Source organism: Cervus elaphus, chromosome 27 (genome assembly GCF_910594005.1).
Source record: "Cervus elaphus chromosome 27, mCerEla1.1, whole genome shotgun sequence".
NCBI lineage: Eukaryota > Metazoa > Chordata > Mammalia > Artiodactyla > Cervidae > Cervus > Cervus elaphus.
The window spans coordinates 5,639,856-5,761,779 of NC_057841.1; the positions used below are offsets into that span (position 1 = coordinate 5,639,856).

The window sequence follows — 121,924 nt, forward strand, 5'->3', positions numbered from 1 at the left end:
CCGCGGGCAGACCCTGTCCTGAGAGCCGAGCGGGGCGCGAGCCGCGGGGCGGGCGCACCCGGCCGGCAGCGCCTCCTCGCGCAAGACCCGGCGCTGCCTGGGCGCCGGGCGGCGGGGCGGCCGGGGCTGCCCCTCCGACCCAGACGCGACACGGAGGTCCGCGCGCGTCTCCAGGCCCCGAGCCCGGGTCGCGACGCAGGTGTGTCTCGGTCACTCCGCGGCGGCACGCGCCGCCCCGAGCCGGCCTTTGGCGCCCACGGGGCTCCGGTCCACGTGTGCGGCGGGGAGACGCGCGACCCCCGGGGAGCAGCGGGGAAGGGCGAAGGGCGGTGCCGGGGGGATCCTCCCGGAGATGCTCGGTGGATCACAGCGCGTGCACCCGGGCCGGCAGCGCCGTGTCCCCGAGGAGCTCCATAGATAACGCAGACGCTCGGGCCTCAGGCCTGTGACCCCAGAGAGGTGGTCGGCCGCGTCCGGTGTTACCGAACCCCGGCGTATACACTGAGGCTTGGGAACGGCTGACCTACCTGACGAAGTAACAGACGCTGATGGAGTTCCTTAGCTTGAGACGCCTGGACTCAGCCCCCGTTTCCGCAGCAGTTTCGCAGAGAAAGAGTTCACCGACGTGCTCACGAGGCCGGTTCGAGGGTTTCATTAGGTCAGCTCTTGCCAGCTTCTCGTGATTAGCGTGGACGCCAGGCGTCTTCTGGGGGCTCCGGCAGCCGCCAGGGGCGGACTGTCCCGCAGAACCCGAGCGGGCTTCAGCGTCTGGGGTGGGGGGCTGCCTGCTGCCTTCTCGGGGCACTAAGCAGCCGCCGGCAGGAGCCGGCTTGGCCTGTTTCCCTGTTTGTAAGATAAGGACTGAGCGTGCAAGCCCGCGCCTTTCTGCGCCCCTCCGCTCCCCTCTCACCGCCCCGCCCCCGCCGCCTTTTTCCATCCCTAAATTGCTCCACTGCGCCCGCCTCACTGCCCCGGGACACACGCTCCTGTCGCATGCTGGAAAGGACCCCAGAGACAAAAGGAAGGCAACAACCCTATAGGTAGCCAGAAAATAGCCTGCCCACCGGGGCACCTGCAGGTCAGGTGTGTAAAAGGATGCGCAGTTCCCAACTGAAGGCTCCCTCTTCCCATGATGGGCTCCGCTCCGCAGATAAGGGCGGTGCAGCAGAGGTTAGGACCGCTGCTTCTGGCTGTACCATTTACCTTCTCAACAGTGTGCAAGTGTTCACGTTTCTCCACATCGTCACCAACACTTGTAATTTTTTTTAACAGTAGCCATCCTAATGGATGAGTTGGTATCTTGTAGTTTTTTTTTCTTTTTGACACCATGTAATTATTTTGAAAAGCTATTTTTTACATGATCAAGTCTTCATTCCTTTTTGTTTTTAGAAGGAATGCCCTTCATTTTTTGTTTCCTTCTTTTGTGGCAAGGGTATACCTTATATGTTTTTGCTTTTTAATATTTATTGAAATTTAATTTGTGGTCTTAAAGTGAAGTCGCTCAGTTGTGTCCGACTTTTTGCGACCCTATGGGCTGTAGCCTACCAGGCTCCTTTGTCCATGGAATTTTCCAGGCAAGAGTACTGGAGTGGGTTGCCATTTCCTTCTCCATACCTTGTAGTTTTATTATTCAGCATTTCCCTAATGATTAGTGCTGTTGAGCATTCTTTTTATATAACCATATAACTAGTCATTTGTACATCTCTGGAGAGAATTCTACTTAAGTTCCTTCACCTGTTTTTGAATTGTGTTTTGTTGTCACTTGTGTTGTAAGCATTATCTATTCTAGATTTTAATTCCTTATCAGACATATGATTTGCAAGTATTATCTCCCAGTCTGTGGATTGCCTTTTTATCTCATTGATAGTGTCTTGGCACAAAAGATTCTCACCAAGTCCAACTTGCCTATGTTTCCTTTTGTTGCCTATGCCTTGTGTGTAATATCCAAGAAATCATTGCCAAATTGAGTGTTTTGAAGCTCTAGTCCTATGTATTCTTTTAAAAGTTTTAGTGTTAAGTCTTTATGTGGCTTGTGGGGTCTTAGTTCCTCAACCAGGGGTTGAAACCATGCCTTTGGCAATGGAAGCATGGAGTCCCGATCACTGGGCTGCCAGAGAATTCTCTATATTGCTAAGTCTTACATTTAGGTCTCTGATACAGCTGACCTGTCTCCTGAGAAATATATGCTGGTCAAGAAGTAAGTTAGAACCAGATGGGGAACAACAGACCAGCTCAAAATTGGGAAAGGAGTACTATAAGACTGTATATTGTCACCCTGCTTATTTAACTTACACACAGAGTACATCAAGAGAAATGCCAGAATGGATGAATCACAAGCTGGAATCAATATTGCCAGGAGAAATACCAACAACTTCAGACATGCAGATAATAACACTCTATTGGCAGCAAGTGAAGAGCAACTAAAGAGCCTCTTGATGAGGGTGAAAAAAGACAGTGAAAACGCTGGCTTGAAACTCAACATTCAAAAAAAAAAAAAAAACCACAACACCGTGGCATCCAGTCCCATCACTTCAGGGCAAATAGAAGGGGAAAAAGTGAGAGATGTTATTTTCTTGACCTCCAAAATCATTGTGGTGATTGCAGCCATGAAATTAAGATTCTTGCTCCTTGAAAGGAAAGTTGTGACAAACCTAGACAACATAATAAAGAGCAGAGACATCACTTTGACAACAAAGGTTCATAGAGTCAAAGCTATGGTTTTTCCAGTAGTCAAGTAAAGATGTGAGTTGGACCACAAAGCAGCCTCAGAGCTGAAGAACTGACGCTTTCATACTGTGGTGCTAGATTCTTGAAAGTCCCTTGGACAGCAAGGAGCTCAAACCAGTTGATCCTAAAGGAAATCAACCCTGAATGTTCACCAGGACTGATGCTGAATCCTCAATACTTTGGCCACCAGATGCAAAGAGCTGACTCATTGGAAAAGACTCTGATGCTGGGACAGATTGAAGGCAGGAGGAGAAGAGAGCGGCAGAGGTTGAGACAGTTAGATAGCATCACTGACTCAATGGATATGAATTTGAGCAAACTCTGGGAGATAGTGGACAGAGGAGACTGGTGTGCTGCAACCCATGGGGTTGCAAGAGCTGGACATGACTTAGCAACTAAACAAAATGTCCAACTTCTTCCTTTTTTTTTTTTTTCCTGTATTGGTCATGACACTTGGTATGCAGGATCTTAGTTCCCTGACCAGGGATTGAACCCTTGCCCCCTGCATGTAAGTATGGAGTCTTAACCACAGGACTGCCAAAGAAGTCCTCCACCTTCACACTTTGGCATGTGGCGTCTAGCTCTCCCAGCATCATTTACTGAGACTTCCCTTTCTCCACCAAACAATCTTAGCACCTTTGTCAAAAATCACCTGGCTATTTATGTGATGGTTCATTCCTGGGCTCTCTATTCTAGTCCATTGGTCTATATGTCTGTCTTAAAGCCAATAGCACAGTTTTGATTACTGTTGTTTTTGCAGTAAGTTTTCAAAATGGAAAATGAGTCATCCAGTTTAATTCCTTTTTCAGAATTGTGCTGGCTGCTCAGAATCCCTTGAGATTCCTTATGAAATTTAGTATGAGCTTGAAAAAAAAAAAAATCAAGATTTTGACAGTGACTGCACTGGTCTGTAGAGTGCTTTGAGTAATACTGTTTTCATAAGTCTTCTAATCAGTTAATTTCTTTCAGCATGTTTTGTAGTTTTCATTGTACAAGTCTTTCTCATTTATGCTTAACTCCTAAGTATTTCTCTTTTTTGGCAGTATTGTAAATATAATTATTGTAATATCAGGTCTTGGGTTTTTTTTTTTTGCCATACCATATGGCTTGTGGGATCTTAGTTCTTCAACCATGAATTGAACCTAGGCTCCAGCAGCAAAAGTGCAGAGTCCTAACCACTAGACTGTCAGGCAATACCCTGTAATCACTTTCAGGTCACTCATTGCTCATGTATAGAAACGTGACAGCTTTTTCTGTGCTTTTAATCTTGCTACTTTGCAGGGCTCATTTATTAGATCTAACAGCTTTTCTTTGGTGTGGTATCTTTAAGATAGTCTACGTATAAGACCATATCATCTGCAAATAGATCATTTACTTTTCCGTCTCTAATTTGTAGGCCTTTTCTTTTCCCTGACTAATTGCTCTGGCTAGAACTTTCAGGACTATGTTGAATAGAAACGGTTTAAACAGGCAGGCATCTTTGTCTTGCTGCTGACCTTAGATGAAAAGCTTCTGGTCTTTCACCACTGGGTGTTGTTTGCTGTGGATTTTCTCGTATAGATTTTACATTAAGGCAGTTTCCTTCTATTCCTACTTTGTTGAGTGTTTTTTCATTACAGGTGTTGAATTTTATCTTTTTTTTTTTTTGGCATCTTTTCAGATCATGTGGTTTTTCCTATCACTTTGTTGATGTGGCATGTAACACTGATGACTTTCATGTGTTGAACTTTTGCATTCCAGGGCTATATCTCACTTGGTCATGGTGTTTAATCCTCTTGATATGCTGCTGAATCCTGTTCGCTAATATTCTGTTGATGATTTTCACATCAGTGCTCATAAAGGATACTGGATTTCACTTTTCTTTGTTGTGTGTGTGGTTTTGGTGTTGGAGTTCTACTGGCCTTCTAGAATAATTTGGTAAGTGTTCTCTCCTCATTTTGGGGGGAGAATAGTTAGCATACTTTTATGAGCTCTGTTAACATGGACAGCCCTGCCAGGCTTTGTTACATGCCTAGAATTCAGGCAGGATTTCACAATGACTTTTCTTACTTCTCAGTGGTTCTTCCTCCACTTTTGCTTTTCTGGTCACTAAAACACACACACCCCATGCTGGTGACCTTGTGACCAAGATTCATGTGTATCTGATGTAATCTGCTTTGAAGACAGTTGAGCATGGGAGCCAGATGGGGACAGTGACTCCTCCTGAGCCTCCTTGGTCCCAGTAACATGTGATGCAGGCATCCAGCCTGCAAGACAGTTTGCAATTTGTGGGCCCGAGTAGGGACCAACATCTGGAGCTCAACTTCCGCAAATGGAAGGGCCAGTCTACACAACACGGACGCCAACACCACACCAACCTTGATGATGTGTTTGGTTGCTCTTTATGCAGCTCACAGCCCACCCAGAACACCCATTACCTACAGGGGCCTCTCCCCACTGCACTTCACTGACTCATTTCTGCGGAACCCGCATCAAGTGCTTCTCTAAAGCCAGTGCATGGGCCATCTGCACAGAGTGGAGACACAGGGGATTTTATGTTTGGGGCTGAGTGAAGAGGCTTTATTGAACATTTCAGAGTTCCTTCCTGTACATATTCTTCACAGAGCAGCTTACTTTAATAAGCTGGATCTAATAATGTCACAGTTCATGTTGAAAGGTGCTATGCATTAGTCAGTCTGAAAATGAAAACAATGCAGCAAGGACCTGCATTCTATAAAACTGGGAACCGATATGCAGAGCGAAATGAAATAGTGTAGGGTGCAAGTTTTACCTTCAGCTACTGAAAACTCTGAGGTCTTCAAACACTGGTGAGACTACCTGCGTGCATTCCAGAGGGTAAAGTGAGACACTGAAGGGCTGACTCAGAGCTGCTGCTCACACAGCATGTCCAGCAAAGCTCCTGGTTAGACCAAGCTGCGTTTTCTCAGGGAAAGAAGTGGAGTCCAGGCTGCTGCTGCTGGGATGTTGCTAGAGGAGCCCGGAGCTGCCATCCCCGGGAAACGTGACAGCACCTCCCTTCTGTCCTCTGCACCTGGGGCACAGAATTAGTCCTGACACCATACACGGCTGTTCTAAGAAGGAAAACAACAAGATTCCTCTCACCAAGACTCAGAGCTGCAGGAAGCAGGGCCCAGCGGCAGGAAGGCTACTAAGAGCCTTGCACTGAGACAATGCACTGAGTGTATGTGTGTGAGAGTTGGGTGGGCTACAAAGAGGAGGGGTGTGTGTGTGTGTGTGCACTCTCTCACACTGAGACACTGTGCTGAGTGTGTGTCTGAATGTGTCTGACTGTGAGAGATGGGAGGACTACAAAGGGAAGGTGCCCTGAGGTCTAGGGAAACTTGCTGCCATCCTGCTGGTCGTGGCCAGTTTGGGGCTATCTCTGCTGCAGGGCAGGGCTTCCTCCCAACAGAAGCTACAGCAGAAGACACAGCTTTCCTTCAACACAAAGGCTACAGCAGCACCATGAACTTTCAGGTAGAACTGAGACGGCATTTCTCCAGCCTCCAAGGGCACGTGTGTGAGCTCTGGTTCCAGCCTGGCAAGACAGGAGCACCAGAAACACCCCAGAGGCACCCACAGTCCTTCAAGGCAGGCGCTCCCAAGTCTGCCACCTCACCGCTCGTTAGAGCAGGTCCAGTGCACATTCTCACACTGGCCAGTCCTCCCTCCAGACATCTCTGGTCTGGAGAAGGGGCTGTGTGAGCACCCACCTTCCTAAGGAAACACCCGCACAGGTACCTGCACCCCTCCAGGGCAGCGTCACACACGCACCACCCCCACAGCCATGTGCCCAGAGAGGGTACCCACGTGGCTGGCCTGTGTCCCAGGACGCTTGCTTTCCCTCCAGTGGGGGCTGCATCCCTGTCGGGTACTGCACCTCGTCCCAGGTGCTGACAGGGAACGGAGCATCCAGGCCATGCCACTGCTGCTGGGACACGGGCAACCTTCCCAAGACAGGTTACAAGAAGGGGGATCACACGCCCTGAAAGCCACGCTACAAACGTCCCTGCTCTATCTCAGCAGGAGTCCTTCTCCAGTCGTCTGACTGGGTTGGTATTTTCAGTATTTTCAGCATTTTCAGTACTTCAAGGCTGACACCTGGTGAGTTGAGATGCCCCAAATTTAGGACACTTTCTCTGTGTCAGACTCAATGATTATTTCCTAATGAGGCTCATCTAAGACATGCATTCTCTTTGGAAGTCACAGCACAGAATCTCACACTCAGAAGAACTCGTCAGCAACTCAGGGCCAGGACTGACATCTCCATCAAAAGGCACTAAAGTGGGGCTAACCCAACTGCAGAGAGGACAGCCGTTTACAGTCCAAGGTGAATGAAGCAGGCAAAGCAGTGCATCTGTGAACAGAGGCCACCTGTGCATCCCAGGACTCGAGTGTCCGCGTGTCCAGGAAGACCAGGGGAGCACAGCAGCCACAGATCTGCGGGCTGTGGAGAAACCAGTGAGTGAGCAAACGTGCACACGTGGAGGCCTGACCGCTCACCATCCACCAAGAGGGTTTACACCCTTCCCACAGGCCTCCCCCGCAGCACTGCACAAAGGGTGCAGACGGCACTGAGTGCCCACACACCCGGAGCCAGGTCATGATCCACTGCCTTCTGATCCTTTCTCTCCACCTCAGTTCCTGCTCTGCTTCTTGGAGCCCCACCCGTACCCTGGGGCGCGCTCCTCAGGAGGCCCCTCAGTCGTCCAGGGGCTTGTCACTCCCCACCCTGCAGATAGTTCTTGGGAGAGAGGTCATCGTCCACGTGGGGCTTGGCCTTCCTCCTCCTCATCTGCTTCATCAGGTCAGCCATATGCTCTGGCCACAGGTGCCCCGCACTCCTGTGCCCTTGCTCTCTTCTCCTCTTGTACTCCAGGATCTGCTTGTTGAGTGCCTCATGGTCAATCCCACACAGGTTGAAGTGTGCAGCAGAGCCCACGGTATCACTTGGCAAAGCCACATCCAGGGCCTCGGGGTCGCTGGGGGAGAAGGGGAGTTGTCACACCAGGCACAAATATCACATGGCGTACAAACACTGTTAGCCCCCTGCCCACACACCGCGCTGCCGCCTCTCTAATAGAACTGTGGAGCCAGCACAAAGCAGGGTTTGGTCCAGTGGTCTCCAGTCTAGCACTTCTTGACCAGCACCCCTGGAGCCTGTATGTGGCTCAGGCCACCATGCTTCTGATGCAGACATTCTGGGCTAACATCAAGTGTATTTTCATGGCTTCCCCACTTAAACATGGCTAGTGCACTAGGCTAGTTAAACAGAATCATGGGGAGCTGGTCCTTAGTTACCTGATGAACCAAAAGAGAAGACAAGTCTATTCTGAGGGCAAAACCAGAGCAATCCTCACAAAACCCCAATTTGGCCACAGCACGCCCCTCACTCTCAGATCTGAAAGGGCTCCACACCCACAGGCGCTCCACCTGTCTCTCCCAGGTCTGCTCCTCACTGAGCTGGAACTCGGGACTCACTGCCACTCGGGGCTTCTGACCTAGCTCAGGGGTCCAAGTGTTACCCCCCACCCCCTGGCAGGCTGGCTCCTATAGGCCCTGGCCCCTGAGGCCCTGATGGTACCCAAGTGATGCTCACATAGCTGATCTAAGGATCAGGCTAGACACCCGGTGTAGCTGTTCCCTCACCTGAAACAGGTACCCCTCCACACCCCGAATCCTCACATCACCTTCTCAGAGGCCTATCCTGATATTCACTGCTTCCTAGCAAGACGCAGGCTCCAAAGACCTGCCATTTGTTCACAGCATTCCCTAAGCATTAGAACAGGCCTGCTAGGAGCAGGCACTCGACATAAATGCACAAGGGAACGGTGAGGATGGGCTGCAACCACCAGCACTCAGCGTCCAGGCCCCAGCACTTCTGGTGGGCCCGGAGGCCCTCCTGACACCTCCCCGAGGTGCTGGGTAATTGGCCGGGCTGCCACTGTGGACTGCCATGGGCCAACACTGGGTTGGGCCTTAGGTCAAGACCCTAGAGCATAAAGCAGGGCCCACCCCCACACACTGGGCTGGGGGCAGGCAGGACTGTGCAGCGGTTGTGGAAACCAGAAAGTCCATAACTGTGTGTGCCCAAATCAAAAACACATGTCCACATGTTACCACCTGAAGTCACTTTGCACAAAGTCTTCTTTTTCATCCTGGGGTCCAAAATCAGCAATTGCCAGTAGCCGATCAATCTGAAACGCAACAGACAGTGGGTTACCAGAGAGCTGTGCTTCTCCACTGCTTGCACCCGAGAGGGGCGCCAGCAGACTGTGAGTATCAGGCCACCCAGAGCCACGGCCACCTCAGGGCCCAGCCGTGTGACAGGGCTCCCTCCCTGACACTGCCCACGCCCGCAATCTTAGTTACACTTGTTCTGATAATGAACCAAGACTTCTCAAAAAACTATACTTAAAGCGTGTAAATGTTAGTCAAATTTACAAAGGAACCAGTTAAATATTAGTTGAATTACTGACACTTACTGGTTTCTAATGAGGTTCAGTAAAATGCTTCAATTTTGCCATAGAATTTGCTTGGGGGAAAGAACCCCCCAGCATGGCTATGTGGGAGTCACAAAGCCCAGCATTTGACTCCAGCTCTGTAGGGTGTGAGGGGCCAAGACTGGAGATGTACTCTGCTCCTCAGCAGGGCCCAGCAAGGTCCCGCCACCTTCACCTGCCTGCTCTGATGCCGCCAGGTCCTCCCACCAGGGCTGTGCACGGAGACCTGACCTCCTACTTCAGTACAAGCCCAGCCAGCCTGACCAACAACCGGGTCCCGACATCCACACGAAGTCATCATCAACAAGTGACGCTATTAAAACCACAAGGTGAGAAGAGGCAGAACTGGACACGAGCCAGTCCACAGAAAACCCAGGAACAGGATGATGATGCTACATCGAGGACAAACTGGCCTCCTTGAGTTAAAACTGGGAGTTAACTCACATTCCTGATGGCCAACGGTGCTGAGCATCTGAGTATGCACACTGGCAGAACCAGTAGTTTTGCTGAATTACCTAGGCTTCAGTTTGGACATAGTTGATACCAGCCTCTTTCAAACATCCAGACCTGTGACCTGAAGACTGCATTCTATCCTGAGAATGCAAAGTAAGCTGTTCAAACTGGAGCAGTAGCAACTACTTGCAACTTTTGTTGCAACAATATTAGACAGAAATAAACTGACAGAAGACTCCAAGTTTCATCGAGAACTAATTTCAAATTTCTGTGTCTATCCAAGCTGCTTACCAATGGAGGATTTTAAATCTTAAAAATGTACAGAGTCTGAAAAACTCTGCTCTGACTTAGCCAGGAGAAGCAGTGACCATGCCCTTGACAATCACCTGCCCAAATGAGAAACCTACTCTGGTTCAGCCTTTACTCCAAACTACAGTGAGACAGAGTGCAGGATAATGCGTCCAGCCATGGCCTGACCTTCCCTTGGCGGCTCCACGTGCAGGACCCGCCATCACCATGTGACCCTTCAGAACTTCCCTTGGGCACATGTGGTAGGACAGACAGGCCTGAAGTGGACAAAGCCCCCCCTAGAGACACACAAGCATACAGGTGGGAGCACGTCCTCCCTCTAATGACTTTTCTGGAAAGGAACCCACACAGCCAGGGAGCACCTTGCAGCCATGACATCTTCCTCCACAGAGAGTGGGACGAGTCACGATTTAGCGAGAGCAGGGAGCCCACCCTCCAGGACAGACTGGGCTCCTCCCGCAGCCCTGCACGGGGACTCCTGCTGGGTTCTGCACACCACAGCCCAAACCCTGCCTGGGCTGACAAGTGGCTCTGCATCTTCACTCCTGCTCCCCTTCTAGCGAGGAAGCCACACACCCACGAGGCTATTATCCAAATAGTGTTTCCAGTATAGGTGTATGATGAAAAATGAGAAACAACAATGTACAACCGGATCTTTCTTCCTCTGTGGACCTACGCACTACCTAGTCTTACAGTGAACACGCCACCAAATCCTCCTGCAGTGCTGCTGGCTTCTTCAGTGAACCTGTGCGAGTGTAAGACGCCTTAATAACCAAGGAACTACCACCAGATGAAAAATGCATGTATGTAATAAAAGCTATATATAACAAACCCACAGCAAGCATCACCCTCAATGGTGAAAAATTGAAAGCATTTCCCCTGAAATCAGGAACAAGACAAGGGTGCCCACTCTCACCACTACTATTCAACATAGTGTTGGAAGTTTTGGCCACAGCAATCAGAGCAGAAAAAGAAGTAAAAGGAATCCAGATAGGAAAAGAAGAAGTGAAACTCTCACTGTTTGCAGATGACATGATCCTCTACATAGAAAACCCTAAAGACTCTACCAGAAAATTACTAGAGCTAATCAATGAATATAGTAAAGTTGCAGGATATAAAATTAACACACAGAAATCCCTTGCATTCCTATACACTAACAATGAAAAAACAGAAAGAGAAATTAAGGAAACAATACCATTCACCATTGCAACAAAAAAAATAAAATACTTAGGAGTATATCTACCTAAAGAAACAAAAGACCTATACATAGAAAACTATAAAACACTGATGAAAGAAATCAAAGAGGACACAAACAGATGGAGAAACATACCGTGTTCATGGATTGGAAGAATCAATATTGTCAAAATGGCTATTCTACCCAAAGCAATCTATAGATTCAATGCAATCCCTATCAAGCTACCAACGGTATTTTTCACAGAACTAGACCAAAGAATTTCACAATTTGTATGGAAATACAAAAAAACTCGAATAGCCAAAGTAATCTTGAGAAAGAAGAATGGAACTGGAGGAATCAACCTGCCTGACTTCAGACTCTACTACAAAGCCACAGTCATCAAGACAGTATGGTACTGGCACAAAGACAGAAATATAGATCAATGGAACAGAAAAGAAAGCCCAGAGATAAATCCACGAACCTATGGACACCTTATCTTTGACAAAGGAGGCAAGGATATACAATGGAAAAAAGACCACCTCTTTAACAAGTGGTGCTGGGAAAACTGGTCAACCACTTGTAAAAGAATGAAACTAGAACACTTTCTAACACCATACACAAAAATAAACTCAAAATGGATTAAAGATCTAAATGTAAGAACAGAAACTATAAAACTCCTAGAGGAGAACATAGGCAAAACACTCTCCGACATGAATCACAGCAGGATCCTCTATGACCCACCTCCCAGAATATTGGAAATAAAAGCAAAACTAAACAAATGGGACCTAATGAAACTTAAAAGCTTTTGCACAACAAAGGAAACTATAAGTAAGGTGAAAAGACAGCCCTCAGATTGGGAGAAAATAATAGCAAATGAAGCAACAGACAAAGGATTAATCTCAAAAATATACAAGCAACTCCTGCAGCTCAATTCCAGAAAAATAAATGACCCAATCAAAAAATGGGCCAAAGAACTAAACAGAGATTTCTCCAAAGAAGACATACAGATGGCTAACAAACACATGAAAAGATGCTCAACATCACTCATTATCAGAGAAATGCAAATCAAAACCACAATGAGGTACCATTACACGCCAGTCAGGATGGCTGCTATCCAAAAGTCTACAAGCAATAAATGCTGGAGAGGGTGTGGAGAAAAGGGAACCCTCTTACACTGTTGGTGGGAATGCAAACTAGTACAGCCACTATGGAAAACAGTGTGGAGATTTCTTAAAAAACTGGAAATAGAACTGCCATATGACCCAGCAATCCCACTCCTGGGCATACACACCAAGGAAACCAGATCTGAAAGAGACGTGCACCCCAATGTTCATCGCAGCACTGTTTATAATAGCCAGGACATGGAAGCAACCTAGATGCCCATCAGCAGATGAATGGATAAGGAAGCTGTGGTACATATACACCATGGAATATTACTCAGCCGTTAAAAAGAATGAATTCGAATGAATTCAAATCAGTTCTAATGAGATGGATGAAACTGGAGCCCATTATACAGAGTGAAGTAAGCCAGAAAGATAAAGATAAAGAACATTACAGCATACTAACACATATATATGGAATTTAGAAAGATGGTAATGATAACCCTATATGCAAAACAGAAAAAGAGACACAGAAGTACAGAACAGACTTTTGAACTCTGTGGGAGGTGAGGGTGGGATGTTTCGAAAGAACAGCATGTATATTATCTATAGTGAAACAGATCACCAGCCCAGGTGGGATGCATGAGACAAGTGCTCGGGCCTGGTGCACTGGGAAGACCCAGAGGAATCGGGTGGAGAGGGAGGTGGGAGGGGGGATTGGGATGGGGAATACATGTAACTCCATGGCTGATTCATGTCAATGTATGACAAAACCCACTGAAATGTTGTGAAGTAATTAGCCTCCAACTAATAAAAAAAAAAAAAGAATTCAAAAAAAATTTAAAAAATTAAAAAAAAAATAAAAGAACAAAAGCTGAAAAAAAGAAAGAAAAATGCATGTATGTTAACAGGGTTTTAACCTCTAAAACCTGTATGGAAAACAAGGAAAACAACTATGAAACAATGACAGTTCCAGGACAGAACGTAAGTGTGTCAGCCTTGATGGTGTAAAGTAACCACAGACAGACTGAAACTCAGGGAAGTGAGAGGAGGCGGCACGCTCAGGGGGCAGCTCCGACTGCATCACATTTATATTCAAACTACAACCACGGGGTTATAGTTTTGAGGGTGATTCTGACGAGCATCAAAAAATTAAAGCTATGCAATGTGGCTTCCTCTGGGAAACTGGGGTGAGGACAGGGACACAGGAGCCCTACTTTTCATTTGTACCTTTCCAAATATTACCTTTTAAAATCTGTACACAGGATTCTTTTGAATATTTAAAACTTAAAAGTAAAACCGTATGCATACAAAAGTTGACACAGTAAAGACACAATTATGTAAAAGCCTTACCTCCATCACAGCTGCATATTTTTTGTCCTGAACGAACACTATGGGCGGCACATTCCTCAGGGTCTGCTGAGACATCAGAAGATGCCTGGAGAGAAAATAAGGTTTGAGCAGTTGAAGTGACATCTGGCGGAGGGATGCCAGAAACAGAAATGTCATCTCACAAAGAGGTGAGACGTGAGTTTTGTTCATCACAGTATTCGAGGATGAAAAATCTTCCTTAGCCAACTGCCACATTTCAATAGGGATATAAAATGCATTATCACAACTGTTTTTAACGCTCTAAATGCAGCTTTTGAGACCCTTATCAAGTCTGCCGTGAACTTGGGAAGGCCTGCGGGTGTCACCGCCAGCGTCCACCCCTCCATTCACGGGCACCAGCAGCGGCTCCACAGAAGGGTGGCCACCAGCCCACCACCACCAGACGCCAGACACAGAGACACTGCTGGGACACACAAGCACAGCTGCTCAGCGACAGAACTGATACACAGTCATGCGGATTTACACTAAAGCCTGGTGATCCAAAGAGGTGGGAAACATTCTGTTCAACTGACTTTTCTGATTGCTGCTGCTGTTTAGTCGCTTTAGTCGTGTCCGACTATTTGCGACCCCACGGACTGTAGCCCACCAGGCTCCTCTGCCCATGGGATTCTCCAGGCAAGAATACTGGAGTGGGTTGCCATGCCCTCCTCCAGGGGATCTTCCCGACTCAGGGATCAAACCCATGTCTCCTGCATTGCAGGTGATTCTTCACCACTGAGCTACCAAGAAAGCCCCACTTTTCTGATTACCTAAAAGCTAATAAGAAAACCATGCTGTTATCTCAACACTTGTTGGAAATCTCTCATTTTCTTGTTTCTGAGAGTGACGAGCACTCTGACGCCCAGCTTCAGAGACCACAACACTGTGAGGGATGCAGAGCAGCTGAGCAAGCACACAGGAGAACACCAGACCTGCAGGACCCTGCTCTCAGCATCTACCACCTCGCCTTCTAAAAAGGAAGCGTGGGGCTTCCCTGGGGTCCAGGGGTCAAGAACCCGGGGACGCAGGTTCAATCCCTGGACCAGGAAGAGCCCACACCCCATGGGGCAACTAAGCCCGTGAGCCCCAACTACAGAGCCTGTGCTCCGGAGCCCATGCTCTGTGACGAGAGTCACCCCTGCTCCCCACGACTGGAGAAAGCCTGTGTGCAGCATCGAAGACCCAGAGCAGCCAAAAATAAATAAAAACTTTAAGAAGAAAAATGGAAGCCTGCTGTACAGTGGAGGCAGGAGGCCCAGGGAGAAAGAGAAGAAGGAAGGAGAAAGCCCAGTTCTGAGGTTTTCCGCGTTTTAAAGACTGAGGAGAAAACTGATTAACTTTTTTCCTACCACCCAGCTCAGTGGTTCTCACTGAGACAATTTTTGGTCTCAGAACCCCCTTTATACTCTTAACAATTACTGAGGACACCAAAGACCTTTTGTTTATGTGGGTTACATCAATCAACATTTAACACATTAGAAAGTGAAGCTGAAAAATATAAAAATATGTATTCATTAATTGATTCAAATAACAGCTGTATTTTAAATGAGACTAAGAAGAGTGACACTGCTTGCTGCTGCTGCTAAGTCGCTGCAGTCGCGTCCGACTCTGTGCGACCCCACAGACAGCAGCCCACCAGGCTCCCCGTCCCTGGGATTCTCCAGGCAAGAACACTGGAGTGGGTTGCCATTTCCTTCTCCAATGCATGAACGTGAAAAGTGAAACTGAAGTCGCTCAGTCGTGTCTGACTCTTAGCGGCTCCATGGACTACAGCCCACCAGGCTACTCAGTCCAAGGGACTTTCCAGGCAAGAGTACTGGAGTGGGTTGCCATTGCCTTCTCCTGACACTGCTTACACGGTTTCAAATTTCTTTAAAACCCAGCATAATGGAAGTCAAGTAGTTTCTCACCTCTGTATCTGCATTCAATCTGTCCTACTATTTTGCTTAAAAAAGAAGGAAATGTAAGCTCTCGGATCTGTAACTGAAAAAGGAAGAGTATGTGAACAGCCCTTCAGAAAGGTGTCGACGTTCTCTGATGCTACATAGAATCTCAACGAAAGTGGTTTATTTAAGGCTGCAATGTGGAATCTGAAACCAGAGGGATGGACAGGTCACTCTCGGTACATTAAAATCCTGTGATCCTCTTGCCTTCTGAATTGACCTTTCCCCATTGGTGATTTTGTAACATCACACATTGGTATTTTTCCGAAAATACTGATTTACTAAGTTACACAGATTTTCAGAATTGATGATGCACTCTACAATATATCATCTCCAATCTCATCAAAAGGGTCTTATGAACTGCAAAGCTGTCAAACTCACAGTAGTGGGTACAGGCTTTCTCAAATTCTCATTTTCACCAAAAGCTTGAATTTTATCACTGGTAACAAACATGGTCAGTTGTTTTCTTGAAGCGACACGTTCACTTTACTCACTTTGGAGAAAATGTCTGTCAGATACCTACATCTTAATAACCACAGTTGGTTCACTTGTTCTTCCAAGTGAAAAATGTGTATTCTGGATCACAATCAGCAACCACAATATTTTTCCAAGACAACCACCAGGACTTCATCCACACTTTCCACCACAGATACTAAAAAGATGTGCCCAAGGGTCAGATTTAATAAAGGGAGTAACTTCTGCTTATTCACCAAGCATATTCTTAATGAAGCTGGCAGTTGATTACCGTGAGTATATGCTGACGCCACAGTGATGACCAGGACATCCTCGGTGCAAACGTCCACACAGCGAGAAAGGAAAACCACACCTCACCATGAAAACAGCTCTTACCTCAGGAACGTCCCCCGACAAAGGACCTCGGGGGTCCCCAGGGACCCAGGACCCACTTAGGGAACCACTGACCTGGCTTGTGGCTTATATGAAGATGTGAATTCTGTTCTGAAATTCAAGAAAACACTTCCCAAATTTTTCTTAAAAGCAAAAATGGTAAACACACTGGCCGGCAGGCAGGGTCAGGCAGACGGCTCACCTCATGTGCGCAGCACTTCTCCGCAGGATGGCCTCCGTGTGTGCGTTCTGAGCCTCAGAGAGGGTCGTCCTCCAGAAGACGCGGCAGGCGGAGAAGTCTGAAGTCAGAGAGACCTGAGCTCCCCCACCCCCGCCCCAAATCTCTGTCAGTTCACCTGGGCTCTCGTGGACAGAGAGTGTCAGCAGAGAGGCACTAACCCAAGGGCAGTCCCAGCTTTGTCCCCATCGCTAGCGCCCAGCGCCCTGACCTGACTCCAGCCCCCACCCCGCCCCAGAAGCGCCTCAGTGCCCTCTGCCCTCCCTGGGGTGAACCCACTCCACCCTGAGGGTGCAGACGGCAGGAGCCAGCTCTCCGTCCTTACCCGGAGAGGAAGGCACATGGGCCACCACTCATCTGACCCAGGTCTTCCTCTGATGGCCCATCTCACCCCCGGCAGAGCACCGGGTGCTATCTGAACCTGCCCCCCATGCCTTCCTCCCAACACCTCAAGGCACACACCGAGCCTCCCTCCTGCCTCTCCCAATGCCAGGCGCGTGATAGGGTGCAAGGCCCCTTGGCTACCTTGCAGAGCTCCACGTTCAGGTCACACAACTCCTGGCTCACTTCCGGGGTGCACAGCATGTCTGTGAGCGCTTTGTAGAGGAGACCGTTCAGGGCCCTCAGGCGCACCTGGTCTTCCTTCCGGGTTCTCCGAGAGGTGCACTTCGTCAGGAACTCCAACTGGGATGACTTGTGGGTCTCCATCAAGAAGAAAGGCCAACATTACACAAAGGCCAACATGACATCTGTACATGAACCTTACTGACAACAAGGGTCACCCTCAGTCACCTTGGCTTTTATATATACTTCATTTTACAGACCTGGACCTGTCTAGATTTTACCTAGTATCCCTTCAAAATTAAAAGCAGGTCAAGTACATATATATTTCCAAGAAAATTCTTAGTGAAATGTAATCCACATACCATAAAATTCTCCCTCTTAAAACGTACAATTCAGTGGTTTCCAGTATCAGTTCAGTTGCTCAGTTGTGTCCGACTCTGCAACCCCCATGGACTGCAGCACGCCAAGCTTCCCTGTACACCACCAATTCCTCAAGCTCACTCAATCATCAAGTCGGTGATGCCATCCAACAACCTCATCCTCTCGTTCCCTTCTCCTCCTGCCTTCAGTCTTTCCCATCATCAGGGTCTTTTCCAATGAGTCGGTTCTTCACATCACGTGGCCAAAGTATTGAAGTGTCAGATTCAGTCCTTTCAATTAATACTCAGGACTTATCTCCTTTAGGATGGACTGGTTGGATCTCCTTGCAGTCCAAGGGACTCTGAAGAGTCTTATCCAACACCACAGTTCAAAGGCATCAATTCTTCGGTGCTCAGCTTTCTTTACAGTCCAGCTCTCACATCCATACACAACTATTGGAAAAACCATAGCTTTGACTACACTGACCTTTGTTGGCAAAGTAATGTCTATGCTTTTTAATATGCTGTCTAGGTTTGTCATAGCTTTTCTTCCAAGGAGCAAGCATCTTTTAATTTCATGGCTGCAATCACCATCTGCAGTTATTTTTGAGCCCCCAAAAATAAAGTCTGTCACTGTTTCCCCATCTATTTGCCATGAAGTGATGAGACCAGATGCCATGATCTTTTTTTGAATGTTGAGTTTTAAGCCAGCTTTTTTACTCTACTCTTTCACTTTCATCAAGAAGCTCTTTAGTTCCTCTTTGCTTTCTGCCATAAGGGTGGTGTCATCTGTATATCTGAGGTTATTGATATTTCTCCTACCAATCTTGATTCCAGCTTGTGCTTCATCCAGCCTGGCATTTCGCATGATGTACTCTGTATAGAAGGTAAATAAGCAAGGTGACAATATACAGCCTTGATGTACTCCTTTCCCAATTTGGAACCAGTTTGTTATTCCTTGTCCAGTTCTAACTGCTGCTTCTTGATGTGCACGCAGATTTCTCAGGAGGCAGGTAAGGTGGTCCCATCTCTTTAACCAGTTTGTTGTGATCCACACAGCCAAAGGCTTTAGTGTACTCAGTGAAGTAGGAGGTTTCTAGTATACACAGTTTTTTTTTTTTTCTTTTTTTTTTTTCACAGTTTTTTTTTTTTCTAAAAGGAACCATTCGTTACATACACTTCCATGATACACATACAATATATTTCAGAAATACTGCAGACTATTACAGACTTTTACAGACTATTACAATATTACCTTCCAGAGTATTACAATAAAGCAGATATCACAATACAATGAGTCACATGAATTTTCTGGATTCCCGAAGCATATAAGTTATGTCTGCACTATAGTGTAGTCTATTAAGTGTGCAGTAGCAGTGTATCTAAAGACAATATACACGCCTTAACTGAAAACACTTTTTTGCTAAAACATGCTGACGCTGACCTGCCAAAGCAGGGATACCACAGACCTCAATCCGTAAAAAGTATGTAGGAAATGCAACACAAGGAGTGCCTGCATACCTATACATATCTGTGTTACACACACACACACACAACCTGAATGGATGTCACCATGTTAGAATCTGGTAACAGATACGACATTCTGGAAAACTGTGGTGTAATTTTTTTAAAGGTCAAATCCCCACGTTAGCAGCGTACGTACGCAGGCTCACCCCTCCAGACCCTGCTCCCTCCCGTACTGATGCAGACGGCCCACAGGCTGGAGTGCTGCCCGGGGCAGGGCCTCCTGCCCTCCGAGATCCCAAAGTGCTCGTCACTGCTCCTCCTACTTACCAAGTGAGAGCCCAAGGAAGGACCTTCATACCAGAACTTCTTCCTGTAGAAGAAAGTGAGAACTCTGCTGGATACAATGGCAAGCTGGGTAAGAAACAGTTATAAATGCTAACCGCAGGTTATGATATCACAGCTGTTTCTAAAGGGCTAAGCCTGGACATACAGACTAAGTTCCTGGGGTTCTAAAAGATTTAGATATCCACCTGACAGCAGCATGGGTTTTCAGGGAGGGACGGAAGGCAGTTTTAATTCAGCTCCAAGTTTTACCTAAGTCTACTTCTAGTCCTAAAGATGGAGAAAGGGGATCTTAAAAACACACCTACCGCACACATTTCCTACTCAACAAAGCTGCTGCCTGGGATCTGGTTAACAACTGACACCCTCACACACTGACAGCTAGGTCAGCAGAAGGCGGATGGGAGAGCCAGTCTCCTGACTGCTGCAGACAAGCAAGGGAGGGGGGTGAGGACCATCCAGGCGCCAGCAGATTAGAGATGGAGGTCAGCAGGAACTCAAGTTCCACTTTTTACAGCTACAGGTGGTGACATGGAGAAACATTTATAGATAAGCATACACCCCTGACTTAACCTGAACACATATTGTTTTCACTTTGTCAGCTGAATGGGTATAAAAGACAAATACCCCAGTAGCAATGACATACTCAGCTCCAGATCATGGTTCTGATGCCAGTGTCCAGTGAAGGAACCAGGCAGAGCTCCTTGGAGAAATGGCTGGTTCTAGTGCTGAGGCATTCTGTAGTGCCATAAAGTAAAGAAATGCTAATAAATTTCTTTAAACGTAAAAAACTACTTCAAGGGTTTCCCCGGTAGTCTACTGGTTAAGAATCTGCCTGCCAACACAGGGGACACAGGTTTGATCCCTGATCCTGGAAGATCCCACATGCCACAGAGCAACTAAGCTACTGAGCCCACAGGTCCTAGAGCCTGTGCCCTGCAATGAGAAGCTGCTCACTGCAGCTAGAGAGTAGCCCCCTCTCCCCACAACTAAAGAAAGCCTGTGGGCAGCAACAAAGACCCAGTACAACCAATAAATAAATAAAATAAAATAAAAACTACTTCAAAACCCCTAACAATGAAGTATGTCAAAGGAACACAGAAGCCACCTGAAAGAGCTACCAATGGTCAAAGCTGGAACAACTGGAGCAAAATTAAGTAGTAATGGGTTCTAACCCATGGGTGCATACTGATAGGAATTAACAAATGGAGAAAAAGAGACACATGTTCCATCAAAAGTCTCAATAATTCATGAACCTAACTCACACTACTCCTTATGTGTGAGCGGCATACAGTGACTTCCCTGCAAAGATGACAGCACGGAATCAGAGCGGGGGAGGTAACTTTACCTCAAGTGGATAAACTTGACAGACACAAAGGACCCTAGTCAGTGATCAAGACCAGCATCAACAGGGATAAACATCATGTATGTGTTCATATGGTGTGATGATGTGATGAAAATGTCACTTTACATGTATCATCTTCCCCCCAAACCAAGACCCCAGTATAATCAAGAGAAAATCATCACACCAGTACCAACAGAGAGGTATTCTACAAATATCTAACCAGTGCTCCTCAAACTGTGGAGGTCATCAAGCACCAACAGTTGGAGAAACTGACACAGGTGAAGAGGAACCTAAAAAGATGTCCCTGGATAGGATACCGAAACAGAAAAAGGACAGCAGAAAACGAAGGAAAGGTGCATAAAGCTCAGACTTTAGTTAATAATAATGTATCAGTGCTGGTTCATCGACTGTAACACATATGCCAAACCAATATAAGAGATTAATATAGGGGAAACTGTGCTCATGTGGGAACTCTACTCATCTTTGCCAATCTAAAACTTTTTTAAAGTGTATTAAAACAAAACATATACATATATACACTTACACATATCTACAATAGAATCAAAATGATGTGGAAATTAACATAATTTATTATACTTATCTCTTATCACAGCAAAACATATCCTATTTTTTTAATTCCTCAAATTAACCTCACAGAGAAAGCATTAAGGTGGAAAGGCAATTCTTACATATTTTTCTTATTTCCCTGTGATGAAACTGCTCTCCCGTAAAAACGCTTCTAATAACAAGAATCACCATCCCTCGGTGTCTGTAAGGAACTGCTTCCAAGATCCCACAAACACCAAAACTCGAGGATGCCCAACGCGTTGTGTTTGCTCATAAACTCCGCGCATCCTCCCGGACACACTAAGTCATCGCCAGGTTACTTACCATACCTAATACCATGTAAATACTACCAAAACAGTTGCCAGCAAGGCAAGTTCAGGTTCTGTTTTTTAGAACTTCGTGGAATTTCTTCTGAACATTTTCAATCCAAGGTTGGTTGAATCCGACGATTTGAAACCTCGGACCCATGGTGGAATGTAAACATCACTTGGCTTTAAAAGTTCACTTTGCTTTTAGCAGACTTAAAATCATCACAACTACAGTTGTGTAGTAAAGTACAGAAAAAAGGCAGGGTGGAAAAACCGCAAACGGCAGCCGTGACGGGTGGACTTTCACCCGCGGAGACTACGCTCACAGACTTGGCTGCGCGCTCGGGCGCCAGCTAGCGCCCAGGCGGAGCCCCCACCCTTGAGGACCCCGGCCCGGGCCACCGCCCAACGCCCTCCACCCCACTCGGGAACATTACTTGGTTTTCGAAGCAAATTTCTTGAGTAGGTTCTTGCCACAGGACACAGGCGAGCTGTGCAGACCTCGGACACCACTCAGGAGCCCCAGATGGAGCCCCGGCCGCCACCTGAGAGCGGCCCACATGTTTGCTCAGCGACTACGGACAAATGGCGACGCAAGGCGGGGCGACGGTGACAAGGAGACGTGGGGCGGGGCAAAGCCAGAGGGGGAGACCTTGGCGGGGAGACGTCGGCAGGAAGACAAACGCGGCGGGGCCGTGAGCAGGGAATGGGCGGGGCCCCAGGAGAAGTACAGCGGAGGGAAGCGGGGCGGGGCGACGTGTGGGGCGGGGCTACGTTTGCGCGGCGTGGGCAAAGGTGACGTTGCCACGGAGACGTAGAGCGGAGCGACGCTGAGCGGTGCGCTGTGCGCGGTAGGATACTTTGACGGGGCGTGGGTGTGGGTGGGGTAACGTTGCCAAGGAGACGGGGAGAGGAGAGCACGGGGCCGAGCGAGTGTAGGCGGGGCTATATGACGAGAAGTCGGTGGGGCGTCGTTGCCCAGGAGACGTGGGGCGGAGCGATACGGGGCGGGGCGACGTGGGGGCGGAACTACGTTAAAGAGGCGTGGGCGGAGCGTCGTTGCCAAGGAGACGGAGTCGCGAGACGCGTTGCAACGCTGACGTAATTTGGCGTGGGCGGGGCGACGTTGCCAAGGAGACACTCAGGCGAGCGACGCTGGGCTCGGTGACGGTAACTGTGACGTGTCGTGGAGCGAAATGGAAGGGGAGACGTGGGGCGGGGCGAAGCGAGACTGGGCGATGTATAGGGCGGGGCTATGTAGACTGGCTGACTGGCGTTACTACGGAGACGTGGAGCGTCACCACTCGGGGCGGGGCGACGTAAGGCTTTGAGGCGACGTGGGGCGGGAAGACGCGTTAGGGGAACCAGTGAAGAGGCTCTGGGCCAAGTGCTGGGCATGCTGATAGTCACCGGGAGACTGGGCGGGGCGCAAGGGCGCGGCGGTATCTGGGGACAAGTAGACGGGCTCTGAGGCGGCCGAGCGGAGGCACTTGCGGGGAGGGGCGGGGCTGAGCGTGAGCAGGCGTGTGCAGTCACGCGTCGTTAGGCGAGTGGGCCGAGCCGGGTGGGGGACCGTGCACCGTAGGTTGGGCGGGGCGCCTGTGGGTGGGGCCAGATATCAAGGTGCTGAGCGGAGCGCCACGACATAACCTGAGGAGCAGACGAGCCACGACCCCGCTGTTCTTCCATCGAGTGCCGCGTTAGCTGGACTTTGCTGCTGGGGAAGCGCGCAAAACACCCGGAGGCGGAGACTGCAGAGCGAGGAATACACTTTATGCACACGCACGGAGCTAACAGAGACGGGGGCGTTGCAACTCCCTTGCTACAGAACATCAAATGAGGAGCAGGGAAGTAAGGTCCGTCTTCACTCGGTGGTTTAAATGAAAAGCCGGCGGCCTGGAGCAGAGCTCCTGCTGCTGGCACAACTAGGAAGGATCAAGTTCCTTCCTCTCTATGCTACTAATTCGTTTGCTCACTTCCTTTGACACCTGCTCGTCAGTCTATGTGGAGGAGAAAAACAGCTTCCAAACTGCTGCAGAAAGGAGGCATCCTCACCCCAGACGCCTCTTCAAGGTCACCCCTGGTAATTCCGCACTAGGCACTCTCTCCCCGCTCCTTTGCTCCCGCTCAGACAGACCTCCTGGCACTGCTTGGTCTTCTCCCCTACTAGTAAGTAAACCCTTGAGTGGGGACTTGGCACATCGAAGGTGCCCAATTATCCTTTTTTTGAATGACTGAAATAGTGATCAGACTGTCAGGGAGGACTATGTAATCCAATCAATTTACCAGAATTTATCGCAGCACAACTCACTGGGAAACCTATAGACCGAGTGCAGGCTTTTGCACTGTGCACAAGTAATTCCCTGTGCTCAGTTTTATCACGAATGGTAACACAACTTCCCTCTTACAGCTGCCTTGAGGATGAGGTGAGCATGTGAGAAAAGCATTTAGCAAACTTTCAACAGGTGATTAAGTATTATGACTAGTCCTTAAGTTTTTCATCTAAGTAGTATTAATGCAATCTATATAATGGACTCAAACATAGAGTATACAAAAGTGTTTCTTTCCCATTTAATCTGCTGTTTCCATCCCACTGAATGCTTAACTCACATAAATCATTTAAGCAGCACTTCGTTAGGAATAGGAAGGCCACTGAAAGAAGCCAGGATGCTTTCAACCAAATTTTCCATTATCTGTCGTCTTGCTTGATGAGTTGCACTTCCAATGTGAGGTGTCAGAATGATGTTCTTCAACTCCAATAAAGGATGATCTCTGAAATACAGATTAATGGAGGAAAACAGAGTCATTTGGTTTCTTTAACTTCATATTCTGGTTTCACATCCCCACTGAGATGGGGAAGGCTGTGGGAGGCCTCATGATGTACTGAGATGATACCTAGATGTACGCTAGATGATCACTGCTCATTTAACCCTGGTTTGGGTGACCCAACATTACTGGATGTAAAATAACATATCCTAACTGCACCCAGGCCATTAGCTCACAATTGCAGAACATTCATGATGGGTTAAATGACAGTGACCCGCAAGATAAGAAAGGGCCTTGGGGTGCTGATTCAGGCATGATGGGTCAAGATGAATGCACCTTTAATGGGAATGGCATTCAGAGGGAAAAGATTTCTTAACTAGGATTAGCAGGTTAGAGGGAGCTCTCTTCCAGGAAGAAGGCACAGAATGGGAGACAGCCTGGAAAGATAAGGTTTTAGTGAAGTTGGTCAGGCAGACTCAAGCATAATGATGGATAATATTATAACTCAGGATTGGAAAAGTGCTGTCACCTGGCCCAACAGAGCCTCTTTATTTTAATACAGACAGAGGCCAAAGTAGCCACATGGCAGTGATTCCTCCCCGCCCAATAGCTACTGAGGCTCAAGGGGCACACCCTTGGGAATCCTAAGGACCCCCAAACCTGTGGAAGTTCTCAAGAGCACCTGTAATTTATGCCAATGCAGTGCAACCACCCTCACCTCCAGGACTGATTGAAGTAAGACGTATTGTGTGGTACAGTTACCAGGGATAGGACTATTCTGAAAAACACTTGTGTTCCCCTCTATGAAGCAGGTGGGCCCTACTATATAACAGCACACAATGGAAAACAGTCTAGGTACGAGGGTATGAGACAGGGTGATGCTTTGTCCCAGCGGACTTGGAACCCAACACCTGCCCATAAGAATATCTGAATGTACAGGCAAGAGACATTTGTGTTGTGAGAAGGCATAGCAAATACCTCTGCAATTGTTATTGACTTATGTAATTAAACTGCACTGTACCATAAATGTATAGCAATATGCTGTAACACTGGCACTGTTGGCAAGATTTAACTACCTCATGAAAGTAAGTCAGATGATAATACTGACATTGATGATCAATGGGAAATGACTGGCCTGAGGAATTACTGGATTTCGCTAAATATCACCTAACTTTATATACTAAATAGTGCTACATGAGTTCATCATAACATACAAATAGTGGTAGATGAAGAGGTTGAGGGCAACAAGTAATCAAAAAATAAAAAAATACAATGGGTTAGTTGTTTCTTTAAATCTTATCCCTGCCCCACAGTGACTCCTTCAAATGTCACGCATAGTCTAACAGCAATACTATTGCTGAACCTGCATATATAAACACTGTAATAAATGTAGATACTCCAATAAATATCATTTTGCTGTGAGACAGCCTAGGCCAAGGGCCTTGCAGTCCATGGGGTCGCAGAGTCAGACACAACTGAGTAACTGAACTGAAGGGCCACAGGGGTGGCCTATGTAATAAAGAATTAACTCAGCAGGCAGGTTTGGAGTTCTTGAATTCTGCACATTCCAAAGACAAGTCTGGCCTTTGACTGGCTCTGGAAGATAACCCATGAGCCCTTCAGATATACTGCCTGGTAAGAGTATCTGATCCTTGGGGTCTTGGACAAAGCCAGAGAGTTGTTGCCAGTGGTTTAATTTGTGGTGAATGCCTGTTTTTGTTTGCCTAGAGCTCTTGGCCAGTCTCTATCAGTTTGACCTCTGTAGGGGCTGGAGACTAAGAAGTAAGTGTCAGACAAGTGGGTACTCCATGCCGACATGACTGAGTCCAGATACAACACTCAGTGAGCTTCCCTGGATGGAAATAATGTATGTTGTCATGCATCACTGCTGGAGGTATAGGCACTGTCCACACAACTCTGCTTGGAGGACAAGCCTGGGTCTCCTGGACTCCACTCTAGAAGTTTTCTGCCTTTGCTGATTTTAAACTTATGTCTTTTCACTGTAATAAACTGTAACTGTGAGTATAAAAGCTTTTCTGCGTTCTGCACGTCTTTCCAGACAATCATTAAAACTGAAGGTAGTCTTGGGGACCCCTGGCACTACTGGCAAATGAAACTTTTTAAAATAATTTGTAGTAAATCCTTTTGTAAAGTAAAAAATACTTATGTAGTATGACTAAATAACCCAAGATTTCCTACTTTTTATTTTTTTTCACAGTGAGCGGCATCAAAATGTCTCCCTGAAAAAGATGAAAACTCAAACGTATCTGATAAATACCTTGGCAAAAGAGCTTTAACAAAAATGATTTCACGTGGGACACTGGGAGTACATCACCTATTAGGATAAACTAAGCTTTGGGATACAACACTGGTATTTGCCCCGTGACTTGTAAGGAAAAGCTCTTTTTAGCAGGTTAGTCAACAGGGGTGATCGCATGACTTCTGTTTTGAGTAAGTTGGCAACTGTCTAAAATATTCATCCTTCTTTATTTAAATTATTTTTTGTTCTAGATTAGTGGCTCTCTTCTAAAGAGCCTCTTGATGAAAGTGAAAGAGGAGAGTGAAAAAGTTGGCTTAAAGCTCAACATTCAAAAAACTAAGCTCATGACATCCAGTCCCATCCCTTCATGGCAAACAGGTGGGGAAACAATGGAAACAGTGACAGACTATTTTCTTGGGCTCCAAAATCACTGCAGATGGTGACTGAAGCCATGAAATTAAAAGACACTTGCTCCTTGAAAGAAAAGCTATGACTAACCTAGACAGCATATTAAAAAGCAGAGACATTATGTTGCTGACAAAGGTCCATCTAGTCCAAGCTATGGTTTTTCCAGTAGTCGTGTATGGATGTGAGAGCTGGACCATAAAGAAAGCTAAGTGCCAAAGAATTAATGCTTTTGAACTATGGTGTTGGAGAAGACTCTTGAGAGTCCTTTGGACTGCAAGGAGATTGAACCAGTCAATCCTAAAGGAACACAGTCCTGAATATTCATTGGAAGGACTGATGATGAAGCTGAAACTCCAATCCTTTGGCCACCTGAGGTGAAGAACTGACTCATTGGAAAAGACCCTGATGCTGGGAAAGACTGAAGGGGATGATAGAGGAAGAGATGGTTGGATGGCATCACCAACTCAATGTTTGAGTAAGCTCAAGGAGCTGGTGGTGGACAGGGAAGCTTGGTGTGCTGCAGTCCATGGGGGTTGCAGAGAGTCGGACATGACTGAGGGACTGAACTGAGTGGCTTGCTTACTTGACCTTTATACTCTTAAAAATTGAGAACCCCAAAGAACATGTGTTTATGAGGATTATGTCTATCAACATTTATTGTATTAGAAATTAAAACTGAAAACAATGTAATACAGTCATACACTTCATTAACTGTCTGGGTGATGATGTCATCACACATTCTGAGGAAACCCTGCTGTGCTCTTGTAAGAAAACATGAGAGGAAATGAACAACTGCTTATGCATCAGGAAAACAGTTATGCTGTGGAAACTTCTGTTTCTTTCTAGATAGGACGCTGTCTGATTCATGTTGTTTTTTTTTTTGCTTTTCCTATTTTTTATTTTTTTAATATAAATTTATTTCAATTGGAGGCTATGATTCATGAATTATTAAATGAAGCCAATTAGACCTTTAAAAAGAAAAATAGTTTTGACTTCATAGACCCCTTAAAATGGTCTCCAGACCACATTTTGAGAAACTGTTCTCAATAAATTATTGTTTTTCTCAGATATGCCTAATTTCTACGGCCAATCTTGATAAACTTAGATATCAAATTTGGTCAAAACATTCATCTGACAGTAATTTGCTTACTGGATGGAAATCAAAGTTAGGAATAGCTGGTTTAACAGATGACAGCATCAAGATTCAAAATAAATAAGAGAATTAAAACGCCAATCTCACTAGGCTGGATCACACGGTCAACACACAAGCAAATGAAATTAAATGCAAATAAATGTAAAATTTCACGCATAAACTTTAAAAAAAAACTTGAGAGAATAGCAATTTCAACTTTAGCTGACTAAAAAACTTAATGAGTTAAGGTGCAACGAGGCTATGAGGAAACATGCTGCTAACACAACCTCTGTGTAACTTCTCTGCAGTGGTCAGGCCACAACATGAATACTATGCGCAGTCCTCAGCAGAGTATTTTCAAAGGACTGGAAGGCAATAATAAGGACAATGTGTCTGGAAATGACATCATTTAGGCTACAAGTGAAGGATATGAAGATATTTAGCCTAAAAAAAAAAAAAAGACTATGGTGAAATGTGGTGGTTATCTGAAGGTTTGTAAAGAGAAGAATCATCAAAGTTAGTCTCTGATGCTCCAGGGGGCAAACCAGGGTCAATGGGTAAAGGGAGGACTATTTGGCTCAACCGGAGAAAGACTATTCTGTGCGTTCTCCATCCATGGGGTCTGAGGCCCCAGTGCCCTGAGGGCCCTGTCTGTGGAGGTGCTAAAGCAGAGGTCTGACCCGCTGCAGAAATGGACAGGTCACCAGGGGCATGCTCCAAGGCCAAGACCCTATGTGACTGCAACATGCGGTTCAATGTGGCTGCAGAAGTCAAAAGCAGCAGCTGTCTGAGGCCTCTCCCAACCGGAGGGAGAGAACTGTAGGTCCTGTCCGGCTTCCTTACCTGGGCAGGGGCTCTGGGTACGTCACATCCAGCGCTGCCGCCTTAATGAGCCCGGTCTGAAGGGCTTCCACCAGGGCGTCTTGATCAACTAGCAGACCTGGGTGGACGAGACCCCTCCTCTGTAGGCCCAAGTTAGGCAGTGCTCTCTGGTCACACTGAAACACATCTTGATCTTGTCAGAGGTTTGACAAAAAGCACGTGAACTTCATTCTGCCAATCTATTCTCAGACACTGAGAGCCTGCCATGTGCCAGGCAGTGCACTAAGCCCTTCACAGATGCTTCTCACTGACTCTGCTTACCCAGCAGAAGACAATACTCATTTTACAGGTGACATACTCAGCTGAAGTCACATACTTCTAACACATCCACCCAGATCTGAGCCCAGGTCTGTCTGGCCCTGAGCCTGGGCCCTGCCACTTCACCATACCACTTCCCAACCACCAGAGGATTCCAGGAAACAGCCCCCAGATAATAGTTTTATATACAGGCCAAAAAACCAAGCAGCCACAAACATGAACCATAACTGCATTTCAAATGTGAAATAGCAGGGCCTGCTTGAACAGTGCTGAGGAGGCCCTTTCCCTCAAGCAGAGAAGTCCCCCTTCCCACTGGTGGGCTGAGCTGCCCCATGGTCAAGACACAGCACCCAGCCTGTGAGTGCTAGCTCCAAGCCCTTCCTAGGGTGTTTGCTTTTCTAGAATCTTTGTCTCCAACCTCTGACATCACCAAAAGTACAAAATGCACTGGTCCTTCCTGCTTGTCAACAGGGTATAAATTTTCAAAACCTTCAAGCACACTAGCTTGGCCCTGTGGGATTTCACGGCAAGCACTGTTCTCTGGGTTTTACGGATGAGAGATCCAGGTAGCTGCTGGTAGTGCCAGGTCTCACATGTCCTCTGGCCCCCAACCCCAAAGGCAAGTCACCAGCAGGTGTGATGCCAGCACCGATCCTCACACGTGCTCAGGTCCCCAGCATTGAGGAGCCAGTTTTCTCCTTTACAAATGCTCCAGAAAACTTAGTTACAACACAGGACCTATGGCTTCCTGTACACAGACACACAAAGCTCTACACTAATGTCAAATAACCAGACTTAAGTGAGGCTCAGAAAATTCATCCCTGTAACTTTCGCTTGATAACATGTGGACAGTCAAATTGTGATGGCCCTACCCAAGGAGATGCCCACACTGAGATATGAAACTCCCACAGAGGTTCAGCATTCTCATTCTTTATGTTACTAATTTGAGGCTCAAAATGATGTGAAGATAAAAATCAGAAATATTTGTAAATATAAAGTATAATCCCTTTAACACACCATCCACAAGTCTAGCGGATTTTTAAGACCATTCAGGGAAAAGGTTGACTGGAAATGAGAGAGTGGCCAGGGCTGGGGGTCCTCCTGCACAGCCCTCCAGCCCACATACAGCTGGAGCGGGTACCTCTGCCGATGTTGACAAGGATGGCGGTGGGCTTCATTAATCTCAGCTCCCGCTTCCCGATCAGGCCCTGGGTCTGTGGCGTCAAGCTCACAGCCAACATCACAAAGTCCGACCGCTGAAGCAGGTCATCCAGCCTCTCACAGTAAATGGCCCCAACAGCTTCCTCCTCCTCCAATTTTCTATGAAGGGAACAAGGGAGAAGACCATGTTCTCTGCTTAGAAATTCATCCGTTTGCCCCAGGAGGGAGTTTCTGAGAGGGCTGCAGAGTCCCTCAGTATGCTCAGTATGTCCCCCATGGGGCCAGACCCCATGTGGGTTCAGAGGTGGCTGGACCCAGAGCTCAGGGCTTACCCATGGAAACCTGCATCTCTGGGTGCTCTGAGCCCTGTGTCTGTGGCATTTCACACCAGACTGCAAGCCTCTTGTGGACAGGAGCTTCCTCTCACTCAGCTCTGAGCCCCCAGAGGCTGGTACAGCCGATGGTGTCAGACATGCTTTCAGTGACATGAGACACTGCTGGATATAGGCAAACACGTCAGAAACTCCAGAAAATAAACAACAAAATGGGAGAGGGTCGGGAGTGCCATGTGTTCAACAGAGAGCAAGGCCCCAAGGTTCTGGTGCAGGCAGCTTGTGTGCTGTTTTGGGTTCAATCCTAGCTTCTGCTCTGCCCACCCCAGGCAGCTGATTACTCAACAGAAACGCCAAGCTCCAGGAGGGCTCAGCGGCCTTGGTAGCCACTCCTGCCCTACAAATATGCAATACAAAACTGTATGGATTCTTTCTACACATCTTGGCCAGGGGACCGCCTGGAGGAAAGGAACGGCCAGCACACCCAGCCACTATGAAGGCCCTGCTCGTATCACATGCCTGTCCCCGAAGAGCCCTGGCCTCTGCATCAGAGTGGAATGCAGGTGAGAAAAGCCAGGGCGTAGGCAGGAGGCATCAGTGAAGTGAGGGCAAACAGGCAGGTCTGAGACAGAATCAAAAGACTGGGCGCTGGGCCAAATGCTGCTCATGGAGTATGAGGAAGACGGTTTCAGACCGAACGCTGCTGGGGGAAGCCCTGTGCCCTTGTGTCATGTGTATTAAATGTGGGCAGCATCTCCCATGGTCAGAAAGAATCCGCTTACAAATTTAAAAAGCACATAATTGTAGGTGAGCCAATCTCTTTTCTCTGGTGAAATTTCTTCCATGAAGAGAAGCTTACCTGCCACATTTTTAGGGAATCATAAAAATGCTACAATCCATTCTTTGATCATCAACCCTGCTTTCTGGAGACAGAATAAGGGAATCAAATAAAAAGTGAAGAAATAATATATCAAAGCCATACTGAAGGCAGTGATGATGTAAGTTCTGCTCAGTTAATTTCAAGTCTATTTTCTGAATTTTACCTGTGTTTCCTATTGTGATAGACAATCTTCATTTCAAATGCTCTGGCCCTTTGAGCAATCTTATAGCCAATGCTGCCCATGCCGATAATTCCCAGAGTGGCCCCTGTCACTTCTTGACCCATATAGTCTGTAGGAAAGTTCTCTGTATGTGGTGAAACAGCCAACTGATGACCTAAAATAAACAAGGTGCAGAGTGGGCAGTGTGGACAGCACCATACACAGAATCCCCACAACCCTCACGGGACCTCCTGACAGAGATGAGGTTGAAGGAAGCCCGAGATGGACCCTGCGCACTCAGGCATGTCTATCTAACAGCAAAATGTTTCTGCAGGAAGGATGGATGGGACAGCAGTTTCCTCATCACAAACCCAAGCCTCCTGGCATGATGCTTTAAACGAGCAACTTCTTTCACATTAAGGGAAGATTTGTGGTTAAAATTTGTTGGTTCTGGTGTGTGTGTCTGTATGTTTTTTACTACATGTACGTGTATGTGACTGCATGTGTTTCTATATGGTTTATGTGCATATGCAAGTGCGTATGTGTGTGTGAGTGTGCACGTGTGAACCAGCAATCAGAAGAGAACCAGCCTGGTTTTTGCCTCCTCTCCTCAAGCCCCTTCACCCCAGAGCTCCACCAGGATGACAGCCAAGTGCTGAACGGCTGCACTGTCCTTCCCAGGACACTCCCAGTGATGTCCAGTGTGTGGAGAGGTGGGGTCTCACCTACTCATGTGTGGGCCTTCATGGAGGGTAGCAGGCTGACTGGCCAATGGATCACCCCGGGGTGTTTCCATAGTGGTGCTGAAATTACCTCACATGTATGGGTACCCCCATGGCACAGTGAGTAGAATGTGGTGGAGGAAAAGACAGTGCTCAGACAGACCATGTGGACTGCATGTGTGCAGGGGCTGAGACCGGCCCTGGCCAGGCTGTAGCAACCAAGACTGGCTCCCACCCCAGGGCCACAGAGTCCTGGACGCAGTGTGAAGAGACCAGGGCTTTATCAGGTGTGATATTAAACATCCGTCATCTAATCTGGAAAACCAGCATCTCCTGGCTGTTTACCTTCCACAACTCTCCGAGCTGCGGCAAGCAGCAAGGCCATCCCCAGGTCTGCCGTGGGGCTGGAGACAGCATGTGGTGTGTTGGCCACCTTCACGCCAAAGCTGGCCACGAGCCCTAGGTCCAGATGGTCCAACCCTGCCCCTGCACTGGCCACGATCTTCAAGGAGGGCAGGCTGCACAGGAGCTCCTGGCTGACGGCCGGCCTTCCGCCCCAGATGTATACAGCTTGGATCTTGGGACCCAGCTGTGCTTTATTTTCCAAAAAGTCTTGCATGGTAATGAGATTAAAGTGTCTCTTCAGGTCTTCAACATGATCTTCACATATGCCATGTGGTCCTTCAAGATCAGACACCAGAACTCCAGGTAGGTCCTGATCACCCATGGCCTACAGAAAGATAGATGCAATTTCTGCTGTCAGAGAGTTTTCAAGAGAGCAACCTGTATACTCTTCTACTATTCTTTAGATTTCCTGAACTATAAGACTGGAATTATTTCCTGGATGAATTCCTGTAAAGTCTGAACCACAACAGACCGGGACTCTGAAGGTACCAACACCCCATCAGGCCCACGTTCCTCCTATTGGACGTGGGTCTTTATTTCTGCCCTTTGGCCATAGCAGCTGCAGTAACTAACTGATTTTTTTTTTTACTGTGAAAGTAAAAGATATTTGTTATTGTCTGTCAAACAAATTAAATAATGTCTTATGTTCCTTGTTCCTAATTTAAACTAAGATTTTTTTTTTTAAAGATTTTATAGCTTTCTTCCGAAAAGAAAACCAGCTGCTTTGAAGAGTTGAGGCTAATGAGTGCATTTTATCTTTGGGTCACAAACTTGGCTAAAAATGTTTAAAATGTGTTCAAAGTTCAGAGAACAATTGGCTAAAAAAAAACTTGTGTTACTTCTTGGACTTTGAGTAAAAGATTAAAAGAGCTTCATTAAGGATAAGACTTTAGTTTTACAGAGAGCAGGCTCAATTCCTGCCTGCTTCAAGTTGGTTATGGAACAATAACACACATCCATCATGCCATTACTATCAGTGGGTATACATAGTGAAGATCCAAGACCATCCACATGACTCATGGCCTCTCCAAAGGAGAAGAGATGAGAGTCGAAGTGGGGAGGGATGGCCATAGCAGAGGGTGGGAGCGTTGGGCAGATTCAGGAGCTCACGCTGTCCCTGGGCTCTGCCCCTTGTTCCGTAACTCCTTTCACCAGCATCAGCCTCTGACCATCTCCACTCACAGCCAGGAGTCTAGCCAAGGAGCATGAGACAGGAAGTGGGATCCCTATTAACTGCTTTCCTAGAAGGGAGCACGGGTCCTACCTGCTGCTGACCCTGGTGCTCAGAGGGGCGGGCAGGGTTGAAAGATGGAACTTTGGCTCCAGCACCGATCTGCGGCTGATCAAAGGTCTCCCAGGCTTCCTGGGTTCTTGGTGAAACTGACATGATATCAACAGGTGTGTTACAGCTGTGCCCTGAGATCACATCTCATTCTCCTCCCCCAGTTTCTGCACAGAGAGAAGTAAGTGGACTTGCCTCTAGCAGGCGTCCTTGGATGCCCAGTATTGACACGATGGTTGGTTAGGACATTCTGACAACAAAGGAACTCACCACAAAGGTGTATTGTTAGATACCCACATTTTGTCCATGTCAAAAGATAAACCCATGGGTGAAATTTGGAAAAATAAAAAATTTTACAGCTTTGTTTTTAGTTAAGAGAGTGATAGTTCAGACATGTATATTTTCTAACTGCTATGTGCATGCTCCTTGCACTGTTTAATTTGAACTGCTAACACAGATTTAAAAGTAGTTATTTTCTCCTTGCAAAATGATTGCTCAATTAAAAAATAAAAGACTTTGTGTTAACTTTGCTGAAATTGCCTCCCACAGACCCGAGGCTCTAAACTCAGGATTTTCTTCTTTTAAAGCCTCTTTAAAATTGAGACCCAGAAAGAAAAATAAAGTAGAATGAACTTCCAACCTCTTCTTCCAAGAAGTTAAGACCGACATGTGCATGGCACTCATGAGGGAGGTGCAGAGGAAGGCATGTAGATCCCTGACCAGTGACCGTGGCTGCCCAGCTGGACTCTGAGCCCAGAGCAGGACCGGGCAGGGAGCACCAGGTGACGCAAGAAAGGAGAGTGACTTCAGTTCACAGAGGGGCAAGGGCGGGGCCAGGCAAGGGGGAGGGGGGTAAGAGAGAGCTTTCTAACTTAAAAGCAAAAATGAAAATAAAAACCAACTGCAACCAAAAAAATATTTTTAGTTTTGGGAACAGAGAGAAAGAAACAAAGATAGGGTGAGGCAGGAAGGAGGACAAAAAAGCAGGACCACAGGCGCTGGTTCAGGCCACTCTGCCTGACTGTGATTCTCCCTGAAACTTGCTCTCCTCCAAAGCAGAGTGAGGGGAACACACAGCCTTGCATCGTGGCCCAGATAATGAAAGAGAGCATTCTGATCCTGCAGGACCGAGGGGCAAGCCTTCAGTGAAGGGGGTTACTAATGTTCAAATCTGAAGAACAATTTAGACATCTACCTAAGTGTCTAGAAACAAACTTACACCAAAGAGAGAGACTGAATTCATATAGCACAGTAAAATTTTTTAAAAATTTCTTAAAACTCTATTTCCTCACAAAGCTTCCTCACAGTATTTGAGAGATGAGTCCAATACCCTCCCATCATCCCCACATCCCCAACATGCCAAGACTTGCTTCAAACTGGCTCCCAATGACTTGTATCTTCTCTCCCTACCACTCTGTCCTCTGATCCTCTCTCTCGTCCCTTGCAAAGCCTATCCTCACCTTGAAGGAGGAAATAGACAGAGCTGGACTCCATCTTAGGCCAGGCTGCAAACATTAGGCTACACTCATGGTCACCCTCCCAATGGACTCTGAACTTAGTGCCCGGTGTCTATAGAAATGGCATACCAGTGGAAAACCAGATCCCCTCGAATAAAAGAGCCTCAGGACTTGTACTTGGATTCTCCATCGCCTAAAAGAATATGCTAATTATCTCTGTAATAGAACAAAGTCATAAATTCCATTATGTTTATAATGTCTACTGTTTAACTATCTAGGCTTCTGACACATGACTCGTGGGTTAACTTTGATCGTATCTCTCTTTACCTCGTCCAGACTAGTTTCAAGGAATTTGGGGAAGTGGGTTTGATCAAGTACACTTAGGGTATACAAGGTTTTCACAAAAATTGGTCGGGGTCCTTGGTTAAGAGGAGACTCTGCCTTGGGCCCACCGGTGTAATAAACTGCACTCCACTATCTGCATTGTCCTTCTGAGTGAGTTTGTCCTTCTGAGTTCCAGGTTCCTGGAACCCATGGCTACAACAATCTCACCTATGGAGCAGCTCTCTGCCCTCTCCATGGGGATAAAATCACAATTGTTTGTTCTCTGTCCTCTACAGATCCCTGATTCTGCTCCAAAGAGGCTCAGAAAAACAGACTGGGGGAAAAAAAAAAAAACAACTCTGTAACTAAGAGTAGGTGATGCCATGTTTAGTCCCTCTGCTTTTTTTAATCATCCTTATGCTGATTTTTGGATTTGCTGCAAATGATCTATTCATGCATGACTAGATAAAGGGACCTGAAGATTAAGATATACCAAAAGACATATCCTTGAGGGTGTGTTTGCCATTTCAGACTTAATGAATAAGAAATGGTTTGTCAGGGCCTGCTAAATATGAGAGAAAAGAAAGGCAAGATTAAAAAATTAAAATTTGACTAATGTAGGAAATAAACTGTAAAATCTGATGTGGGTACATGAAGCTTTATTCATTTAAAGCTTAATCTGCCACTGCCTAGAGTTTAGGAAAAAAAGTACATACCTGTCCAAAATGACCTTGAGAATCTCTGAAGCCATCTTAAGTCTTCTCTGGAACAAGGGAGGTATAAATAACAACACTGGAGTTTCCTTATTAAATTCTTCAGGATTGTGCCCTGGGGGCCCAGAAGGGTCTTAGGATGCTAATGCTGCCCATCTGCCCCAGGTGAAGTCCAAGGTCAGTCATGTCTACACGGCAGAGCTCGATCCAGTCTCCCCCCAAATTGCAACATTCTAGGGGTACATTTACCTTTTAAAAAGACTCCAAGGGACGCTCCAGCCAACCTAACCTCCCAGCCAAGACCTGGACAGCGAAGGCTCAGGTCAAAGAGCGCAGTGCCCAGCCCCTCCCCGCCCCGCCCCTCCCCGCCCCAGCCTCGCCCCTCCCCGCCCCAGCCTCGCCCCCAAGCCCGCAACCAGCTGGCCTTCTCTGCCAGCCCCGCCCCATCCAACTAGGCCGCGCCGCACTTCCAGCATTAGGTCCCTGAGGCTGAGAACTTTTGGCACAAGGAGAAGCCGCCTGAAGGGCAAATGGCGCCTAGAGGGACGGCTTTGGTGGAGCCTCCCGCAGGAGCAGGGTCTAGATGGTAGAGTGTGGGGCCTGTCCAGCGCGCAAGGTTGCAGGCCGGTCTCAGCGTGAGAAGTGTGAAAATCAACACGCGGAAACCTCACTTCAGATAGAGTTGGGAGGCCAGAAGGGATAGTTCTGGGCCCCACCCTCCCTTGATTGGAGACCCAGCAAGAAGAAGGGCGCAACCTAACTGCCTACAAGGAAGGAAACCTTCCTCCCAGTCTGGAAGCAACCCAGCCAATGGGAAGCTACTACACTTCCAACTCCAGGTTCCCTCCAATGGACAAGAAGCCATGCCCAGCTCCTCCTTTGTTGTTGTCACTCAGTCCTGTCTGACTCTGCAACCCCACAGTCGCAGGCTGCACGGTCCTTCACCATCTCCCAGGGTTTGCTCAAACTCATGTCCATTGAGTCGGTGATGCCATCCAACCATCTCATCCTCTGTCCTCCCCTTCTCCTCCAGCCTTCAATCTTTCCCAGCAAAAGGGTCTTTTCCAATGAGTCTGCTCTTCCCATCAGGTGGTCAAAGTATAGGAGCTTCAGCATCAGTCCTTCCAATGAATATTCAGGGTTGATTTCCTTTAGAATTGATTTCCTTTAGGATTTGATCTCCTTGCAGTCCAAGGGACTCTCAAGAGTCTTCTCCAACACCAGGGTTCAAAAGCATCAATTCTTCAGTGCTCAGCCTTCTTTATGGTCTTAACTCACATCCATACATGACTACTGGAAAAAACATATCTTTGACTACAGAGACCTTTGTCAGCAAAGTAATGTCTCTGCTTTTTAATAACGCTGCCTAGGTTTATCATAGCTTTTCTTCCAAGGAGCAAGTGTCCTTTAATTTCATGGTTGCAGTCACTGTCCGCAGTGATTTTGGACCTCAAGGAAATAAAGTCTGTCATAGTTTCCATTGTTTCCCCATCTATCTGCCATGAAGTGACAGGACTGAATGCCATGATCTTAGTTTCTTGAATGTTCCGAGTATTAAGCCAGCTTCTTCACTCTCCCTTCTCCTCTATAAAAGAGATTCTTCTCCTTTGTTCTCTGGACTTGTCTTTCTTTTGCCATTGATTGCCTGTTTTAAATCACAGTTTTTGCTATTCCTGAATAAACCCATTTTGCAAGTCAATGCTTTCTCAAGAGCCTTTTTATGACCTTGAGATAGAATAGTAAAACACTACGTTCTCTTTCAGTCTCCACTCTACTCTATTCTACTAAACTCTACTCTCCTCTTTCAGTTCCAGACAGTTCTAAGAAGTTTCCTACCTTAGCTGTTATTTATTCTTGTTATTAGTCTAGTGTACATTTATCTTCAATTTGGGGCCTCTGCTGAAATCTGAGAGAAAGTCTCACTTTAACATTGTCTTACATTTGATTTAAAACATTTCTTCTTTTAAAAATGCAAATCCTTCTAGAAGAGTAATAAGGCTCTTCAATAATTTTTTATTAATAACAATTAGTTCTGTCAAATTGCCTTCAACTCAAGCCAGTTGCTCCACAGGAATGAGGGCTCTGTTTGGCCATGTGTATCCTTTCCCAATTAGGAGACATAGGAACATCTTCTCCCACTGAATATCTGTCTTGCCCTTACTTGAGAATTCCAGGTTGTGTTTTTTAATGCTTATGTTTAGTCATTTTTAAAATGAAGAATTTGGTTTCTAAAGATAAAATTAATTCAAGACGTCTGATTAACTCAGAGATGATTTAGCCTATTTATTCCCATCTTCTTAATGATCAGATACTTTTAGAGGAAATGAAAGGAGAAATGGAGAGCTTTGGTCAAATAATCGATTTTTCTTGGCTGGACTAGTGACTTTTCAACTCATTCCATGAGGCCCCTATACCAAAATCAGACAAAGATACTTCAAGAAAACTACAGACCAATATCCTTTGTGAGTTATAGACACAAAACCTTCAATAAAATACTAGCAAACCAAATTCAGCAACATATTTTGAAAAACTACTTAGACCAAATATGATTTAGCTTCTCTGGTGGCTCAGAAGGTAAAGAATCTGCCTGTAATGCAGGAGACCTGGGTTCAATCCCTGGGTCGAGAAGATCCCCTGGAGAAGGAAATGGCAACCCACTCCAGTATTTTTGCCTAGGAAATCCCATGGACAGAGGAGCCTGGCCGGCTATAGTACATGGGTCACAAAGAGTTGGACACGACTGAGTTGTTGTTCAGTCACCCTGTCATGTCTGACTCCTCATGACCCCTTGGACTGCAGATGCCAGGCCTCCCTGTCCCTCAACATCTCCCAGAGTTTGCCCAAGTTGATGTTCACTGCACTGGTGATGCCATCCAGCAATCTCATTCTCTACGCCCTCTTCTTCTGCCCTCAATCTTTCCCAGCATCAGGGACTTTTCCAATGAGTTGTCTGTTCACATCAGGTGACCAAAATACTAGAGCTTCAGCTTCAGCATCAGTCCTTCCAGTGAATATTCCGGGTTTATCTCCCTTAAGATTGCCTGGTTTGATCTCCATGCTGTCCAAGGGACTTTCAGGAATCTTCTCAAGCACCATAATTCAAAAGCATCAATTCTTTGGTGTTCTGCTTTCTTTACAGTCCAGGTCTCACAACCATATGTGACCAAGGGAAGACCATAGCCTTGACTATATGGGTCTTTGCCAGCAGAGTAATGTCTCTGCTCTTCAACATACTGTCTAGCTTTGTCATTGCTTTCCTGCCAAGAAGCAATTGTCTTCTGTTTTCATGGCTGCAGTCACCATCCACAGTGATTTTGGAGCCCAAGAAGAGGAAATCTGTCACTACCTCCACCTTTTCCCCCTCTATTTCCCATGCAGTAATGGGGCCAGATGCCATGATCTTTGTTTTAACTAAGCCAGCTTTTCTAGTCTAGCTTAGTTTAGCTTCTTTTTTAGTTTTTTTAGTCTTAAGCCGGCTCTTTCACTCTCCTCCTTCACCGTCATCAAGAAGCTCTTTGCTTTCTGCCATTAGAGTGGTATCATCTGCATATCTGAGGTTGTTGATGTTTCTCCTGCCTATCTTGATTCCAGCTTGTAACTGATCCAGCCCAGGCATTTCTGATGGTAAGCTCAGCATATAGGTTAAACAATCCTATAGACAGAGGAGCCTGGCGGGCTACGGTACATGGGGTTGCAAAGAGTCAGACATGACTGAGAGACTAATACTAGTACTTACATAAGATTTATCCTAGGAATGCAAGGTTGGTTTCAGTTCAGTTGCTCAGTTGCATCTGACTCTTTGTGACCCCAAGGACTGCAGCACACCAGGCTTCCCTGTCCATCACCAACTCCCGGAGCTTGCTCAAACTCATGTCCATTGAGTCAGTGATGCCATCCAACCTTCTCATCCTCTATCGTCCCATTCTCCTCCAGCCCTCAATCTTTCCCAGCATTACGGTCTTTTCCAATGAGTCAGTTCTTCACATCAGATGGCCAAAGTATTGGAGTTTCAGCTTCAACATCAGTCCTTCCAATGAATACTCAGGACTGATTTCCTTTAGGATGGACTGGTTGGATCTCCTTGCAGTCCAATGGACTCTCAAGAGTCTCCCCCAACACCACAGTTAAAAAGCATCAATTCTTTGGCACTCAACTTTCTTTATAGTCCAACTCTCACATCCATACATGACTACTGGAAAAACCATAGCTTTGACTAGTTGGACCTTTGTCAGCAAAGTAATGTCTCTGCTTTTTAATATGCTGTCTAGGTCTATCATAGCTTTTCTTCCAAGGAGCAAGAGTCTTTTAATTTCATGGCTGCAGTCACCACCTGCAGTGATATTGGAGTCAAAAAAAATAAAGTCACTGTTTTCATTGTTTACCCATCTATTTGCCATGGAGTGATGGGACAAGATGCCATGATCTTACTTTTCTGAATGTTGAGTTTTTAGCCAACTTTTTCAGTCTCTTCTTTCACTTTTTCAAGAGGCTCTTTAGTTCTTCTTCACTTTCTGCCATAAGAGTGGTGTCATCTGCATATCTGAGGTATTGATATTTCTCCCAGCAATCTTGATTCCAGCTTGTGGTTCATCCAGCCCAGCATTGCGCATGACGTAGTCTGCATATAAGTTAAATAAGCAGGGTGACAATATAGAGCCTTGACGTACTCCTTTCCTGATTTGAAACCAGGCTGTTGTTTCATGTCCAGTTCTAACTGTTGCTTCTTAACCTGCATACAGATTTCTCAGGAGGCAGGTAAGACTGGTTTAACATACAAAAATCAGTGTAGTACACCATATTAACAGAATAAAGTACAAAACTCATATGATCATCTCAACAGAAAAAGCATTTGGCAAAACCAAACAACATTTCATGATTAAAACAAACAGGGCCAGTGGTTAAGAATTTGCCTTGCAATGCAAGGCACACCAGTTAGAGCCCTGCTCTGGGAAGATACCACCTGCCACAGGGCAACAGGGCCCATGTGCTACAACTACTGAAGCCTGCGAATCCTAGAGTCCATGCTCCACAACAAGAGAAGCCATAACAACTAGAAGCCTATGCACCGCAATGACAGAAAGCCTGTGCATGGCAACAATGATACAATGCAGCCAAAATAAATAAATATTTAGAAATAAACAACCATTCAATAAAGTAGGAATAGAAACGAGTTTCCTTAACCTCATAAAGGGCATCTGTGAAAAACCCACAGCAAACATAATATTGAATAGTGAAAGTCTGAATGCTTATCCGCTAGGATAAGGAACAAGACAAAATGTCTGCTCCTGCCACTTCTATTTAACACTGTACTGGATGTTTTAGCCAGGGCAGTTAGACAAGGAAGAAATAAAAAGCATCGAGATTGGCAGGGAAAAAATAAACTGTGCCTATTTGTGGATGACATGATCTTATATGCAGAATATCTCAAGGAATCCACTAAAAAAACCATTCAAAATAATAAATGATTCATCAAGGTTGCAGAGTATAAGTGTTAAATCACTTCAGACATCTCTGACTCTTTGCAACCCTATGGACTGTAGCCCACCAAGCTTCTCTGTCCATGGGATTCTCCAGACAAGAATACTGGAGTGGGTTGCCATGCCCTCCTCCAGGGGATTTTCCTGACCCAGTGATCAAATCTGCATCTCTTATGTCTCCTGTGTTGGTAGGCAGGTACTTTACCACAAACACCACCTAGGAAGCCCGAAGAGTACAAGATCACTATACGAAAATCAACTGTATTTTGTAATGTATAGAAATATCAAATCACTATGTTGTGCACCAGGAACCAACATAGTGTTGTAGGTCAATTATGCTTCAAAAAACAAACAAAAAATTCATAGAAAAAGAGATTTGTGCTTACTAGAGGTGGGGGGTTGAGGGAAGGAGAATTATAAGAAGGTGGTCAAAAGGTACAAATTTCCTGTTTTAAGTAAGAGGGCTGAGCTTTGCTGAGCACCAAAGAATTGATGCTTTTGAACTGTGGTGTTGGAGGAGACTCTTGAGAGTCCCTTGGACTGCAAGGAGATCAAATCCTAAAGGAAACCAACCCTGAATATTCATTGGAAGGACTGATGCTGAAGCTCCTATACTTTGACCACTTGATGGGAAGAGCAGACTCACTGGAAAAGACCCTTTTGCTGGGAAACATTGAAGGCTGGAGGAGAAGGGGAGGACAGAGGATGAGACGTCTGGATGGCATCACCAACTCAACAGATTTGAGTTTGAGTAAACTCTGGGAGTTGGTGATGGACAGGGAGGCCTGGCATGCTGCAGTCCATGGGGTTGCAAAGAGTCAGACAAAACTGAGTGACTGAACTGAACTGAAGTAAGTGGGACTTCCCTGGTGGCTCAGTGGTAAAGAATCCACCTGCCAATGCCGGAGACACAAGTTCGTTCCCTGGTCCAGGAAGATCAGTCATGCCTGGGACAACGAAGCCCATGTGCCACAACTACTGAGCCTGTGTTCTGGATTCCTGGAGCTGTGACTACTGAAGCCCAAATGCTCTAGAGCCTGTGCTCTGCAACAGGAGAAGCTGCTGCAATGCTAAACCCACACACCACACAACTAGAGTGGCCCCTGCTTGCCACAACTAAAGAAAAGCCTATGCAGCAACAAAGATCCAGCACAGCCAAATAAATAAATAAAATTACATTTAAAAAAAGGTAAAAAAGTACTACAGATGTACATGATTAATATAATAAACACAGCTATAAATTATATATGAAGGTTGTTAAGAATGTAAGTACTAAGAGGTCTCATCAGGGGAAAATATTTTTTCTTTCTTTTTTTTAAAATCTATATAAGATAATGGATGCTCACTAACCTTACTGTGATAATCATTTCATGATGTACACAAGTCAAATCATTATGCTGTACACTTTAAACTTATACAATGCTGTATGTCAGTTACAGCTCACTAAAACTGGAATAACAAATAAAACCAAATGAGAAAATCTATTTCTATACATTGATTATGAATAACCTGAAAATATTTAAAATAACAATTCCATTTAAATAGCATCAAAAGGAATAAAACATTTAGGAACAAAATTAATAAAGAGTGCAAGACATGAATTGTGGTAACTATAAAAATCATAGAAATTAAAGAAGGCCTAAATAAATGGAAAGATATCCCATATTCATAGTTTGGAAGACTTAATACTGTTCATATGGCAATATTCCCTAAATTGGTGTACACATTCAACAAAATTCCTATCAACACCCCGGTGTGTGTGTGTGTGTGTGTGTGTGTGTGTGTGTGTGCACACGCACGCAAAATCCTGGGTGTGTGTGTGTGTGTTTGCAGAAATTGACAAACTAATCCTAAAGATTATATGGAAATGCAAGGGACCCAGAGTGGCCAAGCCAGTCTTAACAAGGAACAGAATAGAAGGACTAACACTTCCTGATTTCACAGCTTATCACAAAGCTATGCTAATCAAGACAGTGTGGTACGACATAAGGCTAGACATACACATCATTGGAACAGACTTGAGACTACAGAAATAAATCCTTATATTTAAAATCAATTGATTTTCAACAAGAGTGTCAAGGCAACTTGATGGTGAAAAAAAGAAATCTTTCCAATAGATGGTTCTGTGACGCCTGGATATCCGCATACAAAAGAACGGAGTTGTCAATCCCTGGTTGGTGAACTAAGATCCCACAAGCCACATGGAATGGCAAAAACAAAACAAAAAATCAAAAGAATGGACTTGGACTCCTACCTAACACCATACACAAAAACTTATTCAAAATGATCACAAACCTAAAAGGAAGAGTTAAAACTGTAAAACTTTTGGAGAAAGAGGAGTAAATATTCCTGGTCTTGAGTTAGGCAATGGTTTCTTAGATATGACACTCAAAGTACAAGCAACAGAGTGAAAAAAAGATACAATGGATTTCTTCAAAATTTAAGTTTTATGCTGCAAACAATACTAATAAAAAAGTGAAAATTTAATCCACAAAATGGGAGGTAATATTTTCATATATCTGATGAGAGATTTCTATCCAGAATGTATAAAGAACTTCTGTAACTCAATAATAAAAAGACAATTAATCCATTTTTAGTGACAAAAGGAGATAAACAGACATTTCTCCAAATGGCCGACAAGTATATTAACAGATGCTCTATATCACTAACCATTAGGGAAAGTTGTGATGTAATAAAACATCACAACTAGCAGGGTATCATTCCAAAAAAACAGCAACAAAAACAAACAAATAAGAAGAGTAGACAAAGACATGGAGAAATCCAATACCATCATGTTGCTGTTGGAAATGTAAAACGGTATAGCTGCATCTGAAAACAGTTGGCAATTTCACAAAACATTATATGTAATTATAATATGATTCAGCTACTCCACCTGTATATAACCAAGAAAAATGAAGACTTAAATCCATACAAAAACTTGTACACAAGTGTTCATAGCAGCATTACTCATAACAGCCAAAAAGTGTAAACAACTCTAATGGCAATTAATTGATGGATAGATAAAATGCAGTATATCTAAACAATAAACAACAAAAAGGAACTAAGTACAGTTGATCCTTCAGTGATGACCCTCTGTGAAGTCAAAAATCCTTGCATAACTATATAGTTGGCCCCTTATATCCCTAGTTCCCCAGATTTACCCAACTGCAGACCATGTAGTACACATAGTACATGTGTAAGTTCAAATCTGTGTTTGTTCAAGGGTCAACTGTGCTGATGTCTGCTATTATGTTTATACAATGTGGGTGAACCTTGAGAACATTATGCTAAGAGAAGGAAGTAAAAAAACTACATATTTATGTTTCTATTTACACTAAATGTCTAGGATAGGTTAGTAGTTGGTGGTGGTGTAGTCGCTAAATCACGCCTGACTCTTGTGACCCCACAGACTGTAGTCCGCCAGGTTCCTCTGTCCGTGGGATTCTCCAGGCAACAATACTGGAGTGGGCTCTCATGTGCTTCAGGGGATCTTCCTGACTCAGGGATCGAATCCCTGTATCCTGCATGGCAGACAAATTCTTTACCAACTGAGCCACCATGAAAGACTACATATTTATGTTTCCATTTACACAAAACATCTAGGATAGGTTGCCTGCATGCATGCTACGTCGCTTCAGTCATGTCTGACTCTGTGCAACCCTACTGCAGCCTGCAGCCTGCCAGGCTCCTCTGTCCATGGGATTCTCCAGGCAAGAATACTGGAATGGGTTGTCATGCCCTCCTCCAGGGGATCTTCCCCACCAAGGGATGAAACCTAATCTTCTGCATTGGTAAGCTGGTTCTTTACCACTAGAACCACCTGGGAAGGCCCTGCTACTGCTGCTGCTGCTAATTTCGCATCAGTTGTTTCCAACTCTGTGCAACCCCATAGACGGCAGCCCACCAGGCTCCCCGTCCCTGGGATTCTCCAGGCAAGAATACTGGAGTGAGTTGCCATTTCCTTCTCCAATGCATGAAAGTGAAAAGTGAAAGTGAAGTCACTCAGTCATGTCCGACTCTTTGGGAAGGCCCTAGGATAGATTCGGAGAAGGCAATGGCACCCACTCCAGTATTCTTGCCTGGAAAATCCCATGGACAGAGGAGCCTGGTAGGCTGCAGTCCATGGGGTCAGGAAGAGTCAGACATGACTGAGTGACTTCACTTTCACTTTTCACTTTTATGCACTGAAGAAGGAAATGGCAACACACCTCAGTGTTCTCGCCTGGAGAATCCCAGGGATGGGGTCGCACAGAGTCGGACACGACTGAAGTGACTTAGCAGTAGCAGCAGGATAGATTAAAAGTTGCCAAAAGCCAAAGGGATGAGAAGGATGTGGGACTAACTGCTGTGTGTGCTCTTAGTCTCTCAGAAATGTTCAACTCTTTGAGACCCCACAGACTGCAGGCCACCAGGCTCCTCTGTCCATGGGGATCCTCCAGGCAAGAATACTGGAGTGAACTGCCATGCCCAGCCGTAATTGGGTCGCAGAGTTCCATAACTCTGTGAAAAACCATCTTATTTAAAATGCGCGCATCACTTGATGGTAGTAGTATAACATAGTGAAAGTCGCTCATTCGTGTCCGACTCTTTGCGACCCATGTATAGTCCATGGAATTCTCTCGGCTATCATACTGGACTGGGTAGCCTTTCCCTTCTCCAGGGGATCTTTCCCAACCCAGGGCTCCCTCATTGCAGGCGGATTCTTTACTAGCTGAGCCACAAATGGTATGTAAATAATATCTCAACAAAGCTTTTTAACAAAGTAAGTATCTGGAGTGTTGCACAATGTTGCACAATGATGTGAACATACTAAATGCCACTGAACTATATAGCTAAAATGGTAACTTTTATATTATTTAAATTTTACAACAAAAAATGTTTAGAAACACTAATTTCAGTAAGTTATTTGGGTGCACTTGCGTCTTACCAGTACTCTTCTGTTAAAGAACCACTTTTCACAAGTAAAGCAACTGTGCTTGCGTCTGGAAAGCAGAGCCTCCAAAATGATTAATTAGGGGGGCTTTGTGTGGGAGTGAACGGCGACGAGCCTGTCCTCAGAGAGGTTATTCTCTTCGTTCACTCCCGGTTCCCGGTCGCATCGCGGAAGCTCGGACGCCGACTCACTGGAGACGCAGTAGGTCTGAAGCAGCCGCCGCCACCTTCAGCCCCAAGTCCCTCAGAGTGGAGTCCACGGCCCTGCCCGGCCCGGGCGCGCGCGCGCACTCGCCGGCGCTCACGCTCTACGGGCGCGCGCACGCACTCGCCGGCGCTCACGCTCTGTGGGCGCGCGGGCCCACTCGCCGGCGCTCACACCCTGTGAGAACGCTCCGCGCCCGGAAGGACCGCTGAGCGGGAGGGCCCCGTGTGGGCAGAGGTGCGTGCGCGGCTGGAGACTGTGGGGAGGGGGCGGCGAGTGATGTGCGGTTGTGCGATTCCAGGCGTCCCCTGGCCTTGGGTTCTTGGCCGGGGCGCAGAGGCGTTCCTGTGGCGGGATCGGGGTCGGAACTTGGTGGACGCGGGCCTGGCCCTGCCGGCGGCGCATCGACTGCACCTCGGGGTGAGCCCCCGTAAGCCGGGGGCTCCGTGGTGAGGCTCTGTGGGCTGGGGGCCCCTCAGGCTGAGCCCCCGTGGGGTGGGGGCCCCGCAGGGTGACACCCCGTGGGGGGGCTCTGTGGTGAGGCTCCGTGGGGCGGGGGGTCCCGTTGGTGTGCCATGGGGGAGCTAGGAGGAGCTGGCCGGTGATTTCCCCCATTCACCCGCAGACCCGTTGGCCCAAGATGTCGTACATGCTCCCGCACCTGCACAATGGCTGGCAGGTGGATCAGGCCATCCTTTCGGAAGAAGACCGCGTGGTCGTCATTCGGTTTGGGCACGACTGGGACCCTACTTGCATGAAGATGGATGAGGTTCTGTACAGCATTGCTGAAAAGGTAAAGCAGCCCCACCTCCCGTCGCGTCCTGCTATCCGGTTTGGTGTTTGCATCCTGTTGGATTGCTGTTGTTTGGCCGGTAAGAATTAAAAGTACAGCCAGTTCACCAGTTAAAGAGAAGCAGTAAGATTCACAGAAGTACAGACTTACCTTGGGGTATGAGGATGGGCTCCCTGAAATTGGTCAGAATAGCTTATATCCTTACTGGCAGAAGTTTCCATAGATTTTCAAATTTTTAAGAGGTTCATGATGTCTCTCCCTGAAGAAGTGAAAGATTCTTATTAATTTATAGGGATTTTAACTGATAGGGTGTTTTCAAAAATTTACATCTGTAGTGCCAAGAGCAAAACACTTTTGCAGAATTTGGCTGAATGTAGGAGCTTACTTTGAATGGCTTAGTTTAAAAAACTTGTCATTTTTTTGGTACCGTGTTTGTTGTATGTATTGAGCAGAACATCTATGGTAACAACATAGTAAATTACCTTCTTTTTATTTGAGTCCCTTTTTTTCCCCAGGGTGCTCTTTGTAAGTGACTTGATTTATAGCTTAGAGTGAGTCCAGTGTAGGAAACATTGGGAAAAAGTAGAACTGTAATGTTAAAACTAGTTTTCCTAATCCTTAAATTTAGTACACGGGGTTGTCTGTGGCCATTTGCTCACAATAAAGAGCAATTGTAGGGCACTGTTGAATAATTAGGGCTTAATTCTCTTTCTGTAATTGTCTCATGGGTATTTTAGGGTAAATTTGATTTCAGTTCAGTTCAGTTCAGTCGCTCAGTCGTGTCCGACTCTTTGCGACCCCATGAACCATAGCACGCCAGGCCTCCCTGTCCATCACCAACTCCCAGAATTCACCCAAATCCATGTCCAAATTTGATTTAGATTTTTGCAATTGTGGTAATAGGGCAAGTAATAGGGCAAGAGGCAAAAATATTAGGGTATTAGTAAAAAATTTTAATATTCAATGTTATCTTGAAAGGTTATTCATTTTAATAAAGTATAAAAATAAGGGAAACATTGAAGCCATCATTTATTTCACAGGAGTAAGATATGCTAATATGGGCTGGATTAAAATAACTTCTTTGAGTAAAGAGTAATAGGTATAAGGATATAGTTTGTATTTAGGAATGGAAAAGTAGTCTGACCTGCCATCAGTAATTTTCACTGTCTCCTCTTTGGTAGGACAGGCAGAGTGAGGTAGGGGTGGTGTCACTGTGAACATTAGGGACCATCCTTCTGTGTCTGTCACCGAAAGTGCATCTCAGAGAGTCAGATTCTGCAGATCTGAGGTGAGGTCCAGAAGCTCCCCCAGGAATTCTGAATCCCTTCAACGAGAACTGAGTCAGAGCAGGAGTCTGTGGTGATAACCTTACCCTCCCCTTCCTCTTGGACACCAAGGCTTTGAGGGAGCTTGAAGAGATGCCTGGGAAACTCAGGAGAGCAGGGTTCTGCCAGTTGGGTCCTCCCCGTCGGGTCAGAGGTCATTTCCACATGACTTGAGCTGCAGTGGTCAAGGGCAGAGACTGCAGAAGTCAGTGATAACGGATGAAGACCCTGTTCCAGTAATCAAATCACTGCTGTGTGGACGCTGACGTAACTTAGGTGTGTGTTCTGGGTTCTGCCTTGCAGGTGGCGCGTAAGTACCAGGGGATGTCCAGACCCGGTCGCCCTCAGCACAAGGCTAGGATGGCAGAAGTGTGAGGGTTGTTTGCTGTTCATATCTGAGCAAAGCTCAGCAAGATACTCTTAGCTAGGAGACAGATTTTGTGTCAATGTAAGTTTTTAGGGACCTTTACCAGAATTGTTCTTTTTTAATCCCTATGTAGAAGTCAGAGACCAAATTGCTGTAGTGCTAGCAGGTGTGCTCTTTTTGGAATAGAACCTGTTGGTAAGAACAGTTTAATTGGGCTCACTTGGAGTATTTTTCTTTGGTCTTTTAAGTTATTCTTTTTCTTTTATCCAGAACTTGGATTTCTATTTTAATAAACTTCCAATACTATGTATTAGTATAGTCATTAAAAATGCAAACTTGAAATGCATTACAAAACTGTTAATGTTTTATTTTCTGCTTAGTATAAGGGCAGAATATGAGTTTATAATTCTGGAAGCCCTTTTCGGGGACGTTCAACAGGAATTTTTGAAATTTAAGGTTTTAGTATAAAGAACAATTTAACTGTCTATCTCCCTCTGCAGAAATGGCAGATAATGGGAGATGTTCCTCATCTTGTTACGAGCCCTGTTTGGATACCCCAGCTGTTTTAAAGTGAGTAAAATTCCAACATTGAGGCTGGACTTGATTATACTATTTTCCTGGAATGTGTTTTTTTGACTCTGCTTCAGCAGCTCCAGCCCCACCTCATGCCGGATTAGTTTTGAGCTATACTAAAAACATAGAGATTTGTTGAAAGATTTTACAGATGTCTGGAGTTTGGTAGAATTATTATCAAAATAAAGTTTTCAGGACTTCCCTGTGGTCCAGTGGCCCCGACTCCAGGCTCCCAAAGCAGGGGGCCCAGGTTCAATCCCTGGTCAGGGAACTAGCTCTCATGTGCCACAACTAAAGATCCCACATGCCACAACTAAGACCCGGTGCAGCAAAATAAATAAAAATAAATATTAAAAAAAATAAAGTTTTCTGATTAGTGGGTGATTTTGTGCACAGCTTCAAGGTAAGACTATTTTGTCTTGCCATTTTGGAGGAGTGTACTTTGGCAGCACTGTGACCAAGTCCCATTATGTGTAAGAATAAATGGGATGTTTAATTTTTGTATGTTTAAAGAGTTCACACAAGTAGAATTTAAAATATGCAAAACCTCAGTTATACTATCTCATAGTCAGACCTTCTAATAAGATTGTATTTAAGGTAAATGTATTCATGGAATTATTTAGGAATGACTTCTGGGGGTCTTTCTTAAACATGTCATACAGTAGGTTGAACCTGCAGAAATTTATTCTCAATTGAGAAATCTCATAGGAACCAGTAACCAATCAGGGCAAATAATAGTTTGAGAAAAGGAAGTTATCACGCAATTTTTTGATGGCTTTGAAAGGAACTATCTAAAAATGTAAAAATTGATACTTCAAAAATACATAGTACCAATTGACAGTCAAGAACATTTGTCCAGAATTTTAGGTGGGTTCTTAGCTAATGGAGGAGCTTCATAGAGAAGGTGGAAGGCAACACTGACAGCCTTCGGTCTTAGTGACATGCGTGAGTGGCATTGAGTGGCGTGCAGGACTGTGGAACTGCATTGTCACTGTGTGAGAGAGGCCAGCTGGTGCTGCAGGGCTAGAGGGCCTCTCAGGTCACCTCCTCGAGGAAGAACAGACCATCTTTTAAGGCAGGTCTGTTTGAACTCAGGATTATGTAATTAAGTCCATAGTGACAATAAAACATTTTCTGAGTTTTGAAATATATGTGTATTTCTGAAGTTCATTCATTCAACTAGTGATATTTACTGGTCCCCTGGGTGTGTCAGGTCCTGGTTGGCTCGAGGACCACCAGAAAAGACAGCAGATGTGGTTCCTGACCTTGGGAGGCTTCTCGTCTATCATGATGGGATTTATGTGGAAGGAAGAGATGATGAAGACCTGTAGTGTCAGATGTTTTTTGACTTCTGAATGAGCTACAGTTTTCTTACTCATTATTGGAGGCAAAAGAAAATAAGACCTTTTTAAAAAGTCTCACATAAAAACCAACATTCACAGTGTGAAAATTGTACATCGAGTTGTCATTTTATGCTTTAGGAGGCTATGCGCGCGTGTGTGTGTGTGTGTGTGTGTGTGGTTATACTGTGATGTTAATACCTAACTTTTACATTGTAGTATCTTTTTTTTTTCTTTTTGTGAGAGAAGAAGTAAAATAAAACATCTCTGCTTAGTAAAACTAGATGCAGGCAGGACTTATGAAAGGCAGGAGACCTAGGTTCGTTTCCTGGGTCAGGAAGATCCCCTGGAGAAGGAAATGGCAACCCACTCCAGTATTCTTGCCTAGAGAATCCCATGGACAGAGGAGCCTGGCAGGCTATGGTCCATGGGGTTGCAAGGGTCAGACACAACTTAGGAACTAAACCACAACCACCAGAACTCATAAACCAGCAGGGTACCTTTTGCCAGGAGGCAGTCGTACAGCGGAGCAGAGTGGCTGCTTTCAGCAGTCCTCCGTCTCTGTGTGCATGGGACCACATGGTGCTCGGCTCGCTCTCTGCCTTCTGCAGGTGTGTTCTCTCTGTTCACCAGGAAGAGGGGATGTGGGAGAGGTTCGGAGAGACTCCTTTTCTTCCCCTACCTCGGCACTGACGTCTGTCAGCAAAAGGCGTGCTTGTGAATGTAAACTTCCTTCCCTCCTTTTTGTGGAAGGTGGTGGTTTAATGTCCATAGTCAATATTTCTTAATATCCCCAGATGTACAGAGCAGAGCATAGTGGACTCTGTACTTGTTGCAATTACCAGTATTCTGTCAGTCTTGTGCCATTTAATCCCTCAGTTTTTGTACTTTAGTATTAAACCAAATCCCATGCTATTTCACTGGTAAATTACAGTCAGATTTTTAGAGTTAGTTTGGAAGAAGAAATGTGCATTTTCTGTGAAGTTTCTGGGGCTGCCGTAACAAAGCATCACAAATGGGGCAGATTAAAACAAGAGAAATGTGTTGTCTCACAGCTTGGGTGTCAGAAGTCTGAGACTGGGATGTCAGCAGAACATGCTCCCTCGTGAAAGTCCCTGCTGTTCTCCCCATCCTGGTGTGTCCCCTCCTGGGGTGCTCCCCGACTTCTAGCTGCCTTCCCTAGCCCTCTGGGTTCAGTTGGCGTGTTTGTGTTCTCCCTTGGCCTGTTTCAACCAGCCGGGTTGGATCATGGTTCAGACTCCAGTATGACCTCATTTGACCTTCGCTAATGTGCTCTGCAGGCACCGTGTTCCCAGGTCAGGCCACCTTCTGAGAACGAGGGGTCAGGGCTTCAGTTTGTTTTCTTGTTAGGGTAAAAGGACATAATTCAACCCAAAGTATTTTTTTTTCCCATTTATTTTTATTAGTTGGAGGCTAATTACTTTACAATATTGTAGTGGTTTTTGCCATACATTGACATGAATCAGCCATGGATTTACATGTGTTCCCCATCCTGAACCCCCCTCCCACCTCCCTCCCCACAACCCACAGTATTTTAAGTTGGTATACGCTTTCTAAAAGGCACTGAGACAGAAATTATAAGGAGCATTTAAAATGTCATGTCCTTTGTTCTAAAGATTCTATTTTAGGTGTATATCCTTAAGAAATAATGAAATATGTATATAAATTTAAGGGTAATAATGTTAATATATGAATAATTGATATTAATGAAATTTTATTTATATTCATGAAAAATAAAAATAACAGAAGAATGGTAAAATAATGGCATAGCCATTTGATGAACTGTTAAGTAGCCATAAAGTTTTGTTTTGATTGTTTTCTTATATATAGTATACAGTTTATATGAGGACACTCATAATTAAAGTGAGATACAAAATATTATAGTATGATCACTGTATGATCACATTTTATTAGAACAGCATAAACAATATAGACCAGAAAAGGGGAAAGAATATAGTAAAAATATGTTCTCAGAAATTAACTCTGGGTGTTGGAATTGGATGTAATTTTATTTATGGTTTTCTGAGTTTTCTAAATGTTCTGTGATGGACTTGCAATTAAGGAAGAAATTAGAGCATTTGTTACCTACAATATGATTTGAGTTGTTAGGCAGGTGTCCAGACCTAAGTTAGAGGGAAATGTGTGGCTGAATTCCAGGGGCATGTTTTAAAAAATTTGTTTGCTACATACAGTTAAATGTTTGTAAAAGTTCATGTAGCATTTTACTGGATCAGCATGAATGATGTGTCCGTGGACTTTTCTTGCAGGACTCTCATAACTTGCTATCTGGAAAACGTTAAGCATGCTAATGGACAGTTGCTCAGGACTGTGATGCTAGTGAAGTGATTTCCCACATGGCAGATCTCCTGGGAAAACCTGTTGCAGAGCTAGTTTGAAAATTGTCCTGTTATATACAGATTCTTTTGTTTTTGTTTTTGTTTTTTAATGTGCTTTTACAGAAAAAAAAAGTTGATTTGTTATTTCAGTTCTTTTCCCCTCCAATCTCCTTTACTTTTAGGTTAAAAATTTTGCGGTTATTTATCTTGTGGATATTACAGAAGTACCTGACTTCAACAAAATGTATGAGTTATATGATCCGTGTACTGTCATGTTTTTCTTCAGGTATGTTCACTTATCTTAAAGTTGTTATTTAAATTGAATAGGTGGTCTGGGCATTTAATGCAATCAAGGTATCTTTAGAAGGAAGTGGTAATGCAGTCATATCATAATACAGTTTGTATCACCAGGCAATCAATGTGATCTTTTAAATAATTTTCAAAGTAACAATTCCAGTTTTACCATTTACTCAGTTACACCATTTACTCAGTTACAAATTACCCTTTTGAAATAACTGCCCAGGGACCTAGGTGAAGTGTAATTAAATGGAGGACATTCTTATTGACATTTAAGATAACTTTAAATTTAATCTGTTGATGAAAAATGTGTTTACAGTAATTCACTTTTTAAATTGAAGAATGTGTTTACAGTAACTCAGTTTTTAAATATATTACTGACTCTGTTTAGCATCCTTTTGTGATATCCAAGAGGGAAACCTGTACTTCGTTAGTTTGCTTATAAATACAAAATCTTATAAAAAGATCATTTATCAGCTGAAAAATTCTTTTGTGGACCCTAGTCAATCAATCATTGGCTCGAGTAATAGAATCTCCCTGATTGCCTTGAATGAATTTGCACCTATGATTTGCAAACTTTGCATGAAAGGAGAATGTGGAGTAGCTACTGATTAGACACAGGAATCTGATTCAGATATAAACACGGTTTTTGGTATTTCTGTGATAAAGTTAAGTAACAGCATGAGTGGAAAGAAAATTTCTGTTGTGGAGGTTTAATTTGGAAAGAAATCACCATATGACACTGTTTTTACTTGTCAGAATTTCTTATGTTACTGCGGAAGTTAGTAAGTAGCAATGTAAACACTAGGCCAGCTCTAGAAGCAGAGCTCCCTAGTGGGTGAGGAAGTCTAGGTGGGGTGTGCAGGGTGTGTACTCACTCTCTGTTCTGTGTAACAAACTTGATGGTCTGTAGGTCAGAGTCCAGGCAGGCTCAGGGTTCTGACGTGGGGTCTCCGAAGGCCAGAGTCACAGGCTGGGCTCCCATCTAGGCTGTCAGTCAGGGAAGAATCCACTTGGCTCAGGGGGCACTACTGGTTGGATCCAGTTTCTGGTGGTCACAGGTCTGAGATCTGTTTCTGCTGGGCCCCTCTCTGCTCCTAGAGGCCCCCCTGTCTTTGAAACCCTGATCAGTGAGTCGAGTTCTTTTCATAAGCTGCTCCAACACCCTGTTCTGCTTTCAGAGGGCATGTGTGATTGGATTAGATGAACCCCTTAATCCAGGAGAATCCCCTTATTTTAAAATCAACTGATGAGTAACCATGGGGACCGCTGCAGACCCCCCTGTGCGGTATCATGTACCTGATGATGGACATGGTCGCGTTGCAGAACAGTTTCGGGGGTTCAGGCGGGAGGTAGGGGCTCTTTTAGGGTTCTGTGCACTGCAGCGTGCCAGACTAGGCCCACCCCCACCCCCAGTTGCAGAGATTCATGTTCTGCCCCCTCCGTGGCCCCCACCCTCGGCTCCCATTGCAGAATCAGGTGTGGATGAGGCTTCTCTGGCCAGCTTTGGAGGCTGTTCCTTATCTGTGGCCCCTCCTCCAGGATGCAGTGTGAACAGTCATGAGAAACAGTCTTCTGGGCTTACAAAAAGGGAAGATGGGGAGGAGGGGCTCTGATGCAGCACTGGGTCGTCCTCCTGGCCCAATGCAGGTTTTTATTTTTTGCCTTTTCATGAAGGGCGTTTGCAGCTGGTTCATTTTTCAACTGCTTCCTGCCAACAGCGTTTTGGGGTTTTGTCAGCTCTTCTCGCTGCATGCTCTTCCCTTTCAGCCTGAGCAAGTAGGGTTCCTGTCCTGGGCTCTGGGTGCCCTCTGCCCAACAGCTGTTTCCTCAGGGAAGAGCCTGTCCTGTGACTGGACACTCTGACTTTAGGTCTTTCCTAGGTTTCCGCAGAAGGTTGTGTGGCCTCTTTGTCAAGAGTTGAGCAGCCGTTTCTGGATTTCAGCACCTTCTACTATCTGGAGAGGCCGAGAAATTTTTCTGATTAACAGATCTTACACTAGTTTGTCTCTCTTCTCCTTTTATTATAAGCAGCACGACACTCGGCAGCACCTTCTAGACACTTAGGTGTCCTCAGCTGGTATCCACGTCCGTCACTTTGGAGTGTCGCAGACATCCTCCACTCTCTGTAACACATCCCCGCCTCCTCCCAGTCCTTGTTCCTACTGACAGGCTGTTGAAGGCAGTCTGGGTCTTTTCTGTCTACCCCTCAGAATTCTCCCAAAGTCCTCCCGTCTTGGATCCTGCCTTCCACTGCATGTGACAAGCCTTGAGGGGCAGGAGATGCCTTGCTGGGGGAAGAGGTTGAGTGGTGCTGGGGCTGGGTGTGTATTTTGATATTTTAGAACTGATGCTGCACTCGGAAAAGGAGACAAAGCCTTCTGCTGTTCCTGCAACCCAGAATTCTAAGTCAAGTAGTAGCAGTATTTTAGTTAATTTATTCACCAAATATGTATACACATAGAGTCCTGCTCAGTTTTATGTCTATGTTGGGACCTGAATCAGATCAGACAGGGTGCCTGCTGTCACAGAACATCCTCTGATGGCAACAGCAGAGCAGACAGCACCGGAAACCAGGAAGAAGTGACAGGTGACAGCGTGTGTGCGTGCCGGTGGGAGCGGCTTCCCCTCACCCACAAGCAGTCGTAGGATCTAGAAGTGGCCTTCATTAACATGAACTCCCTTGTAACAGAAGAGGTGCCTAGGAATAGCAAGGCACCCATTTCTATCTAGCTTTATGGCCATGAAGTGTCTTCAGGAACTGAGGACCAGAGTCCAAATATCCCATCACTCTTACTGTGGACAGTTCCAAAGGTTTTGGCAGTATTAAGCCAGGAACTGTGGATAAAACCAAATACATAGGAGAGTATATCTTTTGAGTGACCACATATATATTTTTCCTATAAGTCACAGTATTGCAGCAGGTATTTGCAGAGGCACAAATACTGATTGTCATCAGGCGGCAGGGAGTGTGTAGAGGCTGCTGAGTAAGTTCAGCTTGAGCCCAGCAGGGGCATAGGGCAGAATGGCCCACACGCGTGGGGACCTGCAAGGACTTGGGCGACACAGGTGGGGGTGGGGAGTGGCAGGTATGGAAGGGAGGGCAGGGCCAGGCCCAGATGCCGGGATTCCTGGGCCCGTGTGACTCCTGGAAGCAAGTTTTTGCAGCAGGAGAGTGACGTCCAGTTTGCCTCCTGGAAGCTCGCCCTAACTGGAAGGAAACCTCATTGCAGCCCCAGGTGGAGCCCACGCCAGGAAACAGCAGCCGGCAGCCCGGCGCATAACCTCTCAGAAACAGAAAGTTAAATCAGTAACCATTAGTGCAGCTGGTACAGCAAGAGTTAATATCTGTATTTTATGAAGTGCACATATAAGTTCATTTTAAAAGGTAGCTTCTTGAAAGATCCATCTATGGAGAATTGAGGAATGCAAAATATCATTCACTTCACAGTCAGTAGGACTTTCAGTAACATTTGCACTAAGTGCTCGCAAGAACACCATGAGAAACTCACACATTGCTTTGAAAAAGTACTGTAAGTTACTACAACCCCCTGGAAAACTGTTTGGCTTTCCAGGTAACTGAGGCTGTGTCCTTCGACCCTTGATTGCCCGGTAGGTTATTTGTCCTAAGGAATTAGAGCACACAGAAGGAACACGAGTGTCTTAACAGTATTTAGATGGTTTCCAGTCTTCTAAACCATGGTGGGTCCTCTTGATTGTGCTGATGTTTGACAAGAACCTGTAATGGAGGTGGGGATGTAAGGCATGTTTCCATGCAGTTCTTTTTCAGAGGGATTCTTGTGAGCACTGACCCCTTCCCTCTTACAGGAACAAGCACATCATGATCGACCTGGGCACCGGCAACAACAACAAGATCAACTGGGCCATGGAGGACAAGCAGGAGATGATCGACATCATCGAGACAGTGTACCGGGGGGCCCGCAAGGGCCGCGGGCTGGTCGTGTCTCCAAAGGACTACTCCACCAAGTACAGATACTGAGCTCGGTCCACCCGGTGCACATGGTGCCCTGGGGTCATTCTCATGGGGAAGTATTTTCAACTATTTAAAGCCTTTGAGAAAGCGTTTGGGAAAGCTCAAGGAGCTGGAGGGTTTTGCAGTGTGGGTGGCATTGCCTCGCCTTTCAGTCTGCCTGGTCATTGTATTTTTGTATCAGCAAATATCTGTAAATATCTAACTGAAATAAATAAAATACACGGTGATGGGGATGGTCAAAATTGTTTATTTACTAAGAAACTTAGTGTATAGATTAATGATTTTGGCAGTCAAGAATTGACTCTTTACCATTGAGTGAGGCTCAGTGTGTCTCATGGTTCCAGAGGCTAGAGTTGGATCCAGCTGTCAGGCTGGTCCTCCAGGGCCTGACAGGAGTCTGTTCCCACCCTTCTCCTGGCTCTGGTGGTTTCTGGCGTCTTAACTGTCCCTTGGCTGGTGATGCTTCACCACAGTCCCAGCCTTCATCCTACGCGGTGTTCTCCCTGTGTGCGTGTCTGTTCAGATGTCCCATGGGGTGAGGGCTGCCCTGCTTCAGCGTGACCATCTCCAGTCATGACGTCTGCAACAGCCCCATCTCCACAAGGACACATTCTGAGGTCTTGGGGTGAGGACTTCCAGTGCAGAAATTGTCAGGGACACAGCTAAACTCTCAACAGAACCAAAGGCTTGAGTTCAGGAAGAATACACACAACGAAAAATTTTATTTTATTCTGGTTATAAGAACAGTATGATAAAATAATGATTTTTGCAGTCTTCCCTTTAAAGACTAAGAGCTGATTCTTATACTTCCTAAGATCAAATCTAATACAGTGTATTTTACGTGGAAACCAGACCCTTCGGTCCATGTAGCTACTTTCCTCATCACAATCTCAAGTTCCTCTCCTAAATCGCTTACCCCAGCGGCATTTGTTAGTTGGAATCTTCCCGGGCACATCTCGGTGCACACAGACTATGAAGTCAAGAGTGGACACCTGGCGTGGAGGAGCAGAGGGAACTCTCTGGGGAGCATACCTGGAGCCCACACCTGGCTTCACAGCCGTCCTCCATCGCTTACTGGGAACCTTGGGCAAGATCTCTCCTTTGTGAAGAGGATGGTAGCGTCTGCTGTCTGACACCTGCTGTACTCAGTCACAGCATTCCCTGGGGGCCCTCTGCTGTGAAAAGGCTCACTGCCTTATCAGATTGACTCATTGTTGAAACAGGAGTGTACTTACCAAAGAATGAAATTTTTAAAAAGATACACACACACAAGTATGTGCTTTTAGAACCGGATATAGGGACTTTGCCAACAAAGGTCCGTCTAGTAAAGGCTATGGTTTTTCCAGTAGTCATCTCTGGATGTGAGAGTTGGACTATAAAGAAAGCTGAGTGCCAAAGAAATGATGCTTTTGAACTGTGGTGTTGGAGAAGACTCTTGAGAGTCCCTTGGACAGCAAGGACATCCAACCAGTACATCCTAAAGGAAATCTACCCTGAATATTCACTGGAAGGACTGATGCTGAAGCTGAAACTTCAGTACTTTGGCCACCTAATGCGAAGAACAGACTCACTGGAAAAGACTCTGATGCTGGAAAAGATTGAAGGCAGGAGGAGTAGGGGATGACAGAGGATGAGATGGTTGGATGGCGTCACCAACTCAATGGACATGAGTTTGAGTAAACTCCAGGAGTTGGTGATGGACAGGGAGGCCTGGCGTGCTGTAGTCCATGAGGTTGCAAAGAGTCGGACACAACTGAGTGACTGAACTGAACTGAACTGAACTGAACTGAACTGAACTGATAGGGGCTTCCCTGGCGGTCTGGAGGTTAAGACTGCACTCCCAATGCAGGGGGCGCAGGTTTGATCCCTGGTCAGGGAACTAGATCCCACATGCTGCATCTAAGAATTTGCATGCCGTAACTAAAGATTCCAGTACAACCAAATAAATATTTTTTAAAAAATTAAAAATGGATATAAAACTCTATTGCAGATAGGCAGTTTAATGTCTCCAGTTTTAATTTTTCTGAAAATAGTATAATACTGTATCATATGAGGTGCTAAAGCAAATGTGATCCCAAGTACCTGGCATATGAAAGACATTTGATAGTATACTTCTGACATTTATTCAAGTAAGACCATTAGCCAGTAATTACCTGAAAAGATACTCACCGTCATCAGTTACCAAGGGAATGCATATCAAAACCAGGAGATGCCGCTTGACACCCATGAGAATGGGTGTGAACAGATTCAAGAGTCTGTTATTACAAGTGCTGAGAAGGATGTGAGAAACTGGATGACATGCATTGCTGGTGGGAAGGGACAGTGGTGCAGTCACTGTAGAAATCACTGTGGCAGTTCCTCAAAAATAGGGCGTGGAATTGCCCATCAGAGTCACTCCTAGATGTATATCTCAGAGATTCAAACATGTATGTCCACACAGAAAGTTGGACACGAATTTTTATGGCAGCATTTTTCACAAGAGCCAAAGACAGGCGTCTCAAATGTCCATCAGCTCCCCAGGGGATCGAACAGTGCTATATCCATGCAGTGGACTATCGCTTGGTCATACGAGGGAATGAAGTACTGATGTAGGCTCCAAACTTGAAAACATTAACATAAGTAGAAGAAACTAGTTACTATGTCATGTGTGATCCCATTTATAGGAGATGTCTAGAATGGGCAAATCCATAGAGACAGACAGTTAATTAGTGATTGCTTAAGACTGGAGGATGGGGAAATTGGGCAGTGACAGCTGATGGGTACAGGATTTCTTCTTAAGATGATGGAAATCTTGCAGAATTGTGGCGGTTATACATGTCTGTGAATATATGAAAAATCACTGAATTGTATGCTTTAGTTGGATGAATTGCATGGCATATGAAGTCTCTCATTGATAAAGCTTTATTAACAAAAAAAACAAAAAAATCATACTTCACATTTGTAAATTTACTCATAAATTTGTTTTATTTACAAGTTGTAATAGCTTCATTCACATTTGACTTTAAAAATTATCTTTTCACTGGTGCTTTATAAGTATAATATCACTGAATTATGATTTGACCTCTTTATTCTATGTTTATATCTTATTGTAAAAAGCTTATTAACTGTAATACTAAGCCTATATCTTATTACAATCTACCTCACCCTTAACCAAGTAACTTATAAGTCACTTCTCAAATCCTTCCAAGCACCTGCCAGGTAGATAGTTTACAGAGAAGGAAACTAAACCATAGTTGACCAAAGTTACAACTAATTGGGCTTTCCTGGTGGCTTAGTCAGTAAAGAATCTGCCTGCAGTGCAGGAGGCCCAGGTTCGATACCTGGGTTGGAAGATCCCTTGGAGAAGGAAATGGCTACCTACCCACCTCAGTTCAGTTGGTAAAGAATCTGCCTGCAATGCAGGAGACCTCAGTTCAATTCCTCGGTCAGGAAGATCCCCTGGAGAAGGGAAAGGCTACCCACTCCAGTATTCTTGGGCTTCCCTTGTGGCTCAGCTGGTAAAGAATTCACCTGCAATGCGGGAGACCTGGATTCAATCCCTGGGTTGGGAAGATCCCCTGGAGAAGGGAAAGGCTACCCACTCCAGTATTCTGGCCTGGAAAATTCTATGGACAGAGGAGCCTGGTGGGCAACAGTACATGGGGTCCCAAGAGTCAAACATGACTTAGTGACTAAACCACCACAACTAATTGCAGAGGACATGAATTTGAAACCTAGATCTGTAGGGCTATCAAACCTTGCCTCATTGCTGTGCATGTTGCTTTTTTTCAAGTTGAACTAGTAGAGAAAGGTGATGATACCCCCAGTTCTCTGAGCATAAAGAGACTTCTTTTTCCCATTCTTCCCAGGATGAGTTTTATTGCAAAGTCCAGGAATTAGACAAGGCAGCTGACACAGAGGCAACCAACCTAGGAGGTACAGAATATACTCAGTAATAGAGTAAGTAATCAGTAAACTGGAAAGACAAGCACACACAGGAGACATGAGAGTACTGCAGCACTCAGTTCAGTCACTCAGTCGTGTCCGACTCTGCGACCCCATGGACTGCAACATGCCAGGCTTCCCTATCCATCACCAACTCCCGGAGCTTGCTCAAACTCATGTCCATCAAATTGGTGATGCCATCCAACCATCTCATCTTCTTTCATCCTGTCTTCAGTCTTTCCCAGCATCGGTTTTCCCGTGAGTCAATTCTTCACATCAGGTGGCCAAAGTATTGGAGCTTCAGCTTCAACATCAGTCCTTCCAATGAATATTCAGGACTGATTTCCTTTAGGATTGACTGGTTTGATCTCTTTGCAGTCCAAGGGACTCTCAAGAGTCTTCTCCAACACCACAGTTCAAAAGCATCAATTCTTCGGCACTTAGCTTTCTTTATTGCCCAACTCTCACATCCATACATGACTACTGAAAAACCATAGCTTTGACTAGACAGACCTTTGTTGGCAAAGTGATGTCTCTGCAGAGTTATTTATTGCAGCATTATTTGGAAACAAATGATAAATAGTCAAAGGACTATTATATTGCAGTTAGTTACATTGATCTAGACCTACACGTATTAACACAGGCAAATCTCAAACCACTGAATGGAAAACTAGGTACAGAAGGATACTGGGGTATAATGCTATTTACATAGTTTTAAGACATTTACAACAAAGATCTGAAACAGTACAAGAAACAGCAGCCATCTGTTTGCAACAGGCTGTTACGTAGGCATTCAAGTGTCCATAGGCTAGAATGCCCAGTTTTGTCTGTGCCGAGCCGGTAAGAGATGAGGAGCAGGCACCGACCGAATCAAAGCATCTACTGTATACAACTCTCCTAGAAAACCGCACTGATGATGTTTCTGAAACCACACTCAGAGTGTGGTTTCTTGGGTTGCTTAGTTAAAACGCAGGGTGTATATTCAAGACCTCCTCAGACTTCTTGTGACTATATGAGGTCTTGAAGATCAGACTGGGACCTTTTGGAAGACTTGCTTTAGGTGGGTATCATTTTGAAGAGTTTTCCTACATGGTTTTTAAATGCAACTGATGCTAGCATTCTTTTTGGCATTTTTACACTTTTCGTCAAAGGTTTACAAATAACACTCAGCGCCCTCAGGAGCTCAGAGGTGCCTCCCCACACCACCCCAGTCTACAGTCACTGCTGTTGTTCCCAGTCTTCCCTGTGGCCTCTGGTTTTCTTGTCAAAAAGTGATCAAGCTCTCACACATCTCTGTGGGCAAAAAGCATCATAGAAAAGATTGCAAAGTATTTAGAAACTTCAAAAATTCATTCATTAATTTAAAAAAATGTTTGAGTAGCTCGTGGGTCCCAGGGCTGGTGTCAGCCCTGAGAAGCTGAGGTGAGCAAAATCAAACCGGTTGCTGCCTTGTGGAGGAGACTCAAATGATTACAAAGAAGTGAAATGACAACTGTGACAGTCAGCCAGAGACCACATGAAGTACATCAGACCCAGACAGGCATTCAGGGAAAGAACCTCTCAGGAGATCATGTTCAAGCTGAGATCAGATACAAAAAGTGCTAACTGGTGTGTGTGTGTGTGTGTGTGTGTGTGTGTGTCCAGAAGTGTGTGTGTGTGTGTGTGTGTCCAGAAGTGTGTGTGTGTGTGTGTATGTGTGTGTGTGTCCAGAAGGAACCTTGGAACCAGGCCCTGTGGTGGGACAAGGGCCTGGGACTGGGGAATGTGGTGTGGTTGAGGGGAGCTAGCGGCTGCAGAGAGGCTCTGCTAGGGAAGGAGGTGTGAGGTGATGGAATTCACTTCCAAAAAGCTTGGGCGGGAGTGCTGAAAGGAGATTTGGGGAGAGTTAAAAATCTATGATGATAGATCAGGCAATTGGAAAAAAGAAAATGAAATGTGAGAATTTAAAACTTTCAGCACTTCTGCCTTATAGATTCAACTCTATTATTAAGCTTTATATTTTCATAAGTTTCACAACTTTGTGTTAAGTGAGTTTTAAATTACAGATTCAATCCTAGAGTATAGGATTTGATATTGAAGTAACTCCATTTTACTTAGGTATTCAATGAATAAACTGCTTTCTACTAAAGTTGTGTTAATCCCATTTAGATTAGAATAAGAGTATTTAAGTACATGTAAATCTGTCTACTATTTTCCCTCTTGTGAAAACATTCTGATTTCTTCTAAATATATGTATCAGGGTGCTGGAAAATAGCAATTATTTGTAAAAGTGTTAGGAAAGTACTGAAACAGATATGATATTAAAAAATACCAAGTAATCTCTTTAAAGGTAGATATCTGTGGTTTGAGTGAATAATTGAGATGTTAAACGGCCAAATGAGCCAATAAAAGAGGATAAGCTGAGAACTTTCTTTGCAAAGAAGTTAATAAATTTTTGACAATGTCTATGTTTTTATTTAATAACTAAACAGAAGCTTTCTTTCCTACTTACTTAATTTATTAAAAATCCTGGACTTTAAGTTGTGTTCTGTGTTATTCATGGAAATGCAAATCTGTTTGGTTTACTTTAATTCAAGTAATTTTCTCTAGTTTCTGCTAAAATTAAAATTACAGCTAAGATGCTTTGAGATCTTTCATATAACCAAATGGAAATATGATTTTAAGCCACCAAGAACACTGAATTTAAATGATGCAATTTGAAAACTTTGGGTTTGCATTACTGTTGGTAAAATGACCCTTCCTTTCTTACATGCATTCTGCTCAGTGTGCTTGGCCTGTGGTCATACTTCTGGCCCTAGAGAAATGTGCAGAGAATTCGAAGATAGCCAATGCTCATTAAAGCACATTTATACTAGCCAGAAAGTAAGAAATAACCTCAACCCCAAGGAATGGTTAAGGAGGTGGTTAAATTGTTTCAGCCACATGATAGAGTATAGTAACCATACAAAGTGTGTATGAAACTTTCACATGGGGAAAAGTGTTTATGATATGAGAACAGGATATTGGATTACAAGCAATATGATGAACTATATAAAATTGCTTGCATAGAAAAAAGTATCGATAGTGTGTAATTCTGAATTGTAGAAGTGCTTTTGACTTTAGTATAAAGAGTATGATTTCTTTTATATGCAGGGATAATTTTTTTTTTATAAGAGCCTACAATGGACCTTGTTTTAGGTGATCATAGCTTTTTTTTTACTTTGGCTCAGAGATAGGTGAATTGACAATTACTTGAAAACATCTATAAATGACAAGATAAAGGTGGGTGCAATCTTTGTGCACCTCCTTGGTCACGACCTCTACGTGGGGGCGGGGCAGGTGAGGGTGTCCCAGGAAGCAGTCCAGAGCTCCTGCATCAGCTGCTTCTCTGGTTTTCCTTTGGTTTGGAGAACATACCATCAGGGTCTGCTTGGACTGGACGGTGAACATGAATCTTCCCCCAAATCATGTGACTGGAATTATTGAACTGAAGTGCAGATGTTGAAGAAGCAACTTCTATAGAAAACTGCTTATGATATTCTTAAGAAACCTCTATATAGAGCTTAATTCTGGAGGAAAACTGACCTGTTATAGTAGTTTTCACTTTTTCATATTTTCAAATGACTGTTCTGTCTTCAAGTCTGTAAGAAAAAAATTGAAAGAAGTAATGGTTGATTTAAATATCAGTTAATGTGCAGTTAAATAAACTGGACTCCAAAACTATCAACAAAAAAAATGTACCTTACTTTCCTGTAATTACTAGAACAGTTTTGTACAGGAAAAATTCAGTATATAGAAAACCTGAATGTTAAACGATTCTCATTTGAGTCAGACGCTTGTGTGGATGCACAATTTAAGGCAAATAAACAGTGCCTGCTCTTCCAATGGCAGAAGGCTACTTCGCATCAAAAGCGTGCAGACATTCTCCTGGAACAACTGCCTGCCTGCTTCCCTGCAGCAGGACAGGTGTTCAGATACACACCCGAGCGGGAGCCAGGAGAATGTGGAACAGTAGTCTGGGGGTTCATGGACTCCCTTACTCACAGCAGGAACACAAGCTTAGGGTGTTTACCAAACCCCCTGAAATCCACAGCAAGAGCCCTGTGTTAGGAACCCCTGGCCCAGCAAAAGCGATGAGCACAGATCTAGCCAAACAGATTTAGACCTATTCAGGTACCTCTTTTAATTTAAAAGGCATTAACTGACCTCTCAGGAGAAGGCAAAGGCAACCCACTCCCATACTCTTGCCTGGAAAATTCCATGGACGGAGGAGCCTGGTGGGCTGCCGTCTATGGGGTCGCACAGAGTCGGACATGACTGAAGTGACTTGGCAGCAGCAGCAGCAACTGACCTCTCATGCTGCTTTAAATAATAGCTGTATGTGCATCAAAAAGGTGAGGTTTTGATATCTACTTGTCCATTTAACTTGATGCCTAACCTATGATGGGTTCTGACCAAACTTAAAACAGCCCACTGGAGTCTGGGTGGTGACAGGAAGGGACCACGTTCCTGGCCACCAGCCCCCTCAGCGCACGGTGCTCGGCACCTGCAGGGAGGACAGCATTCCAGGGCAGGTGGGTCTGTCTGAGGCAGTGCCCCCACCAGGGTAGAGCCAAGTATTCTGCAGACAGCTGGAGTGCCCGCCCCCAGACCTGCAGCTCATGTGTCCAGGGCAGACTCCAGTGATCTTTTCCACCAGAACAGCAGATGTAGAAATTTATAAATAAGTCATTGACAGTGAACTCGCTCTGATTCAGCAAGGTAAGCACAGGTGATCTGCCAGCTGACTCAGGATGACAACTGACAGAGAAATGAAAGCGAGGAAAACAACAGCATCTACCTGTTCAGCTAAAATTAGAGCGTGCTCACAGAAGCAGAATATTATGTCAGTGAAACATGCTTGAGTATCTTAATAAAATAAGGCTTGTGTCTCCAGGTATGTTACACAGACAACACATTCAGTCTGAGAACTGAAGCCTAGCATTTATCTACATCTTCAAGATGAAGTGCAGAAAAAACAAAGACACTAATTCAAAAAGATACATGTACCCCAATGTTCACTGCAACATTATTTATAGTTGCCAAGATAGGGAAGCAACCCAAGTGTCCAACAGATGACTGGATAAAGAAGATGTGGTATATATATACCATGGAGTACTACTCAGTCATAAAAAAGAACGAAAATTTGCCATTGGCAGCAACGTGCGTAGACTTGGAGGGCATTATGCTAAGTGAAATAAGTCACACACAGGAAGACAAATATTATATGTTATAACTTGTATGTGTGAAATCTAAAAAACATAACAAACTAGTGAATATACAGACTCACAGATACAGAGAACAAACGACTGGGGAGAGGGGAGCAGGGGAGAGGCAGTTAGGATTAGATAATTCGGAGGTATAAATTATTATATAACATAAGCTACAAAAATACATTGTAGCTTGGGGAATGTAGCCAATATTTTATAATAACTATAAATGGAGTTTAACCTTTAAAAATTGTGAGTCACTGCATTGTACACATTACATGTACACCTGTACATATAATATTGTACATCAAATACAATAAAAACTTCAATAAAAATAAAATGAACGTGAAAGATAAAATAGTAAAAAAAAAAAAATGAAGTGCAAAATTCCACCAGAAAAGAAATGCTTGCATTCTGGGGGGGCGGGGTGGGACCCTCAGGAAGCGCTCGTGAACCAGGGGGAGAGCCTAATGCATCTGTGTCTTCTTTAAATGAATGTACTGTCTCAAACAGAAGCCACTAGTCATCATTCCCGATCTCTCACTCATCGTGACTTGTGTTTTGATTGAAGGCTAATTTGAGCGATGAGGGTGAAAAGTACTTTAATAAAATCCACTTTTTAAATGGTGGTTTTTCCTTTAAATGCGCACTTTTTAAGGAACAATGAGAGAGTGTTTCTGTTCTACTTAGAAAAGAGCATTTGTGAATTTTTAAAATCCTAAAGGTTTTTCATGCAGTGCAGAAGCAGTAGTTCCCTTAGTGAACAAATACGGGGTAAAGGTTCAAGAGGAAAGCAGAGGACATGTGACAGGTGAACATTAGTGCCCTAATAAGGCCTCACCTGTGTTTCTGAGCAGGACTGTCAATCCCGGCTTGGGCCATCAAGTCATTCACGTTCTTCTGCAAGTCTTCAATGCGACCCCCCATTTCTTCCAGTACAAGGTCAAGGAGAGCAGAACATGGGACACGGGCACCTAGCTCGGTCCCTCAAAGACTGATGAAAACTCCCTGTGGTGCACATGAAAGGAGGGAGTTGAAGGCACAAACACCTTCAGGTCAGTGCTCACTAACCGTGTCCCGCGGGCTTGGAGCTGCCGTTAATCCTCGCACTGTGTACCCAGTTCTGAAAACTTGGCTCCCTTTCTTTGCACATGAATTCTAGGCTGTGAGCTTGTCTGGTATATTTAATTGTGTTTTAACCAAAGTCTAATCAGCATGTACATATGATGAAAATTACCTTTGTTTAAAACAATTTCCTACTGTTTCTTTTTATCATGTTCAAGAATCTTCTTTTCCCTGTTGGGCCCCATCTGCAGGATCAAAAGTTGCAAGTAAAGGGTTCCCTCAGCAAATGATGCGCACACATTTTAAGGCAGGAGTTTAACTGTGTGATGTGAGTTCACCTGGGGATGTCTTAGGGCAAGTGTCCCTTTTTCTGGGTTTTCTTAAACCAGAAACAAACACTCTACCTAACTTTGATTGAATTCATGTCTTACCAGATAGTCAGCTGCTGAAGTTACAAAGCAAACCAAGGCCAGGAGAGTCATTATAAAGATCCCTAGGTTGAAGACCTTCCCAGCGCGTGTGCAGGGTTCAGACTGTTTGAGGGAGTACAAACGCTACTGAACAGGCCATCCAGATTTAGTTAAGCCTGCTGGAAAAGCCCATTGGATAGTATGTACTTTATGTATGTCCTGTGTTTTATCCCTGCCTTACATAAACACCCCGCATTGCTGGTCAAGCTGGAAGTATTACCTTCAGGTGGTAATTAATACATCAGGATGCTTTGTAAAAGCACAGATGAAAACACCAGGAAGCTCGGGGTGAGTAATTATCCACCAACAGCAGGAAACAACAAGATAGTCCACAACAGTTCAACAGTCCAAAAGCATTGCAATATTTGTTATGAAATAGAAAAGGATATTTCTGAGGTTTAATGTTGCCGTCAGAGCTTGAAAATGTTCTTGAAGTTCCTGAAATAGATTTTCTGCCTGAAAAATTGAACAAGACAAGTGAATATATATTTACTTGTGATGCAGAGCATTCTAAGAACCATGGAAGGGGAACCATCCCTAAAAACAGTTAGTTGATTTCTTGTTTGATGCTAATTTTTTTACAGTGAAGTACAGTTGGTTTACAATGTCATGCCAATCTCTGCTATACAGCAGAGTGAGTCAGCTATACATGTACATATATTATTTTTTAATATTATTTTCCATTATGGTTTATCCTAGGATATTGAATATAGTTCCTTGTGCTGTATATTAGGACCTTGTTTATCCATTCTAAAGGTAATAGTTTGCATCTACCAACCCCAGACTCGCACCCCATCCCTCCTCCTCCCCTTGGCAACCACAAGCCTGTTCTCTATGTCTATGAGACTATTTGTTTTGTAGATAGGTTCATCTGTGTCATATTTTAGATTCTACATATAAGTGATATCATATGATGTCTTTCTTTCTCTGTCTGACTTACTTCACTTAGTATGATCATCTCTAGACCCATCCATGTTGCTGCAAATGGCATTAGTTCATTCTTTTTTATGGTTGAGTAGTATTCCATTACATACATATACATACCACATCTTATTTATCCATTCATCTGTCAATGGATATTTAGATTGTTTCTATGTGTTTTGGCTTTTGTGAATAATGCTGTGAAGATAGGGGCTCATGTATCTTTTTAAATTATAGTTTTGTCTGAATACATGCCCCAGGTGGGCTTGCTGGATCACACGGTAATTCTGTTTTTACTGATCTAGGAACCTCCAGTACTGCTTTTCACAGAGGGTGCACCTTACAGTTAATTGATTCCGGACAGGGTGAGGCGGCATTCCCACGCAAAGGGTAAAGAAAATCAACCAACAGGTTCAACCAACAGCTGGAACAGTGACAGCCCAACCATAACTAAGCAAACAAGCCTGACCCGTACCACACACCATCCACAACGATTAACTCAAAGCCATCAGACATTTAAATACAAGAAACAAACTGTCAGACGTCCAGAAGATAGCATAGGAGAAAATCCCTAACCTCGGCTTCTCAAAGAATTCTTAAGGAGTTTTGCTAGGGTCCCCAGAGCACACCGCGTGGGCGCACGCCGCCCCTACACTCGTGGGTGCTTGTTCGCCGGGACTGGGTTTGCAGAAACCTGTTAGGGGGCCAAACCGGAACACCATCCCTGTGACTGACGGCGGGCACACTCAAGCTGCCCTGAGTTTCCAGGTGGAAGTCTCACCCCGTCCAGGACACACTCCCTCCGCGCACAGTGTTATCTCCGCTTTAGAGCCGAGGCGGGTCTCCCGCTGGACGCTGCTTTCCTGTGTGGAGCAGGCCCTCTGTCTGGAGCGCTTCCCGGCGGTCAATCAGATTTTTTTTTTTTTTTTGGTCAGAAAAACGTGGATTCAATTGTGTACACCTAACCAAATCTTCTTAATGAGACTGCCAGCCCTGGGCCATCTCATCTCTGGCACTGCAGCTCCTTCTGCAAATGGGAAGCAGCTGGGGGTGGGTGGGGGTGGTGGCGCTTCGCGGGCTGGATGAGGGGCGAGGGGATCCAGCCTCGGGGGCAGGGCGTCCATCCCGGAGGGGCGCTCAGGGCGGAAGGGTCCCCACTCACCGCGTCCCGCAGTGCGCGCCCGCCGGGTGCTTCCGGGCCCGGTGCGTCCATGTCTGCGGCCGGCGGGCCCGGGCTGTAGACGGGCCGGCTGGCCCCGGGTCGGCCGCTCCGCGGCGTCCGCTCCGCCGCCCTGGGCTCCCGGCGGCGATGGCCCGGGATGCGCAGAGCAAGACCCGAGAGGCGCGCGGGTGGCGGCCTGGGCGGGGCGGGACCTCGGCGGACAGGCCTATCCCAGCTCCACTGTTTGTTTTACTTTCATCGTTTCAGAGCCCAGAGTGAGCACGACCTTTTAATGATCATCCTGGCAGAGAATGCACAGCATAGAAATTTCCGTTTTACCTGCTTCTAAGCGCACGGTGTGGTGGTATCAGGTACCACCGCGTTGCTGTTTGACCACGACCGCCATCCACTCCCTGAGCCTTCTCCTCGTCCCAAAGCCAGGCTCTGCGCCTGGGGACAACACCTCCGCAGCTCCCCAGCCCCTGGCACTCGCCCTTCCATCCTGGAGGCTGGGTGGGGGTGCGGGGGCGGGGATGGAGTCCGGCCGCAGCCCACGTTCGCACTAAGGTCCTGGGCCTCCTGATCTTCCACCCAGGAGACTCTCCTCTCCCTAAACCTCTGCCATTTCTGCCCCCAACTTTAAGATTAAGAATAGTTTTGTTCTGGGAATTCCCTGGTGGTTCAGTGATTAGGACTCCACGCTCTCACTGCCAAGGGCCCAGGTTCAATCCCTGATCAGGGAACTAAGATCCCACAAGCCTCCTAGGGTGGCCAAAAAAAAAAAAAAGAAAAGAAAGACTAGTTCTGTCCTGTGACCAGCAAAGAATGGCCAACACTTCAGTCTCTGCTCTGATTTTTTGAGGATCTGGAAGGAAGGCGTCACTGCTGCCTTCTCTCCCTCTGTGCCCTGCAGGCCCGTCTGGATCGTGGCTTGGGGGCACTTCATGGGTGATGGTCTGGGACCCTGTGCTTGGCAAGCACCTGCTTTGTTTACACATCTGCACCTCTCTGCGGGCAGAGCTGTGTCTGTAAGGGCGCCCCAGCACCCCAGGGGTCTTGGCTGCTGGATGTGTGCAGAAGCACAGCCTTTCCTGCAAAGAAACCCAGCATCCTCTTTCATCAGGAGAATGCAAATCAAGACCACCAGTGGAGCCACTTCACACCCACTGTGATGGCCCAAGTCAAAGGAATAATGACAGCTGTGGGCAAGGAGTGGCAGAGTCTGAGTATCACACCCAAGCAGGAAGGTGCCCTGGTGCAGCCAGTCTGGCAAGTCCATAAAAAGTTGAACACAAAGTTACCAGACAACCTCAGTCCTGTCTCTAGACATGTGCTCGAGAGAAAAGACAGCAGATATCCACACAAAAACCTGTACAGAAAAGTTTATAGCAGCATTATTGACTATTAATGATAGTCAATAGGTAGAAATAGCCAGATGTCCACCAACAGATGAATGGATAAACAAAATGTGGTCCTGCCTCAGGATGGAGTACAATTCAGGCATAAGAAGGAATAAAGCCCTGACCCATGACACAGCATGGATGAACCTGGGGAGCATGATGCTCAATGAGAAGCTAGTCATGGGAGGATGAGTGGTTAGACTCCATTCACAGGACAGGTCTAGACTGGCAGATCCATAAAGACAGGAAGTGGAGGGGGAAGGGGAGAGATTGCATCATAGTTAAGGGGTTTCTTTCTTTCTTCAACTGTAATCTCTGTGGTTCAGTGGAAACCTACTCAGAAACTCTCTGATAACCCCGAGAACCCAATCTCTACTGGAGAAATGGGATCTGTCATTCTCTATCTAGCACCTAGACTCCTTAAAGTGAAAGTGAAGTCGCTCAGTCGTATCCAACTCTTTGCCACCCCATGGATTGCAGCCTCCCATTCTCCTCAGTCCATGGGGTTTTCCAGGCAAGAGTACTGGAGTGGGTTGACATTTCCTTCTCCAGAGGATCTTCCTGACCCAGGGATAGAACCCGGGTCTCCCACATTGTAAGCAGACGCTTTACTGTCTGAGCCACCAGGGAAGTCCTAAGAAGGGGTCAAATTCTTAGTTCTGCCTTTGTGGAACACAAATTCATTAATATGGAAATGAGAATCACTCAACAAAAACTCATTTGGTTAAGGATATTAAATCCCAGGAACTTGGTTCAGGGGGGAAATTCTCTAATGAAGCTGATCTTGCAAATCAACAACAGGAGAGTATTCAAGTGTGCTGTGAAGCAGCAGAAACTAGACAATGCTTCACCGGTGCAAAGACAGGCTGGGGAAGAAAACAGAGTCTGGGTAAGAAGTACACAGGGCTTCCCTGGTTGCTCAGTGGTAAAGAATCTACCTGCGATGCAGGAGACCTAGGTTCGATCCCTGGGTTAGGGAGATCCCCTGGAGAAGGGAATGGCTCCCACTCCAGTATTCTTGCCTGGACAATCCCATTGACAGAGGAGCCTGGTGGGCTACAATCCATGGGGTCATAAAGAGTTGGATGACTGAGAGACTAACACTTTCACTCACAAGAAGTACATAATGGAATCAGAGACACAGACCACAAGAGCAGCAGCTAAATATAAAACAAAACTTTAAATCAGAAAGCTAGAATTTTAACTCTGAGAGATGAGAACATTGGTGTGACTGATGTGACCCAACCACTAAGGCTGAAGAAGCTAAAGTTGAATGGTTCTATGAAGACCTACAAAAGACCTTCTAGAATTAACACCAAAAAAAGATGTCCTTTTTATCACAGGGGACTGGAATGCAAAAATAGGAAATCAAGAGATACCTGGAGTAACAGGCAAGTTTGGCCTTGGAGTACAAAATGAAGAAGGGCAAAGGCTAGGAGGGTTTTGCCAAGACAACTCACTGGTCACAGCAAACACCCTCTTCCAACAACACAAGAGATGACTCTACACATGGACGTCACCAGTTGGTCAATACTGAAATCATATTGATTATATTCTTTGCAGCCAAAGATGGAGAAGCTCTATATAGTCAGCAAAAACAAGACCAGGAGCTGACTGTGGGTCAGATCATGACCTCCTTATTCCCAAATTCAGACTTAAATTGAAGAAAGTAGGGAAAACCACTAGGCTATTCAGATATGATCTAAATCAAATCCCTTACAGTTATACAGTGGAAGTGACAAATAGATTCAAGGGATTAGATCTGGTAGATAGAGTGCCTTAACAACTATGGATGGAGGTTCATAACACTGTACAGAAGGCGGTGATCAAAACCATCCCCAAGAAGAAGAAATGCAAAAAGGCAAAATGGTTGTTTGAGGAGGCCTTACAAATAGCTGAGAAAAGAAGACAAGCAAAAGGCAAAGGAGAAAGAGAAAGATATATCTATCTGAATGCAGAGTTCCAAAGAATAGCAAGGAGGGATAAGAAAGCCTTCCTAAGTGATCAATGCAAAGAAATGGAGGAAAACAATAGAATAGAAGGACTAGAGATATCTTCAAGAAAATTAGAGATTCCAAGGGAATATTTCATGCAAAGATGGGCACAATAAAGGACAGAAATGGTACAGACCTAACAGAAGCAAAAGATATTAAGAAGAGGTGGCAAGAATACACAAAAGAACTACACAAAAAAGATCTTAATGACCCAGATAACCATGATGGTGTGATCACTTACCTAGAGCCAGACATCCTAAAGTGTGAAGTCAAGTGGGCATTAGGAAGCATCACTATGAACAAAGCTAGTGGAGGTGACAGAATTCCAGCTGAGCTATTTCAAATCCTAAAAGATGATGCTGTGAAAGTGCTGCACTCAATATGTCAGCAAATTTGGAAAACTCAGCAGTGGCCACAGGACTGGAAAAGGTCAGTTTTCATTCCAATCCCAAAGAAAGGCAATGCCAAAGAATGTTCAAACTACCACACAATTGTAGTCATCTCACACATTAGTAAAGTAATGCTCAAAATTCTCCAAGTCAGGTTTCAACAGTATGTGAACCAAGAACTTCCAGATGTTCAAGCTGGATTTAGAAAAGGGAGGGAACCAGAGATCAAATTGCCAACATCCTCTGAATCATAGAAAAAGCAAGAAAATTTCAGAAAAACATCTACTTCTGCTTCATTGATTACGCTAAAGCTTTTGACTGTGTGGATCACAACAAACTGGAAAAGTCTTCAAGAGATGGGAATACCAGACCACCTTACCCTGCCTCCTGAGAAATCTGTATGCAGGTCAAAAAGCAACAGTTAGAACCAGACATGGAACAATGGACTGGTTCCAAATTGGGAAAGGAATGGTTCTACATTAAGCCTACATCAAGGCTGTATATTGTCACCCTGCCTATTTAACTTATATGCAGAGTACATCATGCAAAATGCCGGACTGGATGAAGTACAAGCTGGAATCAAGATTGCCAGGAGAAATATCAATAACCTCAGATATGCAGATGACACCACCCTTATGGCAGAAAGCAAAGAGAAACTAAAGATCCTCTTGATGAAAGTGAAAGAGGAGAGTGAAAAAGCTGGCTTAAAACTCAACATTCAAAAAAAGAAGATCGTGGCATCTGGTCCCATCACTTCATGGCAAATAGATAGGGAAACAAAGGAAACAGTGACAGACTTTATTTTTCTGGGCTCCCAAATGACTGCCCATGGTGACTGCGGCCATGAAATTAAAAGACACTTGCTCCTTGGAAGAAAAGTTATGACCAACCTAGACAGCATATTAAAAAGCAGAGACATTACTTTGCCGACAAAGGTCCATAGAATCAAAACTATGGTTTTTCCATTAGTCATGTATGGATGTGAGCATTGGACCACAAAGAAAGCTGAGCGCCAAAGAATTGATGTTTTTGAACGTGGTGTTGGAGAAGACTCTTGCGAGTCCCTTGGACTGCAAGGAAATCAAGCCAGTCAATCCTAAAGGAAATCAGTCCTGAATATTCATTGGAAGGACTGATGATGAAGCTGAAGCTCCAGTACTTTGGCCATGAACTGACTTTGGCAAAGAACTGACTCACTGGAAAAGATCCTGATGCTGGGAAAGACTGAAGGCAGAAGAGGGGGACGACAGAGGCTGAGATGGTTGGATGGCATCACCCACTCGATGGACACGAGTTTGAGGAAGCTCAGGGAGATGGTGATGGACAGGGAGGCCTGGCGTGCTGCAGTCCATGGGGTCACAAAGAGTCAGACACGACTGAGCGACTGAACGAACTGAACTGGACGTAAGAGGAAGTTCTATCCCTGAGGCATGAACACCAGCGGACGCGCCCAGATGCCCCTCTGAGTCCATGTGAATGGCTTAATTTCTAAGGCCTTCAATCTAAGATGCTGCTGACTTTCAGATGCATCATTATTGCCAAAAAGGGAGAAATGCTGCCAATTCGCCGTGCTGTTTTTTATTTTATATTCATTAAAAGAGCTCTTTTATAGTTATTGATGCTTGGTGATGGATACATGGAGTTCACTGTGCTACGATCTCTACTCTTGTGTATGTTTGAAATTCTTACTTAAAAATTCTGTAAGAAAAGAAGAGTTCTTTTAGGGTACTTATTTGGATATACAGATTTTTTGAAACTTCCTATTTTATACTGACATATAGCGATTAACAATGTGATAGTTTCAGGTTAACAGTGAAGAGACTCACTTATACATATACCTGTTCTCCCCCAAACTCCCCTCCCATCCAGGCTGCCACATAACATCAAGCAGAGTTCCATGTGCCATATAGAAGGTCCTTGTTGGTTATCCATTTTAAATATATCGGTGGATACACAGATTTTGAGCATAGAAAATTTTTTTGCTTCCTTTTATTGGTTGTTGCAATATCTCATAATTTTAACTTATTTTTTAAAAAATATTTCCTTTATTTATTTATTTGGCTGTGCCAGGTCTTAGTTGCGCCATGTGGGATCTAGTTCTCTGACCAAGGATTGAACCCAGGCCTTATGCGTTGGGAGTGCAGAGTTTTAGCCACTGGACCACCAGGGAAGTCCCTTAACTTCTATTTTTAATGCAACATAAGCACCTATTTTTTAATCCACTAATTATTTATTATGCAATTCTGGCCCCATTTATAGTAAGTGCCTTTCCCAGAAGCAATTAACCTGAATCATGAGGACTTCCTGTGTACGTTGTGAATTTTGAAACAGTGGTTCTCAGAGCTGGCTGTACGAACGAGCCACGCCAGGAGGCTGCCTAGACTCAGCCCTGTAACCTCTGTCAGCTCCCTGGAGGGGAAAAATGCCTTCCAGGAGTTTCTTTGTGTGAACAAGCGGTCAAACTTGCAGAATGAAGACTTAAGAAAACAGAAAAGGGGGAAGTGGCTTAAGCCTCCCACAGGTAGAAAGGGTCTTCATTTTCTCAAACTTGGACCAAGATCAATGTCCTACTGCCAGTTTGTTTAGAACTTGAAACAAGATAGATTTTTGAAAGATTCTTTCTTTTGCCTGCTCAAAACGGACTTTGATTTCTCCCCCAGGCCTCGCGCTGACCCTTGGGGCGGCGACAGGACCCGGTCTACGCGGCCACCCGCTATAGAACAGGCGGAGCCGGGCCACGTGAGCCGGTGGCCCAGAAGTGGCTTTGCCAGGCAACTGTTTCCTAACCTGGCCGACCCCTGACTTCGCCCGGGTCCCGCCCCACCGTTCCGGCTCGCTGGCGCGCACTAGGACCCCGCGGAAACGGTCCCGCCGCCTGGTGTGGGCGGAGCTACGTATTGTGACGTCACTCAGAGGCGGGGCCCGGTGCGCGGACCGACGGACTGACAGAGGACAGACTGCCGGAATCGGGCCGCAGGGGTGAGCCGGAAGGGGTACGCGGAGCACGTGGACGCGGGGGCCGCGCCAAGTCTGCCTGGCCTGCGGCTGGGGTGCGGGGCGGCCCCGGCGGCGCGTCCACCTGGGCCGGACCTCCCTCTCCTGGCCCTCTGATCCCCAGGCTGTGCGACCCCCACCCCGGGAACCGAGCCCCCACCCCGACGGCAAATCCCCCTGCCGGCCCCGGGCTGGCGGCCCGCGCCTCGGTTCTCCCGCGGAGCCCGGGGTGCGCGCCCCAGGAGGGGTCGTGCCCCGCGCGCGAGCCGGCGGTGCGCCCTGGGCGCGCCTGGGCCTCGGGCCATGCGCGGGGCGCGGCTCCCCCAGGCTAGGCGGCCCGGCTGAGTCCTTACTTCTTTTCCTCTCTCCAGGCCCGCTGCGGAGGATGGTCCCGGGCGGCGGCGGCACGTGGGGGTGACAGCGCGCGCCGGGAGCCCGGGAGCACGGAGGGCGAGCGGGCCGGGTGGACGTCAGTCAGCCGGCGGGCCGCCGGGCGAGCGGGATGGAAGCGGAAGGCTTGGGTTGGCTTCTGGTCCCGCTGCACCAGCTGGTTTCCTGGGGCGCAGCCGGGGCCATGGTCTTCGGAGGCGTGGTGCCATACATCCCGCAGTACCGGGACATCCGGCGGACTCAGAACGCCGAGGGCTTCTCCACCTACGTGTGTCTGGTGCTCCTGGTGGCCAATATCTTACGGATACTCTTCTGGTAGGTGGGGTGCCCCGCGCAGATGGCCTTCTCTTGTCTGCGTGAGGCCAGTGGGTGGAAGTGTCTGTACTTCCTGAGAAGGAGCTGTAAACGATGAGACTATTTCCCAGGGAAAATGGTAGGAATGGAGTGGAGAATCTCACATAGCCTCAGATCTGCGTCTTCATTTCGTATGGCTCCTACTTTCACAAGATACCCAGGGCCTTCTCTGTGGGGCTGCCTCTAGGACTGGGTCCCTGACCTCAGGCATTTGCGTGCCATTTGGGGGGGAGTGGAGAGAAAAGGAAGGGAGTTCATGAATACCAGTGACCGAAGGCGGTCAGCAGGAAGGACAAAGCACTGGCCAGTGAAAGCTGTCAGGAGGGGCGGCTGAGCCGGAAAGGAAGCAGTGTTCTGGGCGTCTGCCTTGAAGGCCTGCCTTTCCTGCCTTCTCTGTTGTGTGTGGGATTTTATGTTGTTGTTTTTTAATAGTAAGTCAATTTTCTGGCTAGTACTTAATGGACTGTCTTTTCTTGCTCCTCCCAGTCAGCTTCCTCTTACTGGCATTTGCATTCTTGTAAGGAGCAGGATGTTATTTTAACAGCTGTTGAAGCTAGATGTAACTGGGAAGGTGCATTTTCAGTGGAAATGAGAAGAGGTCTCGAAGCCTCCTGATTTCAGTAAAACCTGGGACTGTCCTTCCTTCACGAGGGTCCCAGGCCCTCTGTCAGCGCAGACAGTAAGGGCAGCTAGTACCAAGCTGCTGGCATCTGAGTGCTGCTTCTGGCTCCTGTTGACTTTTGGGTCACTGTTGGAGAAATCGAGCTTTCTTTCTAATTAATTTTAAGTCAGCCTTACTGAGGTAGGATTTACATTAAAGAAAAGCGCAATCACACGTGTGCATTTTGATGAGTTTTGGCCGATGTCCCCTCCGCAGTCATCAGGGTGCGAGTCCCCGGAGTCCAGAAAGTCTCAGCTCCTTCACCTTCTGACCGCCTGGCCCCAGGCAGCCCTTGGGCACTCTCACTGTGTTTTTTTGCTCAGTGTGGTGTTTTAACATGTGAGCTGGTGAGTGACCCCTTATTCCAGGAGAATTTGTCAGACTGTGAGCCCTGCCTTTGGGCCAGTCTACTTCTAAAGGAGGGGTCAGAGGTCACTTATCTTTTAAAAACAGTTGAAAAACTGCATTTTGAAGACTCTTCCTTTCTGCTTGGCTGAGGGCAGCACTCTCTCACTGCAGCAAGACGCCCTCCTTCCGTCTCTCGGCTGCCTGCTGCTGGGTCTGAGGGCCCCAGATTGCTGTCAGGCCGGAGCTCCAGCCCAGGCTCAGCCCAGCCAAGGTCCCCAGCTTGGGAGCCGCACTTCCTTTAGGCGGCGGCAGGTCTTCTTCAAACAGAGGAGGACTGAGCTGCCTCAACTGGCCGGGGTCGCTTCAGGGGTTCAGTGGCTGCCCTGTGAACCCACAGCATTGCCTTCAGCCAGGATCCCAGAAGCCTGTGAGATCCTGGGGAAGAAGGAAGGGCTGGCAGGGGGCGCTGGTCTCTGCTCCAGCGTCACTCTCACCTGGTAGTGTGTTTTCCCTGTACTTCACTCCTGGCAGTACTTTGTAGTTCGTGTGGTTAAGCCCAGCAGGCAGGCCAGGCTCCACCTACAACTTGTAATGAGTGTGTGCGTCTCTGCCCACCTGGTCCCAAGGTCCCTCTGTTCTGAGGGCAATGCCTGTGACCCATTTCCCCCTTTCTCTGCAGCCTCCAAAGCACCTACTCCTGGGTCCTCTCCAGGCTTCATAGGTTAACAGAGTCCCCTCCAGTCTTCACAGGTTAGCAGCCCATTTCATTTAACAGGTTTCTGAGGGTTTCCCATGAACCAGACCCTGGGAGGACGCTGTAGGGTTAAAGCTTTAGCAGCAACGCTGTATGGAACGTACAGACGCACACATGGGTTCTGGGTGGTGGGGAGGGACAGAGCTCAGGCCAGGGGCTCCAGGTGGGATGGAGCCGGGTCTGTGTAAGGACAGTGGTGGACATAGAGGAAGGGACGAGCGTAGTTCCCGAGAGCTTGCCGGGAAGGCAGTCCTAGAAACTCTTGTCTGCCTGGGAAGCCTCTGGGAAATTTCTAGCATGAGGCATGTGAGTGGCTCTGCAGGCCTGTTGGAGGCTGACCAAGCTACATAAACCCCAGGTTTCTGAAAGTCACGAGACTAATGCTTTCATTCTTATGATTCTTCCCATCCTTTTGCAGAACCAGCATTCAGCAGATCATGCACAGTGCTGATGGACAGGACTTGGCATTTGTGTTGTTAGAAGCCAGAAGCACTGAGTGATTTTTGCAGAGAAGGGAGGGAGAGGGCCAGAGTGCAGAGATGGTGCTGCAGGGCCTCTGACCCAGGGCCTGATTCATCTGGGAGCTAGTTCTCCAGCCACACCCCTGTCTGATCAGAGAGATTGTTATACTGTATCAGAACTGTAGTGACATTGTATTGGAGATGTAGTAAAATTGTATCCAAGACTCCAGGACACTGTATCAGTGGGGTAGTGGCAATCTGCTATTTGGGCAGAAGGCAGTCTGGTGGCAGCAGGAAATAGATACTAGCTTCTCTTCCACTTGAGCTTTTCTCTGGGGCTTTGAAGGCGCATCAGAGGTGTTCCTGGTGGAAACTTTTCTCAAGCTCTGTGAAACTTTGCACATTTTCTGCAGTGTGTGTTTCCCTGGGAGTGACAGGTGTGTGCTGCACCCTGGGGGGATGTGCTTGGACCAGCTCCCCTGAGCCGGGCTCTCCCATCATCTGCATGAGAGGCTGTGCCAACCTCACTCTCAAGGCAGGAGAGGAGAAAGGGCTCTCTGACAACATGCCAGCACAGACTGCAAGGGTTAAAAGGAGAAGTTTAACCCACCTGATGAGTACAACATAGGGTCTATTTTAATGAGCTTTTAAAAATTACTAATGATGTTGAACTTTGTTTTGTCGCTTGTATATCTTTTGTGGGAAGTTGAGCTTTTTGAAATTTTGTGTCTTGTTTAGCTTGTCTTCACCCTAAAAGCAGTTAAATATTCACCTCTGCCCCCACCCGTACTGTCTCTTTCTTTACTGTAAATATTGAATTCACCTAGATTTGATTTTTTGGTGTGTGGTAGGAGGTGAAGCACAAACCTTCATTTTTTCCCCAGTTTTTCTAGTCACTCATTGTTTCTGTTGAACAATTTAAAAAATGGAAGTGGCATTTATTACACAATGGCCCAAATCCCATGTCTTCAGTCTTGTAACTAACTAGAAGTGAAACACTAGACCGAAGTGTTTATTGTGATGCCCACCTGCTCCAGTGCCCCCAGTCTAATATAGACCTTTCTGTGTCTCCTCTTCTGGATTATCTATGGGTCAGTCAGCCCCTGGGGTCAGCTAGGTAACCAGTGGGGGCTAGTTCCTGGAACTGGCTAGAAATATCCTCAAATAGCCATAGTGCTTGTGGGTCTACACTTTATAGAAGAGACGAAGCCTGGAGGCGGTGGGTCGCAGCGTGAGGGCTGGGGTGGCATGGTGGCCAGAGCCAGCCTGTGCGGAAGCACGCGTGTGGCCCCAGCAGCGGCAGCGCTTGGTGACCGCCTCCTTGAAGGGATGGGGGAGGGCGGGCGGGGAGGTGGGCCACTGTCTGCCTGTCATCTGGTTTCCAGGGTCAGTTGGAGGGCCATCCAGGGCCTCTCGACTCTTGACAGTTGGTACCAGCTCAGGTTTGGGAAACTGCTCCCAGTGGACTCTCTGCCCCAGAACAGCCAAGTAAGGACTGGGGCCTGGGCGTGCCCAGGCCTCACCTTGGGGTGACGGGTTTGCAGGCTTGCAGTGGGCTGGATCGAATGTCTCAGCCCCCGTGGTTCTCTTGGCCACATTTGAGACCCCCAGCTGGTATGTGGAGGGCAGTGCTGTGATCACCCCTTGGGGACTGGGATCTTCTAATGGGCCCACTGGTGCTGGTCACTGGACTGTGGCTCTGGCCTTCAGGAACTTTTGGCTGAGTTGGTAAAATGCTCAACACAAAAGTCAGCAGGAAGGCCTGGGGTCTTGTAGCTGGGCGGGCTGGGGCTGGGAGAAGAGGGGGACATGGGGCTTCAGTGGGGGTCTGCCAGGCCCACACCCATACCCTTGCTGCCTTCTCCTCTTCCCTCGTGAGGGGTGGGGGCCTGGTGCCCTGCTCTGCTCACACTTCAGACTGTGCTGGCCTGGAGACCTCCTCTCTGCAGGCAGGGGGCGGGGCTACTCTTGGTCCCCACTCTGGGATGCATCTTCCTGGGGAGGCAGGGCGTCTCACCTGGTGGCAGCAGCATCTCTGCAGGAGGGTGATGGATGTCTGGCTGGGCTTTTGGGGGGTGGGCGGTGTGCAGGAGGCTCAGTCACAGTCAGTTTGAGGCCTTGGGAGGGTCCCAGCGATTCCTGGGGAGGCATGTCTCACTCCTGCACATGATCCCAGGCATTTGTGGAGACCCGGGGTCTGGCTGTCCAGGACTGGTCTGGGCCCTCCCACCCCAGCGCTGACCGACCAGCACACGGGGCTCTGCCCGGTGCCTCTCTGATGCCACGGCGTGTTCCCCCGCAGGTTCGGGAGGCGCTTTGAGTCGCCACTGCTCTGGCAGAGTGTCGTCATGATCCTGACCATGTTGCTTATGCTGAAGCTCTGCACCGAGGTCCGCGTGGCCAACGAGCTGAACCTGAAACGCAGGGTCTTTTCAGGTGGGTGACCGGCAGCTCTGGGGAGAAAGCCCAGTAACTCCAGGAGGGGCACTCAGCCGGAGCTCCTGGGGAGAGACTGGGCTGCCCTCACCCAGTGGCCTCCGGGCAGTCACTGCCTCGCCAAGTGGCGCTGGCGTCTGTCATGGCAGCCGCATTCTCCAGTGACTGACTCGACAACATATCCATGAAGCTGGGACTCGGGCAAGTGATCAACTCTTCTTAACGTGCCCTTGGCTGTGGCCGTGGTCCCACTGGACCCTCATCAGGCAGGAGGTGGTACTGCTGGTCTGTTTCTGGCTTGATCGGGCTGGAGACAGACGTTCCCTGCAGAGGCGGCTTTCTCTCTGACCTTCTGTGTGGCTTGTGCTCTAAACACAGCCTCTCCATTTTTGTCTTCCTCCTGAGTCAACTGGGATCAGTTATGTACCTTGTTAAACATTCACCTGGCGTCATGCTTTGTGGGCTTTGAATGGGCACACAGGGTCCGTGAGCTCAGGTTGGCGAATCCCACACTCAATCCACGTGCATTTTTTGGCAGCTTAGAAAATAAAAGATGCTGCTCCTGGTTTTGCCTTTTCCTTTGACAGTGTTCGTTCCAAGCTGATGTTCTGTGTTTGACCAAGTGGGCTGGTGGGCTTCTCTCTGCAGGGGGTTTGGTGTTGCACTTCTTTTGTCTAATGACTGAATCTAAGACAGTTCTCGCTTTATTTCATCTGAGGCTGTGTGTGTTCAATCTCAGTTGCTGTTTAGAGAAGGGTATTCTCTGGAGTTTGTTTAGTTCAGGGACTCCTGTGGATTGCACTCCTGCCCTGCTCTGCTCTTTTTTTTTTCCTGATAGTTATTTTCTTTCCCTTTGAGCAAATCATTTTCTCTTGTGTAGCTTCTGTTTTTACTGTGAGTATGTAGAAGATGTGTCGGCCTCCAGCTCCAGTGAGTAGCCTGGACCGCTGAGTGTCGCTTAGGCTGTAAAGGTGATCAGCACTGCCTGTTTCTGCTGCTTCTCCCCATTACCCCATTACGCCGTCCTCCCTGCTGTGACTTGGGAGCACTCACCCGAGGTGGTGCTGACCGTGCTGCTGCGGGTGCCTGGGAAGCAGGGCTCCTGTATCACGGATCCCTCACCAGGGAGTAGCTGCAGCTTAGTTTCCTCTGAGACAAGAGTGTCTGTGATCTGTGCCCCTTGAATCTCGCCTGTAAGGGGTGCAGGATCTCACGGCCAACTGCAGAGCGGGCCGTGTGGGTGGCCAGCGCATTCATCCTTACCGGGTGGGGGAAGGCTGGGGAGATATCGGGGCCTTAGTCCCCTGAGCCTTGGGCTCTGCAGCAGTGACCTTGTTGGAAACCGTGTGTGGGCCATGACAATACAGGTACAGCAGGCTTGGGGGCCCCTGCATCACGCAGCGAACTCAGAATTTAACACTTAATGGCAGCTCGCGGGTGTTGGCCAGTGTGCTAGTGGGCGCCCTCGGCTCTGGGGGAGTGGAGGGCTGTGGCTCCTGATCCCTGGGCCCAGCGTGGCCTCAGGAAGGGTTGTTTCCTAACCTTTGCCCACATCTGCTAAGTGTTTGAGAATTCAGTACTCGAATCCAGGGTGATATTTTTGTGTCCGCTGTTTAAGAGATACCTAAGTCTCCGCATCCTCCTAGGGAAGCCTTTAATGAGTGCGTGGGTTTATTTCCTCTCATCTGCCAGAAGCGGGCTGTGAAAAAGCCAAGTGGTTTGGGTCGGGAAGCTCTGGAGCCCATGGGCCTCTGTCCTGTGCTTTCCCCACCCCGTGGCCCCCTCCACCTGGCAGGTGGCCAGCTTCCGCTTCCGCAGTGTGTCAGCCAGGGCTGCGAGGGTGCCTTCAACCCCAGGAAGCAGACTTCCAGGGAAACTGACTGTGCACGTTAAAATAACTCAGGAGGAGAGTCTGAGGAGCCCAACTTCAGCTATAGGATGGTCAGGCAGCCTGCAAAAAAGCTCGAATGTTTTCCAGCCATCTTTTATAAAAGTTTTCAGTTCTGAAGATCACCCATTCAACTTGAAAGTTACGATTAAAGAAACATTACTGGTATTAAGGAAAAAAAGCAGGTTACTTAGAAAAATAAATATCTAATTTGTTATCTGATGAGCGACACCTGCTCACTAGACATTTTGGGGGAGACTGGACACAATACAAAACTCAAACGCTTTCCACCCCACTGCCCAGAGGTGACTGACTGCTTTGAACATTTTGGTGTTTTTCCCAGGTTTTTCTTTTTCAGTCTCCTACCACAAGATTGGGATCATTTTCAAAATTAGGATCAAATGTTTTAAAACCTCTCATTCCACAGAAGCTTTTCAGTGCCCGTGTGTGCAGTGGAGGCAGGGCCCAGGGGTGTGGGTTCCCCTTTCAGGATGTCCAGAATGGGGCGGCATTCACGGAGGCCACGTGTTGCAGGGAGAAATTGGCTGGAGATGCTAATATGCACCTGCTGTTTAACTGTGAACCAGGAGTGGAGTGTGGTGTCTGTCTTGACAGTGCTGTTTTCCTTTTTCACTTTTTATTGTGGAGAATTTCAAACATGAAGAAGTGGGAGCAGAAAAGGCAATGGCACCCCACTCCAGTACTCTTGCCTGGAAAATCCCATGGATGGAGGAGCCTGGTGGGCTGCAGTCCATGGGGTCGCTAAGAGTCAGACATGACTGAGCGACTTCACTTTCACTTTTCACTTTCATGCACTGGAGAAGGAAATGGCAACTCACTCCAGTGTTCTTGCCTGGAGAATCCCAGGGATGGGGAGCCTGGTGGGCTGCCATCTATGGGGTCGCACAGAGTCAGACACGACTGAAGTGACTTAGCAGCAGCAGCAGCAGCAGAAGTGGGAGAGCAGCATATGGCGCTCTGTGTGGGGCCATGACAGCCTCTGACCGTTTTCCAGAGCCTGTGCACGTCCTCTTCCTGCAGTTTCTGAAGCAAATCCTCAGTACAGGCCATTTGTAGGTGGTCTGTAATGTGTCTCTAAAAGATAAGACTTTAAGAAAGCATGACACAATATCATCATCCCGTAAGAAGTCAATTCTTCCTTATTATCAAACTACCATCTGTGTGAGTTTCCAGCTGTCTCTTGTGTTTCCTAAGTGTTTGGCCAGTTTGTTTCCTTAGATCAAGATCTGGTTATGGGCCATACACTGTAATTGGTCTGTGTCCTTTTGTTGTTGCAATTTGTCTTTTTAATCTATTTGGGGGTGCATGCTAAGTCCCTTCAGTCACATTTGACTCTTTGTGACCTCATGGACAGTAACCTGCCAGGCTCCTCTCTCCATGGGATTCTCCAGGCCAGGATACTGGAGTGCATTGCCATGCCCTCTTCCAGGGAATCTTCCTGACCTAGGGATGGAACCCCGGTCTCATATCTCCTGCATTGGCAGGTGGGTTCTTTACCACTAGTGCCACCTGGGAAGCCCTTTTAATCTATGGTTCTGCCTAAATCCCCTTTGTCCTTGGAACTCACCTGTTGTTTGTTCTGCGTTGTGCACTCCGTGCCCAGCATGGGGTCAGCGGACCAGCAGCAGCACTTGAAGCATCAGGGCTGCAAGATCTGCACAGAATCAGGCTGCTGAAGCAGGGCCATGTGGGCTGCCCTGTGAAGAACATTCTGCAAGGTGACTCGATCCAGGTCCACCCTTTAGATTCTGCAGGACTGTCGTGCTCTTCCTCCAGGAGGCATGCTGGGCAACTGGTCTCTCTGGAGGGTGGCAGCCACGGGGGCCCAGGGCCCAGACCCGACAGTCTGTCCCGGCCGCCCAGCACCCCACTCTGCTGTCCTGCTCCTCTAGAGGTACTTCCCCGTGACTGCTACTCAGCCTTTCCACAGTTTGATTTATAAAGGAGAAGCAGGTGAATGCTTGCTTGTTGTTCAGTTGCTAAGTCAGGTCCGACTCTGCGACCCCATGGGCTGCAGCACACCAGGCTCCCCTGTCCTTCACTTCCTCCCAGAGTTTGCTCAAATTCATGTCCATTGAGTCAGTGATGCCATCCAACCATCTCATCCTCTGTTGTCCCCTTCTCCTCCTGCCCTCAGTCTTTCCCAGCATCAGGGTCTTTTCCAACAAGTTGGTTCTTCACATCAGGTGGCAAAGTATTGGAGCTTCAGCATCAGTCCTTCCAATGAGTATTCAGGGGTGATTCCCATATTTCTCTTTATTTACTTTTCAAAATTGGTTTCCAGCACCTTGCAGTGGTGAGCATGTTTTACTTTATTCTGTGATTCATGTGACAGAAGTCCCATTGCCCCCTGTGGCCATCTGCCCGCCTCAGACCCTCTGCTGTTGGCTCTTGACTCTGGCACGGTGGTCCCCTGGACCGTGGACCTTGCTATAACAAGATGCTCTGAGCTCACTGTCCAGTTTTCTGCCCCAGACCTGGTCTGGACATGGCCTTGGAGGCCCCAGTCCGGGTCCCTGGGACGGCTGTTGGATCAGGGTTCTTCAGGACCCCAGTGGGTGGGACAGGGAGGTTTCCAGGAGGCGGAGCGCCATTCTCAGCTCGCTTCCCTCTTCGCTCCTGGCGGGTGCCATCTTGAGGTCGTGCCAATAGCGAGGCTGCTAGTTGTTCTAATGGGGTCCTCAGGGTCACACATCCCTCCTGCCAGGTGCCTGTACCTTGCAGTCACTAAGAACAGCGAGTGCCTCCCGGTGAGTGGGTCACCAGCCGGATCCCCGAGTGAACTCAGTTGAGATTTGCCCCAGGTCTCAGCACTCTGGTGGAATGGTCTGGGAGGTAGAGGGGGATGGGCTGACTGCTGAAAAGGACAGGGTTCCTTGTGAGCTGATGAAAGCCCTAGAGTTCCATAGTAGTAGTGATGGTAGGACTCTGGGAATGTACTAAACACACTTGAAGCATAAATTTTTTATGGTATGTAGTTATAGCTTAGTACGGCTGGAAGAAAATGTTGGGTGGGGAGAGTCGCATACCATCCTGAGAATGAAAGCTGAGCAACCCCCTTCCCGGGAGGATGCTTATCCACAGACTATTCTGCATTTTCAAGGGCTCCTTGGTGTCCTTGGACCTCAGGGTACGATCCTGCCTCAGTCCAGCCCACTGCCCGGTGCTGACCTAGGGTCTTCTGTTCCTGTGCTGCTGGACCACCGTGAACACACCTCCTTGTGGGCCCTGGGCCCCTACATCTCCACTGCAGCGTTGTCCACCTCCGCCCCCTCCCACATGTAGCCCCCACGTCGTCTCTCCAAGGCGCCCCCAGCAGTGAGTCTCAAACCGTGATGAGGACCAGAGTGCCTGGGGCATTTGTGGATCTGCCTCTTGTCTGTCGAGCACCGTCCTGTCCTCTGGCCGCCCCAGGGCTGACTGTCCTGTCTCAGCCCTGCTGAAACTTCGGCTTTGTCGTCTCTGGCTCCTGTCTCTGTGGCTGCTCGACAGGTGGGCCCCAAAACTTGGAGACAGGAAAGGACATTTTCACCCCAGACTCTGCAGTTTGGACTGTTTACTTTCTCACTGTCTCTTGCCTCTGCCTGTCCTCCCCGTGTCTTCCTCTGTTTCTGGATCGATCTCTCTCTTTGCCTCTCCCTCCCTCTCTCCCTCTCTCTGCTTCTGTCTCTACTCTTCACTCTTGTGTCTACGTGGTGCTGGCCATCAGCTGGACCTCAGCTGGGCTCTGCTGGATCGCTCCCACATGGGCTCCTCATGAGAACTGGGCTTCCTTGCACCGTGAAGCCGTGTTTCAACGGGAGTGTCTGGGAAGAACCGGGTGGACACTGCATCTTTTTAAAGAGATGGTCTTGGAAATCACATAGCATTGCTTCTGCCAACCTGCACCTCAGGCCCACCCACAGTCGAGGGGGCAGAGGCCCCCCTCCTAGTGGGGGGTGCAGGCTCTGAGGGCGGTGTGGTCTGGAAGCGTTGCAGTCGTTTCTGAAGCTTGGTGCCTGGTGTGTCTTCAGTACAGATCTGTGGGGCCACGTGATCACAAAACATTGCCAGCGTCTCTCGGTCAAAAAACCTCAGGTAGCTCGGCGCCGTGCACAAGGATGTGACCTTCCCACCCAGCTTGCTGCTGGCCGCCCTGACCAGGGTATGTGTCTGGCTGACCCCAAGCCCTGCACCTGGCCACGCCTGGTGGTTCTGCAGGGCAGGTGTGAAGCCCTGCTTGTCAGCTCAGTGGGGTCAGGCCGGGAGAGAGAAGGGCAGCTTTGCATCCGAGCCCGTAAGTGGCTGAGGGGAACACCCCGTCCTGTAGCCTCCCCACCTTCCCTCTTTTGGTACTTTGATCTTTAGAGGAGGTGCCCATTAATGGTGAACTTGGCCTAAATCAAAGACAGAAGCAAAAAGCTGGGAGAATCTGACCAACTCTGGGGACTCAGAACCCAGAAGGTCCAGAAGCGGGTGTTGGAAGGGAGGCGGGGTGAGGAGAGGAGACTGTGGTTCCTCTTGGTTTATGAACCACCCCCTCCATCCCCCCAGCTCTTCCCCGAGCAGCGTCAGCTGTCCCTGGGTCTGGGCAGAAAGCCTGGTATTTGATTTTAGCTGATTACTTGAAAAATTTCTAGTTTGGGGTAGTTTCCATTGCCTAGTGCAGACCCATGACCTTTGATCCTGCCTGTGCTTCTGACCTCGGTGACTCTCCTCTTTAACTGACCTCCATCCCCAGCTCCAACTGCGGGTGGAAGCCCCCTGGAGGAGCTCTGGTGGTCTTCAGGGCCTCTGGTCAGTCTGTTGTTGTCCTGGGGTGGCTCAGTCTAGGGAGGTCTCAGGTGGGGTGGGGGCGGGTGGGAAGGCAAGGTAGCTGGCAGTGGAATCTCACGCTGGGTCGTTCCTGGGCCATGGCTGGGGGCAGCTGCCAGCCCTGCTCCCTGACTTGATGTGACGTCCAAGGGCGGGCAGGTTCACATGCTGAATTAGCTGTCAGCTCACGGTGGGTGTTGTGTTGAGTGCCCTCAGAAAACAGCTTTGTTCTGAAGAGTCTGGACCCTGGGACAGCTGTCTTGCAGCCAGGCCTTATGTCCAGATGAGTTTCTGGGGGAAAGTGGAAGTAGAGTCTGCTGTATCTCGTCAGCACCTCTGACCTTAGAAATTAAGTGAGGTTTGGTGACGTTTCATTTTTTCCCTCTGTCCCAGGGACTTATTTTGAAAGAGGACAGGTTTGGAGAAAAATGATTCACAAAGTGGATTTCCTAATGCACAGAAACCAAAAGCTTGTCTTTCTGTTCCTTTTTTTTTTTTTTAAAGAAGTGCAACAAGGACTTACCAGTGTTAAAACCGGTCTGTTTTTGTCTCTTCTTCCTCTCTGTTTTCTCTCTCTTTCTCTTTTTAAATGTAGCTGCAGATAATAAAGATGGAGAAGTCAGAGTCCCCCCCAGGCGGTCCTCTCTGGGTATGTACACGCTGCATGTGCTGCCGCGGAGCACCGCGTCTGTGTCTTGCTCTGCCCTGTCCGTCTCTGCTCCTCCCCCACCGGTGCCACAGCCTCTTCCTGCATGGGCATCACCCAGCCAGCTAACCAGCACAGCCTGCTGCTTTCAAGCATGAAGTAACCACTAGAAACCTACCCATTTTCTGTGTGTGTTGAGGGGGGAGGGATGCGGAGAGGTAAAAAGAAAGACATATGATCTGAACACAAGTTTTGGAATTCTGTTTGTTAAGCTTATTCCGAAGTATTTTATTCTTTTTGATTCTATGGTAAATGGAATTGTTTTCTTAATTTTCACTTTGGATTGTTCATTGTTACTTTGTAGAAATAAAATTGATTTTCACATATCGATCTTGGGTCCTATAGCTTTGCTGTACTCATTCATTCTAATAGCTTTTTAGTGGATAGTTGAGGATTTTCTATATGCAAGATTATGTCATCCACAGATAGAGAGTTTTACTCCATCTTCTCCAATCTGGAAACTTTTTATTTCTTTTCTTGACTAAGTATTGTGACCAGAAGTGGGAGAGTAGATGTGCTTGTCTGGCTCCTGGTCATAGTGAGAGAGCATTTCCTTCTTGATACTGAGTATGGTGTTGGCTACGGATTTTACAGAGATGCTCTGTATTAGGTTAAGCAAGTGCCCTCTATTCTCAGTTTGTTTTCATTATGAAAAGATATTTGAGTTTGTCAAATGCTTTTTTGTGTCTGTTGAGGTGATCATGTGGTTTTTGTCATTTATTCTACTAATTACAGTACATTACGTTGATGGAGTTTTGTATGTTGAACCAACCTTGCATTCTTGGGATGAATCTCATCTTATCATGATGTATAATCCTTTTTATAAGTTACTAGATTTTGTTTGCTAGTGTTAGGTTGCTTAGGTTCCTTTTTTTTTCCCTTCTTCATATGATAACTGATTTTAGTATCACGACAGAACTGGTCTTATGAAATAAGTTGGAAATGGGAAGTGTTCCTTCCTCTTCTATTTTTTAAAAGAATTTGTGAAGAATTGCTATTAATTCTTTATTAATTAAAAATGTTTTAATTGAAATATATTTGACAAAAAAAAAGAAATATATTTGATATGTAAATTAAAGGTACGTGTTGACACATTTATATACTGTGATATGATAGCCAAGTAGTGGTAATGAGTACCTCTATCACATTACCTAAATACCATTTTTTTTTCAATGGCTGGATGATCACTTTTAGTCTTCTAGCAAGTTTGATGGTTGTAACAATCACTTTTCATCTCCTGGCTAGTCTGATGGTTGGATGATCACTTTTAATCTTCTGGCAAGTTTGATGGCAGGATGATCACTTTTAGTCACTTGGCAAGTTTGATGGTTGGATGATCACTTTTAGTCTCTTGGCAAGTCTGATGGTTATAACAATCACTTTTCATCTCCTGGCTAGTTTGATGGCTGGATGATCACTTGTAGTCACGTGGCAAGTTTGACGGTTGGATGATCACTTTTAGTCTCTTGGCAAGTTTGACGGTTGGATGATCACTTTTAGTCTTCTGGCAAGTTTGATGGCTGGATGATCACTTTTAGTCTCTTGGCAAGTCTGATGGTTACGACTGCACTCACTGCACTCACTGTACAGTGCGTCAGATCCAGGGGCTTGTTCAGCACTTGCTGCAGGTTTATCAGTTCTTTTGAGTGTTTGGTAGAATCAGACAGTGAAACCAATCTGGGCTTGCACTTTTTGTGGAAAGTTTAAAAGGACTAATTCAGTCTTTTACTTGTAAATCTCTTCTTACTTTCTATTTCTTCCTGAGTTAGTTTCAAGAGAAATTCTTTCTTGGAATTTGTCCAATTAATCTGTTATTTGTTGGCATATATTGTTTTTATAATCTTTTTGATTTCTGTAAAGTCAGTGGTAATGATCTCTCTTTAATTCTTGACATTAGTAATTTGAGTCTCCTCTCTCTCCATCTTGTTTTGTTTCTTGCAGCTAAAGGTTTGTGCATTTAATTGATTTTTTTCAAAGAGCCAACTTTTGGTTTTGTTAATATTTCTCTATTGTTTTTCTAGTCCCTAAAAATTTCCACTTTATTTATTTATTTATTCCACTTTAGTATTTATTATCTCTTTCCTGCTGCTTGTTTTGGGTTTAGTTTCTTTTTTTTTTTTTTTTTTAGTTTGTTAAGCTACAAGTTTAATTTATGGATTTGAGCTATTCCTTCTTTTTTTTATTGACATATAGTTGATCTTTTTAAATATAACTTTTATAGCCATAATTTCTTTGTAAGTAATGCATTCACTGCATCCTGTAAGTTTTGGTATGTTTTCATTGGCCTTAAAATATTTTTAAATTTCCTTCAGGATTTCTCCTTTGACTCATTTATTACTTATGAGTGTGTTGTTTAATTTCCGCATATTCATGAATCTCCCAAATTTCCTTCAGTTATTGATTTCTAGGGGTTTCCCAGGTGGCACTAGTATTAAAGAACACACCTGCCAATGAAAGAGACCTAAGAGATGCCAGTTTGGTCCCTGGGTTGGGAAGATCCCCTGGAGAAGAGCGTGGCAGCCCACTCCAGTATTCTTGCCTGGAGAATCCCATGGACAGAGGAGCCTGGCGGGCTATAGTTCATAGAGTCGCAAACAGCTGGATACCACTGAAATGACTTAGCCTGCATACATAGCGTACATGCATTGATTTCTAATTTAATTCCATTGTAGTTGGAGAAAATATTTTGTATCATTCCAGTCATTTTAAATTGAGGCTTGTTTGATGGCTTGGCCAATGGTCTCTCTTGGAGAACGTTCCACGTGCACTTGTGAATGATGTATATTCTGCTTGTCAGGTGGGGTAGGGGGCGTCTGGTTAGGTTTTGTAGTGTTGTCAGCTCTCCTCTTTCCTTATTCCTCTGTCTAGTTGTTACGTCAGTTACTAAAAGTGTGTATTGAAATCTCTAACTACCCTATTTGTTTCTCTTTTCACTTCTGTCACTTTCTGCTTTTTATATTTTGGGGCACCTTTGTTAGGTGTGTATGTTTATAGTTTTATCTTACTGATAGATTGGCCCTTTTATCATTATAAAATTTTCCTTTATTTCTAGTAATCGTCTTGTTTTAAAGTCTGTTTTTTTCTGATAGTAGTGTAGCCACTGTAGATCTCCTGTGATTGCTGTTTATATGGCATATCTTTTTCCATTGTGCTTTTGGCTTATTTTTTATATCTTTGAATCTAAAGTATGTCTCCTGTAGAAAGCATATAGTGGATCTTTAAAAAAATTCATTCTGGCACTTCTGGCCTTTGATTAGATTGTTTACTTCACTCACATTTCATGTTACTGTGTTTGGATTTACACTCACCATTTCCGCTTTCTGTCCTCCCATCTACCCTAACCTCCACTTGTTCCTGCTTTATTACCTTCTTTGTAATAAGTGAACACTTTTAGTGTAATATTTTAATTCCTTTCAGTTCAGTTCAGTCGCTCAGTCATGTCCGACTCTTTGAAACCCCATGAAGCGCAGCACACCAGGCCTCCCTGTGCATCACCAACTCCTGGAGTTTACTCAAACTCATGTCCATCGAGTTGGCGATGCCATCCAGCCATCTCATCCTCTGTCGTCCCCTTTCTCCTCCTGCCCCCAATCCCTCCCAGTATCAGGGTCTTTTCCAATGAGTCAACTCTTCACATGAGGTGGCCGAAGTATTGTAGTTTCAGCTTCAGCATCAGTCCTTCCAATGAACACCCAGGATTGATCTCCTTTAGGATGGACTGGTTGGATCTCCTTGCAGTCCAAGGGACTCTCAAGAGTCTTCTTAGTGAGCCTTAAATATATATATATATACACACACACACACATATGTATATATAATAGTATACTACATTGTATCATGTTATATTATGTTATTTGCTTGGCATTTGACTCAAACACCAAAGCTTATGATATGCATCTTACCAAAATCTACTTTAAATTTATACTAACTTGATTTTTTAATCAGTTAAAAGAGAAAAAGAGAAGAAATAAGCACTTTTACTGCCTTTTACCTACATGATCACCAATACCTACACTTTTTGTTATTCTCAAGTGGATTATAATTACTGCCCAAGGTCCCTTTCCTTCAGAAAGAATAATTTATTTTTAGTATTCCCTATAAGATGGGTCTGCTAACAAGAAATTCTCCCAGATCTTTTTTTTTTCCAGATCTTTTTTTAATCTGGAAATGTCCTTGTTTTGCCCTTGTTTTAAAAAATATTGACTAGAGTCCTGCTCCCTGCAAATAAAACCCTTTTTATGTAAAAAAAAAAAAAAAAAAATGTTTTGCGGGAATTCCTTGGTGGTCCAGTGGTTAGGACTCTGCTCTCACTGCCTAGAGCCTGGAGCCTGAGTTCAGTCCTTAATCAAGGAACTAAGATCCTACAAGCTGTATGGCCAGCAAAGAAAAAAAAAAAAACAAAACGAGTTTTGCTGAATGTAAGAATTTTGGTTGACAGGGTTTTTTTGTTTTTTTTTTTTGGCTGCATTTCAAATGTGTTTTTCATTTTCTCTTGCTAATTTCTCTTTCAGCCATGCCACATGACTTACAGGATCTTGGTTCCCTGATCAGGGATTGAACCTGAGCCCTCGGCAGTGAGAGTGTGGAGTCCTACTGGACTACACACCACTGGACTGCCAGGAAAGTCCTTCTCTTGCTGATTTCAAGAGTTTCTCCTTTGGCATTCAGCAGGTTGACTATGATATGTGAGGGTGTGGATCCCTTTGCGTTTCTTTTTTCGAATTTGTTAAGCTGCTTGGGTGTGTAGACTGATATTTTCATCATATCTGGGAGGTTTTTTTTTTTTTTTTTTTGGGAGTTTTCAGTTATCATGTCTTTGGCTGTCTTCCTCTCCTTTCTCCCCTCCTCTCCTCCCATGTACACGGCACATACTTGTGCACTGACTGCTGTCCCATGTGTCCCTCAGGCCTTGTCCAGTTTTCGGAATTCTGTTTTCTCATTCTGATTGCATGATCTTTATTGATCTGCCCTCAAGTTTGCTGATTCTTCTGCCAGCTCAGCTCTGCTGTTGTGCACTGAAAGTGTGTCTTTTGACCTCAGTTTCTGGACTTTGCGATTCCAGAATTTTCATTTGGTTCTTTTTAGTCATTTCTGCCTCTTTATTGATAGGCTTTATTTGATGAGACATTGTCAGTATACTTCCTTAAATTCTGCTTTACAAAACATTTATCTATTTGTGGCTGTTCCGGTTCTTCGTTGCTGTTTGTGGGCTTCACACTGCGGTGGCTTGTCTAGTTTTGAAGCGCAGACTCAGTACTTGTGGTACACGGGGCTCAGTTGCCCGGCGGCATGTGGGATCTTCCCTGATTAGGGATGGAACCCGCGTCCTTTGCATTGGCAGGCCAGTTTTTATCCACTGAACCATCAGGGAAGCCTTTCTTTCTATTCTTTATGTGTAGTTTCCTTCAATTTTTTAAAAAATCAAACTTGTACTGACTGCTTTGAAGTCTTTTCTGCCAAGTCTAATGCTGCTTCTGTCTCTTAAAAAGTAATTTGTTTCCTTTTTTTTTCTTCTCTGTATGGGCCACTTGCCATACTTTGTTGAAAACTGGCTATTTGAGGTAAAATACTGTAGCAACTCCAGATACCGACCCCACTGTGCTTGGGGACTTGTCTGCTTGTCTCTGTGTTTAGTGACCTGGCCTAAGGGTGCCAGGAGCTGACCTTGACTCTCCTTTTTCCCCCTGTTAAGCTTCTGGTGGGGGGCGGGGTCTGACACTCTGATCAGTAGGTGCTCGCTCTGTTGAATTTGACAACAGCCTCAGGCGCGTAGGGATCCACCTCTTCCTCGCTGCTGGGGTTCCTGCCCCCTGGGCTTGCGCCACTGTGTCCGCGGTCACTCGCGCGCGCGTTCCCGGGAGCGGCAGGGCGGGCCGGCCACACGGGGGCGCACGGGACACGCGGCCTGGATCGAGGGTCCCTTGCGCGGAGCCGGGCATCCTTAGTTAACTGGGTCTCGGCCTGATGGGCGGGGCTGGCGCGAGGATAGGGGGCGGCTGCTGCCTGGGGCGGCCGACCCCCCCACCCCCCAGCCCCCCGCCCCGGAGGCAGGAGGCGTGTGGGTCTGACCCACAGCCGGCCGGGCGGCAGCAACCAGGCCTCCGCATCCACCCTGCCACCGGCCCGGCCAGGCGCCTGGGTCAGAAGTCCGGCCCACGCTGACCCCAGACATCTCCCTTCTCTTTGCGATGTGTCCTCACGATCTGAGAGCCTGAAGCTGTCCACTGAGACTGGCCAGGGGGTTGCGATTTTTAAAGGTCGGCTCCGCGGAGCTGCCCTTCCCTGCAGCAGAGCCCACGTAGGGGAGCTCTCCGGACCGTCCCTGGGGGCACAGGGGCCCAGGCCAGCCGCTCCCGTCCTCAGTGGACCCCGGGCTTGGGGCAGGTCACCGTCGCTGACCCGGGGTGCCCGCTCATTCGCTGGTCCTGGTTTTCTCTGGCAAGGAAAGCGGCAGGCCGAGCACAGCATCCCCACGTGGCCGCGTGGCTGGAGCCGCTGCTGGAATCGCTCTGATCAGGGCAGGAAGGGCGGCCAGCCTCTCTCCAGGCCGCTGCTCGCTCTGGCATCATTGGTGGCCCGTCTATACCCTTTGAGACCAAATCTCTTACATAGTTGTTTGGAGTATAAAAATACAATATGATAGGAAATCAAGTCCTTCTTGCCACTAGGATGCAAGCTCCTGGTGCAGATCCTTCAGATAGCAAATGGCTTCTTAACTGGGAAGTGATGGGACTGAGCAGGGAAGGAATGACTTTGTGGATCCAGGGAGCCTCAGACCTTCTGCCAGCCAGGTGGGGATTTCTCCATGTTTACATAATTGGGAAGCTTCAGGGATGTGCTGGTCACCACCAGGCATCTTTAGCGGCAGCTCAGGGGCAGGCGAGCTGGGTGGATTGGAGGCCACGTGCTGATTGGTGCCAAGGCCTGGGACCTTCTTTCGGCTCTGAGTGCCTTGCCATGCCTTTTGGGGCCACTGACTGGAAACCGTATCCTGGGAGAAAGCACATCCCGCTTGAGCTGGGGGCTTGCCAGGGAAGTGAGGAGGGGAGGTGATTTCTGTTAACACCTCAGCTCTCCTGGTGGCGTTCTGCCTGCGTCCCTGTTCTCTGAGCACCATCCACTCATGCACAGAGTGGGACCCAGTGGCCCAGGAGGAAGGTGTCACCTGAGTGGCTCTGTTTCAGGAGCAGGGTGCCAGCCCGCCCCTGTGCCTGGTCTAGATCAGTTTTTCTTGGAGGGAGTCCAGACCACTCTTCTTTCTTAGCTTATTTTAAAAATTATTCATCAAAAAATCTTTGACATAGGAATCCATAACAAAGTATAAGAAATGCTTGATTCATCTGATTACAGATCAGCGATCTGTACATTTTATTAAGCATCTCCTGTGTTCTTCTAATTTTTTCTGACGAAACTCTGCAAGTCTCACTTCATGCTTTCTGTATCTACCCAGTGTTATCCTCAACTGACATTTTTCTATATGTAATTTTCTGCCTTTTTCTCCCTGCCGCTTGTTTTAACTCACCACAACACATCAGTTACAGTTAGTGGGTAGATGGGTCATTAAATGTATTTTAAATTGCCCAGGATTCAAATGACAGCACCTCAAACTTAAAAGTTTGAAAGAACTATTTTTATCTTCAGTATTAGAGAATATATTCTCTAAAGTGAATATGTATGTCTGTATACAATTTGAAAGTGTACAGTGTATTGGTTTTTAGTACATTCACAGTGTTGTGCAGGGACCACCACCATCTCATTACAGAACATTTCCATCAGCCCAAAACAGACCTCACACCGCCCAGTTCCGTTACCCTGAGCCCTGGTAACCACTGATCTGCTCTCTGCCTCTGTTTTGCTTATTCTGGACACGTCGTGTGAGGGAATAATACAGCTTTCTGTGTCTGAATTCTTTCTCTGAGCGTGTATTTTCAAGATTCATCCTGATTGTAGCCTGTGTCAGTACTTAATTCTTTTTAAGGCTGAGTAATATTCCACTGTGTGGCTGGACCACATTTTGTTTATCCATGTGTCCAGTGATGGACATTTGGGTTGTTTTGGACAGTTGGGTTGTTTCTACCTTTTGGCTTGTTGTGAATAGACCTGCTGTGAGTAATCATGGGAAGTTTTCACATGAACAAGAAGGTTTTCAGTTCTTTGGGGCATTTACATAAGAATAGAGTTGCTGGGCTGTGTGGTAACTCCATGTTTCATCATTTGAGGGACTGCTGGACCACATTTTAAAATGGCTACACCATTTTACATTCCTATCAGCTGTGTATGAAGTTTCCAGTTTCTCTACATTCTCATCAAGACTTTCTATTGTCTTTTTCACTTTTGCCATCATAGTAACTGTGAAGTGATATCTCATTATGGTTTTGATTTGAGTTCCTTACAATTCGTGATGTTGAGCATCTTTTCATGTGCTTGTTGGCCATTTGTGTATCTTTAGAGAAATATTTATTTGGGTCCTTATCATTTTTTAATTGGGTTGTTTGTCTTATTGTTGTAAATCATATATATTCAAAAGGAATGTTTACTTCTTCTCTTTTGGGAGTTGTAAGTGGTGCTTGTTTTGTAGATTATCATGCTTTAGTGTCTTGCAGAGCCTTTCTTGGTCCTGTCCTCTCCAAGGGGAACGGGACATTGTGTGTCTTCCCTGCAGCAGCCCTCATGCTTCCTCTCCCGGCCTCTGTGTACCGTCTGTGGTTGGACAACTCAGGTCCTCAGGAGCCCTTGGGTGCAGCCCCCCAGGGTTGCCTGGTCCTTGGCCCATGCACTGAGGATGTGTTAAGAGCATGTCCCTTGGGGGCGTCCTTAGCTACCTGCAAGTCCAGGAGGCAGAGAGGTGGACGGGCTCCAGCAGTGTTCCCTCCTGGCTCTGTGACCTGGAGGAAGCCTGTCCGGAGGCAGCTAGGGGCTCTGTCGTGGGGTGTGGCGACCTTCAAGGATGCTGGTGGCGCCCACTGCCCCGGGCTGTGACGGGGCAGAGTTGGGATGCTGGCAGTTCCCTCATGTGAGGACATGGGGCCCATCCTTGCACCTGAGGGAGCCCGAGCGGCAGAGATGGTCAGTGAGACCCGGGAAGGCCTTAACTGGGAAGCCGGCCCCTTCCTTATCCCAGATAACTGGCAGATAAAGCCACACCAGGTCTCATCCAGCCCACGTACAGCTCTTGAGACTCAGCCATGAGGGTAGGCTTCCCGAGACGGAGGGCCTGTCCCCCTGCCCGTGCTCCTCAGGCCCCTCTGAACTCCCTGTCCGCTCAAGCAGCTCTGTTTCCTTTTAGCAGCTTTACTGAGGTCTGATCAGCATGCAATAAGTGCATCAAAGTGTGAAACTCTGGTCAGTTTGGGCCTGTGTACAACCTTTGCCCAGACCAAGACAGTGAACGTGCTGGTCATCCCCCAGTTTTCCTCTTTGTGACCCCCTGCCTACCCTAAACACTAATCTGCTTTCTGTCACAATTCATTTGCATTTACTAGAATTTAACACATTTACTGGAATTTTACCAGAATTTGGAACCATCCAGTACATACTGTTTTGTCTGGTTTCTTTGACTGAGCATAATTGTTTTGAAATTTGTCCACAGTGTAGAGTGTATCAACAGTTTGTTCCTTTTTATTGTTGAGTTATATGGTTATATTACAAGTTTTCTGTTTATTAACGGATTGATGGATATTTGGATCATTTCCAGTTTTTGATTGTTACAAATAAAACTGCTGTGAATGAACTCTTGTGTACAGGTCTTATATGAACATGTGCTTTCTTTTCTCTTGGGTATATACCTAGCAGTGGACTGGCTGGATCATATGGTAAGTGTATGTTTAATTTTTAAAGAAATTGTTGCACTGTCTTCCAAAGTGCTGTACCATTTTGCATTCCAACCAGCAGTGTGTGAATTCCAGTTGCTTTGCATCCTCATCAATACTTTGTATGGACCTTTTTAAAAAAATTTTTTTCCATTCAGATAGGTCTGTGGTGGCATTTCATTGTTGTCTTACTTTGCATTTCACTAATGATGTCACATCTTTTCATGTGCTTGTTTGTCATCCTTATAATCTTCATTGGTGAAGTATCCAGGTTTTCTGTCCCTTTAAAAGTTGTTCTTATTGAGTTGTGAGTTTTTAATATTTTAGATACAGGTCCTTTCATCAGATACATGGTTTGCAGTATCTTCTCCCTGTCTGTGCTTTGTCTTTTCATTCTTTTAGCAATTTCTTCTGACAAGAAAAAGTTTTAAATTTTTTATGAAGCCCAGCTTATTAGTTTGTTCTGTTGTTGATTGTGTTTTTGGTGTCAGATCTGAGGCATCTTTGTCAAACTCAAGGCCACAAAGGTTTCTCCCTGGTTTTTTCCCTGGAAGTTTTAGGTTTCACATTTAGATTTGTGATCTAATTAACTGTGAGTTACTTTTTGTTTCTGGTGTGAGGTATGGATTCAACTTTACTGCCTTTGCGTGTGGATGTCCAAAGACTGTCTTTTTCCTCCACTACATCACCTATGCATCTCTGTCAGAAGTCAGCTCTCTGTGTGTGGGTCCGTTTCTGGACTCTGTTCTGATGATTTATTTCTCGGTTCCTGTGCCAGCACCACACTGTCCTAATTACTGGCTTGGTACTGAGGTTGGGATCAGGTAGTGTTAGTCCTCCAGCTTTGTTCTCTGTTCTGTGTGCTTTGCATTTCCACGTGGATTTTAGGGTTAATTTGTCACTTTCTACATAAAGCATGCTAGGACTTTGGTTGGGGTTATCTTGAATCTATAATCTGGGAAGACTAGTCATCATTATGATTGTGCAGAGAGTGTTACCACAGCCACCCTGGGGCTGCTGTCCTTAGAAAGGCCTGCCTCCCCAGTGGGCCCCCGAGTGATGTCTGGGAACTTGGATTTTGGGAGACTTCCCGTTGTTCCCAGAATTGGCGAGAGGTGCTCTCTGTGCTTCAGTTGTCTGGACACCTGTTGTCTTTATGGAAATTTGGAATTTCAGTGTGTGTTAAGCGGAAGGTGTCATGCGACCAGCCCCCAGTAAAAACTCTGGGTACTGAGGCCTTGGTGAGCTCCCCTGGTCACTGTCTGTTTCTGGAGGATAAAGCTCATGCGAGGGAGAGGTTCCTGGAAGCCATAGCTGGAGTCCTCTGGGCACTGCCCAGTTGCCTTTCCCTTCGTTGACTCAGCTGTGTGTCCTGTGGCCATGTGTCACAGCTGGGACTACGCCAGCATGCTGGGTGAGTCCCCCTGAAGATCACCAGACCCGTGGCTGGTCTTGGAGGCTTCGACACGACAGCATTGAGACTTCCAGCATAGGAGGTCCGTAGGCTCTCCTCTTACTTATGTCTTCTTTGGTTTCCCTCAGCAGTGTTTTGCAGTTTTCAGTGTACCCATCTTGCACGTTGTCAGATTTGTCCCTAAGTATTTCATATTTATATGGTATCATGTAAGGTATTGCTTTTAAACTTCAGTTTCTGATTGTTCACTGCTACTGTGTAGAAATGCAATTTACTTTTATAAGTCGCTCTGATAGCCTGCAATCTTGCTGAGCTCATTTGTTTGTTTTCATGGGCTTTAATGGGTTCCCTATATATTTGATAAGAAGATCATGTCATCTGCGAATATGGATCATTTTACTTCTTCCTCTCCCCCCTTTTCTTGCCTGATTGCTCTGGATAGTGCCTCCAATACAGTGTTGATTAGATGTGATGAGAGTGAACTTGCTTGCTTTGGTCCTGATCTTAGTGGAAACACATATATCTGTTTATACCCTGCCCACCTTGGTGTAATTGTTGTTAAATGGTTAACTTTACATGTGCTAAAACCCACTGCTACCTTGTCCTTCTTTGTTTAAATAGCCCCTGTGTGTGTGTGTGTGTGCTAGCTGCTCAGTCATGTTTGACTCTTTGCAACCCCTTCGACTGTAGCCCACCAGTCTCCTCTGTCCATGGGATTTCCCAGGCCAGAATACTGGAGTGGGTTGCCATTACCTTCTCCAGGGGATCTTCTCGACGCAGGGATAAAACCCAGGTCTCCTGCATTGCAGGAGGATTCTTTACCATCTGAGCCACCAGGGGAGACTTATCTGTTAATAAGATTTAAATGATAAAAAAAAATCATATATATTCACCCACTTAGTTACCATTTCCTATGGTCATTGTTGATCAGATGTCAGACATTGTGAATTTTAGTTTGCTGAATGGTGGATGTTTTTGTGGGCTTTAGACATTCTTGAGGTTAATTCTGGGAAATGCAGCTGGTCATCTGTGGGGCTCTTGGTCTCCTTGATCTCATCACACTTTGCCTTCCTCTTTTGTCTTGGATATGTGATAAATATTGTTAAAATGCATGTGAAGGTTCTTTCTCCTTCCTCTCATGTTTCGATGATGTATCCTCTTGGAAGGGGCCAGCCACTCCCAGGTGCTAGTATGTTTTCCTGGAACGTCAGAAACAGTGGTCCGTGGAGCTCCTGAAAGAGACGTTTCTCTGCCTGAGATACAGCAGGGACAGGCTTCGGGAAGTGGGAGTTGGTTGTGACTTGTCCTCTTTCCCCCTGACCAGCTCTGATCCCGCCTCCTCATGCCCTTTCCTGTCCTCAGGGACGACACCCCTGCACCCCTAGAGAGGGCATGCAGCGGTCTCCAAGTGGTGCTGGCCTTGGAGGCACAAACCAGCCTCCTGGATCTTGTTCTCTGAGTGCTGTTCGTCAAACAAGCATTGAATTGGGCAGGTTTACTCCTTTATTGGAATTCATGCTTATTGATGATGATGTCTCATTACAATCATTAGGACCCTTTGAGAAAACACCCTTGAGTTCTTCATTCAAACCATGTCTATTTGGTCCTGTGGCTCCTAACCGTAGAACTGTAGGCAAGTTGCATAACTGTTTCTAGGCCCCCCACCCCTACTCAGAGGCGGAGCCTGGTGATGCTGTGGGGCCACACCCAATGTCCCCTCCTGGTCCTGCCTGCCTCCCCCTGCCCCACTTGCCCTCTTGCCTGGGCTGCCAGCTAGTTCCTAGGTGTGGTCCTCTGGTGGGCCTGGGCTTCAGCTGCAGAAGGCGAATTCTGGTTCTGCTTTGGAGTTGGGTTTACTGCTGGGGGTCGTCCCAGCAATCCTGGTGGTTGCGATGATCACACTGTCATCACAGCTGCAGCAGTGGGTGCTCAGGTGGTGGGACTGTTGGGCAATAATCTGAGAGCTGTGATGCGTGAGTTCCGTCTGGAGTGTGGAGTCTGACCCACAAGGTGAAGGTCTATAAACCCGAACAGCAGGAATCAGGCTCATTACTGCAGCTAATCACACAATTAGTCACCATAAAAAGATCCATGTTCTTGTTGCGTAGGTTCTTGCATTGTGTGTGCCTGTTTACTCATGTCTGACTCTTTGCCACCCCATGGACTGTAGCCCACGAGGCTCCTCTGTCCGTGGGATTCTCCAGGCAAGAATACTGGAGTGGGTTGCCATGCCCTTCTCCAGGGGATCTTCCTAACCCAGGAGTTGAACCTGAGTCTCCTGCATTGTAGGCAGCTCCTTTACCACTGAGCCACCAGGGTTGCCCCTCGTGAAGTGAATTATTTGGCTCTAACCCTTCGGAAGAGGCAGGTCCCTGAGCATTGAGTCCTGGGGGCTGGCATGTGCAGTGCATCCTGCCAGCATGAGGTTCCTCCTGCGTGACCTGGCTCGCCTGCTCAGGGCCCTCGAGGGTGCCAGGCTGATGGGAGGCGGCTGCTCCGTCTGTCGTGCTGGGGGCAGAAAGTGGGTGAGGGCTCATCTGACTATATGTTTCAAAAGGAATTCTTTAAATTTATCTGAGTCTTTGTTTTTTGTCACAAATGAGTTTAGTTACATAAAATGCAATTTCGTATTTTCTTTGTGTAAACATAGATCTTTTTGCAGACTTGGCAAATGGCAGCCATGTAACCGAGCTCTTTGGCAGGTGGTGGCCAGGCTCTGGGAACCTCACGCTCCCAGGGACGCCCTCTCCCCTGTTTTAACCCCACTGTTTGGTTTTCATGTTCCCCTGCATGTCTGTCACATGGATTCAGGGAGGGGTCCTGTCCTCAGTGTTCACTGAGGGAGGGGCTCGACAGGGTGCCGGTGCCACTGAGCACCTACAGGGTGTGCTCCGTTTCTGGCATTTGTATGGATGAATTTTTTTGGCTAAAACAGCTTTGCTGAACCTGCCTGTGACACAGTGGGACGGGGACCAGCAGACTGGAGACAGTGACAGCCTGAAGGGAATAAGATGGGGGAGGTGGTCACATGGACCCTGCAGCCTGCCGGAGCCAGGGTGAACCCCGGGGCCCTCCCTGGGGGTGGGCGGACATGTGTGATGCCAGGCTTTTCTCTGGGCACCATTCTCCCGTCCAGGCTTGTGCCAACGTCCTGCAGCCCTAGGACTGGGGGACAGATATTTTTTCAAGTACCTGAGTATGCTAAGTCACGTCCTCCTCACATTGACCTCGACCTTCTCACCTGTGTCCTCCTCATGTTGACCTCGCCCTCCTCACCCATGTCCTGCTCACGCTGACCTTGCCCTCCTCACTCGCATCCTCCTCATGCTGACCTCACCCTCCTCACTCGCATCCTCAACACGCTGACCTTGCCCTCCTCACTCGCGTCCTCCTCACACTGACCTTGACCTCCTCACCCGTGTCCTCTAACCACTGAACTCGCCCTCCTCACTCGCGTCCTCCTCACGCTGACCTCGCCCTCCTCACTTGTGTCCTCCTCCCTCGCGTCCTCTTCACACTGACCTCGCCCTCCTCACTCGCGTCCTCTGCACGCTGACCTTGCCCTCCCACTCGAGGCCTCCTCACGCTGACCTCACCCTCCTCACCCGCATCCTCCTCACGCTGACCTCGCCCTCACCCGCATCCTCCTCACGCTGACCTCACCCTCACCCGCATCCTCCTCATGCTGACCTCACCCTCCTCACTCATGGCCTCCTCATGCTGAGCTTGCCCTCCTCGCTCACATCCTCCTCACACTGACCTCGCCGCCTCGCCGGTGTCCTCCTCATGCTGATCTCACCCTCCTCTTTCACGTCCTCCTCACTCGTGTCCTCCTCACGCTGACCTTGCCCTCCTTACTCGCATCCTCCTCACTCGCGTCCTCCTCACGCTCACCTTGCCCTCCTTACTCGTGTCCTCCTCACTCGTGTCCTCCTCACGCTGACCTCGCCCTCCTCTTTCATGTTTTCCTCACTCGCGTCCTCCTCACTCGCATCCTCACTTGTGTTCTCCTCACGCTGACCTCGCCGTCCTCGCTCGCATCCTCCTCACGCTGACCTTGCCTTCCTTACTCGCATTCTCCTCACTCGTGTCCTCTTCACGCTGACCTCGCCCTCCTCACTCGCGTCCTTCTCATGCTGACCTCGCCCTCCTCTTTCACGTCCTCCTCACTCGTGTCCTCTTCACGCTGACCTCGCCCTCCTCACTCGCGTCCTCCTCATGCTGACCTTGCCCTCCTCTTTCACGTCCTCCTCACTCATGTCCTCCTCACGCTGACCTCACCCTCCTCCCATGTGTCCTTCTCACGCTGACCTCGCCCTCCTCGCTTGCATCCTCCTTACGCTGACCTCTCCCTCCTCGACCGCATCCTCCCCACGCTGGCCTCGCCCTCGACCCCACTCCCGGTTCATGTCTCTCTCTTTTGCCCTAGACTTCGACCCACACCACTTCTGGCACTGGAGCAGCTTTGCGGACTATGTGCAGTGTGTCCTGGCCTTCACTGGCGTGGCGGGCTACATCACCTACCTGTCCATTGACTCGGCCCTTTTTGTGGAGACCCTGGGCTTCCTGGCCGTGCTGACCGAGGCCATGCTGGGTGTGCCGCAGCTCTATCGCAACCACCGCCACCAGTCCACGGAGGGCATGAGGTAGGGGCAGAAATCAGATGTACAGGTATGGCTGCTTGGTGGTCAGTTCTGCTAGGAAAACTGCCAGTTCACGAGTAGTTTCGGTTTTCTCATTGGTCTCCTGACCTCTTGGTGTGCAAGCAGGTGAGTTTGTGTGCAGCAGGTGAGGGGAGGCCAAGAGCCTCCTGTGAAGCAGCTCACCGCGAGCCATGGATGGGGTGGGGGTCTACAGATGTCTCCAGAAGGCAGAAGGTTCAAGCCCTTTAATGCAGAGATGACACAGCAGATCCTTCCGCTGGACACCACCAGGAACAGGTCCAGGCACTTCCCGATGGAGCAAAAACAGTTTATTTGCAATAACATCAGGAAGTGTAAAGTGCTTAGGAATTAACTTAACCAAGGAGGAGAAAGACCCATACAGTGAAAACTGCAGAGACACTGCCTCTCACGCATTCAAACGGGGACTGTCAGAAGAACAGCAAGAGTTGGTGAGGATGTGCAAAAATTGGAATTCTTGTGTTCTGTTAGTGGGAAGCAAAATGGTGCAGCTTCTGTGGAAAACAGTGTGGCATTTCCTCAAAATATTAAAAATGGAGCTACTGTGTGCTAAGTTGTTTCAGTCATGTCTGACTCTTTGTGACCCCATGGACAGTAGCCCACCAGGCTCCTCTGTCCATGGGATTCTCAAGGCAAGAATACTGGAGTGGGTTGCCATGCCCTCCTCCAGGGGATCTTCCCAACCCAGGAATTGAACTGGAGTTTCTTATGTCTCCTGCATGTGACCCAGCAATTCTGCTTCTGGGTGTATAACCAAGAGAATTGAAAGCATGGTCTTGAACAGATACTGTAAGCCCATGTTCGTAACATAGCAACCACCCAAGTGTCCATCAGTGGTTGAATGGATAAGCAAAACATGTCCATCCATACAGTGGAAAATTAATCAGTCTTAACAGGAAGGAAATTCTGACATGGGTTCCAGTAGGGAAATTTGAGGACACGATGCTCAGTGGAATAAGCCAATCACAAAGACAAATACTATGTGATTGCACTTATATGAGCTTAGAGTTGTCAAATTCATAGAAGGTACCATGGTGGTTGCCAGGGGCTGGAGGAGGTGAGAAGGGGGAGTTATTATTTAGTGGTTATTTATCTATAGGGCTTTTGAGTGAGTGTCTCTCTGTACAGATTTTTTAGTGACTTGTCTAAGTAATATATTATGCGTATAGAACTTATCACATAATTGTGTCATCATTTTACCACTTTAGATGCAGGGTAGAAACTTTACCTCCCTTGATGATGTATTTAATACATTATATATTATATACATAAAATGTTCCCCTCCACTTATAATTTTCTTAAATATTTTCTCTATTTGTATTTAGAACATCAGATAATGTTATAATTTTTGCTTCAATCAGCATAATGCATAAAATTGAAGAGGAATATTGTATTTACCTTTATTTTTGCTTATGATATTCTGTCTTCCTTCCTACTCCAATATTCCTTTTCTTGTTTTTTTCTCCCTTGTTCTGAGAAATTTCTGAAACCAGCCTTTAAGGGTATCAGGTGATGGCAGGTTTTTTCACTTTCCCCTCACCTGAGAATGTCTTGATACCCTTTCATCTGAAGGATGTTTCTGCTAATGTAGTATCTGGTTTGATCTTTTCTTTTAGACCTTGAAAAATGTGCCGTTTCCTTCTGGTCTCCACGGCTTCTGATGAGAAAGCCATTGTCATTTTATTGTTTTCCCCTATTGTTGTTTAGTCACTAAGTCAGGTCCAACTCTGCGACCCCATGAACTGCAGCATGCCAGGCTTCCCTGCCCTTCATTGTCTCCTGGACTTTGCTCAAAGTCATGTCCATCGAGTCAGTGATGCCATCCAACCATTTCATCCTCTGTTGTCCCCTTCTCCTCCTGCCTTCAATCTTTCCCAGCATCAGGGTCTTTTCCAGTGAGTCAGCTCTTTACATCAGGTGTCCAAAGTATTGGAACTTCAGCTTCAGCATCAGTCCTTTAAGTGAATATTCAGGGTTGATTTCCTTTAGGATTGACTGGTTGGATCTCCTTGCAATCCAAGGGACTCTCAAGAGTCTTCTCCAACACCACAGTTCTAAAGCATCGATTCTTTGACACTCAGTCTTCTGTATGGTCCACCTCTCACATCTGTACATGACTACTGGAAAACCACAGCTTAACCATGTTTCAACTTGCCAGCTCATCCACTTGACTGATGACTTGAGGACATGGACTGCATCCCATTCATTTCTTTCCCTAACATCTGACACAGTGTTTGGAAAATTACAGCAGCTCAGTAAATATTTATTGAATGAACTAATGAAGGACTGAAATAGTTGATTCTGTATGTCACTTTTGGGAAATAGGAGAACCCTTGGGGATGCATTTATGAACATGGAAAATTTACCACTGTGGGTACCTAGCCAATTGGGCTAATTCTTGGAGAATTTGTGCACAGTGGCGAAAGTTGCAAAAGGCCCCGGTGGGTACCACGTCCCTGGTGGGGCTGCAGTGACTCATCCAGCTAAGGTGATGTTGGAAAGACGCCTGGCCGGACCACAGAGGTTGGGGCTACTCTGCAGAAGTGCAGCCACGGGTGTGGCCATCCCACTTCTGGCCTCGGTGGGGTGGGGGGGTGACCACGGGAGTGACAGGATGAGCAGAAGTTCCTGGCACTTGGAGGGGAGCCTGGGGAGCTGTGTGGGGGCGAGCAGTGCTGTCTGAGGAGGTCTTGACTTTAGGACGTGAGGGATGCATGTGGTCTTGTGCTCTGCGACCACAAGCCCCTCTCCCCTGGTGCCTCCTCACCTGACTCCACCTACCCACCTCCACAGGGTGCTGGTGTGATGGGTTGGGGTGTGGGGTATGAGGGTCAGGGTGCTGGTATAAGGGGGTTGGGGTGCTGATGTGAGGGTCAGTGTGCTGGTGTGAGGGGGTTGGGGTGCGGGGTGTGAGGGGTCGGGGTGGGGGTGTGAGGGGTCAGGGTGCTGATGTGAGGGGGCGGGGTGTGGGGTGTGAGGGGTTGGGGTGTGGGATATGAGGGGTCAGGGTGCTGGTGTGAGGGGTCAGGGTGTGGGGTGTGAGGGGTCAGAGTGCTGGTGTGATGGGTCAGGGTGCTGGGGTATGAGGGGCGGGGTGCTGGGGTCTGAGGGGTTGGGATGTGGGGTGTGAGGGGGTCGGGGTGTGGGATGTGAGGGGTTGGGGTGCTGGTGTGAGGGGTCAGGGTGCTGGTGTGAGGTGGTTGGGTTGCTGGGGTGTGAGGGGTTGGGGTGTGGGCTGTGAGAGGTCAGGGTGCTGGGGCAAGGGGTCAGTGTGAGGGGTCTGAGGGGTCGGGGTGCTGCAGTGAGGGGGTCGGTGTGAGGGGTCTGAGGGGTCGGGGTGCTGCGGTGAGGGGTCGTGTGGGGGTGTGAGGGGTCGGGCTGTGGGTGTGAGGGGTCGGGGTGCTGGTGTGAGGGGTCAGGGTGCTGGTGTGAGGGGTCGAGGTGCTGGGGTGAGGGGTCGGGGTGCAGGTGTGAGGGGTCAGGGTGCAAGTGTGAGGGGTCGGGGTGCTGGGGTGAGGGGTCAGGGTGCTGGTGTGAGGGGTCAGGGTGCTTGGGTGAGGGGTCGGGGTGTGGGTGTGAGGGGTTGGGGTGCTGGGGTGAGGGGTCGGTATGAGGGGTGTGAGGGGTCGGGGTGCTGGTGTAAGGGGTCGGTGTGCAGGTGTGAGGGGTCGGGGTATGGGATATGAGGGGTCGGGGTGCTGGTGTGAGGGGTTGGTGTGAGGGGTCAGGGTGCTGGCGTGAAGGCGACATTGGGGTGCAGGTGTGAGGATGCAGAGGCAGAGCGTTTCCCTGGGGCGGCAGGCAGCGGGGTGTGAGAAGGCCCGGAGGTGCCGCAGCCCCAGCCTCGCGTGGGGTAGAGACCCAGCCATCAGCCGGCGGGTTCTGAGCGGGCCCGAGCCTGTGGAGGAGGCCGGTGTCTGCCCCAGACATGCGTCGCTGCTCCAGTTGGCTCCGCCTGCAGGGTCCTCTCCAGACCGCACTCGTCCTCGTTAAGGAGACTGACTTGATGACAAGCAGCTGCCGGCCCGAAAGCCGGCTCTGGGGGCGGCGTGATGAGGATGGATGGTTCTGCGAGCCCAGGACGGTCAGGCTCCAGGGGGTCTGCAGGGCCGGTCCTGGGGCCATCCTGCACTGCTGCCCACGCCCCCTGCCAGCTGATGGTGCAGGTGATGCGGGGCCATGCCAGTGACAGGCGGCAATGGGGCCCCAGGCTCAGGGCAGGGGTGTGCTTCTTGTTCCTGGGCATCGGGCTGGGGTCCATGCAGGGTGACCTTGCTCTGTGTGCTTTTAAAGGCCCAGCACCCGGGGACAGAGGAGCCTGGTGGGCTACAGTCCACGGGGTCACAAGAGAGTCAGAAATGACAACTGAACCAACTCTCTTTCTTAGTGAGTGAGCAGGCTGAGTGCTTGGAGAGAAAGTGCAGGCCTGGAGCCTCGTGCAGTTTTGTTTTCTGTAAAATTAGTTCTTCTTCACAGAAGTCTGTGTAAGAGAACCTCTAAGATGAAGGGATGTTCATGTGACAGTGGATCAAATCTGAATCCGCTGTGTTAAACAGGCCGCCCCAGCGTCTGCTTCTCTCAGCCCAGCTCATGGGCGCCTGGGCTCTGTGTGTCCTCTCGGGGGTCTTCCCTTGGCCCCAGCCTGGTCTCTGCTCTGTCCCTGACAAAGTTGTCACACTGTCCCCAGGGCAGGGGCCTTCTTTCCTTGCTCAGTGCAGTGTCGCCAGCACCCAGAACGGCTTGGCTGTCGAAGGTCAGTGAGTCTGACTCCATGATCCTGAGAAGGAGACTCCAGGTGTCCCTGTGCAGCTGAGGCTGGTCTGACCTGTGCCCCCAGGGCCAGCGCCCTGTGCCTGTGGGTTCAGGGAGCCTGAGCTGTGGTGGCTGGGGTTCCCTGAGTGTCCAGCCCGACACTTTGCAGCCAGACTCCTGGCGGGCAGATGGCTGGCTCCCAGGCGGAAGCGAGGAGGGTGGGGTCGTGAGGGAAGCGCCCCTCACCTGTCCACACCCCAGCCTGGAGGAGAGAAGGCGGCATGCTGGGTGTGCGTGTGGTGGCCCGATTCAGCCTGAAACCAGAACCTACCCCAGCCCGCAACACCCTGGCCGGTGGACAGCCCCACTGGCGAGGACACAGAAGCCCCCTGAGGTTGGCTCCTCCTGTCCAGAGCTCAGGACCAGAGCCCTCCCGCCCTCTCCAGTGTCCACGCCTGGACTCAGGACTTGGGCTCAGGGCTGCCCTGCCCCCGTCCCCACTGCCCAGCAGCTGCACCACATGGACTGACTTGAGCATCCTCAGGTGTCCCCCCAAGAGGTTTCTGTTTCACCCCCAAGATGGAGCAGCCCTGGACCTTCTGGGACTCGAGACTCTTGAAGCCCTGCGGCCAAGGCCAGCTCTGATCTGCTGTGGGACACTCAGCCTCAGACCATCAGGAGGTGCAAGAGGGGAGGGGCTGTGAGGTCCCGCTCAAAGTCCAGCTTCGCCTGTCTCCCAGGGGACCTGCCCAGAGGGTGTGCACCCACGCACACAGGTGTGCACCCTCACTCATGCACACAGACACATGCACACATTCACACATGTGCACACACATATTCATACACACACACTCACATGCATGCTTTTGCTGCTTCTACCTTGGAGGAAATGCAGGAGGTACTTTCGAATGATTTTCCTTTACAGAATGTTAAGCGATAGTTGGAATGGTGCTTCTGAACCAGTAATAGAAAGTGACGCAGCTTTGAAATAAGGTCTCTAATGAGCGCTGCAGCCCTGAAAGGCAGCTTGTGAGCCAAGTTCCTTTCTCTTTCCTCCGCGTTTTGCTGCATTAGAAGATGTTCCCCAACAAGTAATTACTGGAGAGCCTGGGGGCGGGTGAAGGGGGCCAATGTGGGGAAAACCAGCGGTGGATCCAGTTATCACCGAGGAGAGGGAGGGGCAGGCGGGAAGCCTGCGGTTGGGGGCGGTGTTCAGAGAAAATGCTGGCCCGGGCAGAGGGGGCCCCAGGAGGAGGTCACGTGTGTGGTATTGTGAGGCGGGGATGCTTCTGGGAGCAGCAGTTCGGGCCAGCTGCTGGCTTGTCCCAGCCAGGACACTCCTGGCTTTGACAGCAGCGTCCACTGTCCAGTGTCTGGGAAGTGCTCACCTGGTCCGGCTCCAGACCTGCCCTCAAGCCTGGGGCCTTAGCTGCTTGGGAATCAGGGCAGCGTCTCCCCAGGGCCACGTGTGTGTCACTCCCAGCCCCCCACCCATCGTCCTCTGTGTCGTCCTTGACACGTGGTGAGCCTGCCATCATGAGTGGAGGTGCCGTGCATGATGCCCATTAGAGTGCACCTGTGGGTGTGTACACGCAGGCACACCTCCACCACAGTGCACACCACACTTGCACACCCAGGGGCCAGTCAGGAGACGAGGAGGGCTGGAACTTACAAAGTCCAACCAAAGCCCTGGAACTTACAAAGATAACTTCATGGAGTGGTAACTTGTCACACCATCACCCATTTAAAGTACCCCATCCAGTGGATTGTAGTGCATTCACAGAGCTGTGCAGCCATCACCAGTCTAATTTTAGGACGTTTCGTCACCTGAAAAGCAGTCTCGTGCCCGCTGGTGATCGCTCCCCACTGCCCCCGCCTCGGCCAGGCCTTGGAACCACTGATCTGCTTTCTGTCTCCACGGCTCTGTCTGTTCTGGACACATCAGAGAAATGGAATGACATAGCATGTGGTCCTCTCTGCTGCTTTCACTCTCCGTGACGCTCCCAAGGCCGTCCACAGTGAGCGGCCAGTGTCCATCCTTCCTGAGTGACAGCCACTGTGCTCACAGGTCAAGCTCTGCTGATCTCCTCTTCAGTCGCTGGACGTCTGGGTGGGTTGGCGTCTTCTTGGCTACTGTGAGCAGGGTTGCTGTGAAGAGCAGTGTTGTCTGTGTGCCAGTTTCTGTGCGGACGTGTGTTCCTCTGTCTTGGACACACTTAGGAGTGGAGCTGGAGAGTCGCGGCCGTGCCATTTTACGTTCTCGCTGGAGGTGCGGGATTCTGGCCTTTGCACAGCCTCACCAGCACTTGTTACCTTTTGATCACGTGGGTGTGAAGTCGGGTCTCCTGTGGCTTTGATTTGCATTTTCCTGATGACTGATGACATCAAATACCTTTTCCTGTGATTATTGGTCGTTTGTGTGTCTCTTTAGAGAAAGGTCTGTTCAGATTTTTGCCCATGTAAAAATTTGATTGCTTGTCTTTTCTTATTGACTGGTAGAGATCTTTAAATATTCTTATTGGTTTGCATACATCTTCTCCATTGCAGGCCATCTTTTCACACTGCAGCACAAAAGATTTGAATTTTGATGAAGTATATCTTTTTTTTTAACAAATTCTATGCTTTTGGTGTCACACCCAAGAAACCTTGTGACCCATGGTCACAAAGACCTACTCCTGTGTTCTGGGTAGGTTTTGAATTTTGGGAGAGCTTTGGATGGGCAGGAAGGAGGGGAGGTGTGGGCGCGGGCTCGGAGGTAAGAGTGAGGAGTGGCAGGCAGGTGTGTGGGCTCCGGTGGGGCCGGCGCAGGTGCAGGAGTGAGGCTTCTGCCACGTGGGTGCTGGCTGGGAGAGGCATTCTGGTTGTCTGGATGGGGCAGGGGCGAGGTGAGAAGTATTTTAGTAATAGTCATCAGGCTGCTCGGTTTGGCAGGAAAAATGCTGGCGCCAAGAATGAAGTAACAGGAGCCTGGGTTAAACTCATGGGGAGGGTCAGGCACAGGATGCAGCAGCTGGAGTTGGGGCCGGGGTGAGGAGGAAACTAGAGAAAGGAATCAGCTCCCGGGCCGCCCACCCGGCCCATCCCCAGCTGAAGAACGCAGCCTGGGGACAGTCCCCGCCTGCCCAGACCGGCTCCCACAGCTTCTCCCTGCCCTGAGCTCCCTGTGCCATCCAAACCCCAGGCTGGCGGCCCTCAGTCGAGGAGGGGTCTTCTTGGAGACCCTGCCATGTGCAGCAGACACGCTCCAGCCTTGGTACACGTGAGGACGTCCCTGGCCTGCTGGACGGTGGTAACTGGGCCTCAGGGCTCGCCCACCTGATAGCTGTTGAGGGTAACAGGTGGCCTGACACCGTAGGGGAGAATGGGTCTGGGCCTGTGCACACGCCCACAGGGTGCAGGGTCCAGGGTGACCAGGGGGTTCGGAACATGAGCTTGAATGTCCAGAGTGTCCACACCTGGCTCAGGGTGGCACTTGGGCTGGCAGGAACAGTTTGATTAAACATTTGCCCTGAGCCCTCAACACGTGGGGCTGGTTGTGGGGCCTTGGAAGGCTGTCGGATTCCTGCTTCTGGGGCGAGAGCCAACTGAGGGCCAAGGCCAGGAGAGGCATCTGGGCAGCTAAAAATGTCCGTGAGTGTCAGGCAGAGCCCAGCTCTCGGTGTTGACCTCACGTCTCCACTTGCTAAGGTGAAGGTACACCTGTGCCTTCAGGCCCAGAGGGACACCAGCTGGGACGGGCTCAGCTGTGCCTTCTGCCACCCCTCCACAGCCCTTCCCACGCTGCGAGGCATTGGCTGTGTGTCCTTGGGTGAGTCACCCAACCTCTTTGTGCCTCAGCGTCTCCTCTCTAAAAGGGGCACTGCACAGGCCACCATGTGGTGTCTGTTTTTGAAGGGAGGGTCCTTGGGTCTTCTGTTAAGTTCTGGTGTCTCTGGGGGAGACTGTGTCTTAGCTCTTAATTCTGTAGAATGGAACTAGAGTCATTTATGACATTGGTTCTCTTCCCATCTTCACGGCCATTTGCAGAAATTGTGGTTGCTTGTTGGAGCTTCTCCTGGAAATGCTTGCTCTGTGGGTGTGGGTTTCCTTTGAAATGGAAGTGCTCTGAGCTGGAGAGCTGTGAGCAGCCTCGCTGCAGGCCGGCATCTCTGCCGCTCTGGTCTGCCACGATGCCCACAACCTCCTGGGGCCGCCCAGCCACACTGGTGCCCAGTCCCCGGTACACGGTGCTCCCGCCGCAGCTGTGGACATGGTCTCATCCCAGCGGTCACTCTGGTGCATTCGCCCACCACGTGTGTTCATCCCCCTGCCTCTGCACTTTCCCCAGGGTTCGACGTGTGCAGGTTGACCCCAGCCACTGCCAGGCGGTCCCCGTGCCCCCACCTGCTGTTCCTTCCAAACACCGCTGTGGGGGTCCCACCCAGTCCCCTCCGTGTCCATGATGTAGAGTCACCTGCAGGCCACTTGTTACTTCACTCTCAAGTTCTGAGTTGGTGCACCAGAGCAGGACAGAATTTGGATGGAGACAGGGGCACAAGTTTGTGGGGAAAGATGCCACATAGAAGAGAGGACAGCAACAAGACAGCCTCCCTCCTGGTCCTCAGCCTCCGGCCAGGGCCCACTAGGTCTCATCCACAGGGACCAGTCAGCAGAGGCCAGCACTCTCAGAATGGATGCTCCCCAGGCTACCAATCTCAGGTCTTTTCACACCAGGCCCATGTCTCCCTTGAGTGCACCTACAGACAGGACCAGATGGATGGAGCAGCCCTGGGTGCAGGAGCGGGCGGACTGTGGGAGGACATATTCCATGAATGACAGGACACATCTTGTTTTCCCACATCTGTCAGTCTGGACTCCTGCACAGCCCCAAGCCCAGAAAGGTGCACGGGGCAGAAAGCTTCCTGTCTCAGGCGTGGAAAGGGGTTCCCCCAGGACCTTTGGGGCAGACCACCACTCAAGTCCCACGCTGGCCACTGACTGCTGGCCATGCTGTGCAGATCTGAGTGGTTTTGAAAACTGAACTGAATTCAGCCATAGTCCCCAAATACCAGCCACAGCTTGCAGCTTGAACTTAACCATGTCAGTTTCCTGCTGGAACAAAAAAAACAACATTCTCTACAGGATTGCAGCAAGACAGAGTCTCCTTATGTAGTGTTAAAAACCTCCAGGATGTAAACCAAAATTACTCACCATGAAGACTAGGAAAATCTCAACAACTCTCAAAAGAAAAGACAACAGACAACAAAGAATCGACACAGGGACTGGAGTTACCAGCTTTTAAAGGCACTGGTGTAACTATTCTCTAAAGAGCAATAGCAGATACTCTTGAAATCAGTGCAAAGATAGACCATCACAGGAGAGAAATAAATGCTATGAGAGAAATAACTAAAAATTTTAAAATTGAAAAATACGGTAGCTGAACAGAAAACATACTTCATTAGTGCATTAGTAGAATGGAGATGACAAAGGACAAATCAATGAACTTGAAGATTGATACAAATCATCCATTCTGAACAACAGGAAAAAAAAATTGGGGAAAAAAGGAGAATAGACTCAGGGACAGCAGCAGATGTCTAACATTTGTGTCACCCGAGATGCAGGAGAGGTGAGAGTGGTGCAGAAGAGTTGAAGAAATGATGTCTGAAAACTTCCCAAATTTGGTGCAAGATCCATGTACGGATTTAAGATACTCAGCAAGTCCCAAATGTGCATTCTATCACAGACCGTGAAACCAAAGTCAAATGTCAAAAGCTGCCAGGGAAAAAGGACTGATGATGTGTAGTAATCCTGCTGTTTAAATGCAGAGTTATATCAGCTAACTGAAAACCAAAGTCTTTAAACACTGTGTGAGCCCAGATGACAAGCCAGCAAGAGTTGCAGGGCCGTTTGGACGCAGACGCCTGGCAGCAGGGTAGATGGGGGCTGGGCTCAGAGCCCCAGCCTGAACCATTCTCCTGAGTAAGGATCCTGGAAGCTCTAGCTTTCAAGAGTGCAGGTCAGGGGAACTGTCCACTTTCTGCCCTGCTTCTGTGTGATCCGTCTGATGCTCCAGTGGGCAGAGCTGGGGATGTGGGGATCACTGCCCTGGACACGGGTCATGGCCCCTCGCCTGGCTTTACTGATAAGAACCAGCCTGGGGTCAGAGGCCTCCCAACCCCAGGTGGATGGGGACACTTCAGGAGCGCAGAGCGCCTGCCCTGCCCTTGGCACAGATGGCTCAGACCTGCATCCTGTCCCTGGAGTCCTCCCAGCCGACAGGCAGCTGCCCCCACAACTGTGGCCTGGCTTAATCAGCCACATAAGGTTCGCCTGCTGTGGAAATGGGTCTGATTTAAACATTTTATGCAGGAAAACAATGTGCTGGTGCTTGTGCCTGGCCAGCCAGCTGTTAGACGTGGAGAGGTGTGTGCAGACGCGAGGGGTCAGAGATGCATGTCTGCTCCGAGGACTGGTCTGAGACTCCTGGAGCGACACTGATGACTGGAAGGGGGTCCCCCTCAGGCTGTCTTGGGAGTGAGGAGCCTGGCTGAGCAGGAGTTACCAAGAGAGGCCCCTGGTTTCCTGCTCAGTGCCCTGGGTGCAGGCCAGTTCTGGTGCTGTGAGCTTGGCTGGTGGGACACGGTATGACAGGCCTCTCCCACCTGAGGCCATAGCAGGTCAGCTGAGGGCCACACGCCTGCTGTGCCTGCAGCCAGGACGGGACATTTGTGAGCCCACATGGGCTTGGCCCTGCGGCACCCTTCTCTGCCCCGCAGACCTGAGGCTTCTCCTGCCCAAGGGCCTTCCTGTCCCTGCGGCCATGCACGTGGCGACTTCATGGCCAGGACAGGAGCGTGGGCCAGGGTCTGGCATGTCCCCTGACTGACCCCTGGGTTAAGTCCCCTGACCGCCGGTCTGTGACCCCTGGGTTAAGACCCTTGACCCTGCTGTGTGACCCCTAACTGTGGTCTGTGACCCCTGACCCCGGTCTGTGACCCCTGACCGCTTCTGTGTCTCCGCAGCATCAAGATGGTCTTCATGTGGACGAGTGGAGACACCTTCAAGACGGCCTACTTCCTGCTGAACGGGGCGCCCCTGCAGTTCTCGGTGTGTGGGCTGCTGCAGGTGCTGGTGGACCTGGCCATCCTGGGGCAGGCCTACGTGTTCACCCGCCACCCACTGAAGCCAGCCCCCCACGCGGCCCACCCCACCAGCGCAAAGGCTCTTTGAGGCGGCCGGGAGGATGAGCACGCGGGACCGAAGCTTCTGGCCCGACCACCTATGCTCCACGTGGGCAGCGGAGGCCACAGCCCCGAGATGGGTCCGGCAGTGGGGGACTCGCCTGGCCTCCGGCTCTTGGGCATGGCAGGGCCCAGGGGCCAACGCTGCACTCTGCCGCCCAGGACTCCACGAGCAGGTCTCCCCAGGCGGGGCTGCTGTGCTCTTAAGCTGACAGAAGATAGGCCTCTCTTCCACTTCAGCTCAGGACACCACTGGCCAGAGCCTGGGGCAAGCTCACAGCCCCGGGCGGCAGTCCTGCACCCCGTGGGACCCAGGACCTCCGGGAACCTCCGTGTCTCCGGCCCCGGGCCCCTGACGTGGCAGGTGGGGGGCCCTGCAGCCAGGCCAGGTGTCTCAGGATGGGTGAGACGTGGTAGGAGTGAGAAACAGCACCTGGGAGCCTGGGTCCCCGCCGGAGAGGCCCGCGGTCTCAGGCCAGCCGGGGTGATGCACCGCAGGGTCAGGCTGGGCCACGTGGGACGCCGGGCTCCGGATTCCTAACCCTAGGGTGGCACCTTTCCAGGCCCTAGTGGCCTCGCTGCTCCACCGGCCCCTCCTGGTGAGGCTGCTGTGGACCCAGTCACGTCCGGCAGAGCTGTGGCCGGCATGGGCCCGGGGTGTTGGGAGCGGGCCTGGGTGCTGGTGGGCCTGGGGTGCGCCCGGGAAGGCTGGGGGCTCAGGTCCAGGACTGGGCTGCCCCAGGCATCCATTCCCTCTGGGAACCGTGTCCTTTTCAGACGCAGCCCAAGGCATCCGTATTCCAGGCCTGGAGGCACCTGCGGGTCAGGGCAGGGGGTGGCGGAGCAGGCTTCCCCACGCTGCCCCCACCTGCGTGGCCCTCCGCATCCCCTGTGTCTGACGTTGGCCCTCTTCAGTCTACATGGGCACCTCAGTCTCCCGGGTGAGTGTTCTAGATACTTCTGCAGGCTTTCTGCAGGCACTTCCCCTCCTGCTGGGCGGAGGGCCTGTGGCGTCCATGCTCCCCGGGCCACTGCCAGAGTGCCTGTGTTCATGCGGTCGGTGGAATGCGTGCGAAGCCGACTCCTCCTCCTGACTTTTCCTCAAAAGCTCCTGAATGTTTGAGGATCCCGTGCAGATCTCTGGCCTGCAAGATGCTCTGAAAATCTTTATTTTTTAAAATGAAGGGAGATGTCTGTTGCCGGGTGCAGTGGTGCCCTGCATGCCCCGTGTGGGAGCCCCACAGTCCTGTCAGGGTGACTTTAACTCAATAAACTGCCCGCGGATCCAGTGTGGCCTTGTGAGTGGAGTCGGAGCGCGGCCCAGGGCAGAGTCAAGGGCCCGTCTGTCCTTCACCTCGGGGGATCCAGGGAAGTGCTGGGCCGGCACCCCGCCCTGGGGACAGTGCTACCTGTGACACCGGGGTCGCCCCTCAGGCTCCCGGGGGACAGTGCTGCCTGTGACATGTGGGTCACCCCTCAGATCCCAGGGGACAGTGCTGCCTGTGACACCGGGGTCGCCCCTCAGATCCCTGGGGGACAGTGCTGCCTGTGACACCAGGGTCGCCCCTCAGATCCCTGGGGGACAGCGCTGCCTGTGACACCAGGGTCGCCCCTCAGATCCCTGGGGGACAGTGCTGCCTGTGACACGTGGGTCACCCCTCAGATCCCAGGGGACAGTGCTGCCTGTGACACCGGGGTCGCCCCTCAGATCCCTGGGGGACAGTGCTGCCTGTGACACCAGGGTCGCCCCTCAGTCTCCCGGGGGTCAGCGCTGCCTGTGACACCAGGGTCGCCCCTTAGATCCCTGGGGGACAGCGCTGCCTGTGACACCGGGGTCGCCCCTCAGGCTCCCGGGGGTCAGCGCTGCCTATGACACGTGGGTCACCCCTCAGGTCCCTGGGGGACAGTGCTGCCTGTGACACGTGGGTCACCCCTCAGGTCCCTGGGGGACAGTGCTGCCTGTGACACCGGGGTCACCCCTCAGATCCCTGGGGGACAGTGCTGCCTGTGACACCAGGGTCGCCCCTCAGTCTCCCGGGGGTCAGCGCTGCCTGTGACACCAGGGTCGCCCCTTAGATCCCTGGGGGACAGCGCTGCCTGTGACACCGGGGTCGCCCCTCAGGCTCCCGGGGGACAGTGCTGCCTGTGACACCGGGGTCGCCCCTCAGATCCCTGGGGGACAGTGCTGCCTGTGACACCAGGGTCGCCCCTCAGATCCCTGGGGGACAGCGCTGCCTGTGACACCAGGGTCGCCCCTCAGATCCCTGGGGGACAGCGCTGCCTGTGACACCAGGGTCACCCCTCAGGTCCCTGGGGGACAGCGCTGCCTGTGACACGTGGGTCACCCCTCAGGTCCCTGGGGGACAGTGCTGCCTGTGACACGTGGGTCACCCCTCAGGTCCCTGGGGGACAGTGCTGCCTGTGACACCGGGGTCACCCCTCAGGTCCCTGGGGGACAGTGCTGCCTGTGACACGTGGGTCACCCCTCAGGTCCCTGGGGGACAGTGCTGCCTGTGACACCGGGGTCACCCCTCAGGTCCCTGGGGGACAGTGCTGCCTGTGACACGTGGGTCACCCCTCAGGTCCCTGGGGACAGCGCTGCCTGTGACACCGGGGTCGCCCCTCAGGCTCCCTGGGGACAGCGCTACCTGTGACACCGGGGTCGCTCCTCAGGTCCCTGGGGGACAGTGCTGCCTGTGACACGTGGGTCACCCCTCAGGTCCCTGGGGGACAGTGCTGCCTGTGACACCGGGGTCACCCCTCAGGTCCCTGGGGGACAGTGCTGCCTGTGACACATGGGTCACCCCTCAGGCTCCCTGGGGACAGTGCTGCCTGTGACACCGGGGTCACCCCTCAGGCTCCCTGGGGACAGCGCTACCTGTGACACCGGGGTTGCTCCTCAGGTCCCTGGGGGACAGTGCTGCCTGTGACACGTGGGTCACCCCTCAGGCCCCCGAGGGACAGCACTGCCTGTGACACCGGGGTCGCCCCTCAGATCCCTGGGGGACAGTGCTGCCTGTGACACCGGGGTTGCCCCTCAGATCCCTGGGGGACAGCGCTGTGACACGTGGGTCACCCCTCAGGTCCCTGGGGGACAGTGCTGCCTGTGACACGTGGGTCACCCCTCAGGCCCCCGAGGGACAGCGCTGCCTGTGACAGCGGGGTCGCCCCTCAGTCTCCCGGGGGTCAGCGCTGCCTGTGACACCGGGGTCACTCCTCAGATCCCTGGGGGACAGTGCTGCCTGTGACACCGGGGTCACTCCTCAGAT

At 47.9% G+C, this 121,924-nt stretch overlaps 5 protein-coding genes and 1 long non-coding RNA gene across 23 annotated transcripts; 3 read left to right on the forward strand and 3 right to left on the reverse strand.

Annotated features, from left to right (window-relative positions):
• Window positions 1–5,257: 5,257 nt before the first annotated feature.
• Window positions 5,258–22,275, reverse strand: RBFA (ribosome binding factor A). 4 transcript variants are annotated; one of them, XR_006338205.1, is made up of 8 exons: window positions 22,054–22,274; window positions 19,382–19,424; window positions 17,190–17,366; window positions 16,629–16,741; window positions 13,620–13,704; window positions 8,851–8,924; window positions 7,396–7,709; window positions 5,258–7,174 (listed from the first exon to the last, which is right to left on the reverse strand). XR_006338205.1 is itself a non-coding variant. In XM_043889572.1 (8 exons), the coding sequence occupies exons 1-7, from the start codon at window positions 22,176–22,178 to the stop codon at window positions 7,448–7,450; spliced, it is 879 nt and encodes a 292-aa protein (XP_043745507.1). In that variant the 5' UTR covers window positions 22,179–22,275; the 3' UTR covers window positions 5,258–7,174; window positions 7,402–7,447. The 4 variants fall into 4 exon arrangements, 2 of the variants coding, with proteins under 2 accessions (XP_043745507.1, XP_043745506.1); XR_006338204.1 differs by having other exon boundaries at window positions 7,318–7,709; XM_043889572.1 differs by having other exon boundaries at window positions 7,402–7,709; window positions 22,054–22,275.
• A 1,375-nt stretch (window positions 22,276–23,650) lies between these two features.
• On the forward strand, window positions 23,651–26,955 carry LOC122684980. The gene is made up of 3 exons (XR_006338206.1): window positions 23,651–23,785; window positions 26,601–26,795; window positions 26,894–26,955. It is a non-coding gene; the product is annotated as an uncharacterized LOC122684980 (long non-coding RNA).
• Window positions 24,174–47,418, reverse strand: LOC122684975 (probable 2-ketogluconate reductase). Of its 6 annotated transcripts, none has more exons than XM_043889569.1 (7): window positions 47,163–47,418; window positions 34,247–34,362; window positions 32,923–33,307; window positions 31,859–32,030; window positions 30,464–30,642; window positions 29,026–29,122; window positions 24,174–24,388 (listed from the first exon to the last, which is right to left on the reverse strand). In XM_043889569.1, exons 3-7 carry the CDS (start codon window positions 33,302–33,304, stop codon window positions 24,232–24,234), a joined length of 987 nt encoding a protein of 328 aa, XP_043745504.1. In that variant the 5' UTR covers window positions 33,305–33,307; window positions 34,247–34,362; window positions 47,163–47,418; the 3' UTR covers window positions 24,174–24,231. The 6 variants fall into 6 exon arrangements, with proteins under 6 accessions (XP_043745504.1, XP_043745501.1, XP_043745505.1 ...); XM_043889566.1 differs by lacking the exon at window positions 47,163–47,418 and adding an exon at window positions 36,762–37,065; XM_043889570.1 differs by lacking the exon at window positions 47,163–47,418 and adding an exon at window positions 37,008–37,023.
• Window positions 47,419–47,463: 45 nt separating this feature from the next.
• TXNL4A (thioredoxin like 4A) lies at window positions 47,464–58,645 on the forward strand. 2 transcript variants are annotated; one of them, XM_043889579.1, is made up of 4 exons: window positions 47,464–47,609; window positions 47,998–48,165; window positions 54,310–54,413; window positions 58,253–58,645. In XM_043889579.1, the coding sequence occupies exons 2-4, from the start codon at window positions 48,013–48,015 to the stop codon at window positions 58,422–58,424; spliced, it is 429 nt and encodes a 142-aa protein (XP_043745514.1). In that variant the 5' UTR covers window positions 47,464–47,609; window positions 47,998–48,012; the 3' UTR covers window positions 58,425–58,645. The 2 variants fall into 2 exon arrangements, with proteins under 2 accessions (XP_043745514.1, XP_043745515.1); XM_043889580.1 differs by lacking the exon at window positions 47,464–47,609 and adding an exon at window positions 50,358–50,427 and having other exon boundaries at window positions 48,027–48,165.
• On the reverse strand, window positions 58,109–71,489 carry HSBP1L1 (heat shock factor binding protein 1 like 1). Of its 6 annotated transcripts, none has more exons than XM_043889585.1 (5): window positions 71,189–71,489; window positions 69,495–69,561; window positions 68,412–68,505; window positions 65,907–65,962; window positions 58,109–58,163 (listed from the first exon to the last, which is right to left on the reverse strand). In XM_043889585.1, the coding sequence occupies exons 1-4, from the start codon at window positions 71,237–71,239 to the stop codon at window positions 65,938–65,940; spliced, it is 237 nt and encodes a 78-aa protein (XP_043745520.1). In that variant the 5' UTR covers window positions 71,240–71,489; the 3' UTR covers window positions 58,109–58,163; window positions 65,907–65,937. The 6 variants fall into 6 exon arrangements, with proteins under 6 accessions (XP_043745520.1, XP_043745521.1, XP_043745519.1 ...); XM_043889586.1 differs by lacking the exon at window positions 58,109–58,163 and adding an exon at window positions 60,325–61,018; XM_043889584.1 differs by lacking the exon at window positions 58,109–58,163 and adding an exon at window positions 62,248–62,326.
• A 6,351-nt stretch (window positions 71,490–77,840) lies between these two features.
• SLC66A2 (solute carrier family 66 member 2) lies at window positions 77,841–119,944 on the forward strand. Of its 4 annotated transcripts, none has more exons than XM_043889574.1 (6): window positions 77,841–77,950; window positions 78,337–78,670; window positions 83,236–83,369; window positions 90,668–90,721; window positions 106,431–106,647; window positions 118,437–119,944. In XM_043889574.1, the coding sequence occupies exons 2-6, from the start codon at window positions 78,468–78,470 to the stop codon at window positions 118,642–118,644; spliced, it is 816 nt and encodes a 271-aa protein (XP_043745509.1). In that variant the 5' UTR covers window positions 77,841–77,950; window positions 78,337–78,467; the 3' UTR covers window positions 118,645–119,944. The 4 variants fall into 4 exon arrangements, with proteins under 4 accessions (XP_043745509.1, XP_043745511.1, XP_043745508.1 ...); XM_043889573.1 differs by having other exon boundaries at window positions 77,864–77,964; XM_043889575.1 differs by lacking the exon at window positions 90,668–90,721 and having other exon boundaries at window positions 77,864–77,964.
• The last annotated feature ends 1,980 nt before the right edge of the window (window positions 119,945–121,924 follow it).

Excerpts from the sequence above, each read along its gene's own strand:
- SLC66A2 (XM_043889574.1), top strand. The coding sequence starts at position 78,468 with ATGGAAGCGGAAGGCTTGGGTTGGCTTCTGGTCCCGCTGCACCAGCTG. Across the intron at positions 83,370-90,667 it reads GAAACGCAGGGTCTTTTCAG|CTGCAGATAATAAAGATGGA; the intron begins GTGGGTGACCGG and ends TTTTAAATGTAG. Across the intron at positions 106,648-118,436 it reads CAGTCCACGGAGGGCATGAG|CATCAAGATGGTCTTCATGT; the intron begins GTAGGGGCAGAA and ends GTGTCTCCGCAG.
- RBFA (XM_043889572.1), bottom strand. The coding sequence starts at position 22,178 with ATGTGGGCCGCTCTCAGGTGGCGGCCGGGGCTCCATCTGGGGCTCCTG. Across the intron at positions 13,705-16,628 it reads AGAAGTGCTGCGCACATGAG|GCATCTTCTGATGTCTCAGC; the intron begins GTGAGCCGTCTG and ends TTTTCTCTCCAG. Across the intron at positions 7,710-8,850 it reads TTTGTGCAAAGTGACTTCAG|CGACCCCGAGGCCCTGGATG; the intron begins GTGGTAACATGT and ends CTTCTCCCCCAG.
- TXNL4A (XM_043889579.1), top strand. The coding sequence starts at position 48,013 with ATGTCGTACATGCTCCCGCACCTGCACAATGGCTGGCAGGTGGATCAG. Across the intron at positions 48,166-54,309 it reads TGTACAGCATTGCTGAAAAG|GTTAAAAATTTTGCGGTTAT; the intron begins GTAAAGCAGCCC and ends CTTTACTTTTAG. Across the intron at positions 54,414-58,252 it reads ACTGTCATGTTTTTCTTCAG|GAACAAGCACATCATGATCG; the intron begins GTATGTTCACTT and ends TCCCTCTTACAG.
- LOC122684975 (XM_043889569.1), bottom strand. The coding sequence starts at position 33,304 with ATGGGTGATCAGGACCTACCTGGAGTTCTGGTGTCTGATCTTGAAGGA. Across the intron at positions 32,031-32,922 it reads AGCTCGGAGAGTTGTGGAAG|GTCATCAGTTGGCTGTTTCA; the intron begins GTAAACAGCCAG and ends TGTTTATTTTAG. Across the intron at positions 29,123-30,463 it reads CCTTGTCAACATCGGCAGAG|GTCTGCTAGTTGATCAAGAC; the intron begins GTACCCGCTCCA and ends TCGTCCACCCAG.
- HSBP1L1 (XM_043889585.1), bottom strand. The coding sequence starts at position 71,239 with ATGGACGCACCGGGCCCGGAAGCACCCGGCGGGCGCGCACTGCGGGAC. Across the intron at positions 68,506-69,494 it reads GGCAACATTAAACCTCAGAA|TGGAAGAAATGGGGGGTCGC; the intron begins ATATCCTTTTCT and ends TTGACCTTGTAC. Across the intron at positions 65,963-68,411 it reads AGTCCTGCTCAGAAACACAG|ACTTGAAGACAGAACAGTCA; the intron begins GTGAGGCCTTAT and ends TTTTTCTTACAG.